Raw genomic sequence first — 121,896 nt, 5'->3', positions numbered from 1 at the left:
GGGTCGGTGGCACAACGGTTAGAACTCCTGCCTCACAGCACCAGGGACCCGGGTTCACTTCCGGCCTCGGGTCACTGTCTGTGTGGAGTTTGCACGTTCTCCGTGAGTCTGCGTGGGTTTCCTCCGGAGCTCTGGTTTCCTCCCACAGAACAAAGATGTGCAGGTTAGGTGGATTGGCCATGCTAAATTGCCCCTTAGTGTCCAAAGGTGTGTAGGTTAGGGGAATTAGTGGGGTAAATATGTGGGTTTACGGGGATAGGGGTTGTAGACCTGGGTATAATGCTCTGCGCTTTCTCTATACCCTAGCTATGACTGTCACACCACATTCTGCACTCTCTCCTTTCCTTCTCCCCTATGGACTCTATGAATGGTATGCTTTGTGTATATAATGCACAACAAACAATACTTTTCACTGTATCCCAATACACGTGACAATATAATAAATCAAATCAAATCAGACTCAATGGGATGAATAGCCTCCTTCTGCACTGTAGGACTCTGGGGCAACATGGTGGCACAGTGGTTAACACTGCTGCCTCACAGCGCCAGGAACCGGGGTTCGATTCCCGGCTTGGATCACTGTCTGTGCGGAGTCTGCACATTCTCCCCGTGTCTGTGTGGGTTTCCTCCGGGTGCTCCGGTTTCCTCCCACAGTCCAAAAGATGTGCTGGCTCGGGTGCATTGGCCATGCTAAAATTCTCCTTCAGTGTACCCGAACAGGTGCCGGAGTGTGGGAACTGGGGGATTTTCGCAGTAACTTCATTGCAGTGTTAATGTAAGCCTACTTGTGACACGAATAAAGTAAACTTTGAACTATGATTCCTATTCAAGGTCTAACTAATATACTGGCCAAACAAATCTTATTTCTACTGCTTGTACACTCTTGCCATTAAGCAAAGATAGGACACCGTATCACTTTTGAGAGACTGCAGAAGACATCTTCCAGAAACAGATCTCATCGTATCTCTTTGGGAGAGAGAAAGGAAAAGAATTGACAATGCTCAGAGAGCTCTTCAGAGCTAATTCTATAGAAAGCTGGATTCCCAGCTTGGTACAGGATACAGGCTCTGAAGGTCTGGAGAGAAGTCTGGAGAGAGAGCGCCCCCTGATGTGTGAAGACAGGAGTTGCGGGTCAGGAGGAGAGATTGGGACCCCCTGAAAGGGGGTGCTTGAGAGGAGGACGGGGAATGGAACTTGGAAAACTGCTCCGGGAGCACTGAGTTCCTCTGAAGTTGGGCAGAGTTATACTTTCTAAGATCCTCCCAGTCTAGAGACGCCCAAGTCTCCAGCTAGATGCAGTCTTCCTCTCTTGCGAAAAAATAGCCCCAAAATCCGTACAAATTCCCATTCCCCATCCTCGCCGCTGGTGGATCATGCCAGGGGGGAACCGCTGAAGGAACATTCATTGTTTGAAGATCCGAGGAACCTTTTTCCAGGGAAAGGACAGGACAGACTGTTAAGGCATGTATAACAAACTTTATTCTGTCTGTGGGTGCAGTTCCCAAACTTCACTGAGAGTTCGAAAAGTTGGGAATTTGTTTTAACCTCAAGCTGTTTGCAGGCAATGTTTTAGTTTTTTTCCTTAGTGGGGGAAAAGATTTATCAATGGGAGGGATGTGTGATTGAAGCTAAAATGAGAAAGAATTCTCCTCTCAAACTGATTTTGATTTGATTTTATTCAGTGCAGTTTTACTTAAATAAAGTGATGACCCATCTGCTTTTTGATCTCATTTAGAACACTGATGTTTTGGGGACTTTTTTACCCATTATAAATGTTCCCCTTGTTAGTCGTGTTAACCCTTTGAGGGCCACTGGAAGATGTCACCCCCCCCTCTTAAAGTGACACCCTACCTCCCACCCTAAATAATTTTGGGGAGCAAGTATTAATGGTACAAAATTCTCGATAGGATAGACAATTGAAGTGCATTGTGCCCTTTTGCTGGAGCTTAATCCCCGCACGATTGCCCCCCGAAGCGCATTTAAAGTTAAGCCCTTGACATTATTCTTCCAACCCGATGTCTAGAAAAAGCAATTAAACAAAAATGTGAAGCTTCCAGGTAATGACTCTAACCGGTTTGCATTGAGTCGGAGGCTATGTACATCTGGTGAAAAAGAACTTGGTTTTTGTTTGAACTGAAGGTGTTTAATTTATTACCACACTGGAGGAGGGGTAGATTCCAGATGTGCGATTCGAACAAAGCACTCAGTCCGCTGGAACATTATTTGCAACAAATGTTTTAGGCTGATATTAAAATTAGTTTGGGCTGCAGGAGGAATATTTCCGACAGTTCTGCGTCCTCTAGTGTATCCGCTATGCACTGCAGCTCCAAGTAATGTCATTTAGTCCAGCAGTGCACTTGTATTAACTCATTAGAGGCTACAGGAACCGAACACCAGAGCTCCTGTTGATTGTTGAAGTATTTCAGTTCGTTATTTTGACAATTAAAGCTGCAGTTTTATAAAGAACAAAAGTACAGAAAGAAGTCTCACAACACCAGGTTAAAGTCCAACAGGTTCATTTAGAATCACGTTAGACTTTAACCTGTTTTTTACTGTGACCACCCCAGTCCAAAGCTGGCATCTCCACATCAAGACAGAAGTGCAGCTCAGGAACAGGCCCTTCGGCCCTCCAAGCCCGTGCCGATCATGATGCCCTAACTAAACTAAAAAAAATCTTCTGCCCTTACTCGGTCCGTATCCCTCTATTCCCTCCCTATCCATGTACCCATCCAGATGCCTCTTAAATGTTGCTAATGTACCTGCTTCCACCACCTCCTCTGGCAGCGCGTTCCAGGCACCCACCGCTCTCTGCGTGATAAATGTCCCCCGCACATCTCCCTTAAACTTTCCCCCCTCTCATCTTGAACCTGCGCCCCCTTGTAATTGACACTTCCACCCTGGGAAAAAACCTCTGACTATCCACCCCATCAATGCAATGTGTTGTTAGGAATGTCACTGTAAACTGTGTGGCAGAGTTTTACAGCACAGAAAGTGGCCCTTCGGCCCAACGTGTCTGTGCCGGCACTCAAGCACCCTATACATCCGAATCCCATTTTCCAGCACCTGGGGCTGGAGCCTTGCGTGGTATGGCTTTCCAAATGCTCATCTCAAATGATTTCTTAACTATTGTGAGGGTCCCCACCTCTGAGTGAGAGCAGTGCTCAGGGGCTACAGGTTCAAATCCCACCCCAATGGATGCTGAAATGAGAATTTGAATTCAATAAAATCCTGAGCTGAAGGGTTTACCACCCTTTCCGGCAGTGACTTCCAGATACTTCCCACCCCCTGGATGAAAAAGCTTTTCTTCAAATTCCCTCCAAACTTCCCAATCCTTTCCCTAAATCTAAGCCCCCCCGGTTATTGACCCCTCTACTAAGGGGGAAAGTTCCTTCCAATATACCCTATCCATCTGTGCCCCATGGTGTGAACATTGGGTCCTCGGCGAGTTGGGACCCTCTTCCCCGGGTTTGGTAGGTGGTTCCGAGGGGATACTGTGTGTGGGAGCCTTGCCTCTGACCTGGCCCCTAACTGAGCAAGTTCTGTGCCTGTTGAAGGCAGCTGCTGGCCAGATGTCCACCCATAAGGACAGGCCGGGGTAGGTGAGATGGATCAGTAACAACCAGACCGGAGTCTGCGTGTCCTGATATTTGGCAGAGTCGGAATGGTCTTTCCTGTGTGTGAAGAGTTGGGGGGGGGGATCGGATCATTCAAGCAGTGCCAGTTGGCAATGTGTTTGTGTGGGAGGTGATTGGCCATCCACAGCTGAGTGAACGAGCGGGGCCTGGTTCTGTTGCAACTGAGCCAAGCATGCAGAGGGGATCTAGGGTCTGATTGACTCTTCCAGTCTGCCTGGGCAGCCCGACCAGCGTGAAACAGAGGATTTGCGTTTGTCTAGCACCTCTCGTAACCAGAAGGGACGACCACCTTTTGAAGTCCGGCCGCTCCGCTAATGTAGGAAATGCCGCAACCAAACCGCGCACAGCAAGATCCCACGCACAGCCGCGCGGTAAGTCCGGTTTGAGCAATTTTGGTTTCGGCACTGGGAGAGCCTCCCTGCTCCTCTGCAGATCAGTGACAGTCACTCTCAACTGAGAAGCAGCACAAGGTGTCATGTTAACATCCCAGCCAAAAGGTGGCGCCTCTGACAGTGCAGCACTCCCTTAGCACGGCCCTGGAGTCAGCCAATTTGATACTCAGGTCTCCAGAGTGGGACTTGGACCCACAACCTTTTGACTCAAAGGTGAGAGTGCCCCTACTGATATATGGCCAACTCTCTCTCACCCAAAATGGGTACCTGGGCATCAGGTACCCTCCCAAGTTCTGGCTTGTATCTTTTACTCCTGCCATATGATTTGCTTTTGCTTAAACACCTCCCCCACCCCCCGTCCCCATCGCCCCCACCATTGGGTGTAAAGTCAACATTAGCTGCCAACATCCAGTGTTACGACACTGTGCCTTTAAGAACAAAGAACAAAGAACAAAGAACAGTACAGCACAGGAAACAGGCCCTTCGGCCCTCCAAGCCTGTGCCGCTCCTTGGTCCAACTAGACCAATCGTTTGTATCCCTCCATTCCCAGGCTGCTCATGTGTCTATCCAGGTAAGTCTTAAACGATGTCAGCGTGCCTGCCTCCACCACCCTACTTGGCAGCGCATTCCAGGCCCCCACCACCCTCTGTGTAAAAAACGTCCCTCTGATGTCTGAGTTATACTTCGCCCCTCTCAGCTTGAGCCCGTGACCCCTCGTGATCGTCACCTCCGACCTGGGAAAAAGCTTCCCACTGTTCACCCTATCAATACCCTTCATAATCTTGAATACCTCTATTAGATCTCCCCTCATTCTCCGTCTTTCCAAGGAGAACAACCCCAGTCTACCCAATCTCTCCTCATAGCTAAGACCCTCCATACCAGGCAACATCCTGGTAAACCTTCTCTGCACTCTCTCCAATGCCTCCACATCCTTCTGGTAGTGCGGCGACCTGAACTGGACGCAGTCCTCCAAATGTGGCCTAACCAGCGTTCTATACAGCTGCATCATCAGACTCCAGCTTTTATACTCTATACCCCATCCTATAAAGGCAAGAAACGTATTTTAATCATGTTTCTCTGCAGGACGTTTTACAATCATTGGGATTTTGTCGGCACCGTGTTGTCTGTAGCCGGTGTCCTTCATTGTTAGTGAAGCAGTATCATTGTTGTTTTAATCTGAACTAATGCAGTGTTCTGTGGTTTTAATGTGTCCCCTGGGATGACAGAGTGGAGCTGGATTTGGGATAATTGACTGGTCAGGTCGTATGACTGGGGACAGCTATTTTTCACAGAGCATCTCAGTTTTAATTTTGGTTTTTCAGAAGCTGCTTGAAGCTGAGAGAGAGAGAGAGAGCAGCGTTCTTCCCCCTCTCTGGAGTTGGAAGTTCTGATGTCTGGGTGGCTGTTTTTGGAAGCTGCCAGTGACCTTTCTGAGGTTTTGCTGTTTGGAAGATATAGCCTTCTCTGGAAACTGCTGCGTATGTTAGTCAGACACACGACCCCGGTGTGTATACATGTGGAGCCTTGTGTAACGGCCCTGCATTGTTGCTGACTTCAGTCCAGACAGTCTGACCGCTTTGAATAGGGACTGAAAGGGTTACATTCTGAGGATAGATTGCACAGATTAGACTTGCGTTCCTTAAGTATTGCAAATGAAGGAATTAAAAAGATGAAAGGTTTAGATAGAGAAGATAGAGAAAAACTGCTTCCTCTGGTGGCAGGGGCCAGGACAAAGGGGCATAACCCTGAAATTAGAGGGAGGCCATTCAGGGGGTCATGCTAGGAAACCAGACCCTCACAAAAGGGACAGTGAAAAATGTCGAACTTTCCCCAGCCCAGCCCTAAAAAATGTTCCTGGGGCTCAGTTGAAAATTTCTAATTGAGATAAAAGATTTTTTGGGGTACGAATATTAATGGTATCCCGACCATGTGAGGTTGGGTATGATGACTCTCCTATTCTTCCATTGGGGCAGCACGGTGCACAGTAGTTAGCACCCAGCCCCAGGGACCCGGGTTTGATTCCAGCCTCGGGTCACTGTCTGTGCAGAGTCTGCACGTTCTCCCCATGTCTGCGTGGGTTTTCTCCCACAGTCGGATAGAGATGCTGGTTAGGGTGCTTTGGCCGTGCTAAATTCTCCCTCAGTGTACCCAAACAGGCACCGGAGTGTGGCGACTAGGGGATTGTCACAGTAACTTCATCGCAGTGTTAATGTAAGCCTACTTGTGACACTAATAAATAAACTTTAAACACCAGTACAGGTGGCAGAGTAGGAGGATAAGTTTCTAGGATTTGTACAGTTTGTGAAAAATCAAACAGGAGTATGGGGTTATCTGTGTCGTGACTGCTCTTGAAGCAGTGAATCTATATCGCTGCAAGTTTGCTCAGTTGACTTCCTGGGTGCAGTTGGAGCAGCTTTCCACATTCTGTTTCCAAATGGTCTCAGTTCGCATTTCTCAGGCTGGTTACTTTTAAAATAAAAATTGGCAGGTTGTCCCTGAGAAAAAAATGGCTGACAGCTTCCACAGTCTATTTCATTACAGTATTGTCTCTCATTCTCTATCTCCAGCTTGGTAAGCCTATAAAAGAAAAAAGTATCCCACTGGCTGTATATTCCAGAGAAGGGGCACTAGCTCAGGTCGGCTGCAGTTAATGTTTCAGTTGTTTATTGTTGCAATTATACAGGGCCTTGATGAGGCCACACCTAGAGTATTGTGTGTAGTTTTGGTCTCCTTTTCTGAGGAAGGATGCTCTTGCTCTCGAGGGAGTGCAGTGAAGATTTACCAGGCTGATTCTGGGGATGGCGGGACTGATGTACGAGGAGAGATTGATTAGGTTAGGATTGTTTTCACTGGAGTTCAGATGAATGAGGGGAGGATCTCATAGAGACTTATAAAATTCTAACAGGGCTAGACAGGGTAGATGCAGGGAGGATGTTCCCAATGGTGGAACCAGAACCGGGGATCACAGTCTGAGGATTCGGGGTAGACCATTTAGGATGGAGATGAGGAGAGATCTCTTCAGCCAAAGAGTGGTGAGCCTGTGGAATTCATTACCATAGGAAGTAGTTGATGCCAAAACATTTAATGTATTCAAGAGGCGGCTGGATATAGCACTTGGGGCGAATGGGATCAAAGGTTATGGGGAGAAAGCAGGATTAGGATATTAAGTTGGATGATCAGCCATGATCTGATTGAATGGTGGAGCAGGCTCGAAGGGCCGAATGGCCTCCTCCTGCTCCTATCTTCTATGTTTCTATGCAATGTGTAATCACATTCTGATGTCTCATCTCAGAAGCATTTGGGAAATCTCAGGATGGTGCGAAGGCAACAGGAGATGGGGGTCTTGCACGCTCCCCAGGGGAGTAAGTGACAACACCTTCTCCATCCCACTTGGTGGAATGAGAGACTGTGTATCGCGCATGGGACTGAGCAGTTTTGTCACTGTCTCTCAGAGGGTTCCAGTGCTTTTAAAAATCAAAGCCAGAAAAGTTAGAAAATGCATCTCTGGAAAAGGACGTTCTTGTAACAAAAGACATGCTGGCTAGATGCATTGGCCGTGCTAAATTCTCCCTCCGTGTAACCCGAACAGGCGACGGAGTGTGGAGACGAGGGGATTTTCACAGTAACTTCATTGCAGTGTTAATGTAACCCTACTTGTGAGGCTAATAAATAAACTTAACTTACATGGGACCAAGAGAGGTAAATAGAGTTAAAATACAGATCAGCCATAATCTAGTTATAGAGTCATCGAGATATACAGCACGGAAACAGGCCCTTCGGCCTAACTCGTCCATGCTGACCAGGTTTCCTAATCTGAACTAGCCCCATTTGCCTGCGTTTGGGCCCATATCCCTCGAAACCTTTCCCATGTAGCTGTCCAAATGTCTTTTAAATGTTGTAATTGTACCCGCCTCTATCACCTCCTCTGGCAGCTCATTCCATACCCGCACCATCCTCTGTGTGAAAAAGTTGCCCCTCAGATCCCCTTTAAATCTTTCCCCTCTCACCATAAACCTATGCCCTCTAGTTTTGGACTTCCCTACCCTGGGGGAAATGACCCTTAGCTATTCACCTTATCCACGCCCCTCATGATTTTATAAACCCTCTATAAGGTCACCCCTCATCCTCCTGCGCTCCAGAGAAAAAAGTCCCAGCCTCTCCTTATAATTCAAACCTTCCAGTCCCAGTAACATCCTTGTCAATCTTTTTTTGCACCCTTTCCAGTTTAATAACATCCTTCCTATAGCGGGGCGAACAGAATTGTATGCAGTACTCCAAAATGTGGCCTCACCATTGTCTTATACAGTTATTATGTAACGTCCCAACTCCTGCACTCAATGCTCTGACTGATGAAGGCAAACGCCTTCTTCACCATCCCATGACTCCACTTTCAAGGAACTATGCAACACTAGCTCTCTCCATATAAAACTCCTCAGGACCCTACCATTAGGTCCTGCCCTGGTTTGTCTTACCAAAATGCAAGTTGATTGGACCTGATAGGGCTGAGCTGCCTCTTCCTGCCCGTCTATTCCAATGTGACCGCCGTTCTTGTGAGGATTGTCACAAGTCCCCTATTGTTGGCCTTCAGCTGGCTGGCAGTGCAATACCTGATCAGGTTGGTTAATAAACAGCCCTGGGAGCTTGCTCCAGCTCTCCTGTGCTGAATCTCCCCTGAGGCATGAGCCCCCTTCCTCCCATAAAAAAACAAAAGCTTTTATTCCTCGATTGCCTCCCTCCCTAACCCTAGAACCAGCCGGGGGAGGTCTGGTCAGACTGCAGTTCGAAGCTTCTGACTCACATTCGAAGGGTAGATCACTTTGAGCAAGACTCAGATAAACCCATTTGTCTGCTGCACTCTGGGCCACTCCCAGACTCTCACTGAGCTAGGTAGGCAGTTCCAGCCGCTTGCTGAGGCCTGGTGTGAGGCCTTGTCAGGCCTATTCCTGCATCTGCTCCAACTAACATCCTTCATGCTCCAACTCTCACACTAGTTCTGGGGATTGGTGATCCCATAGTTTATGGAATCGGGTGGGAGATTCCCTGTACCATTTTTTTTGATGGTTGCTGGGGATTGGTCAAGAGAATGGGGGGGAGCGGGGGGGGAATGGTGTCTGTTATTCAGGAAGGCCCCTGTTGGTTCCTCAGAATCCTGCTATTGTACGGGTGAGATGTGGAACTGTTTCCTTTCTTCTATCACCCCGGCCAGGTTTTGCCAACTCTTTGCCCATCTCGTGTTGGATTCTGATAGTGTGGGTGATTCGGATTCTGATAGTGTGGGTGATTCGGATTCTGATAGTGTGGGTGATTCGGATTCTGATAGTGTGGGTGATTCAGACTCTGATAGTGTGGGTGATTCAGACTCTGGTAGTGTGGGTGATTCAGACTTGGTGCTCCTACTCGCCCTGTTTGGTGTCAGGGCTTGGGGAGTGAGAGGAAGGGTGTTCACAAAGCCGTTACACAATGCAGAACGAGGCCATTCAGCCCATCGTGTGTGCACTGGCTCCCTGAAAGAGCATTCTACCCATTCCCACTCCCCTGCATTGTCCCTGCAACCTTTCACATTCTGTTCCAAACTCCAGTACCTTTGCTCCAAACTCCAACACCCTCTGGGTGAAAGAGGTCTTCCTCACATCACTGTCACTCCTTCTGCCCACTATTCTGATGGACCTTCCTTCCATTCTTGACCCTGTCCAGCCAGTTAGAGTTGATGCCCTTCAGTTTAGTCCTGTTCTGTGGTACCCTGCGCTCCACACAGTTCGTCTGCCTCCGTGGCTGCTCCCAGATAGTTGTAGCAATCAGTCCTTGGACGTGGTCCAACTGTTACAGATGCACCACAGAAAGCATTCTTTCTGGATGTATCACAGCTTGGTATGGCTCCTGCTCTGACCAAAACCGCAAGGAACTACAAAAGGTCGTGAACGTAGCCCAATCCATGACGCAAACTAGCCTCCCATCCATTGACGCTGTCTACACTTCCCGCTGTCTCAGAAAAGCAGCCAGCATAATCAAGGATCCCACGCACCCTGGAAACTCTCTCTTCCATCTTCTTCCGTTGGGAAAAAGATACAAAAGTCTGACAAAACTACCCAACCGACTCAAGAACAGCTTCTTCCCTGCTGCTGTCAGACGTTTGAATGGACCTACCTTGCATTAAGTTGATCTTTCTCCACACCCTAGCTATGACTGTAACACTACATTCTACACTCTCTCCTTTCCTTCTCTATGAACGGTATGCTTTGTCTGTACAGCGCGCAAGAAACAATACTTTTCACTGTATGCTAATACATGTGACAATAATAAATCAAATCGAAAAGCGCACATTCATCCTGGTGCTTTCTGAAGGGGCCTCACCTATCTCTGAGCCACTGGTGGATATGCCTGACGTCCACATCCTGTCACAAACCTAGACTGGCAGACATGTTGGCCACGAGCCCTTAAAACTCTGACCCTCCAATTGCCGCTGAACCCACACTGGTCTCCATCTTAATCTTTGTAGTCTAAGGGACACAACTTGTTCCTCCCGCCTTGTTGTGGGGGGAGGCGTTAGCCCCCCTCAGTGGTGTAATGTTCCTGCCTCTGAGACAGAAGGTTTTGGATTCATATCTCACCTCAGACACCTTGAGCACAAAAACCAGGCAAGCGCTCCCACTGGCGAGGTGCTGAGAGAGTGCTGCGCTGTCAGAGGTGCCATCTCTTGATGTTAAAGCGAACATCAAGCGAACACCTCCCCAAGGAGCTATTTTGAAGGAGGGAAGGTGCTCCTTGGGACCTTGGCTAACATTCATCCCTTAACCGACACTACTAAAAAGAAACAGTCTCCTTGGTCATTGACATGTTGCTGTTTTTTTGTGGGATCTTGCTTTGCTAATGCATTGTCAACATTACAACAGTGACTACACGGTGAAGGTGCTTCAGGCTGTGGAATGCTGTAGGATCTGTCAGCTTGTCTTTGTGTTATTCACTTGACGTTCAGGAATTGTCATGTCCTGAGGTCCCTCTGCTGGGTTCTTCTTTGGTTGCAACTTGCTTTGCAATTCTCGGCCATCCTTGGAGAAAGTACATCCCTCTGATTTGCCACAGGTGATTCTATCTTAGGAAGGGAGGGGGTAAACCAGATAAGGGGTGGACACTTGGTCTTAGATCTCGGTTGAACTCCAATGGCGGAATATCCCCTCCTGACCTCCCCTGTCGGCCTAGTATTTCTGTTGATAGTCACAGCTTTTGGCCAGGCCTGCTACTCCTAACTCCCACTAGCTCCTAGTCCAGCCAATCACATCAATAGGGATAAGATGGCGCCCCCAGCAAGTAACCAATGAACAGTCAATGATTGTCCCTGCAGTTTGGATCTTGGCTCACTCTGTGCCACAAATGGTCTATTGGCCACCAACTGTCCATCACATTGCCGTAATCTTGTCAACAAAATGAAGGAGATAGTCATCAACTTCAGGAAGCATAGTGGAGAACATGCCCCTGTCTACATCAATGGGGACGATGTAGAAATGATCGAGAGCTTCAAGTTTCTAGGTGTCCAGATCACCAACAACCTATCCTGGTTCTTCCATGCCGACACTATAGTTGAGAAAGCCCACCAACACCTCCACTTTCTCAGAAGACTAAGGAAATTTGGCATGTCCGCTACGACTCTCACCAACTTTTACAGATGCACCATAGAAAGCATTCTTTCTGGTTGTATCACAGCTTGGTATGGCTCCTGCTCTGTCCAAGTCTGCAAAAAACCACAGAAGGTCGTGAATGTAGCCCAATCCATCACACAAACCAACCTCCCATCCATTGACTCTGTCTACACTTCCCGCTGCCTCGGGAAAAGCAGCCAGCATAATTAAGGACCCCACGCACCCTGGACATTCTCTCTTCCACCTTCTTCCGTCGGGAAAAAGATACGAAAGTCTGAGGTCACGTACCAACCGACTGAAGAACAGCTTCTTCCTTGCTTATGTCAGACTTTTGAATGGACTTACCTTGCATTAAGCTGATCTTTCTCTACACCCTAGCTATGACTGTAACACTACATTCTGCACTCTCTCCTTTCCTTCTCTATGAATGGTATGTTTTGTCTGTATAGCGCGCAAGAAACAATACTTTTCACTGTATGTTAATACATGTGACAATAATAAATCAAATCAAATCAAATCACCCTTTACACAACTCCTGAATCTCCTCCCTAAACTATCAGGCGGAGCTGCCCACCTTTGTCTACAGAGCCAGGCAAGAGCAAGAGAAAATTGGAAAGAGGGAACGCAAACTGGAGCGGTTAAGGAAGGGAATTCCAGATCTTAGGATCCAGGCAGCTAATGAATGGCTGGGAATGATTGGATAAAGAGAGTTGGGGGATGTACAAGAGGCCAGTGTAAAGGAGTGGAGAGATCTCCGAAGGTTCGTGGGGCGGGAGCGAGTCACGGAGATGGGGATAGGGCAGACCCGTGGAGGGGATTTGAATGTGAGGGAAAGCTAGTTGACAGTGGAGCGAGTCAGTGTAGGCCAGCAAGCAGAGAGGTGATGGGTGAACAGGGTTTGATGTGAATTCCTGTCCCTAGGAAGGCCATGATTGTCACCGTGCTGCCCTCACGGACCATACACGGTGTGGGAATTGGCTTTCTCCGGGGATTGGGAATGAGGGCAGGGAAGGAGTGTTGGTAATCGTGGTGGAGTTGTCAGGTGAGTAACAGGCCATGGTCAGGTGGGGCAGTGATCAAACCTACATCGATGCTTATTGAGTCAAAGTTGTTCCTGCTCTCTCTCACCCCAATCCTGAAGCTCTGGAATTCCCTCTCTAAACTTGTTAACCTCTCCCTCCTCCTTTAAGATACTCCTTAAAGTGGACCTCCCTGACCAAACCTGTGATCATCTACCTAATTGCCCCCCCATGTTAATTTCTGTTTGAGAATCCTGTGAAGTGCCGTGGGATGTTAAAGGAGCTATATAAATGCACTTTCACCAGATTGACTTGTGTACAGGACAGAGCTGAATGAGGCTGTTTATGCAAAAGGGGAGATCTCAGTGCTGATCTGTACAAATTGACGTGGTGCTGGTTCCAGAGCAAGGGTCTAATCTGGAGTAGCAATGAATTATCACTAACTCTGACATTGAAATGATGCCTGTAGCTGTATGACGTGTGTTTCAGGTTACGACCCCGCTATCTTGCCTGTCACTGTAATACAAGACTCTACCTCGTGATAACGATCAGTTCCCATCTTCTAATTGGAAGTCCCCATCGTGATGTGTCAGAGACCCCCATTCCTCCCACATACGGCCTGAGATTCACCCCAGGAATTGGTCTGGCAGGCTTGTGGTGTAGGGGGTAATCGCTGCCATTTCTCGAGCGACAGAAAGCAAGGCAGATTAAGGTGATGGGTTAGGGGTGATTGGGTGGAGGGCTTTTTTAACCACGCTGCATGCTGGGTAAGCCGTTCCCCTCCCCCGCCCCCACGCCTCCACATTGACCTTCTCCCCCTGGGCTTCGAGAGAAAAGACTCCCAATTTCCACTCCGCTAATCTGTACCTGACCTCGAAGTGCGTGCCCTCTGGGGCCTGGTGTTGCCACATATTGGCTGCTGCCTTTTCCTGCCCTTTAACCTTTTCTGCAGTAAGGCATTGGGTGGTTACAAGGAGAGGAGCACTTACCCAGGAGAGAGGGCAGTGCGCACGGGAGAATTGGTGGGTCCTGTCACACTGGGATAGGGCTCCCCGTGAGACAATGGACCGAGATTGCTGTGATTAGCCTGATATTTAGACCAGAAGATATAGGAGCAGAATTACTCCATTTGGCCCATCGAATCTGCTCCGCCAATCGATCATGGCTGTTAAGTTTCTCCCACCTTTGCCCGTAACCTTTGATCCCCTTACCAATCAAGAACCTATCCGTGTCTTAAATACACTCAATGACCCGGCCTCCAGAGCCCTCTGTGGCAATGAATTCCACACATTCACCACCCTCTGGCTGAAGAAATTCCTCCTCATCTCGGTTCTAAAGGGTCGTCCCTTTACTGTGAAGCTGTGTCCTCAGATTCTAGTCTCTCCCACTAATGGAAACATCTTCCTCACGTGCACTCTATCCAGGCCTTTCAGTATTCTGTACATTTCAATGAGATCCCTCCTCATCCTTCTAACCTCTATCGAGCACAGACCCAGAATCCTCAAACGTCAAGCTTTTTATAGAATCATAAAATCCTACAATGCAGAAAAAGGCCATTCAGCCCATCGAGTCTTCCCCGACCACAATCTCACCCAAGCCCTATCCCCATAACCCCGTGCATTTACCCTAGCTAATCCCCCTGACACTAAGGGGCAATTCAGCATGGCCAATCCACCTAACCCGCACATCTTTGGACCGTGGGAGGAAACCCACATAGATACAGGGAGAACGTGCAAACTCCACACAGACAGTGACCCAATCTGGGAATCGAACCCGGGTCTCTGGCACTGTGAGGCAGCAGTGCTGACCACTGTGCCACCGTCCTCTGGACGCTCTCCAATGTCCAGCATTTCCTTCCTTAAAAACGGGGGCCCAAAACTGCTCACAATATTCCAAATGTGGTCGGACCAGAGCCTTACACAGCCTCAGCAGGACAACCCTGCTTTTGTATTCTAGTCCTCTCGAAATGAATGCTAACATTGCATTTGCCTTCCTAACTACCAACTCAACCTGCAAGTTAACCCTAAGACAATCCTGAACTAAGGCTCCCAGTCCCTTTGCGCTTCTGATTTTTGAATTCTCTCCCCATTTAGAAAATAGTCCTGCTTTTGTATTCTACTTGTTCCATAGTGAGGAGGGAAGGATATCACAATGTTCACATTGCCACCTTCACAAAGAATGTAATCATGTTTCAATAGTTGTGAAGTAAAGGCAACTCTTCATTCTTCAATTCAACACATCCAGAGCAAGATTGTGCTGAGGAATTAGCCCTGACTGATCCACAAGAAGAGAGTTACTGAGTGCAAAAGGGCAGCAAGCCATTGGCCTTCCTGTTAAAGGTGTCTAGTGTGGTGGTAGGGTCTGGTACATACAGGGTTAATGTGGGACAGAGTACAACACAGTGATATAAGAAGACACATGACCCAGAGCCAGGGTGAGTCTAGAGATGGACAGAGATGTGTAAAGGCAAAGTCAGCCTCAAATGTGTATCCTCTACCATGTAAATCTATAGAGTTATGAGTTGTTAATAATGACTTGTTGTTAATACACTCCAGACTACTTCATGGTGTCTGAAGCCGGATTCTTCATCCCGTGCCATTAAAAGAGGCGGATATGTTTGGAAACATTCCTAGGTTTTCCTGGACGGCCTCCATTCTACCACCATTTGTGAACTTTGGTTCGTCCAGGTCTCTTCTGCTTGCTCAAACCCTTTTCGCCATCCCGACTAAACTGGCACCCCCGCAACATCTCCCAATTTCAAATTCTCATCCTTGAGTTCAAACGATCTTGTTTGTAGCCTTGCTCCTCCCAACCCCTCCCACCAACCCTGCTCTCCCTCCCTCTCCAACATCTCCGATCCCTGTTAATCTCAAACCAGGATGCAATGAGAAGGATGCAAGTTGACCACTGCGTTCAGGAAAAACAAAACCTGGAACAGTCAATTATGCACGGGCGGAGAATTGGCATGTTCCTCGGTCCGTGACAAATCAGAGCCTCCGTGTTTAGCATCACGGGCAGCCCTCCGCTTAGCTCTCGAGACTGAAATCTCGGAAACCATTTCCCTCCATCTCTCTCCCTTCCTTTAAGACGTCTTGGCCATTTTTTGAACCACGCTTTTCAGTAACCATCCTAAACATCTCCTCTGGCTCGATGTGCACTCATTTCCATTCTTGTTTCAATGTCTGAATTGTTCAGCAATTAAACGTGTCGAATAGATACGAGCGCTTTGCGTGTTTCTGGTTCCAGACTCTTGACACTTTTTATAGGTTGTTTTTGCTATATTCACCAGGTGTAGCTGCCGATCTACAGACAGACAATGCTCCCAACGCTTCTCACATTGCTGCTGCTTGCCTGGGGACTCATTGACCCAGTGAGAGGTCAGTTGACTGATTACAGACCGGAGCCTACTCCTAGTCCAGATGGATGCTCAGGTAGGAGAAGCGGAGGCATGGCGGCGGTCTTGGTAAAATTGCTTTGAATTTGGTCACTTAGGCCTTCTTTCCTTTAATCCCCACCCCCAACTCTGAATTAAACTATGTGGGGTGAAGGGGCAATGCCAATGCCCTGTGTCGTGCCAAAGCCAACTGACGAGGAGATGCTGCTTTGATTGGCAGGACGTCTGGTCCAGGCAGGGCCATTCCTGCCTGCAGTTGGAATTGGTGGTGTGCAATGGCTGCCCCTTCATGAGAAAAGTCCAAGATTCAGTCTAATGGTGGGGAGTAATGATGGGGCAAGTGCTTTCAGAGACTTCATTCATGAATGAAAAAGGGATTTATTTACAATGATCTCCCAGAGCAGCAGCGAGTTTGTCGTTAATTCTAAAATACCTCTGCTTCAGGGAACTCCTCCCCCCCGGGGTGATTCCCCACTCTGAGTCCCAATTGGTCACCCAACCCAGGTGACCTTTACCCCGTTGTGTTGGCCTTAGAAAAAATAAATAAAGGAAAGTACAGCACAGGAACAGGCCCTTCAGCCCAACAGGCCCGTGCCGATCATGGCAGTACGGTGGCAGAGTGGTTAGCACTGCTGCCTCAAGGCCAAGGACCTGGGTTCGATTCCCGGCTTGGGTCACTGTCTGTGCAGAGTCTGCACTTCCTCTGTGTGGGTTTCCTCCGGGAGCTCCGGTTTCCTCCCACACTCTAAAGATGTGTAGGTTAGGAGAATTGGCCAGGTTAAATTGCCCCTTAGTGGTAAATACGTGGGGTTATGGGGATAGGACCTGGGTGGGATGGTTGTCGGTGCAGGCTCATTGGGCCAAGTGGCCTCTTTCTGCACTGTAGGGATTTTATGATTCTATTATGCCCTAAATAAACGAAAAATAAACCTTCTACCCTTACTCGGTCCATATACGTCTATTCGCTCTCTATTCATGTACCAATCCAGATGTCTCTTAAATGTTGCTAATGTGCCTGCTTCCACCACCTCCTCTGGCAGCGCGTTCCAGGCACCCACCACTCTCTGCGTGAAAAACCTCCCCTGCACATCTCCCTTAAACCTTCCCCCTCTCACCTTGAACCTGTGCCCCCTTGTAATTGGCACTTCCACCCTGGGAGAAAGCCTTTGACTATCCTCCCTCTCTGTGTCTCTCATAATTTTGTAGCCCTCTATCAGGTCTCCCCTCAGCCTCCATCTTTCCAGTGAAAGCAATCCCAGTTTATTCAACCTCTCCTCACTGCCAACACCCTCGAGACTAGGCAACATCCTGGGGAACCTTCTTTGCGCCCTCTCCAAAGCTTCCACATCCTTCTGGTAGTGTGGCGACCAGAACTGCATGCAATAAAGGGACAATCGCCATGGAGGGTCAACAACAGTCACCATTTTGGACCTAAGCAACCAGTTGAAAATCCACCTCAATGGAACAATGAGAGAAGACAGTTGAATTAAATGGCTTAGAGGGAAACAGTGGGAATGGCATTAGACTTATAACCTAGAAGCCCAGGCTAATGCTTTGTGGACATGGGTTCAAATCCCACCAAGGCAGCTGGTGGAGTAGAAATTTGATTCATTAATGAGCTGGCCTCAATATACACTGACCCTGAAAGTATCATCGACGTTGCAAAACCCCATCTGGTTCACTAATGTCCTTTAGGGAAGGAAATCTGCCACCCATACCCAGTCTGGCCTACATGTGACTCCAGAGCCACAGCAATGTTGTTAACTCTTAAATGCCCTCTGAAATAGCCTTGCAAAGCCACTCAGTTCAAAGGGCAACTAGGGATGGACAACAAATGCAACCACATTGGAACAGTGGCACAGTGGTTAGCCTCACAGCGCCAGGGACCCAAGTTCGATTCCCGGCTTGGGTCACAGAGTCTGCACGTTCTCCTTGCGTCAGCATGGGTTTCCTCCGGGTGCTCCAGCTTCCTCCTACATTAGAAACCATAGAATCACTACAGTGCAGAAGGAGGTCATTTGGCCCATCAAGTCTACGCTGACAACAATCCCACTTAGGCCCTATTCAGGTAAACGCACATATTTACCCCGCTAATCCCTCTAACCTATGTATCCCGGGACACTATGAGGCAATTTAGCATGGCCAATCAACCTAACCCGCACGCCTTTGGAGGAAACCAGAGCACCTGGATGAAAGCTATGCAGACACGGGGAGAATGTACAAACTCTGCACAGTGACCCAAGCCGGGAATCGAACCCAGGTCTCCAGCACTGTGAGGTAGCAGTGCTAACCACTGTGCTACCCCGAAAGACATGCAGGTTAGGTGGATTGGCCATGGTAAATGTGTGGGCTAACGGGGATAGGGCATTGGGAGAGAGCCTGGGTAAAATAGTCTTGATGTGGAGATAGTCTGTCAGAGAGTCGGTGCAGACTCGATGGGTCAAATGGCCTCTTCTGCACTATAGGGATTCTATGATTCTCCATCCGATGAAAGAATGAATTAATTGGGCAGTCACTTTCAGGGGTCAGAGAGCCACTTTAGATTGGCTCCTCCTTAGTCACCCAGGGGTAGCTGCAAAGTGTAGATATTCTGATCACGAGAGGGCCAAGCTTGCAGCCAGACAAACCTTGGCGCAAATACAAAGTTGACCTTTTTTGGAGTGGGCTGCTCCAGTTCTTCGCCAGACCACAAGGTGGAGCACTTCTTCGCACTCAAGGTAGATCTTCCACTGCATCCAAAAGTCCTTCCTCACAGGGTTTCTCTTGGGACATTCTCCACCTGTTTCGGCCTTTAGAAAGTGCGGCCGGTGGTTGACTGACCTCGGCTGTAGTTAGTTAGCTGTCAAGATGATCAACATGCTGCCTCTCCTTCTCAGCGTTGGCCACCCCAGCTGCGTGTATTCATCAAGGCTTCACTGCACGACCTCACCCCCCTCTCCCGATCAAATGGTCTCTCTTTTAAACCCATCTCCAAATTTGTTTTTAGCTTGATAAACAAATGCGTTCAGAGGAAAATGAAACAAAGCCCCTCCACCATCACCGCAGTCTCCTCCAAGTTGTGCAACATTGGAAATATAATCGCCCATTCCTTCACTGTCACTGGGTCAAAATCCCTCCCTAGCAGCACGGTGGGTGTGCCTACACCTCAGGGATTGCAGCGGTTCGAGAAGGTGGCTCGCCACCACCTTCTCAAGGGCTAACTGTCTTGCCAGTCATACTCCGCCGCCCCCCCCCCCCCCCCACCGCCCCCTGCCCCCCACCAATGAATCAAGAAAACCCTCACGTATGAAATCACTCTGCCATCCCTTTCGTCTGGTTTTGATTCTTGTTTGCGATCTCCCACCTCATCTTTTTCTTTCCTGTTGACTCCAGTGCTCCATGGAGGGGAGGTAGATCGGCCAAACCCTTCCTGCACCCTCACCCTTGCTTCTGATCAAGTCGGTGCGCTGCCCAAAAGGGGTTAAAAAACCCCGCCGTGAGTTTGTAAATTTGACAAACAATAGAACGTAGAGCCTATTCCTGTGCTGTACTGTTCTTCGGCCCTCGATGTTGTGCCAAACATGGCATCAAGTTAAACTAATCCCTTCCGCCTGCCCTTGCTCCATGTCCTTCTATTCCTTGTGCATTCCTGTGTTTATCAAAAAGCCCCTTAAACACCCCTATCATATCTGTCTCCACCACCACCTCTGGCAGCGTGTTCCAGACACCTACCTGCCTCTGTAAAAAAAAAACCTTGCCCCTCACATCTCCTTTGAACCTTCCCCCTCTCACCTTCGGTTCACGCCCCCGAGCATTAGACATTTCAACTCTGGGGGGGAAAAGATTCTGACTGCCAACCCTATCTATGCCTCTCATCATTCTATAGACTTCTATCAGGTCTCCCTTCAGCCTCCCCCGTTCCAGGGAAAACAACCTGAGTTTGCCAGGCACTTGCCTGTGGAGTTTGAATCAATGACAAAGATAGGAAGCTGAAAGGGAACAAAAAAAGGTGCCACTATTGCCGGCCGGCCAGCTCTTTGCTAGTCATCGATGTTGCCTGGCATTCTCCGATACCGTGCTCAGTTTTCACACCCATTTCTCACCCCAGTGGTTTGACAGACTGGCATGTCCTATTGCTGCTTCTCTCAATAGAAACAAGAACTGGGCAGGAGCTGCAACCCACACCCAGCCTGTATCTCAGTGAGCAGAGGAACCCACACAGGGTCCAAGTGTTGACGGTTGCCTTTTAACATCCACTGCAGAACCATAGGCAAATCCCATTGACGCCCGATGGGGAAAGATTGAGCTTTTAATGTTCCTTCAGTCTGCACATCTTTTATAGAGAGTCACGGAATAGTTAACATACAGAAGGAGGCCATTCGGTCCATTTTATCTGTGCCTGCTCTCTGGGAGGGCAGCTCAGCTTGTTCCCCACATCAGTTGCAGTTCAGTGACAGAGACACGCGTCCTGCTTCTTCATAAACCACCTTTATTTCTTTGAAGCAACTCCGCAGCCAATTCTCCACCAACACCCAGTGCCACCTGCAGCCCCTTTATATATCTATTGGATAATTGGCATCAAATTAGGACTTGATTGGAAGGTCTGTTAACCCATCCCTCACACACCCCACCTCCTCCCCGTAGATTTATAAGAGGTGGCACAGTGGGTTAGCACTGCTGCCTCACAGCGCCAGGGACCCGGGTTCGATTCCCGGCTTGGGTCACTGTCTGTGTGGAGTTTGCACATTCTCCCCATGTCTGCGTGGGTTTCCTCCGGGTACTCCGGTTTCCTCCCACAGTCCAAAGGTGTGCGGGTTAGGTTGATTGGCCATGCTAAATTGAACCTTAGTGTCCTGGGATGCGTAGATTAGGGGGTCAGCCATGGGAAATGGGTTTCCTCCCACAGTCCAAAGATGTGCAGATTAGGTGCATTGGCCATGCTAAATTGTCCCTTAATGGCCCAGGACGTGCATGTTAGAGGGATTTGCAGGGTAAATATGTAGGTTTCAAGGATAGGACCTGGGTGGGATTGTTGTCGATGCAGACTCGATGGGCCGAATGGCATCCGTCTGCACTGTCGGGATTCTCTTTCAGATATTCCTATTTTCAAGAAGGGGAATAGGGATAGCCCAGGAAATTACCGACCGGTGAGTCTAACCTCAGTGGTTGGTAAGCTGATGGAGAAGATCCTCAGGGACAGGATTTATGAGCATTTAGAGAGGTTTAGTATGCTCAAGAATACTCAGCATGGCTTTGTCAAAGGCAGATCGTGCCTTACGAGCCTGGTGGAGTTCTTCGAAAATGTGACTAAACACATTGACGAAGGGAAAGCGGGAAATGTGGTTTATATGGATTTTAGCAAGGCGTTCGATAAGGTCCCCCATGCAAGGCTTTTAGAAAAAGTGAGAGGGCATGGGATCCAAGGGGCTGCTGCCCGGTGGATCCAGAACAGGCTTGCCCAAAGGAGGCAGAGAGTGGGTATAGATGGGTCTTTTTCTAAATGGAGGTCGGTCACCAGTGGTGTGCCCCAGGGATCTGTTCTGGGACCCTTGCTGTTTGTCATTTTCATAAATGTCCTGGATGAGGAAGTGGAGGGATGGGTTGGTAAGTTTGCCGACGACACAAAGGTTGGTGGGGTTGTGGATAGTCTGGGGGGATGTCAGAAGTTACAGAGGGACATAGATAGGATGCAAGACTGGGTGGAGAGGTGGCAGATGGACTTCAACCCAGATAAATGCGTAGTGGTCCACTTTGGCAGGTCAAATCGGATGAAGGAGTACAATATTAAGGGAAAGACTCTTAGTACTGTGGAGGATCAGAAGGACCTTGGGGTCCGAGTCCATAGGACTCTAAAATCGGCCCCGCAGGTGGAGGAGGTGGTTAAGAAGGCGTATGGTGTGCCGGCCTTTATCAATCGAGGGATTGAGTTTAGGAGTCCGGGGATAATGATGCAGCTATATAAGACCCTCGTCAGAACCCACTTGGAGTACTGTGCTCAGTTCTGGTCGCCTCATTACAGGAAGGATGTGGAAAAGATTGAAAGGGTGCAGAGGCGATTGACAAGGATGTTGCCTGGATTGAGTGGCATGCCTTACGAGGATAGGCTGAGGGAGCTCGGTCTTTTCTCCTTGGAGAGACGTAGGATGAGAGGAGACCTAATAGAGGTATATAAGATGTTGAGAGGCATAGATCAGGTGGACTCTCAGAGGCTTTTTCCCAGGATGGAAATGGCTGCTACGAGAGGACACAGGTTTAAGGTGCTGGGGGGTAGGTACAGGGGAAATGTTAGGGAGAAGTTTTTCACACAGAGGGTGGTGGGCGAGTGGAATCGGCTGCCGTCAGTGGTGATGGAGGCAAACTCATTAGGGTCTTTTAAGAAACTCCTGGATGAGTACATGGGACTTAATAGGATGGAGGGCTATAGGTAGGCCTAAAAGGTAGGGATATGTTCGGCACAACTTGTGGGGCCGAAGGGCCTGTTTTGTGCTGTAGTTTTCTATGTTTCTATATTTTCTCTTCAGATAGTGGCCTTTTGAAAGCCCAATCTGCCTCCACCACCCTCTCAGGCAACTCATTCCAGATCCCACCTGGTTCCTTGGGGTGGGGTGGGGAGAGTGGGTATGTAAAGATATCTTTGGAACTTTTTTTTGATGAAAAGTGTCATTGTTTTTTTTTCTGGGGTTGTCTCTCAGGGAAGCAGGAGTGTCCCATCAGCGTGTACTTTGTGCTGGACACCTCAGAGAGTGTGGCCCTTCAGACCCGTATCCAGGGCGACCTGGTCAGCAACATCAAATCCTTCACCAGTGACTTTGTCAACAAGATGGTGAACGGGGCCTTCAAGGGCAAGGTGAAATTGGTCTGGGAGTTTGGCGGCTTGCATTTCTCTGACCGAGTGGAGGAATTCAGCCGCATAACATCCAGCAAGGCGGACTTCCTCAGCAGCCTGAGAAACATCGCTTACATCGGCCGGGGCACCTTCACGGACTGTGCCCTGAGAGACATGACGGACAACGTCAAGCAGCAGTCCCGCCACGACTCCCGCATCCATTTCGCCATTGTCATCACCGACGGGCACGTGACGGGCAGCCCTTGTGGCGGCATCCAGGCCATGGCGGAGAGGGCCAGGGACGCCGGCATCAAAGTGTTTGCTGTGTCAGCTGACGATCTGGCAAATACCCTGCAGTACGAACAGGGCCTCAAGACCATTGCCAACTTCCCACACGAGCTGTACCGGAGCAACTACACTGCCACCTCAGCGATAGACAATGCACTGCCAATCAGGACAATGGATCGAATCATTCGAGTTATGGTGAGTGCTCTTTGGTCCAAAACATCTATTCTTTTGACTATATCTTTCTCCTGTTCTGAGCATATATTGAGCTCTGGGTTTTGTCCGGTATGGTCGGGCCATTTCTCAGGTCCGTACATGCCGAATGAGCCTCACAATTAAAGTAGGGTGGCACAGTGGTTAGCACTGCTGCCTCACAGCGCCAGGGACCCGGGTTCGATTCCCGGCTTGGGTCACTGTCTGTGTGGAGTTTGCACGTTCTCCCCGTGTCCGCATGGGTTTCCTCCGGGTGCTCCGGTTTCCTCCCACACTCCAAAGCTGTGCGGGTTAGGTTGATTGGCCATGCTAAATTGACCCTTAGGTCAGGCGGACTAGCTGGGATAAATGCATGGGGTTATGGGGATAGGGCCTGGGTGGGATTGTGGGTCGGCGCAGTCTCAATGGGCCGAATAGCCTCCTTCTGCACTGTCGAATCATAGAATCCCTACAGTGCAGAAGGAGGCCATTCGGCCCATTGAGTCTGCACCGACCACAATCCTGCTCGGCCCCTATTCCCGTAACTCCACATATTTACTCTGCTCATCCCCTTGACACTAAGAGACAATTTAGCATGGCCAATCCACCTAACCAGCACATCTTTGGAGTGTGGGAGGAAACCGGAGCACAGACAATGACCCAAGCCGGGAATCGAACCCGGGTCCCGGGCGCTGAGAGGCAGCAGTGCTAACTACTGTGCCGCCCGCTTTAATTCAAATTTCATCTTATGGTCCTACTCCTGTCTTCAACTGTGAATTTTCCTGTTGTGTGTTGCCAGGTTATAACTTGCATGATCTGCTTGTTCTTTTCAATTAGTAATACCAGAGTTATACTGCATGCTGCGAGTCTGCTTTCCTGCACGTAGGCTTGGTCAGGTAGCCTCATCATTGTGCTCTGTGTCCAGTGATGGCAGTAGCTCTGTGGGCTGCACTCCTGCTCCTGAGTCGGAGGGTTGTGGGTTCAATGTCCCCCCCCCCCCATTCCGAGCATCGAATGCAGGCAGTGGAAGCAGTGCTGGAGGCAGTTCTCCAAGGTTAAAGAAACTGGCCTCAGCAGGTTTAAGGATTGACAGTGTTTAACCATTGGCACAATTGCTGCATTAGCGACCGATTGTTTGATTGGTTTAAAAACTGTGGTCTCTACATGGTTAAGGATTGAAAATTAGTCAGATTAAGGATTGAAGGTTATAGTTGACAGATCCCCGTGGTTACGTAGCGATTGGACTATAGGGTTGAGGAGTGATGGTTCTATAGGGTTGAGGATGACAGTTCTCTCGGGTTGAGGACCGATGGTTCTATAGGGTTGAGGAGCGATGGTTCTATAGGGTTGAGGAGTGATGGTTCTATAGGGTTGATGAGTGATGTTCCATAGGGTTGAGGATGACAGTTCTATGGGGTTGAGGAGTGATGGTTCTATAGGGTTGAAGAGTGATGCTTTTATAGGGTTGAAGAGTGATGGTTTTATAAGGTTGAGGATGACAGTTCTATAGTGTTGAGTAGGGATGACTCTATAGGGTTGAGGAGCGGTGGTTCTATGGGATTGAAGAGTGATGGTTCTATAGGGTTGAGGAGTGGTGGTTCTATAGGGTTGAGGAGTGACGGTTCTATATGGTTGAGGAGTGGTGGTTCTATAGGGTTGAGGAGTGACAGTTCTATATGGTTGAGGAGTGGTGGGTCTATAGGGTTGAGGAGTGACAGTTATATAGGGTTGAGGAGTGATGGTTCTATAGAGTTGAGTAGGGATGACTATAGGGTTGAGGAGCGATGGTTCTATAGGGTTGAAAAACGATGGTTCTATAGAGTTGAGATGTGATAGTTCTATAGGGATTGAGGCGTGATAGTTCAAAAGGTTGAGGAGTGATAGTTCTATAGGGATTGAGGAGGGACGGCTCCATAGGGTTGAGGAGTGATGGTTCTATAGGGTTGAGGAGCAGTGGTTCTATAGGGTTGAGAAGTAATGTTTCTATAGGGTTGCAGAGTGACGGCTCTATAGGGTTGAGGAGTGATAGTTCTATAGGGTCGCGGAGCGACAGTTCTATAGGGTTGAAGAGTGATGGTTCTATAGGGTTGAGAAGCGATGGTTCTATAGGGTTGAGAAGTGATAGTTCTATAGGGATTGAGGAGTGATAGTTCTATAGGGATTGAGTAGGGACGGCTCCATAGGGTTGAGGAGCGATGGTTTTATGGGGTTGAGGAGTGATGGCTCTATAGGGTTGAGGAGCAGTGGTTCTATAGGGTTGAGGAGTAATGGTTCTATGGGGTTGCAGAGTGACGGCTCTATAGGGTTGAGGAGTGATAGTTCTATAGGGTTGAGGAGCGACAGTTCTATAGGGTTGAGGAGTGATAGTTCTATAGGGATTGAGTAGGGACGGCTCCATAGGGTTGAGGAGGGATGGTTCTATGGGGTTGAGGAGCGATGGTTCTATGGGGTTGAGGAGCAGTGGTTCTATAGGGTTGAGGAGTAATGGTTCTATAGGGTTGCAGAGTGATGGCTCTATAGGGTTGAGGAGTGATAGTTCTATATGGGTTTAGTAGGGACGGCTCCATAGGGTTGAGGAGTGATTGTTATATAGATTTAAGGAACAAGATGGATCTATAGAGTTCAGGATCAACAGTTCCGTAGGGCTGAGGGGTATTGGTCCGAGAGTTAAGGAGCAATGCACTCCATAGGGCTAAGGGGTGATGATTCTATAGAGTTGAAAAATAATGGTTCCATAGGGTTCAAGACTGACAGTACTACAGGGTTCAGGAGTGACAGTACTATAGGGTTGAGAGATGACAGTTCTATAGGTGAGGCAATTCTATTGAGCTGAGAAGCAATGGTATTATATATTGCAGGAACGACAGCTGGTTAGGGTTGATGTGCGACATTTCGACAGGATCAAGGAGTGATCGTTTTATAGGATTAAGGAGTGACAGTTCTATACGATTAAGGAGCGAAAATTCTATAGGATTAAGGAGCATAAATTCTATAGGATTAAGGAGCAACAGTTTTATAGGGTCAAGGAATGAAATTCTGCTGCGTTAAGGAACAATGGTTGTGTGGGGTTGCAGAGCGACCGTTTTATTGGGATAAGACATGAACTTTGTATAGGATTGAGGATTGATCTTTATATGGGGGTCAATGAGTGATGGTTCTATAAGGTTAGAGAGACACAGTTATATTGGATGAAGGAGCTGTAGTTCTAGATACAGAGATAATAAATAATAAATTATTCAGATTACCAGATTATACATTGATTGGTCAGCCTTTGGGTTAAGGGATTGATTGATCGGTCTGTGTTTATGGATTGATTGATTGGCCTGTGGGATTATGGATTGATTGATTGATCTGTGAGTTTAGGGATTGATTGATCAGTCTGTGAGTTTAGGTATTTATTGATTGGTCTGTGGAATTATGTATTTATTGATTGGTCTGTGTGTTTATGGATTGATTGATTGGTCTGTGGGATTGGGGGTTGATTGATTGGGCTGTGGGTTTATGGATTGATTGGTTTATGGGATTGGGCGTTGATTGATTGGGTTTATGGATTGATTGATTGATTGCTGAGTAGGATTAGGGATTGATTGATTGGTCTGTGGGTTTATGGATTGATTGATTGGTCTGTGAGTTTAGGGATTGATTGATCAGTCTGTGAGTTTAGGTATTTATTGATTGGTCTGTGGAATTATGTATTTATTGATTGGTCTGTGTGTTTATGGATTGATTGATTGGTCTGTGGGATTGGGGGTTGATTGATTGGGCTGTGGGTTTATGGATTGATTGGTTTATGGGATTGGGCGTTGATTGATTGGGTTTATGGATTGATTGATTGATTGCTGAGTAGGATTAGGGATTGATTGATTGGTCTGTGGGTTTATGGATTGATTGATTGGTCTGTGAGTTTAGGGATTGATTGATTGGTCTGTGAGTTTAGGGATTGATTACTTGGTCTGTGAGTTTAGGGATTGATTGATTGGTCTGGATGTTTATGGATTGATTGATTGGTCTGTGGGTTTAGGGATTGATTGGTCTGTGGGTTTAGGGATTGTTTGATCTGTGGGATTAGGCATTGATTGATTGGTCTGTGGATTTAGGGATTGAATGATTGGTTGTGGGTTTAGGGATTGATTGATTGGTCTGTGAGTTTAGGGATTGACTGGTTGTGAGTTTAGCGATTGATTAGTCTGTGGATTTATGGCTTGATTGGTATGTGAATTTAGGTATTGATTGATCGGTCTGTGGGATTAGGGATTAATTGATTGGCCTGTGGGAAAATGGATTGATTGATTGGTCTATGAGTTTAGGGATTGATTCATTGTGGGATTAGGGATTTATTGATTGGTCTGTGGGTTTATGGTTGATTGATCGGTCTGTGAGTTTAGGGATTGATTGATTGGTCTGCGGGTTTATTGATTGATTGGTCTGTGAGATTAGGGATTGATTGATTGGTCTGTGGGTTTAGGTATTGACTGATTGCTCTGTGGGATTAGCGATTGATTGATTGGTCTGTGAGTTTAGGGATTGATTGATTGGTCTCTGGGTTTTGGTATTGATTAATTGGTCTATGAGATTTGGGATTGATTGATTTCTCTGTGGGATTAGGGATTGATTGATTGGTCTGTGGGTTTTGGTATTGATTGATTGATCTGTGAGATTAGGGATTGATTGATTTCTCTGTGGGATTAGGGATTGATTGATTGGTCTGTGGGATTAGGGATTGATTGATTGGTCTGTGGGTTTAGGTATTGACTGATTGGTCTGTGGGATTAGGGATTGATTGATTGGTCTGTGGGATGAGGAATTGATTGATTGGTCTGTGAGTTTAGGGATTGATTGATCGGTCTGTGGGTTTAGGGATTGATTGATTGGCCTGTAGGTTTAGGGATTGATTGATTGCTCTGTGGGATTAGGGATTGATTGATTGGTCTGTGAGTTTATGGATTGGCATGTATCCAGTCTCTATATTGATAACTCTGCTGTTGAAGGATGGGTAATTCTCCACTTACTAATACCCGCAATGGTACAAAGTTAAGGATTGATTCTTTGACAAGGTTAGGGATGGGCAGCCCTTCAGCAATAATGTTCAGCAGTTCCACAATTATGTGATCATTTTGATAGAGTTCAGCAAAATTAACAATTTACCATTCTGCAGTGTTAAACATGGAGAATTCTACCAGGTTAAGGATTGAATATCGTAGAGCGTGACTCTACGCAGTTAAACATTATTCATCAATGACACTCACAAATATCTGCGGTCACTTCAGTACATCTCTCTCTACCCTATTCCCCCTCCTCCAACCCTGCTTCACTCTGAGTCTGCCTCTGACAAATCAAAATCTCTCCCAATTCCCTTTCCAAAGCTCCTGCTATCGATTCTTCAGTCTTCCATTTACCATGAATATCCGCAGCAATGATTCACTCCAAACACCCCCCTGACCTCCCCCTTTCACCCTGAGGTCCATGGCACCCAGTAATCTTACCCTCAGGGTCTTCTACCTCATCTGACCCTCATCCCTTACCCCCAGGGACCGCACTCAGAAACAGATCCGGCTGACAAATGGTTAACCCATCCACCACCGGATCCAGCTGGATCACGTAAAGCACCATTGGTCTCTGAGGAGCAAGGGGTGACTTGATTGAGGCATATAAGATCCTGAATGGTCTCTACAAGGTATATGTGGAAATTATGTTTCCTCTTGTGGGTGAGTCCAGAACTGGGAGGGGAGAGAGGTCGCTTTTATAGGACAGGGAAGACAGAGATTTGGAGATTTTTATTCTCTGAGGGTTCTGCAACTTTGGAACTCTGCCTCCGAAGGAGGAAGAGGGGGGAGGGCTAGATTGTCCCTTAGTGTCCAAAGATGTGCAGATTAGGTGAATTGGCCATGCTAAATTACTCCTTAGTCTCCAAAGATGTGCAGGTTAGGTGGATTGGCCATGCTAAATTGCCCGAGAGTGTCCCAAGGTGTGTGGGTTCGGGGATTAGCGGGGTAAATGTGTGTGATTATGGGGATGGAGCCTGGGTAAGATGCTGTTGGAGAGTCGGTGTGGACTTGATGGGCGGCACGGTGGCACAGTGGTTAGCACTGCTGCTTCACAGCTCCAGGGTCCCGGGTTCGATTCCCGGCTCGGGTCACTGTCTGTGTGGAGTTTGCACATTCTCCTCGTGTCTGCGTGGGTTTCCTCCGGGTGCTCCGGTTTCCTCCCACAGTCCAAAGATGTGCGGGTTAGGTTGATTGGCCAGGTTAAAAATTGTCCCTAAGAGTCCTGGGATGCGTAGGTTAGAGGGATTAGCGGGTAAAATATGTGGGAGTAGGGCCTGGGTGGGATTGTGGTCGGTGCAGACTCGATGGGCTGAAAGGCCTCCTTCTGCACTGTAGGGTTTCTATGTTTCTATGAATGATCCCCTTCTGCACTGTCGGGATATTATGATTTCTAGGAGCAACTTGGAATACAAAGATTAGTCCCCCAACTTTCTCTCTATTATAGATTTTTTTTAAAATTAAACTCTTTTTCCTGCCTCCTCCACCCTCTCACCTTCAGTCAGTGCGAGGATGTCATGGTCTTCTTTGCTGTCAATCTTTGTGGCAAATATCCACCATTGTTGCTTCTAATCTCTTCCCCTGTCTAACCTGTATGAAAATCTTCTTTAAGTTCCTTCCTACCCTAGCCTGAAACTTGCATCTTTCTCTACTTTCTCCCCTGCCTCGTGCCCTCTCTTTTGTCAATGAGGCCTTCCCCTCCTCCCTCGACCCTACTCCCATTCCTCTATCACCCCAGTGCTTGTTGACACTGCACTGCCCTCCTGTTGAGCAATGCTTTGGTTTTTAACAATTCCCTGTTTTCTAATCCCTCCACATTCCCGCTCTCTCGATCGAACGAGGCCAGCATGGTGGCGCAGCAGTTAAGAAAGTCCTCTACGATTCTATCATTTGCTTTCAGTCAAAGTGCTGGAAATGTGGGCTGAGACGTGGGCAGTGGGAGGAGGTTTGGACGATACCCAAACAGAGAAGGCAATTCAGCGTCAATGTGTAGAGTAGCAGTCACTGTGCTCCACCTCAATGTTACATAGAAACTAGAAGCAGGAGGAGGCCATTCGGCCCTTCGAGCCTGCTCCACCATTCATTTTGATCATGGCTGATCGTCGAATTCAATATTCTGATCCCCCCTCCCCCCCATATCCCTTGATCTCTTTAGCCCCTAATTTCTTCGTTTTGGCCTCAACTACATTCTGTGGGAGTGAATTCCACACATTCACCACTCTCTGGGTGAAGAAATTTCTCCCCACCTCAAATCTAAAAGGTTTACCCCTTATCCTCAAACTATGACCCCCTAGTTCTGGACTCCCCCACCATTGGGAACATTCTTTCTGAGCCTACCCTGTCTAACACTGTTAGAATTTTATAAGTTTCTATCAGATCCCCTCTCTTCTGAACTCCAGTGAATATAATCCTAACCAATTTAGTCTCTCCTCATGTGACAGATCTGCCATCCCGGGAATCAGCCTGGTAAACCTTTGCTGTACTCCCTCTATAGCAAGGATATCCTTCCTCAGATAAAGACACCAAAACTGCACACAGTACTCCAGGTGTGGCCTCACCAACACCCTATATAATTGCAGCAAAACATCCCTATCCCTATACTCAAATCCTCTCGCTATGAAGGCCAACATACTATTTGCCTTTTTTACTGCCTGCTGTACCAGCGCGCTTACTTTCAGCGACTGATGCACGAGGACTCCAAGGTCTCGTTGAGTATCCACCTCTCTCAATTTACACCCATTCAACTAATAATCCATCTTCCTATGTTGCACCACATATTAAGAGTTTTAACAACACCAGGTTAAAGTCCAACAGGTTTATTTGGTAGCAAATGGCACCACATATTACCATGGCTATTTTCTCGTAGGAGCAGGACAAGAGATTTGTTTATAATGATCAAGGAAATGGTCTACATTGGAGCTGATTCCTGTAGGTTCCTGAAGAAGGAACCAGATACAGAGGACTAGATATAGGAGAGCTGGAACAGGGAGTTGGAGAAGCAACATTATACAGAGAGTGTTGTGAGGTTATGGAAATCACCCCCAGGGTAAGTGGTTGAGACAGAAAGAGTGTCAATCATGAGGATTAGATTAGATAGATGAATCGAGGAACAGGTGGAAGACAGAACGAGGGTGGGAAGACGTGATGACAATTATTTGTTCAGGTAAAGAGGAAACGGAATGTCACATTCCCACCTTTTATCTTCCGCATACTGGATGTTGGGTCACAGAATGAGAAGTTAGCGTGAGGGAGGTTGGTGGGTTGGTGTTGGAAATCAGTGTGGCGGGCGGGGTGGGGGGGGGGGGGGGCAGGCGAGAGCCATTGTCACGAGGAGGTCAGATGTCAGTGAGGGGGCGAGGGGGGGGCGGGTTTTGGTACTAGAGGCAGGTCGGATGTCAGTGAGAGAGAGTTGGTGTCGGAGGAGGGTAGGAAGTCAGTGGGGGAAGGATTGGTATCAAGAGGAGATTGGAGATTAGCCTGTGGGGAGGTCAGAGGTCATTGTAGGGGTCAGCATTGGAAGGATGTCAGAGATCAGTGTGAGGGGAGGGTTGGTGCCGGGGGGGGTCGGAGGTCAGCGTGTGGGGAGGTCAGAGGTCATTGTAGAGGTCAGCATTGGAAGGAGGTCAGAGATCAGTATGAGGGAAGGGTTGGTGTCAGAGTGAGGGTTGGAGGTCAGTGTAGGGAGGTCAAAGGTCATTGCAGGTGTCAGTGTTAGAGGGAGGTCAGAGATCAGTGCGAGGGGAGGGTTGGTGTTGGGGGGTCGGAGGTCAGTGTGTGGGGAGGTCAGACGTCATTGTAAGGATCAGTGTTGGGAGGAGGTCAGAGATCAGTGTGAGGGGAGGATTGGTGTCAGGGGGGTCAGAGGTCAGCGTGTGGGGAGGTCAGACGTCATTGTAGGGGTTAGTGTTGGAAGGAGGTCAGAGATTAGTGTGAGGGGAGGGTTGGTGTCAGAGGGGGGTTGGAGGTCAGCGTGTGGAGAGGTTGGAGAGAGTAATTCGAATCAGCGATGTGGCCAAAATTGGAAGGACACTCAGATCTCTGTGTGCTGTAGGAATGCTGGAAGTCTAAAGTTTATTTATCAGTGTCACAAGTAGCCTGACATTAACACTGCAGTGAAGTTACTGTGAAAATCCCCGAGTTGCCACACCCCGACACCTGCACACTGAGGGAGAATTTAGCATGGCCAATCCACCTAATCAGTACGTCTTTCAGACTGTGGGAGGAAACTGGAGCACCCGGAGGAAATCCACGCAGACACGGGGAGAATGTGCAGACTCCGCACAGACAGTGACCCAAGCTGGGAATCGAACCCGGGTCCCTGGTGATGTAAGGCAGCAGTGCGAACCATTGTGCTGCCCCTAAAGCACAGATAAAGGCCCTTCAGCCCATCATGTCTGAACCGGTCGAAGACAAACCACCCAACTATTCTAATGCCGTTTTCAAGCACTTGGCCCCTCTACACCTTGGCATCGCAAGTGCCCATCTAAATGCTTCTTAAATGTCACCAGGGTCTCTGCCTCTGCCAACCTTTCAGACAATGAGTTCCAGACCACCCTCTGGAGAGGGGCTTGTTTCCATAGAAACAAGAGGCCCTGAGATTATCAGCCAATGTTTGAGGTATCACATGTGACACTCATTCCCCCTTTCTGTGGTGGGGGAAGGAGACGTGATGCCTACTCTCAGCCCGAGCACTGCAATCTTTCGTACCAATTGTGTGAACCACTTGCTTTGATGATGCGATGTTCAGATTTGACTTGTTTGTCTGAGATACTGTTTTATTGTCAGCTCCACTGACTGACGTTTCCCTCCGATTTTATGTCTTACAGAAAACAGAAGCCTTCAACGAGGTGAGTGTGACTGAATTTCTGCTCTGCCCTCTTTTACTCACATTCCGATGCAATCCATCTGGTAAATCATTGTTCATTCAGTGAGCGAGGAGGCTCTTTAAAGACACAGCTGCCTCACAACTTGTGGGGCAGAATGTCCGACCCGGGTGGGATTGGTTTTTCACAACCGCAGTTCCTGGTTCCATCCAACGCTAGGGGCAGGGTCCTTCCAGAGGGGAAGGTTTCCCGCCTCTCCTAATTACTGGAGGTTTGTGAAGTCCCACTGTACCGGACACTCCGGCATCATGCTACTCCATTGGCACTGCCACCTGGCGGATGCGCTGGCAGCTAGCCTGGCTCTTTCCCCCCTCCAAACCCTACCATGCCAACTAAGAAAATTGTATCTCCACAACCGTCAGAGCCAGGTAAACCAGCACTTTATGAGTTCGAAGTACAGGTAAGTGGCCCTTTAAGAGTTCCAAGTACAGGTAAACCGGCCCTTTAAGAGTTCCTAGTACAGGTTAGGTGGCCCTTTAAGAGTTCCTCATACAGGTAAGTGGCCCTGTAAGAGTTCCCAGTACAGGTAAGCTGGCCCTTTAAGAATTCCGAGTACAAGTGAGCCAGCCCTTTAAGTGTTCGAAGCGCAGGTAAGCTGGCCCTTTAAGAGTTCCCAGTACAGGTAAGCTGGCCCTTTAAGAGTTCGAAGCACTCTGGGATTGGGCAAATATTAACAGAAGGAAGCAGTGAAGGAAAATGGGATTAGCCTGGGTGGCCCTTATGTGGAGCTAGTACCGGGGCAAGTGTGGTGGGCTGAATGGCCTCTCTCTAATTGAGCCATGAAGCAGAACAGTTCTGCGGAGGAGAGACAGAGAGAGAGAAAGTAATGAGGAGAGGGAGAAAGAAGGGAATGAGAGAGGAAGAGCAGGAAGGAAAGACTCAGTGTTAGCACGCTGTGTTTTAATACTGTTATTGAGTTTAATTCCGCGCGGTATTGGAGCCACGCGATGATCAATTTTATTCACTTTGGGAGTTTCAGTTTAGATACTTCAGTGAGAAAGTGGGAGATCTTTTACATTTTCTTAAAAACAGGCCATTGAGGGGAGGGTGGGGAGGTGGCATGCGCAGAGTGTTGTGATGTAACCATGGCAACAACCCAGCCCAGTGCTCCTCCATTGCTGTTGGACTTTGACACGAGGTCAAAGGTGAGTCATTTTAAGCTGATCAGCCTCACAGGACTCTGGCGGGATGGGATTTGTTGGCTGTCCATTTCAAACCCTCCTTCCATTGGTAGTCTCACTGACAAGAGATCCAATGAAGGAAATGCTTGAAGGGAAGTCTCCCTGCTTTCCATTTTCCTCAGGGAATGCTCAATCCCAGTCTAGGCCCAGACCAATGAAGACTTCCTGTCCCTGACCACAAGCGTTGCCCAAGGCTACCCATGAGGCAATGCCTACCTGCAGAAGAGGCTGGAGAATGAAGACACCTGTCTTTGTGAGGCTTGTGTTGACTGGGAGCTTCTGGAGACCTGAAGGAGAAGCCAGGAAGGCATCAGCGTCGTAGGAAGAGAGGTGGAGGACTTGCTCGTTAGAACCCGTGAGAGAACTTGCTACATCCAGTCTCCTGCTGTGGACTCTCGCAAGGCCGTGGGCACAAACAGTGGTCCCAGCCAACTCTGCATGGGTGTATTTAATGGAGGTTTCATCACATGACATCCCTCCACAAACAATCCCACCCACCCCCACACACACACTCCTGCCATTGGTCAATCCTCCAGGGGCACCGGCTGCTTGCAACCAATTGGAAAAGGCAGCAGACATTTTCTTACCTGACTGGACCCTCAGCATCAAGGCAACAGCCCCTTCCCCATCACCAATCCAGGAACAACTTACAACGTGCTCAGAGGAAAGGGAAAGGGAAACACGTTTGTTCTTTTTGTTTGTTTAACGTCCCTGTGAATTTCCTGGAGATTGATCGTCAATTCCTTGGATCCTGGAGGGTTGACAACACAAGCTGTCAAAATGGAGAATGAAGGGAGGGAGAAAGGGGGCCTCTCTGTGCTTATAGCTGGCCTGTGAAGGCCTGTACTTTTGTTTTATTGTTTTATGAGCTGACAGGGCCAGAATTTGTTGCCCGTCCTTAATTGCCATTGAGCTGAATGGTTTGTCGGGCCATTTCAGAGGGTAGTTAAGAGTCAACCACGTTGCTGTGGCTCTGGAGTCACATGTAGGCCAGACCAGGTAAGGACGGCAGATTTCCTTCCCTAAAGGACATGAGTGAACCAGATGGGTTCTCCAACATCTGGTTATGATAGTTATAACTATCAGCATTACTGAGACTAGATTTATAATGCGGATTTCAGCTGCCATGGTGGGACTTGAACCCATGTTCCCCAGAGGGTCTGAATTACTAGTCCAGTGACTGACATTGAGGTTGAAGTCACACTGGGAGATGTTACAGATATGAAATTTCGCCAGAAGGGATTGGCCAACCCTTTTCGTAAATGGGTTTAAATAGAACGCAAAGAAGCCCCATAATTCCGAATGTTTCACTAATATCTTACATCATATCTCCAACGCCTTTGTGTTTCCTTCACAATTCTTTGGATTCCGGTACCTCTGTATTTATTGCCCATTCCCAGTTGCCTGGTTCTGGCAGACAGTGAGTCAGTTTGTAACCAGAACCACCTACCTCCCCTTTTACCCTTATAGAGAGGTGCCAAGACAAAGTCGTCCCCCTCTTAGCCCTCCCAACTTGAGGAAAATCACAGGGCAGAACAGGAGGAGTGGAGGCCTGGCCCCTATTTGCAGAACTTGGCCTCTGGAGATGTGAATGTTGATTTCCTGTAGTATAATGTAACTGGGAGAATTTAGTTAATGGTGTTTCTATTGAAATAATGGCCAACATCTTGAAAACCGCTCCCCTGTAGGCAGGGCTGGCATGCAGTGCTGCCTGGAGTCCGCGGAACTCCCGTGTTGCGGCTGCCTGGTCCACGGGCTGGGCTTCCTGCTCCGGTTCCGGCCGGGACTTTTTCAGGACATGGAAAAAGTCTCATTTGATGATGGAGTGGTGGTTATCCAATAAGACTCTAGACCTGGTTTGTATATTGATCCTTCATTAACACGACTTTCTTTGTGACCTGCAGTGTTATAAAATGAAGTGCCTGGAATATCCTGGAGGGATTGGATTAAAGGGATTCAAAGGGCGGAAGGTAAGTCGAAACGAACATTGCTGTTTTTCATTTGAGAGCAACACGGGATCTTTAGACGCCAGACTGAGAGACTGAAGCTTGGGTCTTCATCTCTCTGAATCTACGTACATTGACCCCGCTTGGTCATTATGGAAGGGTGGCGCTCGATGTCCTCTGAGTTGATTGCGCCCTGTCATTGGCGGTTCTTGACCAGCCGAGGTTTTCCCAGATTTCCCTGCTCCAGGAGGTAGCATGGCCCCCTGCAGGGGATACACTTGCTCTCTGACTGACCCCACCCAGTCGAGAGAGCCCTGCAAAGAGTGTGGTCAGTAGGATCAGGGAGGCTGAGGGAGGGAGGAAGGAAGGGAGGGAGGGAGGGGGGGAGGGAGGGAGGAACCCGCCGCCCCTCTCATCTGCCCCTGCCAGTTTGTGGCTCAGTCGGGGGCAAAGTAGGGAAGTCTTCATCAGAACTCATGAGAGTTTGAATGCGTCAGTATCAGAAAGCATCAGTTAGCTCGCAAGTCCTACATTCCTTCCACCCAGGCACCCTCGCTGGTGAGTCCACCCCATTCTCTGCTGGGGTGAGTGATCTCGGCCAGGCCAAAAGGAGGACCTGCAGTTAGCTCGGAGGATAGTAGGTGGGTGAGGTTGTCTTCAACTGCAATGTTCTCACGGATTACCAGCCCATAGATACTCTCTGCCCATAGCTTCCACGTTTTCACAATGGCCAGATGAATAATATCCAAGGGAGAGTCAACGCTTCATAAGAGAACAAAAACAGATCATTATGGAAGCCTCAACTATGTCAAGCAAATTGTAGTTGCCAGCTCAGTTTGGTAGGTGGCGCCTCCACCCTCCTAAAATATTAATTCGAGGACTCAAACCCGACTTGTTGGGCACACATATGACACTTCAGTACTGAAGGAGTGCTACACTGTCTGAGGAGTCACTCTGCACATGGGGCATTAAACCAAGTCTGCCCTCTTGGATGGAGGTAATTCCTTTATTCGCTCATGGGACATGGGTGTGGCTGGCTGGGCCAGCATTTATTGCCCATCCCCGAGGATACTTAAGAGTCAATTATGTTGCTGTGGGTCTGGAGTCACATGTAGGCCAGACCAGGTAAGGACAGCAGATTTCCTTCCCTAAAGGGTGTTAGTATTGGAGCTCAAGGCAACCCTTGGAAAGCGGGGAGGCTCGTTCCTGGCCTACATCCACCCCTTAACTAACAACAGATTAACTAATCGTTGAAGATTGTGAAGACAGCTAATACAAAATGGCCACCTTCTTTGCCAATCTGACAACAATCACTGGTGACTTCCATTGGTGACTTCCACTGGTGACTGAAGCACTCTGGGAGAAGTCTAAGAAACCGAAAAAGTTGTTGTTAGGAAGGATGGCTTGCATTTGTAAAGTGGTGATGTGAAACAATGTCATATACTCTCTGTTTTATAGGGAGACAAGGGCCAAAACGGCGACATGGGTGATCCAGGTCTGATGGGACGACAAGTAAGTGATTATATCAAGAGATTTTTTGTTTGTTTTAAACGCAAACTCCTTTTCACACTCATGAATAAAATTCTTCTTTCTTCCCCTGCAGGGTGATCCTGGTATCGAAGGCCCCATTGGGTTCCCTGGTCCTAAGGTAAGAGATGTGTTTGCTCAATGGCGGCCTTGCTAGGCTTGGCAGCCACTCCCGGGATTCTAGCAACTTCTATCCCTCACCCACAAAATGGCGGCAAATCCGAGGAGAGCCCCAGGCCTGTCATCCCCCACCCCCTGAGGGAGGGGTAGAGCGTGGATCGAAGTGGCAAATAGGACAGTCCTGAGTGCTTGAAGACCACTCACAGTGGATATCATATCAATTCAATATCTGACTAACATTGAGGTTGAAAACACACTGGGAAATGTTAGTGAAGGCCGTGCTTACAGATATGAAATTTCACCAGAAGGGATTGGGCAACCCTTATAGTAAGTGGGTTTAAATAGAACACAAAGAAGTCCTATAATTCCTAATGTTTCACTAATATCTTACACCATAACTCCAACACCTTTGTGTTTCCTTCACAATTCGTTGGATTCCAATACCTCTCGAAGATCTGTATTTATTGCCCATTCCCAGTTGCCTGGTTCTGATAGAAAGTCATAGAATCCCTACAGTACGGAAGGAGGCCATTCGGCCCATCGAGTCTGCACTGACAACAATCGCACTCCAGGCCCCATCCCTGTAATTCCACATATTTACCAAGCTAATCCCTCTAACCTGCGCATCCCGGGACACTAAGGGGTAATTTAGCATGGCTAATCCATGCACACCTTTAGAGGAAACCGGAGCACCCCGAGGAAACCCAAGCAGACACGGGGAGAACGTGCAAACTCCACACAGACAGTGACCTGAGGCCGGAATTGAACCCGGCTCCCTGGAGCTGTGAGGTAGCAGTGCTAACCACTGTGCCACCGTGCCATACACTGGCAGAGAGTGAGCCATTTTGATACCAGAACCATTAAAGATCCAACACGTTGATGTGGGGCCAGACATAGGCCAGACCAAGGGAGTGGTAGAGGAGGGGGGGGGGAGGGTAGGACAAGGTGCTCGTATCCATGCCACAATGCTGTGTAAATAGGGCAGATTCCCTGACGCGTGGGTGATGCACTCTAGCCCGGGTAGTGCCCACATCCCTGCTTATCGAAATAAAAAGTGTTCCTTTCCCCAGCATGATATCGAGCAATTAAATGGGCACATTGGCTGCTAACTCACTCCGACAACATCATACGTGGCTCGGTCATTGGCGTTCACTCAATTGAGACATGCCAGTAACATCTGCTCCAATTGGTCGGGGGCTAATTGCTAGAGGGATGCAGTTTAAAAACAGCGAGGTTATGTTGCAGCTGTATAAGGTGCTGGTGAGGCCACACCTAGAGTACTGTGTACAGTTTTGGTCTCCTTACTTCTAAAAAGATATACTGGCACTGGAGGGGGTGCAGAGGAGATTCACTAGTGGAGTTAAGGGGGTTGGCTTATGAGGAGAGACTGAGTAGACTGGGACTATACTCATTGGAATTCAGAAAAATGAGGGGAGATCTTATAGAAACATGTAAAATTATGAAGGGAATAGATAAAATAGAAGCAGGGAGGTTGTTTCCGCTGGCGGGTGAAACTAGAACTAGGGGGCAGGGCCTCAAAATAAGGGGAAGCAGATTTAGGACTGAGTTGAGGAGGAACTTCTTCACACAAAGGGTTGTGAATCTGTGGAATTCCAATGAAGCAGTTGAGGCTACCTCATTGAATGTTTTGAAGGCAAAAATAAATACATTTTTGAATCGTGAAGGAATTAAGGGTTATGGTGAATGGGCAGATAACTAGAGCTGAGTCCACGAAAAGGTCAGCCATGATCTTATTGAATGGCGGAGCAGGCTCGAGGGACCAGATGGCCTAGTCCTGCTCCTAGTTCTTATGTTCTTATGTTCTAATGCCATTTCCTTTTTGTTTTATTTCTCTCCCAGGGTTACCCGGGCATGGCAGGCGAAAAGGTAAGACATCTTCTCATACCTCCTCCTCCTCTTATGTTCAGTTGCAGGGGTTTGATGGGTTAGAAGCCAGATGATGTTGTTGATGTGTCTGTGGAGGTTTGCTAACTGAAACCTGGCCCGGGGCTCTGGGCCCTTGTTCCAAAATGGCGGGTGAGGCAGAGAAGCCCGCCAGGCCTTGCCAGCACGCAGCCTGCGCCAAACGTGACGCCGTACTGGATTCGGATAACGCGGGTAAGCTGGAGATGCCAAGTGGGCAATCAGAGAGCAAGTTGGGCATGTTCTGGGCGCCGATCACCCCTCCCCGCCCCCCTCCCCCGCCCAACTAGACAACCGTCCATCCAACAGAAAAGCAACATGAGGCAGTGACTTCAATTTCTTCCGGATAGCGAATAGGTGAGTGGATAATGGACAGAGGCGACAAGACCAGGACCTGGAGTGGCCTGCAGTTTTTTTGTGGAGGCAGCAGGGGGAGCAATCCTCTTCCCAGCTCCACACGGGTTACAACTCTGTACCACGGTTTTAGGGCCTATTCTCACCTATCACCAAGGATCATCTCCTGAAACCCCATCCAGAACTGGGTCCAATGACTATCACGTCTACACACCAGAAATGTTGGGCTAGATTTCCCATGGCCAGGTTTCAGAGCTGCCTGGTGGTAAAGGCAGCCGCCATTTTGAGACCGCAGCCTTGTTTGGATCTAATGGTGAGCTGCAGAATGGGGGTGGGGGGGGTGTGGTTACCTCACAACGGCTCGATGGTTTTGGGCCCCAGCATACTGGGAACCTTGTTGCCGTGGCAACAGGTGCAGGTGGGACCTGAGCTAGGAAGGGCAGAGAGAAAGGAAAGCCCAACAGGCCAAGAGGAGGAACATGTCTACAGCTCCACAAACATCAAATGACAGAGCATGCTCGAGGGGCTGAATGGCCTACTCCTGATTTGCATGTTCATGTTGATGTATTCTTGACTGACAAGAGAGGCAGGAAAGTGGGAAAGAGACCGTGATCAGATTGGCCGTGATTGTATCAAATGGCAGAACAAGCTTGAGGGGCCGAATGGCCTATCCCTGCCCCTGATTTGCATGTAAAAAAACTATCAAAAAAACTGTTTGTAGCCATTACAGTAGCGTCCGTTTATGAACTGCTATTCATGGTTGGTGCACACAAGATCCATCTGTGTGGCCTACAAAATCGGGATTGGGGTCCTAGCAGGCAACCTGCACCCCAATTGGTGCAGGTAAGACCCCCTACCACCCAGGTTGGCCCTTGACCTGGCCATTACAAAGTGGCTACGGCGCAAAGGTTGCCAACAATGGAGCAATGAGTCAACTGAGCCCGGTTTGGGGCCCTTAGCAACCACATCCCAGAGCACCGATTCCAGTCGCACGGAATCTCAGTGCTGTTGTTTTCTCCTCACTGAAGCTGGGAGTGAGTGTCGCGCAGTCAGAGGATACAGGAGGCTGTGCAGGATCTCTGACCTCCCCGGTTGGGGGAAGGTAACAGAATCCCCATCCCAAACCGGTCAGACTGGTTTGTTCCAGACTTGCAACGGGTGAATGAATTTGGGGAAAGGTTCAGCACCGTGTTGCGGGGTGGGGGTGGGGGGCGGGGGGTTGCTTCTTGTCTGCAGTCCCATTCCTTGGAATTCTACTGCCCTACTCGCCAAGGAATCAGAGCGGGCGAGGGGCGGACAACCAAAATGTCCGTTGGCCTCGGATGGGATTTTCCGGTCTCGCTCAAGCGGGGCCGTAAAATCCCGCCAATAGTTCTCATGAACTAAAACTTCCATTGAACGTACAGGTGCTTTAATCTACAAAATGGAAGGGCCATGCCAAGCCAGACCGTCCTGCCCACCTTATCAAAACACTCTCGTGCTTTGCTGTATTACAAATTTTGTCATTAACGTGTTTTTTTTAATGATTATAGGGCGAAATCGGAACTGAAGGGAAGAAGGTGAGATCTCTCTTTTTCACTTTTCACTTTTCTCTCCCCCTCTCACTTTAGCTTGGGTTTAATAATTTCCCTCTTTTGAGTGGCCTACATATCGCTCACACTACGCTATTGTTCCTCTTGTTTCCTTTAGGGTATTGCGGGACTGCCAGGCCGAGACGGGATTAATGGACAGAAGGTAGGCTCTTCGATCCCACGTGGGGTGGAGGGAATGAAACATTCATTTGGTTTGGCGTATGTAGTTTGCCGTTACTGAGGGCTGGCGGGGAGTGGGGAATAGATACTTGTTTCTCACCTCGAGACCAGGAGCTAGATTCAAATCCAATAAGAACCAAATAGGTTGCAAAACTGTGTGGATAGAGAATTGTTTTCCCCTGCTAGTGGAGGTGGAGGGCAAGGGGACATAACCTTAAAATGTATTCAGCAAAGAAGTTGGGGGAAACTTTGTCCTACAGAAGGTGGTGACAGAGCGGAACTCTCAGATGCAAAAGGCAGTGGATGCTCGCTCGATTAATCACTCCATAGCTGGGATTGATGGATTTGTACAAGCTGGGGGTATTGAGGGAAACGGAGACATGTTGGTGAATGGAAAGATCAAGCATGAGCTCATTGAATGGTAGAACAGGGTGGAAGGCCTGAATGGCCTCCTCCAGCATCTGCTGTAGAGGAGATGAACAGAATGAGTCTCGCCAGATTCACCTCTGCTCTAATGGAGTCTCCGATTCACCAATAGGCATCTTACTCAGAGACCACTCAAGATGGTTGATTGGGCCGTGTTTGCATGTCGCGTAAGTTCATGAGATGTTCTGTGCAGAGGTCTGGCATAGAGTATTTAATTTCTAATTAATCTGCTTGATTCGAACCCCGGTCCCCAGAGCGTTAGCTGAGTTTCTGGATTAATAGCTGAGCGATAATACCACTAGGCTATTGCCTCCCTCTATGGTATATGGCATGGTGTATAAAATATGATATACAGGTTGAGTATCCTTTATCCAAACCCCTCAGAGCCGATTGCATTTTGGATTTCAGTTAGTTTTGGATACCATATATAAGTTTACATTACAATAACCTATTGCCTATATAATGGCCTCGGCTAGCTATAGTCTAAAGTAAATAAAATGTCTGGGAAATAAGATGTTTCACTGAATAATAAATACAAGGTACCTGGAATAAGGTTCTTTTTGATATATTCACCACAAAAATCGCAAGATAAAGTATATATAAATGATTTGGAGGAAAATATAGCTGGTCTGATTAGTAAGTTCGCTGGCGACACAAAGATTGGTGGAGTTGCGGATAGTGAAGAGAATTGGCAGAAGGCACAGCAGGATATAGACTGATTGGAGACTTGGGCGGAGAAATGGCAGATGGAGTTTAATCCGGACTAGTGTGAGATGATGCGTTTTGGAAGGTCCAATGCATGTAGGAATTATACAGTGAATGGTAGTATTGAAAGGCAGAGGGATCTGGGCGTGCATGTCCACTGATCATTGAAAGTGGCAACACAGGTGGATAAGGTAGTCAAGAAAGCATACGCCATGCTTGCCTTCATCGGTTGGGGCATTCAGTATAAAAATTGGCGGGTCATGCTGCAGCTGTACAGAACTAAATTGGGCCTCATTTAGAATATTGTGTACAATTCTGGTCGCCACACTACCAGAAGGATGTGGATGCTTTGGAGAGGGTACAGAGAGGTTTACCAGGATGTTGCCTGGTCTGGAGGGTACTCGCTATGAGGAGAGGTTGGATAAATTCAGTTTGTTCTCACTGGAATGACAGAGGTTGAGGGATGACCTGATAGAGGTTTACAAGATTATGAGTGGCATGGACAGAGTGGATAGTCAGATGCTCTTTCCTAGGGTAGAAAAGTCAAGTACTCGGGGACATAGACTTAAGGTGCATGGGGAAAAGTTTGGAGGAGATGTGCGAGGAGAGGGTGGTGAATGTCTGGAACGCGCTGCCCGGGGAGGGGGTGGGAGCAGGTACAATAGCGGCATTTAAGGGACAACTAGATGAATACATGAATAGGATGGGAATGGAAGGATATGGACTCCATAAGTGCATACAGTTTTAGTTTAGGTAGGCATCATGATCGGTGCAGGCTTGGAGGGCCGAAGGGCCTGTTCCTGTGCTGTACTCTTCTTTGTTCGTTGTTCTTTGTAAACAGCTAGACTTCCCATGCTAAAGGTCGATGGGGTTTTTTAATAAAGTGTGGTATTTTTGGACATGTTTGGTTTTCAGATTTACAGATAAAAGATGATTGTATTCGGTTATTACTCCTTTTAAAAATGCAGTGCAAAAATGTTTACTGTGTATAAATTTTGATTGAGTAAACATTATGGCCGGAATTATCCGACCTCGCCCGCGGATGGGATTATCCGGCCCCGCTGCGGTGAATGGAGATTAGGCTGAGTGGCAAATTCTCCATTCTCGCTGTCAGTGGCAGGGGGACAGTGCGAAACCGGAGGATTCCGGCCCAGTGCTGCCGGAGGGCGAGGCCATTCGGGGGGATCGGAATAACTGATAAATATATTTTTGTGTTGGTGAATACAGGGGAAGCTCGGTCGAATTGGACCCCCAGGATGCAAAGGAGACCCCGGCGATGTGGTAACTATCATTCACTCTTTTTCTTTTGGAGATTTGTAAGGTTAGATATCTATTTTGATTGACCTCACCTTCAGTAATGCAGTGAATTAAAATTGAGGTTCTACTCATTCTAGCCAATTTGTAATTAGTTTTGGAAATTTGAAGAGCATCGCACGGTAGGGATTTTAAATTCTAGATTCTGAGATTGCGCACTGTCTCTGCTGCTGTTCCCAGCATCATTGAATGGGTGGCCATCCACAACCCTTCAATCTGTACATAGTCACCCACTCAGTGCCGCTAGATTAAATATCTTCTCTTGCATCAAGTGGGACTCCCATGTCTCTGCAATGACCAAATCTGTCGCTGGCTTTGCCCTTCCATGCTTCTCACCAACCCTTCAATCCCTCGGCAGCACAGCCCTGTCCAATGTCAGGACGCCTTGCTTATTATCTGAGGTTCATCTCACATTCCCGGACACAGTAAAGCTGACGAATCCCTCCAGTGCAGAATGAGGCCATTCAGCCCATCGAGTCTGCACCGACCACAATCCCACCCAGGCCCTATCCCCATTACCCCACATATTTACCCCACTAATCCCTCCAACCTAGGACACTAATTTAGCATGGCCCATCACCTAACCCGCACATCTTTGGACTGTGGGAGGAAACCGGAGCACCCGGAGGAAACCCACTAGTCTTCCAAAAGTGAAGCTTTGAGAAAGGCTGAGGATGTGAGAGCTGGTCTTGAAATAGAAGTGCTTTAGCTCACAACCAGCAAAGGGTTCTGGGCTCAGCACCGCGATCGTTTAACGATCACATGGTATAACAGAGATGACTAGAGGAGCATTGATCATTTCAAAATGGCCACCGGGCAGACGGGTTTTTTTTAACCAACGAGTTGTGACTTTCTGACCAGTTGCTCGAAAGAGTTAGGATTGAGAGAGTTGGTGCCTCCTGTGAGCGGTGTATTAACAAGACCTGTGATTCTGTTGCTGACAGGGAGCCCCCGGTTTTCCTGGACAGGCTGGCGAGCGAGGATTCGCTGGAGATCCCGGGTCTAAGGTTTGTATCCCGTGTGCCTGCTTCAAATCTACCTTTATTTTTAATTAGTGGATGATCCTGTGAGCGTTCGCACGGGAAGGGGAGCTCGATTCACCAGCTGAACCTCCGGCCCAACAAGGTCAAAGGCCTGTTTCCGTGGTGAATAAGGAGTGTGACGATTTTAATCAGGCAATTGAGGTGGGCCTGCTTGAATATGAACTCCCTGATTAAGGGCCAAATTGATGGGCCAATCAGGGAGTCCCATGCTCTGTCCTTAACCAGGCATGTCAGTTCCTCTGGCACTCTGGATGTAGACTGCTCACTGAGAGCACTCTGGGTAGTGTTGCTGGATCCTGTAAATAAATGAACCTTGGTAAAGGGACTTCCGCCTCCGAGGACTTATTACAGGAAGATTCCCACTGGGGTCATAGACATTGCTCTCCTGAAGTTAAGGTTAAGATACAGCAATGATAGAACCCAGGCTTGCTCTAAGTACCTCACAGAGATGAACCCAGATGGTGAAAACTGCTAGTTCATTCTTCAATTGAATCCTACAGTCACCTCGTGCCAAAGACCAGGGGAAAACTGGCGCTGATGTTAGAAAGCAGAAACGTATTGTTGTCTGGGCCCACTTCTAGGCCGCAGAGCCTAAATTACAACTTGCCCAATTAGTTGTTTGGTGGGCTTGCATGAAACTGGGCCTTAGGCCTCCAACACCATTGGCTACCGGGGTACCATGTGATGCCTTCAGAGGGGCAATCTGCGCATTGGAAACGTCAGAGCCATTCACCTCATTGGCATCAGACTGAAGCCCCGGAGAAGGGGGTTGGAGCAGGCCGGTTGGGGAAAGGGGAATGAATCACAGCATTGTGGAGTCTGATAAATGCTTCTGCTCCACGGGATGTAATGCTCACTGAAAAATCCCAAGTGGATTCAGGCCTGGCCTACCTGTCCGTGTCCACTTTCTGTGAGGGAAGTGGCTGTTTATGGATGGAAGGTGCCAAAATGGCTGCTTCAGACAGCCGTCAGAGATGTCTGAAAAGCAACTCCACCCAATTTTGGATGTCCTCGGGTCAGAGGATCCGTTGGTCCCCAAAATTGGGCCTTGTTGCTCCCTAATTTTCACCCCCATAAGAGATCCCATTCTCTCCCAGCGAAATAATTCTTTCATCCTGATGAACAGCAAAACAGACCTCGGTTTGGGGTCAAACTTACTGATGGCATCTTCGTGTATCCTGCCCAATACCGATAAATCTTTGATTTGATTTATTATTGTCACCTGTGTTGGGATACAGTGAAAAGTATTGTTTCTTGTGCACTATACAGACAAAACATACCATTCATAGAGAAGGAAAGGAGAGAGTGCAGAATGTAGTGTTACAGTCATAGCTGGGGTGTAGAGAAAGATCAACTTAATGCAAGGTAGGTCCATTCAAAAGTCTGATGGCAGCGGGGAAGAAGATGTTCTTGAGTCGGTTGGTACGTGACCTCAGACTTTTGTATCTTTTTCCCGACGGAAGAAGGTGGAAGAGAGAATGTCCGGGGTGCGTAGGGTCTTTAATTATGCTGGCTGCTTTTCCAAGGCAGTGGGAAGTGTAGACAGAGTCAATGGATGGGAGGCTGGTTTGCGTGGTGGACTGGGCTTCATTCACGACCTTTTGTAGTTTCTTGCGGTCTTGGGCAGAGCAGGAGTCACACCAAGCTGTGATACAACCAGAAAGAATGCTTTCTATGGTGCATCTGTAAAAGTTGGTGAGAGTCGTAGCGGACATGCCAAATTGCCTTAGTCTTCTGAGAAAGTAGAGGCAGTGGTGGGCTTTCTTAACTATAGTGTCCCTTAGAGTGGAAATGTATCTGACCCCCGTTTCCAGCTGCAGATGTCATGGCAACAGCTGACGGTGGTTGTGGGCTCCAGTATTAGATACGATATGGTACACTTTAGACAACTTATGCAATCACCAGATGTGGGATCAGATAACACATGTCAGCAATAGTCGGGGTCAGGGTTCAGGCACATTGCAGATGCGTGTTCATGTTAGGAAAATGTGTTATTCATAAAATAAATTCAACAGCTGTGGTATCGATCGGTGTGCAACTTAAGAACAAGTCAGCAGCCACCGTACTGCACTATATGACTCTGGAAGGATACGCAGATAGGCTTAGAGAAAGTAGGGGAGAGCTAAACCCCAGCACAGACCAGTTGGATTAAATGGTTTGTTTCTATATTGTGAATTCTGTGTCATTCTGTAGTTTTTATTAAATTCAGCCATGGAATGTGAGCATCACTGGCAAAACCAACATTTATTGCCCGTCCCTAATTGTCCTTGAGAGGGTGGTGGTGAGCTGCCTCCTTGAACTGCCACGGTCAGTTATGGTGTCGGTGCACCCACAGTACTGTTAGGGAGGGAGTTCCTGGATTTGGACCCAGCAACAGTGAAGGGACGGCCGATATATCTCCAAGCCAGAATGGTGAGTGGCCTTGGAAGGGAACCTCCAGGTGGTGGAATGTCTGCTGCCCTTGTACTTCTTGGGTAATGGTTATGGGTTTGGAAGGTGCTGTTGAAGGAACCTAGTTAAGTTGCTGCAGTGCATCTTGTAGATTGTGCACACTGCTACTACTTTCCATTCGTGGGGTTTTTTAAATTCATTCATGGGACATGGGCGTCGCTGGCCGGCCACCATTTATTGCCCATCCCTAGTTGCCCAAGGGCAGTTGAGAGTCAACCACATTACTGTGGGACACTAGTGAACCAGATGGGTTTTTCCGACAATTGACAATGGTTTCATGGTCATCAGTAGATTCGTAGTTCCAGATATTTTTTATTGAATTCAAATTCCACCATCGGCCGTGGCGGGATTCGAACCCAGCTGACATTACTGAGTTTCTGGATTAATAATCGAGTGATAATACCACTAGGCCGTTGCCTCCCCGTGGAGTGAATGTGGATAGGGTGCCGATCAGGCGGGCAGCTTTGTCTTGCATGATATGAAGCTTCTTGAACCTTGTTGGAGCTGCACTCGTCCAGGCAAATGGAAAGTATTCCATCCCACTCCTGACTTGTGCCTTGGAGATGGTGGATATTGAGATGGGCCAAATGGCCTAATTCTGCTCCTAGATCTATATCTTATCTTACGGACATCCTTTGGGAGGGTCAGGAGCTGAGTTACTCGCCACAGGTTTCCCAGCCTCTGAGCTGCTCTGGTAGCCACATATATGGTGGGTGTCTCTTTCACAATGAAAGAATTATTTATATCCAATCTCATGAGCCAAGCCAATCTGCAAGCCATGCAACAGTAGTTGTTCAAACAGACCCAGTGGATTGTTCTGAATGAAGTATCATTAAATTTAATTTTAATGCTGCGTTTTCTTTCAGGGAGATGTTGGGCGACCGGGAAGAAGTGGACCTCCTGGCACTCAAGGAGACAGAGGTCCGAAGGTGAGTGTGACAGAATTCTTTTTCTTATTCCCACGTGAGATGTGGGACGTCGCTGGCAAGGCCAGCTTTCGTTGCCCATCCCTAACTGCCCTGGAACTGAGTGGCTTGCCAGGCCATTTCAGAGGGCATTTTAAGAGTCAACCCCCATTGCTGTGGCTCTGGAGTCACATGTAGGCCAGACCAGGTAAAGATGGCAGATTTCCTTCCCTGAAGAACATTCGTGACCCAAGTGGGTTTTTACAACAATCGACATTGGTTTCACGGTTCCCATTACTGAGGTTAGCTTTTTGGTTTTGAAAGATACGGGGAGGAGCTGGCACAACTTTTTGATCCTTTTCGCTGATTAATTAAAATGCTCACGACAGGAGGTGTGGTCATGTTGCAACTTTTACCCAGTAAGAAGTCTCACAACACCAGGTTAAAGTCCAACAGATTTATGAGGAATCATGAGCTTTCGGAGTGCTGCTCCTTCATCAGGAGGGCACTATACCTCCACTCACCTGATGAAGGAGCAGTGCTCCAAAAGCTCATGATTCCTCATAAACCTGTTGGACTTTAACCTGGTGTTGTGAGACTTCTTACTGTGCCCACTCCAGTCCAACGCCGGCACCTCCACATCATAACCTTTACCCATTCAGGATTAGTTTTTAGGGAAACTACAGGGATTAGATAACAAGGAAATGGGGCAAGGAAAGCTCTTGTTAGATGCCAATCACAAGGTTCGGGATTTTCACCAGGAAGTTGCGGATCTGCGGAGAAGATGGACACCATCACGGGAATCTTGGAGAATGGCAGTTCTTGGAATGAGCTGGGATAAAACAGAGGGCAGGATTTTCCAGCCATTCCGACCAGTGGGACCCACTGATCCTGCTGACTGCGACCTCCCACCATGGACTCACTGGTGACGGAGGGTGCGAACAACGGGAAACCCCATTGACAGCGGTGGGACTGGAAGATCCCAGATCCCACCACTGGCCACTGGCGGGCCACCTCTGCCGTTGTAAAACACGCCCCAGGGCGAGGGAGGGGGAGAGTGGAAATCCCAGCCAGTGACTTTCAATCTCTGGGATCTGGGGCATCCTGAAACATTTGGAGTGCAGATTTCCTCTTCGGAGGTCATGTTGTCAGTCAAGCCGGAGGAGCCCCATTCTCGCTCTTAACTGCTCGGAATTAATGAGAGCTAACTGGCATTAAACACGCTAGTGTCGCTTGCCAGTTACCATGGGACAAATGACACATTAACCCCTCGCGCGGGCAGGTTGGGTTGGGTTAAGACAAAGTCACTTCATGTGAGTAGAAGGGAGAGATGGTCAGGCCTGCAGATAGCATTTCCAGACCTGACCTGACCTGGGAAGTTCAGGTAGAAACCTCATTGCCAATTGTAATTGAGTCTCTGAGAGCGCACCGAAGGTTTACCAGGCTGTTTCCTGGGATGGCAAGTCTGCCATATGAGGAGAGACTAAGTCGGTTAGGATTATATTCGCCGGAGTTTAGAAGAGTGAGAGGGGATCTCATCGAAACCTTTAAGATTCTGACAGGATAGATTCAGAAAGAATGTTCCCGATGGTGGGCGAATCCAGAACTAGGGGTTTGAGGATAAGGGGGTAAACCTTTTAGAACTGAGGTGAGGAGAAATTTCTTCACCCAGAGGGTGGTGAATGTGTGGAATTCACTACCACAGAAAGTAGCTGAGGCCAAAACATTGTCTGATTTCAAGAAGAAATTAGATATAGCTCTACGGGATAAAGGGATCAAGGAATATGGAGGGAAGACGGGATCAGGATATTGAATTTGATGATCAGCCATGATCATAATGAGCAGGCTCGAAGGGCCGAATGGCCTAGTCCTTCTTCTAGTTTCTATGTTTCTATGTTCAATTGATGTTCTGATTTTGGAGAGACATAGAGGGGCAAATTGTCCCCCCACAGGAATCATAGCGGGCGAGGGGCGGACCATGGAAAGGCCCATTGACCTCGGGTGGGATTTTCCAGGATTCGGGGTAAGGGTGGCTGGAAAACTCTTCCCAGAGAGAGGGGCGATGGAAGGAAATTCTCAGCACAGGTGGCTCAGACAGTAAAACTTTCCATTCTCCTGTATTAACTTAATGGTCACATGTAACAGAAGTGGCAAACTCTCAAAGTTCTTCCTGAAGCATCATGTGTGGCCGGGTAGATATTCCTGCAATCCTACCCAAACCGGCAGTGACACTTTTCCACACAGCATTTGCCATTCCCATCCATTCCGTAGATAAACCTTCCGTTTCTTCCATAACTGGACAACCATCTGGTGACAGTTTGATGGTTTCGAACAGAGGCGTCCGTCCAGTATATCCAGTGTTGGGGGAACGGGGCGAATCATTGGTGACAACATGCGCTCTTGTAAGTGAGGACTGTTGGCCAAAGTCAGACTCCATCATGACCTCATTGGACATCCAACAATCAGACTACCCGATGTTGTTTCTGCCCCACTGGATATTAACCGAGTTGCTCAGACCTATTCTCAGAAAGAAGTATCAATGGAAGATGGATCAATAGCAGCCAAATGGATTTGGGATCCAAATCAGTCCCGGTCTAGTTGAATGGTGGAATGGGATCGGGGATATTATGGTTTAGCCAAGGGCCATTGCGTTAATGGCTGCTGGGTTTAAAGTATCTGGGTGGAACACTCATTCTTTTGTTGCAGAATGTGATCAGCTCAAGATCAGGAAACAGTTGGATCACCTTGAAGAAGGGGTCGTTCGAAACTTTGCAGATAGATTGAGACCCGATGGAGTCATTTGTGCATTGTTATATAACCCACTGAAGTATATCATTAGACATAAATGCGACATATCACTACGTCAGACATTACAGTGAAGAACTGTCACAGATTTTTATTAATGGTGTTGTTTTTCTTTCTCAGGGCCCAGTGGGACCAGCTGGACGTCCAGGACTAATGGGCAGGAAAGGTGGAAAGGTAATATTATACATTGCAAAGCAAATCTCTCTCAGTGGGATCTGGCTTACACCATGTCTCCCTACACTATTGGTCAAACCTTGCACTCTGTGTTCAGGGCAGTCCAGATAGGCAGAAGGAAACAATCTCTCGTCACAAAGAATTTTTGAGTGTTTGTGGAGAGATTCCTTAATAGTACATTTATATTTTTATTCTCCTCTCTGTTATTAACTGCACAATTCTCCTCCATTCCTACGAGTTGATCCTGACTCGTTCTCGCTGCTCTTGTTCCGTCTCTGAATTTCACTGAAGATAGCTGTAGTCACAGAAATCATAGAATCCCTACAGTGCAGAAGGAGGCCATTCAGCCCATCGAGCCTGCACTGACTCTCCTTCAGATCATCTTACCCAAGCTTACAGCCCTATGCCTGTAACCCCATACTTTATCCCACTAATCTACACATCTTTGGACACTATGCAAGGGGACAACTTTAGCCCAATGCTCCCAGAATTTCAGTTCAGGCTAGGCCATAACTGGAGACGATCTCCAGCTTGTGATCCAGGTGGAGGGACCAGGAAGTCCATCCCATTTTAGTTTATTTTTTGCTGGGACTGGCCTTGGGCAGAAATTCTGCCCTTTACATAAGAACATAAGAACTAGGAGCAGGAATGGGCCATCTGGCCCTTCGAGCCTGCTCCGCCATTCAATAAGATCATGGCTGACCTTTTCATGGACTCAGTTCCACTTACCCGCCCGCTCACCATAACCCTTACCGTTCAAAAATTTATCTATCCTTGCCTTATAAACATTTAATGAGGTAGCCTCAACTGCTTCACTAGGCAAGAAATACTCACTTTACCTAGTGCATCGACTCGGGACTGTCCAACATTCCCTGAGCTACTCTCAGAATTCTTCCCTTTAGGTCCTTCATAAGGCCCTCAGTGATGCTTGGGCCAGCTCAGAGTAAATATGACTTCCACTGAGACTCTGCCAAAGACCCAGACCGGTGAAAAATAAGGCACTTAACCATGGAAGGCTTCTCACCTTCCTCCTCACCTTCCTCCTCTAACCTGCTGGTGTTGGTGCTCTGTCTTGTTAGGAACCAGATCAGAAACCCCAAGGTATGTTATGGAGTTAGACTAGACCACAACTATTTTTTATTTTGGTATTAGTGTAAGGAAAAGGTGTGTCACTCCAGGTGGGATTCTGTTGATCCACTAGGAAACTTTTCTCAAAACAAATTTTATTTTAACAGTACAGTTTAACTATAAGAAATGAATTAGCATAACTTTTACCAATTGAAATACTCAAACATGACAAGATACAATTCTTAACTGCTAATCTATCTCTATTAGTTACAATTCAAGCAATATTCCTCTTATAGACCTAAACTCCTCTTCAAACACAGTTAGCAACACACAAGCTCATGTGTTTTTCCTTGGTATCAATCCTACAGTGGTTGAACACCTCCAGAGAGAGGGAAAGGAGAGACAGAGAGACACCTGTTTTCTAACACTCAAACAGCAGCCTCCAGAGAGAGAGAGGGAGAGAGAGACACACACCTCTTGCTTTTTTCAGGACCTAGCAGAAACTGCTTTCTTTTCCCTGTAACTATAACTCATCCATTAGCATATGACTGTGTCATGTGAGAAACAAAGCTCTACCTTTAAACCCCAGGAGGAAAACCAAAACGAAACAAAAATGCATCAACTCAGATTGAAACAAGCATCCCATTAGCTAAGATCAATTATTAATCTGCATTCTCAGCATGTGAGTTGTCTGGTGCAGACAAATTGGCACTGTATAAAACAGGGCTGAATTCTAAACATACCCCTTACAAGAAACATGATGAAAATACATTTTGTAAAGACACAGTATTGTCACAGAAGGTTATTGATTCAGCCTGTGGGATTTGGGTTGGGATTGATGCCCATGTTTGCGGTTGGCATGGAAATGGCCTTCTCCCGCTTGTTCTGACCGTGACCTATGAACTTTGACTCGCAGTGTTCAGACCAGAGGCCTGCGCATTGCTCTCAACTGTCATTTGTTGGCTTCTTGCAGACTGATGTTGTCTTCTTTATTTTGTGCAACAGGGCGGCAAAGGATCTCCAGGGCCCAAAGGAGATGTGGTAATTATTCTTCTCTTTGAAAAACTGATGTTGTTTATTTCCAGTAAACTCCCAGATGCACTTTAGAAATGGAGCCAAGAGTTAAGTCACTTACAGTACACACTTGAAATTGTTTATTTACACAGCGGTGGGGGCAACATGCGTTAAATGTCACGCATGTGTGTGCATGAGTTTTATATGTCAATGAGGGACCGTGGGCAAGATTCTCTGGCCTCCCAGCCACGTGTTTCCCACCGGCAGGAGGTGACAGGTTGTTTGCTAGCGGTGAATTCTCGGGTCCCGCTGCTGTCAATGGGAATTCTCACTGGCGTCACCCCACACCAGCGGGAAACCTGTGGGCGAGGGCGCACTGTCGGCGGGTCCGGAGAATCCCACTGGCGTGAGTGGCTGGAGAATTCCAGTCCTTGTGTCCACGTACATGTGCCGACATATGTAATAGACGCATTTTAACTCACTGAAAACCCATTCGTTTAAGAGAGGAATTCATTCCCTATACGACACAGACACACCGGAATGAAAAGAAAGGCGGATTAGTCTGTTTGCACAGAATTGTCTGGCCTCCCTTTAGGCCGAGACCTGTCCCAACATGTCCCAGGCTATGGGCAGCTCTAAGCTCGCTTTATCTATTTTCCTTCCTCAGGGTCGCAGAGGTGATTTTGGAGCCAAAGGCAGTCCTGGACCCAAAGGAAATCCAGGAGATAAGGTGAGCATGAATTACTTTGATTTCGGAAAGCTTTCTTGTCATCACCACAGTGAAAGGTGCAGGGAAGAACTGGAAGGAAAGGGTGGGTCAAATCTTGAGGTGTTTCTTTCTGTCTGAGGGGAATTCAGTGGTCATACTCCCCATTAACCGCAGAAAATCTACCCCAGGAGCTTCCCTGGGCAGAATCACCGAACAAACAGCGTCTGTCGCCACTGGCAGCAATCTTTATAGTTGGCCACCTGTGGTGGTATCCTCCAAACACAGCCATTCTCAGACAGGCTTTCTTCCCCATTTATGTGAGAACCAGCGCTGCGCTGTAATGGGCATCGTGCCAGGCAAGCTTACTGTTGCGTTACGGACAGGAGGGTGATTAATTTAAACAGCCCTGATTTCTCCTCTCATTACCACGGCGGCACAGTGGTTAGCACTGCTGCTTCACAGCACCAGGGACCCGGGTTTGATTCCCGGCCTCAGGTGACTGACTGTGTGGAGTCTGCACGTTCTCCCTGTGTCTGCGTGGGTTTCCTCCGGATGCTCCGGTTTCCTCCCACAGTCCGAAAGATGTGCAGATTAGGTGGATTAGCCATGCTAAACTGCCCCTTAGTGTCCAAAGATGTGCAGGTTAGGGAGAGTGACCATGCAAAATTCCCCTTAGTGTCCAAAATGTGTAGGTTAGGTGGACTGGCCATGCTAAATTGCCTCTTAGTGTCCAAAGATGTGCAGGTTAGGTGGATTGGCCATGCTAAATTGCCCCTTAGTGTCCAAAGATGTGCAGGTTAGGGAGAGTGACCATGCAAAATTCCCCTTAGTGTCCAAAATGTGTAGGTTAGGTGGACTGGCCATGCTAAATTGCCTCTTAGTGTCCAAAGATGTGCAGGTTAGGTGGATTGGCCATGCTAAATTGCCCCTTAGTGTCCAAAGATGTTTAGAGTTAGGTGGATTGGCCATGCTAAATTGCCCCTTAATGTCAGGGGGATTAGCAGGGTAAATACATGGGTTGTGGAGATAAGGCCTGGGTGGGATTGTGGTCGGTGCAGACTCGATGGGCCAAATGGCCTCCTTCTGCACTGTAGGGATTCCATGATTCTCTGATACCCGCCCATAAACAGGAAGGTGTTTTAAATTTTTCATTTCCCCTTTTATAGTTGGGACTATTTTCCCCGACCCTTTAATTCGGAGTGATCTGATCCTCAATTAACTTCACAGCAAACCCGAGATAAGAGGTCAAATAAGGGGGTTGGCTTATTTTGCATACACATCATGGGAAGAGGTTCCGCAATGTCCGTCCCTCTTGCACTGGTACAATAAAAGAGGGGTGAGGAAAAGAAAGGGATTGGGGTCCTTATCTGAGTAAGACCACGGTGAAACTAAGACTTATGGTTTGGGAGTCCTGAATCAAAAATCCAATGGTGTATTCCTTCAGAGGGTAGTTGGCTTACTCTTGCAGGTGAGCCGTCTTTCCAGAAGTTGGGACTCACTCAATGGGAGAAGGCACATCAAGTTGTATTAGTCTTGAAGGCCAATGTTCATAGATTCTCTACAGTGCAGGAAAGGCCATTTGGCCCATCGAGTCTGCACCACCCTCTGACAGAGCACCCCACCCAGGACCTCTTCCCCCATCCTAGACCTGTAACCCCACACATTTCCCATGACTAATCCCCTTAACCTACACATCTTTGGACACAGAGGGGCAACTTAGCATGGCCAATCCACCTAACCTGCTCTTCTGAGGTCCAACAACAGCTGACTGAGGTCAGGTCCACACAGCAATATTGCAGGTTCTACAACTTGGGTGAAGATCATGTGACATACCTCCCACCAATTCTCCTGAGTGTTGGACAAAGGATGTATGTTCCCAGGTCTGGAAAGTTGAGGTGTTTAACAGCGGGAGGGAGGGTCCTTTTTGCCCTTTGCTGAAATATTCTCTCCGGTGGCCTGGGCTCTACGTTCAAAATATAAAAGGGGGTTTGTGTATTTCTTTGGAATTTGGTTGTCAGTAGTCAGGGAGGGCATTAGCATATCTTTAAATATAACAAGGCCTCCACTGGTTTTTTGTAAGTTAGATGTTCTGCCGGTAGGAGTCAGGGCCTTTGTCCATTTAATTTTTAAAAAATTGTATGGGGTTACACCAGGTTGACATTTGGCAGGTCTGTCATATGAGGAGAGACTAAGTCTGTTAGGATTATATTCACTGCAGTTTAGGAGAGGGAGAGGGGATCTCATAGAAAAGTACGAAATTCTAACAGCATTAGCTTTTGGTAGCAATAATAGGAAGACAGATTATTACTTGAATGGGTGTAAATTGAGAGAGTTGGATACTCAACGAGACCTTGGAATCCTTGTGCATCAGTCGCTGAAAGTAAGCGCGCAGGTACAGCAGGCAGTAAAGAAGGCAAGTAGCATGTTGGCCTTCATAGCGAGAGGATTTGAGTATCGGGATAGGGATGCTTTACTGCAATTGTATAGGGCCACACCTGGAGTATTGTGCGCAGTTTTGATCTCCTTATCTGAGGAAGGATGTCCTTGCTGTCGAGGGAGTGCTGCGAAGATTTACCAGGCTGATTCCTGGGATGGCAGGTCTGTCATATGAGGAGAGACTAAGTCGGTTAGGATTATATTCACTGGACTTTAGAAGAGTGAGAGGGGATCTCACAGAAACTTACAAAATTCTAATAGGGTTAGACAGGGTAGATTCAGAAAGAATGTTCCGGATGGTGGGGAGCCCTGAACTAGGGGTCATAGTTTGAGGATAAGGGGTAAATCTTTTAGAACTGAGGTGAGGAGAAATTTCTTCACCCAGAAGGTGGTGAATGTGTGGAATTCACTACCACGGAAAGTAGCTGAGGCCAAAATGTTGTGTGATTTCAAGAAGAAATTAGATCTAGCTCTTGGGGTTAAAGGGATCAAGGGATATGGGGGGATCAGGATATTGAATTCGATGATCAGCCATGATCAAAATGATTGGCGGAGCAGGTTCGAAGGGCCGAAAGACCTCCTCCTGCTTCTCGTTTCTATGTTTCAATCTAGGAATATATCTACCCAGAGTTTGCAACCCTCGGTTGTAAAGCAAGACCTGGGAGAGGGTTGGAGCCAAACGTTTTTGTCAGTCTTCATACGTGAATGATTCCAGGCTCAGAAATTCAGACGGGAGTTGAACAGGGCTGTTGTTGATGTTTAACTCGGTCATAGCCCAGGACATCTACAGCATGGCGAACACCTCCTGAAACCGGAAACCACGGTGTCTTTTGACTATCTAACCATGTTCTTGTTCCATTCACAGGGAGATTTTGGAAACGAAGGTACGCGAGGTTTACCAGGTGAAGCTGGACGGAAAGGCGAAAAGGTAACGGACTGTCCGTGATGTCAGAGAATGGACATAATGATAATTCCGTAACTAATCTAATTAATATTCTCAACATGGTTAGGAACGGTGGGTGAGCGGGGAGATTTAGGAGGTCCAAGGGCAGGATCACTAAATAGGACATGTACTAAAAAAAAAAGGGGGCGGCACGGTGACACAGTGGTTAGCACTGCTGCCTCACAATGCCAGGGGACCCGGGTTCGATTCCCGACTTGGGTGACTGTGCGGAGTCTGCACGTTCTCATCAGGGCAATTAGCAGGGTAAATACATGGGGTATGGGAATAGGGCCTGGGTGGGATTGTTGTTGGTGCAGGCTCGATGGGCTGAATGTCCTCCTTCTGCACTGTAGGGATTCTATGATGTTCGCAACACACGGCTTGGGTCACTGTTGGTGCGGAGTCTGCACGTTCTTCCCGTGTCTGCGTGGGATTCCTCCGGTTTCCTCCCAAAGTCCGAAAGACATGCGGATTAGGTGCATTGGCCGTGCTAAATTCTCCCTCAGTGTACCTGAACAGACATCGGAGTGTGGCGACCAGGGGATTTTCACAGTAACTTCATTGCAGTGTTATGTAAGCCTACTTGTGACACTAATAAATAAGCAAAAGGCCAAATAGAATGTTAGCCTTTATCTCGTGCGGCAAGAATATAAGTTTAGTCACAGCCATACGGAGCTGTGGATGGATCTCATTCGGAGTCCTGCCTTCAGTTCTAGGCCTCAGGCCTAAGAGTGGGGGCAGCGTAGATTCACCAAGAAATGACCCCAGGGCTAAAAGGGTTAAATCATGAAGCCAGGTTACGAAGTCTGGGCTTCTATTCTACTGGGTATAGAAGATAAAGGCATCTCATTGGAGTTAGGCTGTTTGGGAGTGACGTCAGGTAGGTCAGTAGAAATGTGAAATTCTCACCCCAAAAAGCTGGCAAGGTTGACAAGGAGGTGGGTGGGTGGTTCATGAGGGGTGATTGGGTCAACGGGGAATGATTTAATTATTTTATAGACATAGTCAAGTGCAATATGGAGCCAAGTAAATAGAGTTGAGCTACAGATCAACCATGACCTAACTGAATGGTGGCACAGTGGTTCGCACTGCTCCCTCACAGCGCCAGGGACCTGGGTTCAATCCTGGCTTGGGTCACTGTCTGTGTGGCGTTTGCACTTTCTCCCCGTATCTGCGTGGGTTTCCTGCGGGTGCTCCTGTTTCCTGCAACACTCTAAAGATGTGCTAGTTAGGTGGATTGGCCGTGATAAATTGCCCCTTAGTGTCAGGGGGACTAGCTAGGGTAAACACATGGGGCTACGGGGATAGGGTCTGGGTGGATTGTTGTCGGTGCAGACTCGATGGGCCAAATGGCCTCCCCCTGCACTGTAGGATTTCTATGGTTCTCTACAGTCCAAAGATGTGAGGGTTAGGTTGATTGGCCATGCTAAATTGACCCTAATGTCAGTGGGGACTGGCAGGGTAAATATGTGGGGTTACAGGAATAGGGCCTGTGTGGGATTGTGGTTGGTGCAGACTCGATGGGCCAAATGGCCTCCTTCTGCACTGTAGGGATTCTATGAATTGAATGGTGCACTGGCTCAAGGGGCTGAATGGTCTCCTCCTATTACTATAAGTGGATGCTATCCTGATTTTACTGTAATATTGAGGAGTTTATCTTGGGATTTAGTGCTAAATCTGTGTTGTAAATGGCGCTATCGTGCCAAACTGAAGAACAGCCATGGAGATCTTGGCCGAGCGCGAATGGAAGCCTCTTGCCTCTCCACTGGGCCGAAACGGGAAGATGGTCGCCTCACCGGCGGTGCTGTTTTATTGGTCACTGCAGCAAACTCTTCCATTTCTTGCTCATTCATTGATATCTTGGCTTTGTTTCCAGGGTGATATCGGCCTCCCAGGACCAAGAGGTTCCCCAGGCTTGTCCGGAGGACCAGGCTTAAATGTAAGTTGCTGTTTCTGACCCCTATACGCAGTGGGTGCCAACCCTGGTTGGGTATTTCATGGCGGTTCCATCGCAGGACCTCCACCTGCCCCCCCCCACTCCACTCTTTGCCACGTCTCCAACAGTCCAACAGCTGGTAAATGAAGTGTCCGTGGGAAACTCGGGGAAGAGACTGTCACATTTTCCAGCGCGAGTGTGATTAACCTCCTCGGATGTCACAAACTAGGATTTTCCAGTGCCTGCCTTGGAGCTCTGCGGTTTCAGCTGAATTGTATTGTGACATTTTCTAGGCCCTCTAACCTTCATCAACCAACCCTCCTCCCCTAACCACTCCCCCATGCCAATATATGTCCCCTGCCCACCTCTGTGGCTGCTCTATAGCACCCATGCCCACTTACTGCCCTTCCATACCCATTCGTCCAACATATATACAGCACGGATGGACCCTATAGTTGCAATAGCATGTACGGAACTGCTACTTAAAAGGATCACCCCAACATGGACTGAGAAATGGAAATGTTACACCCACAAGGTGGCAAGATAGTCTTTCTGACGATGTGGCACATAATGAGGACGGGAGGGTACCTGCATCACCTTGGCGTCCTGCCTTAACCGATGCAATTGCCAGGGGGCAACAGAGGGCAACCACCCACCCACCCACCCACCCACACACACACACACACACACCCCGCCCCCCCGCCTCAACCCCACCCTGGGGCCTGCCTTTAACATCCACGCCTTGTCTCATCTCATCTGGACTGCTGCCCGGACCAGCATAACCCATCCAGCGAACGGGGGGGGGGGGGGGGGGGCGTCAGACGGCTGTGCTGGAATCACCGGGAGCTTTCTAGCTCAAGGAACTTGCTAAAAACCCGCTTTTCTTCTTCCCCAGGGATCGCGAGGAGACGCGGGCGAAATTGGACCAAGGGGTGGCACAGGGCCACCGGGTCCAAAGGTAGGCCAGCCAGCCTCGCTAACTCACAGAAAGACAGCGTGAATCGTATCGCGTGGGCACCATGCCCACAGTCAGGGCTGATTTGAAAAGTAGGATGACTAACAGGTACATCCACGGTGCTGTTAGGGAGGGAGCTCCAGGGTTTTGACCCAGCGACAGTGAAGGAACTGTGGAAAGACAGAGTCTGGAGGCGGGTTGTACCAAACCACTGGCCTACTCTTGTAGCCACAGCGATATGTGACTGGTGCTTGGTAACCCCACGATGTGAGAATTGACCAATGCCATTGAATGTTCAGGGTAGGTGGATTCGCTCTTGTTAACTTCTCGGAGAAGTTGTGAATGAAATTGGACACTGAACATCCCACTTCCTACTTGTTCTGATGAAGGGAAGGTCGCTGATGAAGGCTGAGACTAGGACACTACCCTGAGAAACTATTGCAGTGACATTCTGAGGCTTAGATTTGCCCCAATAACCAGAAACACCTTCCTTCGTGTGAGGAATGACTGGATGAGATTTTAAAAAAGATTAACGAAAATCTCAGACCAGAAAGACAAGAAGCAAATTAAATTGGTGACCACCAAATTTCTTTTATCAAAGGGCAATGAATGTTTGGGCTGATCTATCAGGTAGCCAGCATGATAGCCCAATATCCCTTTTCCCCACCATGTTGTTATAGCATCTGTCTAGACGTTGGGTTCACACCATTGTACACTGGGAATAAGGAATGGGGCCTTGCATTAAAACAGGTAGGTACCAAGGCCCCTGGCCCTGGTTTACACGGGGCTGGCGGGCTGTTAATGTACACTGGCCCTTCAGTTTGTGACAGGGGCCCTCCTAGACCCCAGGAGAGGGGAGAATGTGACCGGGAAGGACAGTTGAGAGGGGTCGGTCGGCAGGAAGTGGCGGGATGCTTCGGGAGGGAAGGGGGGGGGGAAAGCTCAGGAGAAGCAAACAAAAGGCGATAGGGAGAGAGGAGGCAATTGGGGCGGTGGGGGGGGGGAGATCAGGAGAGGAAGCAGATGGTGCTGTCGGGGGGGGGGTGGGGTAGTGATTGGGAATGAGGAGAGGGAGAAGGTGATTGGAAGGCAGGGGGTTGGTGGGGGGGAGGGGGCTGATTATCAGTGTGCAATACTGCGTGAAGCAAGAAGATACGGCCTGATCCTGCCTGCTCGGATAAGTAAATGTTCTCAGACATACCTTTTTGGGTGGTGGTTTCCAATGTTTTATCCTTAGACCTCATGTACTCCATGTTCCTTGACAATATTTCAAACGTATATCATTGGCCTGAGGTAAAAAATGTGCTTTATCGACAAAAACCTTTCCATTTTCCGAGTGTGAAGCTTTGGGAGGTCGATGTAACTTCCTCCTTGAATTTCTTTTCAGGGTGACAAGGGAAGACAAGGCTTCAGTTTCCCTGGCCCCAGAGGAGAGCAGGTACACCGTCTGATTTACTTCACTGTCACCCCTCCCCGTTTGTGTTATTCTGCCATCTTTCTATAAACGAAGCTTTTGAAAACACATGTTTATTTAGCCTGGGGCTGAAGCACTCAAAGGTCGCACAGTGCGGCAAAGGCCCTTCAGCCCATCGAGTCTGCGCTGACAATAACTAGCACCAAAGTCACCCTAAGAAGGTGGGACCGAGTAATTTCTAAGGGAAAGCCCCTTAACAAACTCCAAACCCTTCACTGAAGTGCAGCCAAGTACAAACCAAGTGATGCAACCCAACAGCACGTACAATGTACATTTAAAGATTAGAAACTCCACTGGGTGGTTCTGCAAGACAAACTCGAGTTGCGTTCATCCCAAGTGCGAAAATGTTTCATCTTGCAAACGGATTCATGCTTCTGCTGTGACAGAGCCAACCATCGATCGATGGGGATTCCTCTTTCATCATAGAATGATGTAGCAGAGCAGGAGGCCATTCAGCCCCCTGTGTCATCACCCTGAAAAGGCTATCCAATTGCTTCCAATGTTTTTCAAAGGAATTAAGATTGAGATCAATTCGTGGCACAGTGGTTAGCACTGCTGCCTCACAGCGCCAGGGGCCCGGGTTCGATTCCCGGCTTGGGTCACTGTCCGTGTGGAGTTTGCATGTTCTCCCCGTGTCTGCGTGGGTTTCCTCCGGGTGATCCGGTTTCCTCCCACAGTCTGAAAGATGTGCTGGTTAGGATGCATTGGCCATGCTAAATTCTCCCTCAGTGTAACCTGAACAGGCGCCGAAGTGTGGCGACTAGGGGATTTTCACAGTAACTTCATTGCAGTGTTAATGTAAGCCGACTTGTGACACTAATAAATAAACTTAATTCAATTTCTTCCTTATCCCTAAACGGCCGATTGCATGAATTTTCTTCGTGACTGAATCAAATCCATGCCTGTTCTTAATTGATTGAGTGTTCTTGCCCTTCACTTCTAATGTGTTCACTGAGGGAAAACCCCTAATCGCTGGCAGAACCCAAAGACATTACTGTGTGTCCCTTTCCTTTTCAGGGAGACGAGGGAGTGGAAGGACCTATTGGATATTTGGTGAGTGAGGCCTCTGTTAATTTGAAACAGTCTGTGAGTTAACACATCATAGATTGTGTGGTTCGCTCTGAAACAGGGTAAGAGAGAGGTTCAGGAAGTTACTATGGTTGTGACCAACATTCTGGTTGACCTTGTTGTGGGAACGGGTATTAAATTCCAGTGAAACCAAAAACTATGGGCCTAAATTTTCAAGTTGGCGGGTGCTAGGCTGTTCCGAAGAGTCGGCGGGGAGCATGTCCCTGCAGACTCCAGGAGGCCCAGCGGCCATTTCTCGCCCTAACAAGCATTGACTAGCAGAAGGGAGGGACTTCCAGGAGGACTTGCAGCCTTGGAGTGTGGCCAGTCAATCCGACTGGCCGGCAGCTTTCCCAGTCATTCCGAGAACAGCGCCTCAGTGGCCGGAAGAGGCACTGCAGGTCGCTGTCTGGATCTAAGTGCTGGGAAGCGGAGGAAAGGTAAGTGGCAAGGGTCAAATTTTGTGGGGGGGAGGGGCGGGAGATGTAGAGAGGAGGTAGGGAAGGCCCGGGAAGTGGAGTTCTCAGAGTGTCGAGAGATGGGTCAGCAGGCGGGGCGGGGGGGGGAGGCTCAGAAGCCTAGAAGTCTCCGGGCCCTGAGAGGTGAGCCTCCCTCTTCCCTCCTCGCCCCCATCCCCCCAGGGGGGCTTCTGATGGAGGCCCACTCCCCTAACCCCCCACATTTCCCACCCAAGATCGAACTTAGTTAATTTTCAGGTTTTCCCTCGATTTATTAGGCGGCCACCAGCCTAGAGATGGAGGTTTAGCGGAAAAGCCCAGTAAGTGGCCATTTAAGGGCCTGAATTGGGGCCTTAATTCCCGCCTGAGGGTCCGCCCGCCCATCCCAGTGTTACATTGTGGCCAGATCAGGGCGGTCAGGGTCCGGGAGGGAACCGGGAGGGAATTCCACAATTCCTCTCATCAGAGTTTCTTATCAATGTACAATTCCAGCAGCCGAAGTTCTTAACCACGTCTTCCGGGCTGACCCTCTGCTGCAGCGCTGTGGGAGCGCCGCACTGTGGGGGCGCCACGCTGAGGGAGGTGCCATCTTCTCAGCTGAGCCTCTTTGAACCCAGGCCATGTGTCAGGTGAACCTCAGAATTTGAAGGGAGTTTTTCCAGAATCCTGGCCCACCTTTAACCTTCAGCCAACGAACCGGTTATTTATTTCATTGCATTTTGTGGGGCCTTCCGGTGTGCCGGTCGGTGCCTGAATTTGCCCATATACCAGTTACGACGTGCCAACAGTAACGAGTTGGCTGTGAAGCCTTTTCCAAGATGTCCTCGATCCCGTACAAAGTTTAAGACTGCAGCAAAATGTATCCTGTGGGGTTGAGGAGTGAGATGTTACCATACCAACAATGCCAGAACTAAATACAGCATCAGGCAAGATCTTACCGGCAATTCATGCCCCGCTGACACTGCAAGTGAGGGTGGGGAATTGGCGCTCTGCCACATCCCCGTTCAGTGCAGCGGGACTGGAAAATCCCGCCGGCGTGAGCGGCCAAAAAATTCCACCCATCAACTTTTTCAGGTTAACCAGGCCAATTGTTGGCTGCAGAATATTTCAATAGAAGTCAATATCAAAATGGGTCACATCTCAAGGACAGTGCCCAATGCCCGGGTTCGATTCCCGGCTTGGGTCATTGTCTGTGCGGAGTCTGCACGTCCTCCCCGTGTCCGCGTGGGTTTCCTCCGGGTACTCCGGTTTCCTCACACAGTCTGAAAGACGTGCTGGTTAGATGCATTGGCCGTGCTAAATTCTCCCTCAATGTACCCGAACCGGCGCCGGAGTGTGGCGACTAGGGGATTTTCACAGTAACTTCATTGCAGTGCTAATGTAAGCCTACTTGTGACACTAATAAATAAATGTAAACTTAAAACTGAAGCTTGCTCTTTACTCTACAGGGTATCAAAGGGGAAATGGGACGAAAGGGAGACCAGGGGACTAAGGGCATTCCCGGCGAAGCAGTAAGTATTCTCCTTATTCCTGCTACTTCATCTCATATCTCAGAGATTCCATTCAAGTGGTAACTGGTGTTGTAACAAGTTTCCCTCTAGACAGGGTTAGTTGCGATGCTTAATAACTTTCGCCCGACCAGGAGGAAATGCATAATCAATTCTTGATTCCGTCATCAGCTGGATTCAATTCGACTGTTCAATACTTCCACCTGGAAGCAATTAGAATATAGATCGCACGTATATATAGATTGATTGATTTTGTTAATGACCAAATTAGGAGCGGTAACCTGCCTTCACTCTTTGTTCCACTCCAGGGTTGGTTGTGACAGAGTTTGAATATTTTTTAATGTGATATCAAAAATTCAATATGTACTTAACTGTGTGTAACTCGACGTAAGAATTTAGCCAGCCAGAGTAAACCAGTAAGAAGTTTATCTTTCTTTTTAATTCATTCGTGGGACATGGGTGTCGCTGGCTGGCCAGCATTTATTGCCCATCCCTAGTTACCCTTGGAGGGCAGTTGAGCCACATTGCTGTGGCTCTGGAGTCACATGTAGGCCAGACCGGGTAAGGACAGCAGATTTCCTTCCCTGAAGGGCATTAGTGAACCAGGTGGATTTTTTCTGACAATCGACAATGGTTTCATGGTCATCAGTAGATTCTTAAATCCAGAGATTTTTTAATTGAATTCAAATTCCACCATCTGCCGTGGCGGGATTCGAACCCAGGTCCCCAGAACATTAGCTGAGTTTTTGAATTAATAGTCTAGTGATTACCACGAGGGCATCACGTCCCCCCCTAAGAGGAAGCGATGGCCTCGTGGTATTATCGAAACTCACTCGGGTAAAGTTACAGAAGTTATTAGCAAAGAGGTTTAAATGTCTAAAAATATCCTACTAATACAAAAAAAACACACACACACACAACTTCCCCAGGCATGCACAAAAGAAATGAAACGAGTATCAGATGTTAAAACTTGGCCAAGTAAAAAAGGGGAGGACAGAACCCAAAAGGGTGGCACAGTGGTTAGCACAGCTGCCTCACAGAGCCAGGGGTCCAGGTTCAATTCCGGCCTTGGGTCTCTGTCTGTGCAGAGTTTGCACATTCTCCCCGTGTCTGCGCGGGTTTCTTCCGGGTGCTCCGGTTTCCTCTCACAGTCGACAGATGCACAGGTTAGGTGGATTGGCCATGCTAAACTACCCCTTAGTGTCCAAAGATGTGTAGGTTTGGGGGATTAATGGTATAAATACACGGGGTTACGGAGATAGGGTGGGCATCGATCAGAGTCGGTGCAGACTTGATGGGCCGAATGGCCTCCATTTGAACATAAGAAATAGGAGCAGGAGTAGGCCATCTAGCCCCTCAAGCCTGCTCCGCCATTCAATAAGATCATGGCTGATCTGATAGTGGGTTCAGTTCCACTTACCCGCCCGTTCCCCATAACCCTTAATTCCCTTAATGGTTAAAAATCTATCTATCTGTGACTTAAACACATTTAACAAGGTAGCCTCTACTGCTTCATTGGGCAGAGAATACCAAAGATTCACTACCCTTTGGGAGAAGAAGTTCCTCCTCAACTCTGTTCTAAATTGACTCCCCTGTATTTTGAGGCTATGCCCCATGGTTCTTGTTTCCATTGTAAGTGGAAATAACCTCGCTGCTTCTACCCTGTCGAGCCCCTTCATTATCTTATATGTCTCTATAAGATCTCCCCTCAACCTTCTAAACTCCAATGAGTACAGGCCCAGTCTACTCGATCTCTCCTCATAAGCTAACCCCCTCATCTCCGGAATCAACCTGGTGAACCTTCTCTGTACCCCCTCCAAAGCTAAAATATCCTTTCTTAAATAAGGGGACCAAAATTGTACACAGTACTCTAGGTGCGGCCTCACCAGTTCCCTGTACAGTTGCAGCATGACCTCCCTGCTTTTATACTCCATCCCTCTCGCGATAAAGGATAAATTTGCACTGTAAGGATTATGTGATTCAATGATTCTAGAAGAATTTTCCATGGATTGTCTGAATGCTTGTGTTCATGGCTGGATTCAGTTCCATGGTTGCTGCTGGTCTCTCACCGAAGCAGTTGGTCTGCAGTCATGTCGGGTTGATTCTCTTTTCTCAGAAGTGTTGAGTTGGAATCCTCCTTTTAAGAACTCTCGGTTTGCAGCGATGCGTTCTTCTAGTGGGTTTTCAAATCGCAAATGGGGCTCAGCCTTGCTGAAAGAGATTTCAGAGAGTGACAGGCTCAGGCTTGTTGTCCCTGTGCCAGTCTCTCTGTTCATTCATGTCCGGTATATTGTACACCCAAAAGCTGAGTCATGTGACCTCTCTCTGGTGTCCGTCTTATCTTAGCCATTTTCTCGGAGAGCTCCGTAGATACTGTCCCTCCATGAGGTGACTTGTGGCCTTCACAAATGCAGCTGTGGGCTTGTGTCCTTTGCTGAGCAGAATACATTCTTTCCAAACTGTTCAATATACGTCTAGCAGATGACAAGCGTCTATTCCATGTAGCAAATCCTTGTCATGCTTTAAATTAGAAATATATATATATCACAGTTTTGCTCCTTTCTTTCTCTGTAGGGTGATCCGGGTCCGATTGGGGAACCAGGACAGAGAGGGTCACCAGGAGACCCAGGTACAGAGGTATGTGCTGCCCATCTGACATCTAACTAAGGGTTGGAAGTTCTCCACCCTGTATTCTGTAGAGCACCCACATATAGCATTACTGATGTTCGCAGCAACACACAGGGTGCAAAGCAAGCCAAGATTCAACATCCTAAATCAGTCAGGTTATCAGCCCTGCGTTCACAGAGACCCTATTCTAGTCCGCACTTGCCTGACTTGTAAGGAGTGGGGATCTGACTCAGAAACAGTGGGAATCCTACCTTCAAACCACTGGCCCCCCTACAAAGACCTCAAGCTAATTTTGGTCCCCCGGGCCCTGCAGAGATTGTGGTCAGTTACCCTTGACTAGGGGATGTTTTTGTCCCTGTATGGCCCAAGCACTCCCTCAAGAGGTGTCTGCCCCCATCAAGCGAGCTGTATTCTCAGTCGGCACAATGGCACAGTGGTTAGCACTGCGGCCTCACAGCACCAGGGAGCCGGGTTCGATTCCCGGCTTGGGTCACTGTCTGTGCGGAGTTTGCACATTCTCCCCGTGTCTGCGTGGGTTTCCCACGGATGCTCCAGTTTCCTCCCACAGTCCAAAGATGTGCGGGTTAGGTGGATTGGCCGTGCTAAATTGACCCTTGGTGTCAGGGGGACTAGCAGGGTAAATATGTGAGGTTACGGGAATAGGGCCTGGGTAGAATTGTGGTCGGTGCAGACTCAATGGGCTGAATGACCTCCTTCTGCACTGTAGGGATTCTATGTATTCTGTGCAAGATATAGGCTGGAATTCTCCAACCTCGCCCGTGGCTGGGATTCTCCAGTTCCGCTGCAGCAAATGAAGTTTCGCCTGGGCGCCAAATTCTCCGTTCTCGCTGGCAGCAGTAGCGGGACGTGCAAGACCGGAGAATTCCGGGCATAATATCCTCTCTCCAGGTCCTTTTAACCACTCAAATGGTGAGCTCGCAGCCAAGAGTAATATCAGCAGTGTGTCCTGAAGATCCACGGGAAATGCTTGCTGGAATCGGCAACGCAAACATTCAGCAAATGGAAATCGGAACAACGGTGACAAGAAATACAATCTTGCTCCCACCGTCAATTCAAACAAAAGTCTTAGTTTGTGGATGTCTACATGATCCTCACTCTGAGCAAGGAGAGCAGATCAGAAAACCTGGCCTGCGTTCCTCACCATCCATGGATCGTGGGGACTGAGAATTCTCCAAAGATTTGTGGTCGGAGAATGAGTATGCTATCAAATTTGTGAGCCAGTGTTGTTGGGCCTTGTGTGTAAGTTGGCCAAAGCCTCGAGTCGACCAGATCCAGGAGTTCCTGGAATCCGAGAGAAATTGGTCCTCGCATGGACATGCAGGTGGTAATCATAGAAACCTGGAAGATAGGAGCAGGAGGAGGCCATTCGGCCCTTCGAGCCTGCTCCACCATTCATCACGATCATGGCTGATCGTCCAACTCAATAGCCTAATCCTGCTTTCTCCCCATAACCTTTGATCCCATTCGCCCCAAGTGCTATATCCAGCCGCCTCTTGAATACATTCAATGTTTTGGCCTCAACTACTTCCTGTGGTAATGAATTCCACAGGCTCACCACTCTTTGGGTGAAGAAATGTTTCCTCATCTCAGTCCCAAATGGTCTACCCGGAATCCTCAGACTGTGACTCCTGGTTCTGAACTCCCCCACCATCGGGAACATCCTCCCTGCATCTACCCTGTCAAGTCCTGTTAGAATTTTATAAGTCTCTATGAGATTCCCTCCTCATTCGTCTGAACTCCAGCGAAAACAATCCTAACCTAGTCAATCTCTCCTCATACATCAGTCCCGCCATCCCCAGAATCAGCCTGGTAAACCTTCGCTGCACTCCCTCGAGAGCAAGAACATCCTTCCTCAGAAAAGGAGACCAAAACTGCACACAATACTCTAGGTGTGGCCTCACCAAGGCCTTGTATAATTGCAACAACAGTAAGAAGTCTCACAACACCAGGTTAAAGTCCAACAGGTTTATTTGGTAGGATAATCCACTAGCTTTTGGAGCGCTGCCCCTTCGTCAGGTGAGTGGGAGTTCTGTTCACAAACAGGGAATACAGAGACACAAACTCAATTTACAAAATAATGGTTGGAATACGAGTCTTTCCAGGTAATCAAGTCTTAAAGATACAGACAATGTGAGTGGAGAGAGCGTTAAGCACAAGTTAAAGAGATGTGTATTGTCTTCAGACAGGACAGTTAGTGAGATTTTGCAAGCCCAGGCAAGTCGTGGGGGTTACAAATAGTGTGACATGAACCCAAGATCCCGGTTGAGGCCATCCTCATGTGTGCGGAACTTGGCTATCAGTTTCTGCTCAGCGACTCTGCGCTGTCGTGTGTCTTGAAGGCCGCCTTGGAGAACGCTTACCCGAATATCAGAGGCCGAATACCCGTGACTGCTGAAGTGTTCCCCAACAGGAAGAGAACAGTCTTGCCTGGTGATTGTCGAGCGGTGTTCATTCATCCATTGTTGTAGCGTCTGCATGGTTTCCCCAATGTACCATCCCTCGGGACATCCTTTCCTGCAGCGTATCAGGTAGACAACGTTGGCCGAGTTGCAAGAGTATGTACCGTGTACCTGGTGGATGGTGTTCTCACGTGAGATGATGGCATCCGTGTCGATGATCCAGCACATCTTGCAGAGGTTGCTGTGGCAAGGTTGTGTGGTGTCGTGGTCACTGTTCTCCTGAAGGCTGGGTAGTTTGCTGCGGACAATTGTCTGTTTGAGGTTGTGCGGTTGTTTGAAGGTAAGAAGGCTTCTCCGCTCCGGGGCTACGACATCTTCTCTGGAACCTTCAACATGTCATTGATGAAGACGAACATCTCGCCAAGGCCATCCCCACACCCCCACTTCTCGCCTTCAAACAACCACGCAACCTCAAACAGACCATTGTCCACAGCAAACTACCCAGCCTTCAGGAGAACAGTGACCACGACACCACACAACCCTGCCACAGCAACCTCTGCAAGACGTGCCGGATCATCGACACGGATGCCATCATCTCACGTGAGAACACCATCCACCAGGTACACGGTACATACTCTTGAAACTCGGCCAACGTTGTCTACCTGATACGCTGCAGGAAAGGATGTCCCGAGGGATGGTACATTGGGGAAACCATGCAGACGCTACAACAACGGATGAATGAACACCACTCGACAATCACCAGGCAAGACTGTTCTCTTCCTGTTGGGGAACACTTCAGCGGTCACGGGCATTCGGCTTCTGATCTTTGGGTAAGCGTTCTCCAAGGCGGCCTTCACGACACACGACAGTTCAGAGTCACTGAGCAGAAACTGATAGCCAAGTTCCGCACACATGAGGACAGCCTCAACCGGGACCTTGGGTTCATGTCACACTATCTGTAACCCCCATAATGACTTGCCTGAGCTTGCAAAATCTCACTAACTGTCCTGTCTGAAGACAATACACATCTCTTTAACCTGTGCTTAACCCTCTCTCCACTCACATTGTCTGTACCTTTAAGACTTGATTACCTGTAAAGACTCGCATTCCAACCATTATCTTGTAAATTGAGTTTGTGTCTCTATATGCCCTGTTTGTGAACAGAACTCCCACTCACCTGACGAAGGGGCAGCGCTCCAAAAGCTAGTGGCTTCTGCTACCAAATAAACTTGTTGGACTTTAACCTGGTGTTGTGAGACTTCTTACTGTGTTCACCCCAGTCCAACGCCGGCATCGCCACATCATAATTGCAACAATGCATCCTTCAAGCCTGGATCCCCAAGGATTGTGATCATAATGGACTGGAGTTACACTGGAAGCATGTAGCTTCTGGACATCTCATTGGCAAAAGCTCAGTGGGGCCCTTGTTCAGTTAGACCATTGGTCCAAAAGTGCAGGCTTTCAAGCCTGTTTCATATTTAGCATTAGAAGATGCATTGATGCGCATAATCAGCCACCAAATTTAGCAAGGAGTCCGATCGAGACCCTTAGACAAGTTCGTTCTCCCAAAATGACCCCACAGCTCCAAGTTGTGGCTCCAGTCAGCTGATGGATTGGATGGGCGGTGGGAGGGCTGGGGCCGGGCGTGGGGACACTATTTAAGGTCGATTAGACCAGTCTAATGGTACCATTAGGAGAGTGCATCGTGTTCCACATTCTCCATTACTAACAGACCAGGTCATTTTTAATCGTTATTTTTGGGCTGATTATGTTTCTTCCTGTTTGGTTTCAGGGACCTCACGGGCCCTCAGGAGATGCTGGCCTAACAGTAAGTACCATCTGTCGACTTTCATCCCTGGCTGAAGGCAGGTGAGATTGAGAGACCCATCCCTGTACAAGGGCCACTCACCCTGAGTGTCCATACTCCTGGAGAATTCAGCCCCTGGTCCCTTGCCACCAGCGATCCCACCCCTCAACCTTTCACCATTGTCATCCAACATATCCATCTTCCCACCTTCCCAGACCGAGCCTTCAACCTTTCGCCATTGGTCATCCGACATAGCTATCTCCCTGCCTTCCCAGGCCGATTGGATAACGATTGGCCTTTTCGCCACCTGATTGGGGGAGGGGGGTGTCATGTGATGGAACCTCCAGAGATATGGCCAACTAGAATTGGCCACCCCAGACCTGGCACCTCGAGCTGAAAATGGGATAAGTGTCAGAATATGTCGATGGACTATTGCCTCTCTTAACTGGGTGCTGAGTGCACACATTCTCCCAGATGGTTCTCTCCCTCTGATTCTTTGTCAAGTTGCTGGGTACGGCCTCGGGGGTAAGGCCGATGTCTCCTTCCTCTCTAACCTCTCCCGATTTCCGTTTCCCCCCCCCACAGGACTGTGACGTGATGACTTACGTAAGGGAAACGTGCGGATGTTGTGGTAAGTTCACTGGTTTCTGTCCAAGCATTTATAATCCATCGTGAAGTTCCGAGGCCTTCGCTCGGAGGCTTTGTTGACCACAAAGTGAAAATAGCAGCAGGGGACTGTGCCCAATAGGAGTGTACAGCAGCAAATCACGAGGGCCTTCTTTTTTTTATTCATTCATGGGATGTGGGCGTCGCTGGCTGGCCAGCATTTATTACCCATCCCTGAGGAAATTTAAGAGTCAACCACATTGCTGTGGCTCTGGAGACAAAGAACAAAGAAAATTACGGCACAGGAACAGGCCCTTCGGCCCCTCCAAGCCTGCACCGGCCATGCTGCCCGACTGAACTAAAACCCCCTGCCCTTCCAGGGACCATATCCCTCTATTCCCATCCTATTCATGTATTTGTCAAGACGCCCCTTAAAAGTCAGTATCGTATCTGCTTCCACTACCTCCCCTGGCAGCAAGTTCCAGGCACCCACCATCCTCTGTGTAAAAAATCTGCCTCATACATCTCCTTTAAACCTTGCACCTGTGCTCCCTAATAATTGACTCTTCTATCCTGGGAAAAAGTTTCTGACTATCCACTCGGCCCATTCCCCTCATAATCTTGTAGGAGTCAAATGAAGGCCAGACCAGGTAAGGACAGCAGATTTCCTTCTCTAAAGGACATTCGTGAATCAGATGGGTTTTTCTGACAATGGTTTCACAGTCATTAATAGAACTTAATTCCAGATATTTTTTATTGAATTCAAATTCCACCATCTGCTGTGGTGGGATTTGAACCCTAATCTCCAGGGCATTACCCGGGGTCTCTGGATTACTGGTCTAGTGACTATACCACTACGCCACCGCCTCCTCATGGGTAATCTCTGTTCTTATCCTGAAAAGGCAAGCCCAGAGGTTAGTTAGAGGCATCACGGAATGTACCTTTCCAGCATAGATCACTGGTTGACTTCCCGCTGGCAACTCTTGTAGTCTTACCTGGAGTCGGTTGAGGTGAATCCCAGCAGCCAATGGCTGAGGCAGCCTCCCAGCTCCCACAAAAAAAAACAAAAATCTGATGACCAATTATCCCTGGCACTCCAGAATTGTGGAAAGTGATATTGTCTTACTGAGCCAGCCACATAGTGTCCCCCTCTCCACCCCCACTTCCTACTCTCACCATCGGGTGTGTCAGCTTAGAGCTAAACAACGCCCAGGAACCCTTCTCCCTGCCTCTCGAGAGATAGTCACAGTATATGGTACGTGTGGCCTGAAAGAATGGGTAGCTTTGCACCTGATTCTTAACGTTTCACCCACCAATGGTTTTCCTTGCTTCATACACTGTTGCCTCACTGCGCCAGGGACCCGGGTTTGATTCCGGCCTCGGGTCAGTGTCTGTGCGGAGTTTGCACATTCTCCCCGTGTCTGCATGCGTTTCCTCTGGGTGTTCCGGCTTCCTCCCACAGTCCAAAGACATGCAGGTTAGGTGGATTGGCCATGCTAAATTGCCCCTTAGCGTCCCAAGATGTGTAGGTTGGGGGGGGATTGGCGAGGTAAATATGTGAGGTTACAGGCCTGGGTAAGATGCTTTGGTGGAGAGTCAGTGCAGATTCGATGGGCCGAATGGCCTCCTTTTGCACTGTAGGGGATTCTATGATATCTGCTTCTGTTGTAAACTAAGCGATAGAGATTGGTTGCCATGATGAGTCAATCCCAATATTGTATCTTCCAACTAGCAGGATGGTAAAAGACCATAAAGATGAAGCGTTATTTTTATTCAGAATTTGCTACGTACCTAATGTTCCTGTAGGTGTTCTACTAAGTGGGCAGTATAGAGGATTGCGAGGCGATGGCCTAGTGGTATTATCGCTAGACTATTAATCCAGAAACTCAGCAAATGTTTTTGGGACCTGGGTTCGAATCCCGCCATGGCAGATGGTGGAATTTGAATTCAATAAAAAATATCTGGAATTAAGAATCTACTGATGACCAGGAAACCATTGTCGATTGTCGGAAAAAAACCATCTGGTTCACTAAAGTTAAAGTCTATTTATTAGTCACAAGTAGGCTTACATCAACACTGCAATGAAGTTACTGTGAAGATCCCCTAGTCGCCACACTCCGGCGCCTGTTCGGGTTACACTGAGGGAGAATTTAGCACGGCCACTGCACCCTAACCAATGTCCTTCAGGGAAGGAAATTTACTGTCCTTACCTGGGTCTGACCTACAAACCCCTGGCAACATGGTGGCACAGTGGTTAGCACTGCTGCCTCACAGCGCCAGGGACCCGGGTTCAATTCCCAGCTTGGGTCACTGTCTGTGTGGAGTCTGCACATTCTCCCCGTGTCTGCGTGGGTTTCCTCCGGGTGCTCCGGTTTCCTCCCACAGTCCAAAGACGTGTTGGTTAGGTGCAGTGGCCATGCTAAATTCTCTCAGTGTCCCCGAACAGGCGCCGGAGTGTGGCGACTCAGGGATTTTCACAGTAACTTCATTGCAGTGTTAATGTAAGCCGACTTGTGACGCGAATAAATAAACTTTGAAAAACTTTATGTGGCTTCAGAGCCACAGCAATGTGGTTGACTCTCAACTGCCCTCGGGCAACTCGGCTTGGGCAATAAATGCTGGCCAGCCAGCGACGCCCGTGTCCCATGAATGAATAAAAAACAAAATTGGATCAGTCTGGGTTCTCTTATCAGCTAGCGTGCTTGAAGCCTGTCGAAGGGTGAACAGTGGGAAGTTTTTTCCCAGGTCAGAGGTGACGATCACGAGGGGTCACGGGCTCAAGGTGAGAGGGGCGAGGTATAACTCAGATATCAGAGGGACGTTTTTTACACAGAGTGGTGGGGGCCTGGAATGCGCTGCCAAGTAGGGTGGTGGAGGCAGACACGCTGGCATCGTTTAAGACTTACCTGGATAGTCACATGAGCAGTCTGGGAATGGAGGGATACAAACGAATGGTCTAGTTGGACCAAGGAGCGGCACAGGCTTGGAGGGCCGAAGGGCCTGTTTCCTGTGCTGTACTGTTCTTTGTTCTTTGTTCTTTAAAGCACTCAACAGGGCTCCTCATGCCAGATATAAAACTGAACAGCATCGATGAGCACAATTTAACCTCTCCTCTTTTCCATTTTCTTCCCCTTTTCTCCATTCCCTCTTTGTTTCAGACTGTGAGAAGCAGTGCGGGCCGCTGGATATTGTATTTGTGATTGACAGCTCGGAGAGTATCGGACTGACCAACTTCACCCTGGAAAAGAACTTTGTCATCAACACTGTCAGCCGAATGGGCACATTGGCCAAGGATCCCAAATCTAATACAGGTCAGCAGTTCCGGGAAAGGTCAACATGACCCTCCTCCCCCAGCTGGGCTGTGGGAACTATTCTTCACTGAAAGAAAAAATGCCTTGAGAAGGAAAACCCCCTCCAGAATTTTCGATGTAAATCGACTTTTATCGTCCCCTTTTTAAAATTATAATCTTGAATACACGAAGCTGAATCACTTTCTTGCAAAATTTTAAGCAATGTATTTCTGAATTGGTGAGGCCTACCACTGAAGGATGTGTAACTAGGGTTACAGTTGCCTAGCAACCCTGGGTCTGAGACTGGCAGCCATTACGAGCCTCAGATTCAAGATGGCGGCCAGCTACAAAAGCTCACTGTGCACCCTTAGGTTTATTTTTTTTTGCCACGATTCATATTTACAATTTGTTTTGTGATGTTGGAGTTGCTGACCGTGTTCGGATGGTAAAGCTCAGCATTTATTAACAGTCACACCACAGCCTATTCTAACACCAACTTTAAAAATGCTGAAACAAGCAATTGGGCCAAGCCGTTTGCTGTTGGTGGCACGTGCACTCACATCCTTTGGTGGGGCTGAACACACGACAGTTACACGATGACGCAAACACTCCAGTCAACTTGCAGCGAAACCCGGCCCAATCTTTGCACCCCAGCCCAACCCCGTGTCAATCAATCACCGTACAACTTGCACCCAACTCAAACCCCACGGCTCAGCTCACACCCCCTCTGGTTATAGGTGTTGACCTAAGCAGCGCTCCTCTATGATTGGTCAGACTAAAGCAGCCCTCTTGGCTATTAGTCTCCTAGCCTTTCCTTTCAGTGATCCCCCCCCCCACCCCCCACCACCCCTCCCCATCACATCGAGTGTGAACGTTATTCTGTAAAAGGGGAGAAGAAAATGCGATGTGATAGCACTAGAGAGGGTGCAGAGGAGATTCGCTAGGATGTTGCCTGGGAGATGTTACCTTTCCTGCTCGGAAGAGAGGCTGGTTAGGTTGGGGTTGGTCTTCCTTAGTGCAGCGAAGGTTGAGGGGGGACCGAAGCGAGGTGTGTAAAATGATGAGGGGCATAAATAGGGTGGATAGGGAGAAACTTTCCCCCTAGTAGAGGGGTCAATAACCAGGGGGCATTGATTTAAGGTACGGAGCAGGACATTTAGAGGAGATTTGAGGAAAAGCTTTTACACCCAGAGGGTGTTGGGAATCTGGAACTCACTGCCTGGAAGAATGGTAGAGGTGGGAAACATCAGAACAATTAATAAGCATTTAGATGAGCACTTGAAACGCCGGAGCATACAAGACAAGTGCTAATGGGATTAGAATAGATAGGTAGGCATGATGGGCCGATGGGCCCCTCAAAGCTCCATGGCTCTATAACCCCGCTTACCTTGTACTCTGCACCTCATCAGTTCTACACATGTGGCTTGTGTTACTCTGTGAAGCTCCCAGTGGATTGGCCAGCTGACTGTTTTTAATGTCTGGTTTGCAGGGGCTCGCGTTGGTGTTGTCCAGTACAGTCACGAAGGGACCTTTGAAGCTGTGCAGCTGAACGATCCGAAAATCAACTCGCTCTCGTCCTTCAAGGAGGCGGTGAAGAAGCTGGAGTGGATAGCAGGCGGAACCTGGACTCCCTCGGCCCTCAAGTTTGCCTACGACACGCTGATCAAAGCCAACAAGCGCGACAAGGCCAAGGTCTTTGCCGTGGTGATCACCGACGGCCGGCACGACCCGCGAGACGACGACTCGCTGCTCACGTCCCTGTGCAAGGGCGATGTCATCGTCAATGCCATCGGCATCGGGGACATGTTCTACCGGGCGCAGGACGACGAGACGCTGAAGTCGATCGCCTGCCAGCAGGACGGGCGGGTGCAGAAGATGAACCTCTTTGCCGACCTGGTGGCTGAGGAGTTCATCGACCAGATGGAGGAGCTGCTGTGTCCCGGTGAGTCCGACTAACGGGGAACGCCCTCTGTTCCCGAATATCCTCAATCTGTACCGCAGGGCCTGGCACTAATCTGCGGTGGGGCAGGATGAGGGCGTTAGTAAATTCCAGCTCTCTCCGTACCTCCCAAATTCCATCTTGTGGGATCTGAGGACAGGTCTCTTGGCAGGTTCCTGGTTAGGGAATGGCGCATTTGGCTTTCCAGAGGGGAGTCTGAAGCTGGGATCTAAGCATATTTGATTTGATTTATTATTGTCACATGCACTGGGATACAGTGAAAAGTATTGTTTCTTGCGCGCTATACAGGCAAAGCATACCGTTCATAGAGTACATAGGGGAGAAGGAGACGAGATAGTGCAGAATGTAGTGTTACACTCATAAACAGGGTGTAGAGAAAGATCAACTTACTGCGAGGTAAGTCCATTCAAAAATCTGATGGCAGCAGGGAAGAAGCTGTTCTTGAGTCGGTTGGTACGTGATCTCAGACTTTTGTATGTTTTTCCCGACGGAAGAAGGTGGAAGAGAGAATGTCCGGGGTGCATGGAGTCCTTGATTATGCTGGCTGCTTTTCCGAGGCAGCGGGAAGTGTAGACAGAGTCAATGGATGGGAGGCTGGTTTGTGTGATGGACTGGGCTACGTTCACGACCCTTTGTAGTTTCTTGCGGTCTTGGATAAAAGTTATTGGCCGGGATTTCCCGCACGCCCCACCTTGCAGTGTGTTTCCTGGCAGCGAAGGCGGCACATCATTGCCCATTGATGGGATCGTCCAGTCCCGCCGATGTCTACAATGCCACAGGGAGGACTGGAAGATGCTGCCAGCAGGGAACGGTTGGTGAATCCCGCCCATTGTCTTGTGCAGTTCATATATGGATTTGTACCACAACATTTTTTTTCTTTTTTTTCAGATCCTGAGATTATCTGTCCTGATCTCCCTTGTAAAACAGGTAAGTTCCAAATACATCAAAACACATGATGCAACTAGGAGGCTCAATTGGAGAGCTAAATGGTTACACATGGACTATAGGCAGACCGTACTTACACCACAAAAACTGTACCTAAGATCATATAGAGCATTTAGACCATGTTGTAGGTTGTACATGGAGTCTAAGACTGTTGCTGAAACACTTTTCTCTCCCCCTCTCCTCTCCCTCCGCAGCTGGGCCCAGTCCTGACGGAACTACTTTGAATCATTTTAGTGGGAAAAAAATAGAATATTCTAGAGATAGAAACATGAAGGTCCCTTATCGATAAGGGATTGAAGGGAAGCTCAGACTGAAATCCTTCTTTTTAAAAATAAAAGCACCGTCATGCTTGAGTCGTTCTGTGTAGCAGCGGCAGAGTCACTAACAAATGTACATACAAGAGTAGTTGAAGACGCCGGTTTTGTGGGGGGGGGTGCGGGGGTCGTCGATTTTGGTGAAAGACAGGTTTCCTTCATGTAAAGCAACCTTTATCCCAATCAGCCTTTTCGGGGCGAATTTCTGAGATCTCACAAGCCAGACTGAGCGATGTAATTGAGGTAGGAGTTGGGGCCTACCTGGTCCCACTTCTTCCAACATCCTAAGCACCCAAACACCAGAGGCAGCCAGAAAAAAATAAATACAGTGGGTGCTGCAGACTGCCCTTAAACCCTGCTGAACAGAAAGGGGCTTTTAAGACAGGCCTTCAGGTAGGCCGCAATTATTAGTTTGAAGCCTAGGTTAGTTTTGGAAGGCGCCAGGAGGAACATTCCTGCTCCTTGCAGGGCCGAGGAAAATAATTTGACTCTTATCTCTGCTGGGCCTCGTCTCTTCCATTGCTCGGCGAGGTGGAAGCAGCACCGGCTTCAACCAGTTTCAACCTGACATTAGAGTCTGAGGCCCATATTAAAACAGGTAGGTTTTTTTGGTCACATAGCAGTATGGTCATATGATCGAAATGGTGCAGCCATATCACTGGTGTTGACGGGACGGTAAGCTCAACCCCTTTTCTCAGGCCATTGCTGGTCTGTTAACACACAAAGAGCAGGAGTAGACCATTCAGCCCCTCGAGTCTGCTCCGCCATTTAATAAGACCGTGGCTGATCTGTTAGTCACCTCAAATTTGCCTTCTGCCTACCCTTGCTCACCAAAAATCTATCCGCCTCTGCCTTAAAAATATTCACCGATCTGCTTCCACCGCCTTTTCAGGAACAGAGTTCCAAAGACTCGCAATTCTCAGAGAAAGAATTTCACCCCATCTCCATTACAAATGGACAACCTTTTATTTTTAAACAGTGACCCCCGAGTTCTAGATTTCCTCACATGGGGAAACATCTTCTCCACTTCCGCCCTGTCAAGATCCCTCAAGATCTTGTATGTTTTAATCATGTCGACTCACACTCTTCGAAACTCCAGCGGATACAAGCCTGGCCTGTCCAACTTTTCCTCACAAAACAACCCATCCATTCCAGGTATTAGTCTGGTAAACCTTTGCTGAATTGCTTCCAATGCATTTACATCCTTCCTGAAATAAAGAGACCAAGACTGTACATGGTACTCCAAATGTGGCCTCACGACTGCCCTGTACAAATGAAACATAATTGTATTCAGTTTCCCTCGCAATAAATGACAACATTCTACCAGCTTGCCTAATCACTTACTGTACCTGCATACTAGTCTTTTGCGATTCATGCACGAGGCCACCCAGATCCTTCTGCACCTCAGAGCTCTGTAATCTCTCCCCATTTTTTCCATTCTTTTTTACAACGCATTCCACTGCCAGTAAAGCACTTTAAGACATTTTTTAAAAATTTCCTTCATGGGATGCGAGTGTTGCTGGCCATGCCAGAATCTTTTGCCCATCCCTAATTGCCCTTGAACTGAGTGGCTTGCTGAGCCACTTTCAGAGGGCAGTTAAACATCAACCACACTGGCTATGAGACACTTGTAGGCCAGGCCAGGTAAGGATGGCAGATTTGCTTCCCTGAAGGACGTTAGTGAATTAGGCAATCCATCGTAGGTGCCATGGTCACCATTCCTTAGACGTGCTTTCAATCCCAGACATATTAATTAATTGAACTTAACTTCGATCAGCTGCCGTGGTGAGGTTTCATAGAATCCCTACAGTGCAGAAGGAGGCCATTCAGCCCATCACGTCTGCACGACTCTCCGAAAAAACCGCCTACATTTGCCCTCCCCTCCGCCCTATCCCCGTAACCCCCGTGCATTTACCATGGCCAATCCACCTAACCTGCACATCTTTGGACACTCAGGGGCAATTTAGCATGACCAATCCACCTAACCTGCACATCTTTGGATATTAAGGGGCAATTTAGCATGGCCAATCCACCTAACCTGCACATCTTTGGACACTCAGGGGCAATTTAGCATGACCAATCCACCTAACCTGCACATCTTTGGACACTCAGGGGCAATTTAGCATGACCAATCCACCTAACCTGCACATCTTTGGATATTAAGGGGCAATTTAGCATGGCCAATCCACCTAACCTGCACATCTTTGGATATTAAGGGGGGCAATTTAGCATGGCCAATCCACCTAACCTGCACATCTTTGGACACTAAGGGGCAATTTAGCATGGTTAATCCACCTAACCTGCACATCTTTGGACACTAAGGGGCAATTTAGCATGGCCAATCCACCTAACCTGCACATCTTTGGACACTAAGGGGCAATTTAGCATGGCCAATCCACCTAACCTGCACATCTTTGGACACTAAGGGGCAATTTAGCATGGCCAATCCACCTAACCTGCATATCTTTGGACTGTGGAGGAAACCAGAGCACCCGGAGGAAACCCACGCAGACACTGGGAGAACGTGTAGACTCCACACAGACAGTCACCCAAGGCTGGAATTGAACCCGGGTCCTTGGTGCCGTGAGGCAGCAGTGCTAACCACTGTGCTGCCATGCCGCCCATATTTGAATTTGTGTCCCCCAGAGCCTGGGCCTCTGGATCGTTAATCTAGTGATTTAACATTACGATAGCAGCTTCCTGAGGTGCTGAAGGATGCTGTATAAACACAAGGCTCCCACTTCTCATCCTTTCGATAGTGGGGTCCCCTCTGTTCTCCTTCTCCTAAAAAGCACAAAGGCCTCATTCCACTGGACAAGTGGGGGTTCTGTCTGCAAAGCGTTCTGAGGGAGACTGGGCGGGTTAGCCCGATAGCGAGTGAATGGTATACTCTTGCCAGCCAGTGCCAGCGAGCCTAAAACCTCTTCTCTTTCTAATCGTTTTCAGATGCCTTTAACAGTAACGGTGCATACCCAGATTTCCCATTCAGCCCCCTGTATGGGTCCTTCCCCGGTAACTGGTCAGAAAGACTACAGGAGTTTAGCTCACCAACACAGACTGCTGAGCACCCAGAGACCTACAGCAAACTGGTAGCAACAATGGCTTACACCGCAGGGATGGCTAAATTCTCCACTGGAGAGGAGCGACAGGATTGGACAGACCTATTCATAGATTCCTTCAAAATGATTTACAGAGATTTAACGGGAAATGTTGACATGGCCATGGGGCTGTGCTGAGGGGAGCGACAGGGCGCCCCTTCCGTGGGCGGATAACGCTCTGCGGAAAGTGCCCATGTCTCCCCCCAACCCTCCCGCCCCCCCGCGCTATCGATGGGCAATGCCAGCTAACCTCACAGCTTCTTGTTCTGAGCCTTGTGTGCCCCCCACCACCCCGCGCCACGGGCCTCCAGCAGTTGGTCAACATCGGCGCCTCTCGGGGGGACACAAAGGTTCCAACTGCGCGCCGAGGTCTTTGCGCCGCTGCATTCGGACCGCCGCCTGTTTGGGGGGGTCCCAGAATCCACCCCCACCCCCCCCGGCACTCCCAGGAACCACCCCCCAGGATCCCCCCCGGGGGGCTCCCAGAACCCATCCCACCCCGGGGGGGCTCCCAGGACCCTCCTTCTCCCCTCCTGGGGGGTTCCCAGGACCCTCCCCCCCGCGGGCCCCCAGGACCCAACTCCCCCTGGGGCTCCCAGGATCCCCTTGGGGCGCCATTTGCCCTCTTCAATCCAGCTCACCTACCCAACCCCCACCCCCCACAGTTGTGATCCAAAAAACTGGAACCGGTTTATCCGCTGCTTGGGGAGATGGGGGAGTGGGATTTAGCAGTGTGTAATGGACCACCAGGAGGGATCTCCTGGAATTGAGGCCTAGAGGGGGCCTACATCAGCTCGATCAGAGAGGTGGGGGGGGGGGTGACCAACTAAAATGGAAACATGCCCCACCCGAAACTCTGAAGTAAAGCCTAAACTGTCCCTAAAAGCAGGAATGACTGAAGGTAGAGAGAGGACGGCGCAGTGTCCTGAGTGGAAATCGGAAATCTCCCCAATGGACTTTTGGAGTTGTCCATTCTGGATGAATTCTTGCTGGTTTCATTTCCCCCTCCCCACCCCCCTCCCCTCGCTCCCCAAGGCCCCCACCATTGAGTACCAAACTTGACTATCTTCTCAACCAGTGCCCTATCTTCTCAGCCAATTGGCACGCAGGGATTTCGGGTTTCCCATTGGATGGTGCATGAGGTTTAGTCAAAGTCCGTCCCGCCTCCAATATTTTTAGAACCTCGACGAGAGTTTCAAGAGTCAAACGCGCACAATTTTTCAGAATCCCCAACGATTGTTCCAGCAGGTGACTCCCTACTTCTCTCTCTCTCGCTCTCTCATCCTGGTTGATGCCTCAGTGGTCTGGAGCTTAATCTGTAGTCTTGGCAGGAGGTTTAGCAACCCTGATGGGGGTTTGGATGAGGAGAGCTTCCCAGGAAATGTTATCCTGGCGTTCCTCTTCCCCGGAGGCCGATGGTCTGCGTTTGCGTTCCCAGCACTCTTCTGCTGATATTTTTCTGATTTTTCTCCCTTCCCTCTCCCGGGCCCACTCCAGCTGTGGCGCAGGAGAGGAACCTGCATCTGCTGCTGTATTGTCTAAGGGCAGGCGCTCTTCTTGCCTTCCTCCAATGCCTTTGTCGATCTGTACATGTATCATATAATAAACATTTCATCTCATTCTCGGATACTGGCTGATGATTTAATGTTAAAGAAAGAAGGGCAAACTTGCATTTATATAGGAGCAAGTTTGATGACCTCAGGATATCAAAAAGCGCTGTCCAGCTGGTGAAGTATTTTTTGGAGCGTGGTCGCTGTCAGGGATTGAGAGGAGGGGGGCAATTTGTGGACAGCAAGGTCCCACAAGCAGCATGACTAGATAATCCGTTCTAAGTAAGGTGATTTGAGGGATTAAATACGGAACCCAAACATCAGGAGGAATTCCCCCTTCTCTTCCTCGGAATAATGGCACAGGATAATCCATGTCCACATGAGAGGGCACGGTTAGACAGGGTATATTTAGGAAGAATGTTCTCAATGGTGGGGGAGTCCAGAACTAGGGGGTCATAGTTTGAGGATAAGGGGTAAACCTTTTGGAACTGAGGTGAGGATAAATTTCTACACCCAGAGGGTGGTGAATGTGTCACTGCCACAGTGGTTCGCACTGCTGCCTCGCAGCACCAGGGACCCAGGTTCGATTCCCGGCTTGGGTCACTGTCTGTGCGGAGTCTGCACATTCTCCTAGTGTCTGCATGGGTTTCCTCCGGTTTCCTCCCACGGTATAAAAGACATGCTGGTCAGATGCATTGGCGATGCTAAATTCTCCCTCAGTGTACCCGAACAGGAGTGTGGCGACTGGGGGATTTTCACAGTAATTTCATTGCAGTGTTAATGGATGCCTACTTGTGACACTAATAAATAAACTTTAAACTCAAACAAAGGCTCAGTTTAAAATCTCATTCAGAGTGGGCTCCTCTGACAGTGCAGCTCTCCCGCAGCACTGTACTGTGCAGTGCTGGCCTACAATCTTGTGACCCCGAGGCAAAGGTGTCACCCACTGAGCCACAGGTCAAGAGATGGGGTGGGATTCGGGACATTTACCTAAGCAACAGGTTGTAGACTATAGCCCTGCGCAGATACTGGTGAATCCATCGGACTCAGCGAGGCCTTGGTGTCAGTCACTGAAAGTAAGCGTGCAGGTACAGCAGGCAGTAACGAAGGCAAATGGGATGTTGGCCTTCATAGCGAGAGAATTTGAGTATCGGGATAGGGATGTTTTGCTGCAATTGCATAGGGTGTTGGTGAGGCCACACCTGGAGTATTGTGCGCAGTTTTGGACTCCTTATCTGAGGAAGGATGTCCTTGCTATAGAGGGAGTGCAGCGATGGTTTACCTGGCTGATTCCTGGGAAGGCAGGTCTGTCAGATGAGGAGAGACTAAGTCGGTTAGGATTATATTCACTGGAGTTTAGAAGAGTGAGAGGGGATCAGATAGAAACTTATAAAATTCTAACAGGGTTAGACAGGGTAGATTCAGAAAGAATGTTCCCAATGGTGGGGGAGTCCAGACTAGGGGTTATAGCTTGAGGATAAAGGGTAAGCCTTTTAGGACTGAGGTGAGGAGAAATTTCTTCACCCAGAGAGTGGTGAATGTGCGGAATTCACTGCCACAGAAAATAGTTGAGGCCAAAACATTGGGCCTGATTTTACCAAAACTTCGCGCCCGAAATCGCGGTAAAGTTGGGCGTTGGGCCTATACCGCGATCTGCACCCGAATCCGAGCAGATCGCGGCTTTACCGACACCGATTTGGGCGCGGGTCCGGCCCGTGCCCAAATCGGGCGGTCCGACGATTTAAATGCATTTGCATGCAGTTAAATCGACTTAATGAACCGCACGCCCAACCCTACCGCCAAATCCCACTTTACCATCTTCTGGCCCGTTCCGCATCCGCGCTGTAAGCGACCTGCAGAATAAAAGTCTGAAGTCGTCGCTGCAGCTTCCGAAGAGCGGGGTCAGAGACTGCAATGGCTCTCTGACCCAGGTCATCCTCTGGGAGGGGGGGTGGGTGGGACCCAGATCATCCTCTGGTCGGGGAAGGTTCCGCTGCCAGTCTGCGGTGGGGAGGGAGGGGGCAGGGGGGTTCTGCCGTCACTCTGCGGGCGATCCCTCCTCCCCACCGGAGGAACGAATCCCTCCTGCCGGAGTGGACGTGCGGCCATGCCATCCCACAAAACCTTCAGGAAGAAGCGATTCCTCGCTAAGAAGGTGAAGCAGAACCGGCCGATTCCACAGTGGATCCGCATGAAAACCGACTACAAGATCAGTACAAGTCCAAGAGGAGACACTGGGGAAGGACCAAGCTGGGCCTGTAAAGGGATCCGCCATCACTGGTACACTACCAGCCACAGCCATCTCTCCCGCTCTCTTGCCCCTGCAGGGAAGAGTAATCTGTGGCTGGTAGTGTACCAGTGATGGTGGATCCCTTTACAGGCCCAGCCTGGTCCTTCTCCAGTGTCTCCTCTTGGACTTGTACTGATCTTGTAGTCGGTTTTCATGCGGATCCACTGTGGAATCGGCCGGTTCTGCTTCACCTTCTTAGCGAGGAATCGCTTCTTCCTGAAGGTTTTGTGGGATGGCATGGCCGCACGTCCACTCCGGCAGGAGGGATTCGTTCCTCCGGTGGGGGGGAGGGATCGCCCGCAGAGTGGCGGCGGAACCCCCCTGCCCCCTCCCTCCCCACCGATCGGCCGCAGACTGGCAGCGGAACTCCCCCCCCCACCGACCAGAGGATGATCTGAGTCCCACACCCCACCCCCCCCCCGCCCCCGCCCGACCAGAGGATGATCGTCAGAGAGCCACTCTCTCCGCTCTCTGCTTTCTGCTTTTTTTTCTTTCGCACCCGGGCGCGCTCTGTCAGATTTATTTCTAACTCCGCATGCGCAGTTCAGAGCTCCAATCGGTCCGCCACGCTAAGCTCCGCCCACAGTGCGAATCGGACCGGAACCGGCAAAACGCGTATGGGCGCGCTGGAAAGAGGATTCCAGGCGCGGATCTATTCAACGCCCGGATTCGGCACTTAGGCTCAAAATGGTAAAATCAGGCCCGTTGTGTGATTTCAAGAATAAATTAGATATAGCTCTAGGGGCTAAAGGGATCGAGGGATATGGGAGGAAGGGGGATCAGGGTATTGAATTTGATGATCAGCCATGATCAAAATGAATGGAGGAGCAGGCTCAAAGGGCCGAATGGCCTCCTCCTGCTTCTAGTTTCTATGTTTCTACGTCACAGCCAAGAAATGCACTTATTCAAGGATCTTAGTTATCGGGATCCCAACCCCTAAGACCTTCTGCTCAATGGTATGGCCCGTGCAAATCCAGTCCCTGTCCTGCATTGGCTGTGGCCGATCAGATGTGAATTTTACAGAAGACAGTGTTTGTTCCTTCACACGGCCCAATAGTCAAAGCATAAAGCAAGACGCGGCGGAAATGCATGACAGGTCAGTCAGCTCCTGGGATGGAGGAATGAACAGGTTAGGCATTGGTGCAGGTCAGGATCCATCTGCAACTTCCTGATTTACGGATAGCAATCTAACGGGACAACCTGTCTTCCCTCTTGCAGGTTCAAGATGCCGTTAGACCTGGAGTTTGGAATTTCGTTTATGATTCATATTGGACTCAACTCAATCCCCACTCCAACTGTTATACAGCGAGGAGCAGAGGGAGGTTAGAGGGAAGGAGGACAGGGGGGAGATAAGGACTTTGGGGCCTACAGTGTACATGGAGCCAGGGATATAGGAGAGAGGCCCATATCCACATTCCCACTGATGTACAGATATCTGTAGTTGCTGATACGAACCCACCTCGGTGTTCTGATCTCAGATTGATCTAGCAGCAAGAAGAAACTTTATCCAAATCCCCCACAAAGTTCAGTCAGGACAAACCAGCATTCAGGAGACAGAAGCACATAGAGGAATGAGTTGCTCAGACTTCAAGGGCCTGAGCGCTACCTCATGGAGGGGGGACTGCCTAACATGGGTGTTCCAGGTTCACCAGCCATCTAATTCAGTTCGGGAACCTAAAAGTGAGGTTTAAAGTTTATTTATTCCTCACAAGTAAGGCTTGCATTAACACTGCAATGAAGTTACTGTGAAATTCCCCTAGTCGCTACACTCTGGCGCCTGTTTGGGTCAATGCTCCTAACCAGCACGTCTTTCAGACTGTGGGAGGAAACCGGATCACCCGGAGGAAACCCACGCAGACACGGGGAGAAAAATGTGGAATACAGGGTCAAAGGTAGGGTTCTGAAGACTGTGGAGGAACAGAGAGATCTTGGGGTCCATATCCACAGATCTCTAAAGGTTGCCACTCAAGTGGATAGAGCTGTGAAGAAGGCCTATAGTGTGTTAGCTTTTATTAACAGGGGGTTGGAGTTTAAGAGCTGTGGGGTTATGCTGCAACTGTACAGGACCTTGGTGAGACCACATTTGGAATATTGTGTGCAGTTCTGGTCACCTCACTATAAGAAGGATGTGGAAACGCTGGAAAGAGTGCAGAGGAGATTTACCAGGATGCTGCCTGGTTTGGAGGGTAGGTCTTATGACGAAAGGTTGAGGGAGCTGGGGCTGTTCTCTCTGGAGCGGAGGAGGCTGAGGGGAGACTTAAAAGAGGTTTATAAAATGATGAAGGGGATAGATAGAGTGAACGTTCAAAGACTATTTCCTCGGGTGGATGGAGCTATTACAAGGGGGCATAACTATAGGGTTCATGGTGAAAGATATAGGAAAGATATCAGAGGTAGGTTCTTTACGCAGAGAGTGGTTGGGGTGTAGAATGGACTGCCTGCAGTGATAGTGGAGTCAGACACTTTAGGAACATTTAAGCGGTTATTGGATAGGCACATGGAGCACACCAGGATGATAGGGAGTGGGATAGCTTGATCTTGGTTTCAGATAAAGCTCGGCACAACATTGTGGGCCGAAGGGCCTGTTCTGTGCTGTACTGTTCTATGTTCTATGTTCTAAGTGCAAACTCCACACAGACAGTGACCCAGGCCGGGAATTGAACCCAGGTCCCTGGTGTTGTGAGGCAGCAGTGCTAACCACTGTGCCACCAGCTGCCAATGGCCTTCCTGCCAACCCCGAGCTTGGATCTTGGTTCCCCAGATGCCCTTATTAAAAGGCGAGTGGCACGTGGCGAGCGGAAAAGAGGTTTCTTTCATTTTAAATTCATTTCCAAGAGGTGGGCATCGCTGGCTGGGCCAGCCTTTATTGCCCATTCCTAATTGCCCCTGGAGAAGGTAGTGGTGAGCTGCTTTCTTGAACCCGCTGCAGTCCATGTGGTGTAGGTACACCCACAGTGCTGTTAGGGAGGGAGTTTGACCCAGTGACACTGAAGGAACGGCCGATTATATTTCCAAGTCAGGATGGTGAGTGACTTGGAGGGGAACCTCCAGATGGTAGTATTCCCTTGTATCTTCTGCTGTTGTTCTTCTAGATGGTATGGGGTTGTGGGTTTGGAAGGCTGCCTAAGAAGCCTTGGTGAGTTCCTGCAGCGCATCTTGTAGATGGTACACATGGCTGCCACTATTCGTTGGTGGTGGAGGGAGTGAATGTTTGTGGAAGGGGTAGCACTCAAACGGCTCGCTTTGTCCTGGATGGTGTCAAGCTTCTCGAGTGTTGTTGGAGCTGCACCCATTTATTTTGGCAGTGCCAAGACAGAGCTCCTAATCAACACCAAACAACACCACGCTCAGAAGGTTGGGTCTGAACTGGGGTTGGGTTGTATTGAGTAGATATCAGAGCCATTAGTGAGAGGGCATTATTCTAAAGGCATTGCGTGGTGGGATGTTGGGGATTATTTTGACAACCCTGGTGTATGGATCCCTCCGGAACTTCCATGGTTCCGTCTATTCATATTTTCTATGTTAATATGAGGACAACAGATAAAGAACAAACAGCAAAAGAATTCCCTCCTGAGGGTGGCACAGTGGATAGCACTGCTGCCTCACAGCGCCAGGGACCCGGGTTCAATTCCAGCCTCGGGTCACTGTCTGTGTGGAGTCTGCACGTTCTCCCCGTGTCTGCGTGGGTTTCCTCTGGGTGCTCCGGTTTCCTCCCACAATCTGAAAGACATGTTGGTTAGGTACATTGGCCATGCTAAATTCTCCCTCAGTGTACCCGAACAGGCGCCTGAGTGTGGCGACTAGGGGATTTTCACAGTAACTTCATTGCAGCGTTAATGTAAGCCTACTTGTGACTAATAAATACATTTTATTTTTTGTACCACCCACAATCTCATGTAGGCCAACCGTGGACATCCTGAGTGAGGTGACGGGAGGAGACATTCCAACCCATTCTCACTGCCCCCTGCAACCCTTCATCAGGGCAGCCTGGTCAGTTTAGCTCAGCTGGCTGGACAGCCGGTTGGTGATGCAGAGTGACACCAACAGTATGGGTTCAAATACCGTACCGGCTGAGTTTATTCACAAAGGCTCTGCTTTCTCAATCTTGGGCGGCACGGTGGCACAGTGGTTAGCACTACTGCCTCACGGTGCCAGGGACCCAGGTTCGATTCCCGGCTTGGGTCACTGTCTGTGTGGAGTTTGCATGTTCTCCCCGTGTCTGCATGGGTTTCCTCTGGGTGCTCCGGTTTCCCCCCACACTCCAAAGATGTGCGGGTTAGGTGGATTGGCCGTGCTAAATTGACCCTTCTTATCAGGGGGACTAGGAGGGTAAATATGTGGGGTTACGGGGAGAGGACCTGGATGGGATTGTTGTCAGTGCAGACTCGATGGGCTGAATGGCCTCCTTCTGCACTGTCGGGATTCTATGAGGAGGTTGAGCAAAGTGACTGAACGATGTTTCAGCTCTCCCATTGGGAGAGAAATCCCGAATCTGAATTAGGATGATTCCACAGCTGTGTTATTCGGGATTCAATCCGTTGCCACTGTGAGTGGATTATGTCAGCTATGGTATTAGAAACCTCGAGAGAGGACATCTGTCTTGCTTTCCCCAAATTCTGGGAGAAGTGACTCAGTTTGCTAAGTAGAAATGTCTGGACTGCTCATCGTGCAATCCAATTGGAGGCAATGCCCATTATCCAGATGTTCCTTAAGAACCAAGTGTGCAGAGTATTTCCTGAATGGTAAGAAATTGGAAAGTGTGGATGTGCAGAGGGACCTGGGTGTCCTTGTCTATAAGTCACTGAAGGTTAGCATGCAGGTGCAGCAAGCTATTAGGAAGGTTAATGGAATGTGGGCCTTTATCACAAGAGGATTTGAGTACAGGGATAGTGAGGTCTTGTTTCAGTTGTATAGGAGATTGGTTAGACCACACCTGGAGTACTGTGCGTGGTTTTGGTTCCCTTACATCAGAAAGGATATTATTACCGTAGAGGGAGCGCAGCGAAGGTTCACCAGACTTGTTCCGGGGATGGCGGGACTGTCCTATGGAGAGAGATTGGGAAAACTGGGTCTGTATTCTCTGGAGTTTCGAAGGATGAGAGGAGATCTCATTGAAACCTACAAAATACTTCAAGGAATAGACAGGGGAGATGCGGGTAAGATGTTTCCCCCTTGGCCAGGGAGTCGGGAACCAGGGGGCACAATTTCACAATAAGGGGGAAGCCACTTGGGATCGGGATAAGGAGAAATTTCTTTACACGGAGGGTGGTGAATCTTTGGGATTCGCTACCCAGAGAGCTGTGGAAGCTCAGTCACTGAGTGTGTTTAACGCCGAGATTGATAGATTCTGATTAACATTAACCTAAAGGGTTAGAGGATTAGTAAAAAGCATTGAAGTGTCGGATCAGCCGTGATCATATTGAATGGCGGGGCAGGCTCAATGGGCTGAATGGCCTCACTCCTGTTCCTTTGTTCCTACCTCACCTTGGGTCCGTGTGTTCATTTATACATCCCTCCCTCCCCATTACCCCATTGCTATAGGTGAGAAAAGAGTACAAGCCGTCAGCCGCCTCAACACCAGAATCTGGAAGGAAGTAGCTGAGTGAATGACGGATACGTCAGCCAAAACATTCCGAAGGACCCTCGTTTGGGGAATTGGCCCTTCTGGGATTGGGAAGTTGCAAATGCGACGAAGAAAGATGAAGGAGAGAAATCAGGAAAATGTAGAGCAGCTCATAGAATCATAGAATCCCTACAGTGCAGAAAGAGGCCATTTGGCCCATCGAGTCTGCACCGACCACAATCCCACCCAGGCCCTACCCCCATATCCCTCCATATTTTACCCGCTAATCCCTCTAACCTACACATCTCAGGACACTAAGGGGCAATTTTAGCATGGCCAATCAACCTAACCCGCACATCTTTGGACTGTGGGGGGAAACCGGAGCACCCGGAGAAAACCCACGCAGACACGAGGAGAATGTGAAAACTCCACACAGACAGTGACCCGAGCCGGGAATCGAACCCAGGTCCCTGGAGCTGTGAAGCAGCAGTGCTAACCACTGTGCTACCGTGCCACCCCTAACATCTGATGCAGGGTAGTTCTCCAAGTATCGACTGACAGAACATCTGAAGCTGGCCTGAGGGAGGTTGTTGGAAGTTCATTTGAACATTGAGTTGTGTGAGGAAGTAATTAGCAGACAGGGGAATGGAGTTTACACGGATATCCAGAAGGCATGAGACAAGGTTCCACAAAAGAGACAGTTTTCTTTCATTAAAACTGATGGCAACCTTTTGACCCGGGTTTAGGAGTGACTTGAAGACAGAGGTTAGAAGTGCTTGAATTTCCCTCCAATCTTTTATGGGATGTGGGCGTCGCTGGCAAGACCAGCATTTATTGTCCCTCCTTAATTGCCCCTCAACTGAGTGTCTCATTCGGCCATTTCAGAGTTAAACGTCAACCACATCACTGTGGATCTGGACTCACATGTAGGCCAGGCCAGGTAAAGAATGGCAGATTTCCTTCTCTGAAGGACATTAGCGAGCCAGATGGGTTTTCCCTCAATTGACAATCAGACTAGGGGTAGGATTTTCCAGCCGCGCTTGCCACGAGACTGGAAAACCCCACCCAAGGTCAATGGACCTTTGCATGGTCTGTGTCCCGCCCGCTGCGATTCCCGTGGTGGGCGAGACGGGAAAACTCAGCCCAAGATTTTAATTACAGATTTATGAATTGATTTTAAATTCCACCCGCTGCCATGGTGGGATTTGAACCTGTGTTCCCAACGCATCAGCCTGGGGCCTCTGGTTACTAACCCAAAGTCATTAGCACTAAGCTAGGCCACTGCCTTCACCTAAATGAGAAGTGGTGTCCACAAGGACCTATGTTGGGGCCTCAACAATTCATTATAGGATCCCTACAGTGCAGAAGGAGGCCATTCAGCCCATCGAGTCTGCACCGACCACAATCCCACCCAGCTCCTATTCCCATAACCCCACATATTTACTCTGCTAATCCCCTGACACCAAGGTCAATTTAGCATAACCTAACCCGCACATCTTTGGACCGTGGGAGGAAACCGGAGCACCCGGAGGAAACCCACGCAGACACGGGGAGAACATGCAAACTCCACACAGACAGTGACCCAAGCCTGGGATCAAACCCGGGTCCCTGGCGCTGTGAGGCAGCAGTGCTAACCACTGTGCCACCGTGCCGTCTATGTTTATTAGTGACTTGGATAACACAGCAGAGTTGAGCCAAACAGTTCCAACCATCGTGCACATCCCTATACCATCCAAGCTTGCTGATAAACAGAGAGAGGTGGCACCGTGTGGGCTGGTGTAGAACATCACAATGAAGCATTGATAGATTAAGTGAGTAGACTGTGTCAAAAGGATCTCAAGACAGTTAAGTGTGAGTTCATCTGTTCACCCGGCCTGGCCTACATGTGAGTCTGAATCCACAGCAATGTGGTTGACGTTGAGCTGCCCCTCTGAAGTGGCTGAGTATTATTTTAGTGTTTTAAAAACCAGGGGCAGTGGCGGCCCAAAGCGATTTAGGAGTCAACTCACACAGATCATTCAAATAGTAGTGGTCAACAACAATAAAAAAAAGACAAGAGGACTGTTAGCCCGATGGTAAGTGTAGGGATAGAATATGGAAGGGCCTGCGGGAAGCTTTGTTACATCAATAAAAAGCCCTGGTTTTGGATCATTGATTTGATTTGATTTATTATTGTCACATGTATTAATATACAATGAAAAGTATTGTTTCTTGCGCACTATACAGACAAAACATACCGTTCATAGAGAAGGAAAGAGAGAGTGCAGAATGTAGCGTTACAGTCATAGCTAGGGTGTAGAGAAAGATCAACTCAATGCAAGGTAAGTCCATTCAAAAGTCTGATGGCAGCAGCAGGGAAGAAACTTTTCTTGAGTCTATTGTCTATGATTATGGATTCTGCACCTCAGGATCTCAGTAAAACACCGGAACACTCACCAGAACATTAGCAGGGCTCCAAGAATTAGTTGATGAGGAGAGGTCGGGTAAACTAGGTAGCACAGTGGTTAGCACTGCTGCCTCACAGCGTCAGGGACCCGGGTTCGATCCTGGCCTCGGATCACTGTCTGTGTGGAGTTTGCACGTTCTCCCCATGTCTGCGTGGGTTTCCTCCGGGTGCTCCCACACTCCAAAGGCATGCAAGTTGCGTGCATTGGCCATGCTAAATTGACCCTTAGTGTCCCAAGATAAACGCAAAGTACTGTGGATGCTGGCATCTGAAACAAAAATATTAATAGACACTTTCTCAGTCTTCTGTAAACTCATTTACATTCCCTTTATCCAATTCCACCACCCCTCCTTACCCTCATAATATAAATCTCTGCTGACCCTCTTTCCTCTCAGCTCTGAGGAAGGGCCATCCAAACTCGAAACGTTGGCTCTATTCTCTCTCCACAGATGCTGTCAGACCTGCTGAGATTTTCCAGCAGTTTTCTGTATTTGCCTTAGTGTCCCAAGATGTGTCGACTTGGAGAGGGGGGGAGGGGTGGGGGGGGGGGGTCATGCTAAATTGCCCCTCAGTGGCAGGGAGACCAGCAGGGTAAATATGTGGGGTTATGGGGTTAGGGCCTGGGTAGGATTGTTGTCAGTGCAGACTCAATGGCCTCTTTCTGCACTATAGGGATTCTATGGTTTCAGGCTGGAGTCTCGAAGGTTTAGGGGTGATTTGACTGAGGCCTATCAGCGATTCGGAAGGAGTTGACGGGGTTTGCTCTGGTGGGGGAACCAGGAACAAGGAGGCTGAACTCGATGATTAGAGTTCCATCATTCGGGGGCAATATCAGTCTCTGCACAAGGACTGATGGAAACTTGAAACATTCTCCCTCATAAAACCCACTGAGGGTTCATGAAAAATCTGACAGTGGAGTGATAGACTGGCGTTGGGCAGGGAATGAAACAGGGCCATGGTGAGCTGACAGGAGGAGGAGAAGTTTTATTTTTGGCAGAAACAGAAGCTTTGGGATCCGGGGGAGATGGTAGGTGGGGGGGGTCACACATTCCATATTTGCTGGATTTAGACCGGTGCGGGATTTTCCACGCAATCCGCCCCGTGGTTCGCGGAGGTGGCCTGCTATTGGCTGGCAGCGGGGTTTTCTGGCCCCCGCTGTTGTCGAGGGGGGATTGCCCGTTGATGCACCCCTTTCCGCCGGGAAACCCGCGGCGGGGGGGGGGCTGCCCCCTCAGCCGGGACCAGAGAAACCATTTCCTCTGGTGAGGAACCAACATAGCATCAGGGCACCGAGACTGCGATCTAGCCGTTGCCCCTTGTGGGAGCTTGCTGTGTACAAATTGGCTGTCATGTTCCATGCTTCAGAAATGTACTTCATTGGTTGCGAAGCGCTTGACAACATTGGTGGAAGGCAATGTATTGACGTAGGCTCTTTCTTTCTCACTCAGTAGGCCCTGGGAGCTGAGTTGGGTCACCTGATGAGGGTTGCTGAGGTAGAGGGGAAGGTTGGCACAGACAAATGGCCCCCTCTAAAATGTCCTCTTGGTGTCTTTTCCAGAGCTTGCTGTGGCACCGTGCATGCAGCGGCCCGTAGACCTGGTCTTCATGGTTGATGGCTCGGAGAGAATGGGCGTTACCAACTTCAGGCACATGCGGAACTTCATCGAGAAAGTGGCCACCTCATTGCATTTGGCCAAGAGCAACAGTGACGCCATGAGGGCCCGCATTGCCGTGCTGCAGTACGGCAGCGAGGACGAGCAGCAGTTGGTCTTCGGGTTCAGCCACAACGAGACCGCCATCCTCGACTCCCTGGCCACCATGAGCTACCTGGACTCCTCCTCCAACGTGGGCTCCGCTATCATCTACGGCATCCGCAACCTGGTCCAGAGGCCGGGCCCGGCGGGCCTGGCTTCCCGGCGGGGGGCCGAGCTCTCCTTCGTCTTCATCACCGACGGCACGAGCGGCAACAGGAGCCTGGGCGAGGCGGTGGACTCCATGCGCAAGCACGACGTGGTGCCAACGGTGATTGCCGTGGGGCCAGAGGTGGACATGGACATCCTGCTGCAGATAGGCTTGGGGGAGAGGGCGGCCATCTTTCGGGCTGCAGACTACTCCCAGATCGTGCAACCTAGCTTCTTTGAAAGATTGTACAAGTGGATCTGTTAAAGACTTCAAATCCGCCATTTTCCTCTCGACCCCCCCCCCCCCCCGAGAGAGATTCACATAAAGTCGCCCCCCCTCAACCCGAATATCTTTCTGTTTTTTAGTTTTTATGTTATTCAGGAAAAGGTAAAACAAGGTGCTTCTTTTTTTTTAAAACAAAATTATACATATCGATTATTTTTTATCGTTGTCAATTTTTGTGTGTGCGTGTGTGTTTCCAGCTTGCTAGGCCCGAGGAGGGCAATGTCTCGGGTCGCCAACTCTGCTTGGGCTATTCCTCCTCATCAGATGGACCCACCCACCCTTCCCGAACTCTCGCCCCATTGGTCAGGCAACATGTCACAGGGCACTTGCCCTCCCCGCCAATCGGCAAAGAGAACAGCTAACCTGCCACGCGATTGGCTGACACTTGATTATCAAACGTTTACTTTGCCCACCTCCAAATGGAGTTCAAAGGTCGTTTTCATTTGGTTTTTCTTTTCAAGAAAGATCGCCGCAGTAAGTCCTCGGAGGCCAAAGTCCCTTCACCAAAATGTCTTTGTTTGCAAGTCTGACAACTGCACACAGAGAGCTTTCAGTTAGCTGTCGACACTAGGAGTGCCAGAGGAACTGACGCTCCCTGATTGGTCCATCAATTTGGAGGGAGTTCATATTCTAACTGGCCCACCTCAATTGCCAGATTAAAGTCATTACAATCACAACTATTTTTTTTAAACACCACTGGAGATTCCGTGCAGGGTTGGCAACCCGACAGCTTTTCCAGACGATCAAACCTTTCCCTCCTGCTGAAGCTCAACTCCGCGTCGGCCATTTTGTCTCTCACATTTCGGAGGGTGCGCTGATCGTTTTGTTTTCTTGCACGCCACGAAGCTCGGATTTTTCTAGAAGATCCAAGAGACGTTGACTTGACTCCGAGGCCAGCACCTTGGATTCAAATCTCCTGCCCCTCCATCCCGCCGCCAATGGGAATAAGGGATAAAGGGCTAAAGCACCCAGGTAGGCCCTTCGCATCTTGTTACAAAGAGCCTGGAAACCTGAAAACAAGACAGAAAATTCTGATGCGCTCAAATCTATCTTGCTCCCTGAACCTCTTCAGTATCTTACCATTGTCCTTCCTCCTGGTCCCCCCGACCCACCCCGCTTCCAAAACACACATGCACCATCAAAACCCAGTGTCTTATCTCATCCCCCTAACCCTGTCAACTCCACCAGGTTAGATATATGGCTGTTAGTAGTTAACACTGCCCACGTACACACTGCATAAGCTTTATTAGCAATGTGGCCTGGCCTAAGAAAGTCAGTAAGGGTCCCCCACCACTGAAAATGGTTTTATGTTTCGAAACAGGCAGTCACTTGACATTGACTGAGAAGCAATAGCCATTAAACTTCACGTTGGCATCAATTACGACTGCGCTTACTGACCAGTTCACACCAAACATGGGGAACCCAATAACACCTCATTTTAATTAGCGAACGCGGAGTCCCCCTAAGCCAAGCTGTTTCTCCCGGTCCTTCCGTGTTGAGTATGGATTGGACATTCCTCTATGATATGGTGCACAGTACGCTCTCTCCCACCTAAGGGGACTGGCACTAATGCCCCATCTGTTGACATTGGCCAAGCATGGACTGTGCCATCCCTGAGCCTGTTAAATGCGGAACTCTCTTCCCTGGGAAGGTTGAAACCAGGCAGTTGGTGGTTGGGGTTTGAGACCAGGAATTGGTTTGTCGTGTCCACTGATTCCCATTCATTTGTCCAGGTGGAATTCCCGTTGAAGTTCTGCATGGGTGGGATTTTCCAGATCCCCGCGCTGTGGGATTGTACTTGAGCGTTGGCTGCAGTTTTTAATAAAGCTATCTGCGTTGCATGCAATCTTGTATAGTTTATTTATGACCTGCAATATACTTGTTATAGAGTACTGTAACAGCGCATAACAATCAGATGGGCCAAATGGCCTCCTGTACTGTAGGGATTCTATGATTGTGGATCTAATCGCTTATCGGGGTGGGGTCTGGACAAGTGAAGAGGGGATAAAGAACGGAAGGCTATTCCTACACTTAGCGTTTGATCTGAATTTACCCAGTCGTAGGAGACCCAAGTGGAGGCCATCTTCCTTCCCCATCAGCCATTGTTTTGTTGGGAGATGAGGTGGAATCTCCCTTCCAGCCAGCAGATGGTGGTGTTGCGCAGTGTGTAGCAAGAGGTGAGAGTCACCCCCATGTTTTAAGTACGGTCGCAAAAACATTCAAACTAATGTTCCTTGTTCCTTGATTAAAATCTTGGGGTGAAAGGTTGGGGGGTCATCGAGTCAGCCAGCCTCTGAAAGGAAAGGCCGGGGGTTAAAGATCCAGCTGCGACCCCCCTCCCACCCCCCGCCACCACCACTACCACCACCACCCCCCAGGTGCCAGGGTCCAACTGAAAAATTATCCTCCCCAAACTGGCCTCCATTTTGGCAGATCCACTCGCTGCTGGCACCTTTATTTTCCTTTCCCCGTGCACCCTGGTCACGTCTGGGTGTGCCGTGGCCTTGCCTCCTATCCACTCACCAAATAAATCCAACCTTCTACCGCCGGTCCCCTCATTCTCGCCACTCTCCCAATTCCACCCCCCACCCCCGTGACGTGACCATACCAGTGTCAAAGGTCGGCAGACTAGCTCTCTGTCCTGGTGCTGGACTCGGTGAGGCCCTGTCAGCCCAGTCGGGCCTCATCGAAGACTCCCGGTTTGCCACCACCAAGCGCCGGTGAATTTGTACCTACGGTGTGTTGAAAACTTTGTAATATATATTTCTAGTGATTGTTCATTCAATGAAGTAGCTCCGTGTCGTTTGTTCTTCACAAAAACAAATGTTTCTTTTATTTCCCATACGGTTTGCAGCATCCGGATTTGAATTGTCTGTACCGAATACACAAATCAATAAATGGATTGTCCAAATATTCCTCCTGATGGACTTTGCCTCATTTGTAGCCATTGCATCCTGATATTGACTGGAATGGGCCTCAGCTGGGAGCACTGCATTCCGTCCTGGGCACCATACTTGAGGAAGGATAGGATCCCTACAGTGCAGAAGGAGGCCATTCAGCCCATCGAGCCTGCACCGGCCGCAATCCCACCCAGGTCCCAGCCCCACAACCCCATGCATTTACCCTAGCTAGTCCCCCTGACACTAAGGGGCAATTGAGCCTGGCCAATCCACCTAACCCACACATCTTTCGGACTGTGGGAGGAAACCCACGCAGACACGGGGAGAACGTGCAGACTCCGCACAGACAGTGACCCAAGCCGGGTATTGAACCCGGGTCCCTGGCGCTGTGAGGCAGCAGTGCTAACCACTGTGCCACCGTGTGAAAGAGAGTACAGAAGAGATTCACCGGAATGATTCCAGGGATAAAGAGCTGTAGCTATGAGGATAGATTGGAGAGGTTGAGTCTGTTTTCCTTGGAGGAAAGAAGGCTGAGGGGAGACTTGATAGAGATGTTCAAAATCATGAGGGAGCTAGGCAGTGAGAAACTGTATCTTTGCAAGAGGACATGAGGGGTGGCACGGTGGCACAGTGGTTAGCACTGCTGCCTCATAGCACCAGGGACCCGGGTTCGATTCCCGCCTCGGGTCACTGTCTGCGTGGAGTTTGCACATGGTTGATTGGCCATGCTAAATTGTCCCTCAGTGTCAGGGGGGTTAGTGGGGTAAATATGTGGGACTATGGGGATAGGTCCTGGGTGGGATTGTGGTCGGTGCAGACTCGATGGGCTGAATGGCCTCCTTCTGCACTGTAGGGATTCGGATGATTCCAGGTGGGAATGATGCCAGGATGTGACGGATGGACAACTCACCGCTGCAGCTGGAACAAGGTCATCCATTGTCTTGCAGCACTGGGCGGTCGTACTCGGTGTCGGGTCAGGGGCACTGACTGACGCAGCCACCGAATCCCTGCCCACACTGGGGGGCACAGGTTGGCACGCCTCTCCTCCACTGCATTCATGAAAGTGTGTGTGATCTGCCTCCATGAGGCATGGCACTGCTTCCATGCTGCCATCCCCCAGGCATTACTGGCAGTGAGTGCCAGGGGAGCTGTGAGTGCAGGGGGAAGCTGTGAGTGCCGAGGGAGCTGTGAGTGCCGGGGGGAGCTGTGAGTGCCGGGGGGAGCTGTGAGTGCCGGGGGAGCTGTGAGTGCCGAGGGAGCTGTGAGTGCAGGGGGAAGCTGTGAGTGCCGAGGGAGCTGTGAGTGCCGGGGGGAGCTGTGAGTGCCGGGGGGAGCTGTGAGTGCCGAGGGAGCTGTGAGTGCCGGGGGGAGCTGTGAGTGCCGAGGGAGCTGTGAGTGCCGGGGGGAGCTGTGAGTGCCGGGGGAGCTGTGAGTGCAGGGGGGAGCTGTGAGTGCCGGGGGGAGCTGTGAGTGCCGGGGGGAGCTGTGAGTGCCGGGGGGAGCTGTGAGTGCCGGGGGGAGCTGTGAGTGCCGGGGGGAGCTGTGAGTGCCGAGGAAGCTGTGAGTGCCGGGGGGAGCTGTGAGTGCCGAGGGAGCATTTAAATACAGCTCCCTTTTGTTAACAGTGCGAGCCAGTTTGAGTGAATCACACACCTGGGGACTGCATAGCGGGGTGTTTCACATGGGGGCTCTTTCAGTGCACTAAGTGTGGGACAATTGCGGTCCGTGCCTTAGTCATTTTCAAGTTGTTTCACTCAAAGTGGCAATTTTCCAGAACGCTCCCACAACAGGGGCGGCACGGTGGCACATTGGTTAACACTGCTGCCTCAGTGCCAGGGACCCGGGTTCAATTCCCGGCTCGGGTCACTGTCTGTGTGGAGTTTGCACATTCTCCCCGTGTCTGCGTGGGTTTCCTCCGGGTGCTCCGGTTTCCACCCACAGTCCAAAGATGTGCGGGTTAGGTTGATTGGCCGTGAAAAAATGCCCATTGTGTTGGGGGGATTAGCAGGGTAAATGCATGGGATTATGGGGATAGGACCTGGGTGGGATTGTGGTTGGTGCAGCTTCAATGGGCCGAATGGCCTCCTTCTGCACTGTGAGGATTCTCTGATTCTCTATGAATTTTAAGTGTGGTCTCGCCACACACCACATCCGCTGCAGGAACCCTCGCTCTCACCTCACCCAAAAACACACACAAGCAAATCAGTTAGACAAGCTTTTCACTCTTAACAAATCCCATGCTGGCTTTCCTGAATTCAACTCTGCCTACTTGTCAAAGTGACCATTAATGGGTGGGTCATCCATTCCCCACCACTGAGGCTGAACTGACCACTGGATGTGATTGAGAAAAGTGGGCCATTCCACTATCACAAGAGTTCCTCCCAATCAGGTTTGATTTGATTTATTATTGTCAAATAGAATCATAGAAGTGCGGAAGTGCAGAAGAAGGCCATTTGGCCCATCGAGTCTGCACCGATCACAATCCCACCCAGGTCCTATCCCCATAACCCTACATATGTACCCTGCTAATCCCCCTGACACTAAGGTTAATTTAGCATGGCCAATCAACCTAACCCACACATCTTTGGGCTGTGGGAGGAAACCGGAGCACCCGGAGGAAACCCACGCAGGCACGGGGAGAACGTGCAGACTCCACAGACAATGACCCAAGCTGGGAATCGAACCCGGGTCCCTGGCGCTGTGAGGCAGCAGTGCTAACCACTGTGCCACCCATGTATTGGGAGACAGTGAAAAATATTGTTTCTTGCAAGCTATACAGAAAAACATACCGTTCAGAGGGTACATAGGGGTGAAAGGAAGCAGAGGGTGTAGAATATAGTGTTAAAGTCATAGCTAGTGTGTAGAGAAAGATCAACTTAATACAAGATAGGTCCATTCAAAAGTCTGATGGCAGCAGGGAAGAAGCTGTTCTTGAGTCAGTTGGTACGTGACCTCAGACTTTGTATCTTTTTCCCGACGGAAGAAAGTGGAAGAGAGAATGTCCGAGGTCCTTAATTATGTTGGCTGCTTTGCCGAGGCAGTGGGAAGTGTAGACAGAGTCAACGGATGGGAGGCTGGTTTGCGTGATGGATTGGGCTACATTCACGACCTTTTGTAGTTCCTTGCGGTCTTGGGCAGAGCAGGAGCCATACCAAGCTGTGATACATCCGGAAAGAATGCTTTCTATGGAGCATCGGTGAGAGTCGTAACGGACATGCCAAATTCCTTTGTCATTTCTGGTCAGTTTCAATCTCACAGCAGCTGCAGTTGTGAGTCGGAATCTCTGTGTCACATTAGATGGCGTAAAGAATCATTGTTCCCGGGGATCCAGCCTCTTCCTCGGGCGGGAGTGAGTAGAGCTGCCCCCTGAAACATCTGGGCGTGAGCTGTGCACGCAATTGGGTCCAGTTAGCGAGAGGCACTGGTTGAACCAGTTTGGGGAGCTGGAGAGGGCACGGCGACTTCAGGAGTCAAAGAGTTTGTGCGGTCAGTGTCCGGGAAACAGGAAAATGCAAGTGAAGCAACCACTGGTCAGGTGCAGTGATCAAACATCCAAACATCTGGAAGCAAACAGCCTGTGATAGTAATGAGGCCAGCACACACACCTCACTGACACTGAATCCAGCGCCATTTTTCCATGCACCGTCCATTTGTACAACTAAAGTTACTGTTTGGGAAAATCTATAATGGCGGCACGGTGGCACAGTGGTTAGCACTGCTGCCTCACAGCGCCAGGGACCCGGGTTCAATTCCGGCCTTGGATCACTGTCTGTGTGGAGTTTGCATGTTCCCCCCATGTCTGCGTGGGTTTCCTCCGGGTGCTCCGGTTTCCCTCCCACACTCCAAAGATGTGCGGGTTAGGTTGATTGGCCATGCTAAATTGTCCCTTAGTGTTAGGGAGACTAGGAGGATAAATATGTGGGGTTACAGGAACAGGGCCTGGGTGGGATTGTGGTAGGTGCAGACTTGATGGGCTGAATAGCCTCCTTCTGCACCATAGGGATTCTATTCTATCTCGTTTCATTTCCCCAGTTGCGTTTGACTGGAAACTCTTTTTCCAGTGTGTTTGCTGGGAACTGGACTGTTCTTTCAAAGTTCCGAATGATCTCTCTACAAAGAACAAAGAACAATACAGCACAGGAACAGGCCCTTCGGCCCTCCAAGCCTGCACCGATCATGTGCCCACTAGACCATCCGTTTGTATCCCTCTATTCCCAGTCTGTTCATGTGGCTATCTAGATAAGTCTTAAATGATCCTAGCGTATCTGCCTCAACCACCTTGCTTGGTAGTACATTCCAGGCCCCCACCACCCTCTGTGTAAAATACGTCCCCCGCATATCCGTATTGAACCTTGCCCCCCCTTACCTTGAACTTGTGACCCCTTGTGTTTGTCATTTCTGACCTGGGAAAAAGCTTCCAACTGTTCACCCTATCTATGCCCTTTATAATTTTATAAACTTCTATTAGGTTGCCCCCAACCTCCGTCTTTCCAGGGAGAACAACCCTAGTTTACTCAATCTCACCTCATAGCTAATACCCTCCATACCGGGCACCATCCTGGTAAACCTTTTCTGCACTCTCTCCAAATCCTCCACATCCTTCTGGTAGTGTGGCAACCAGAACTGGACGCAGTATTCCAGATGTGGCCTAACCAACGTTCTATATAACTGCAACATCATATGCCAGCTTTTATACTCTATGCCCCATCCAGTAAAGGCAAGCATGCCATATGCCTTCTTCACCACCTTCTCCACCTGTGCTGCCACCTTTAAGGATCTGTGTACTTGCACACCCAGATCCCTCTGTGTGTCTATACTCCTGATGGTTCTGCCGTTTATTGTATAGCCCCCCCCTGCATTAGATCTACCAAAATGCATCGCCTCGCATTTATCTGGATTAAATTCCATCTGCCATTTCTCTGCCCAATGTTCCAGCCTATCTATATCCTGCTGTATTCTCTGACAATGTTCATCACTATCCGCAACTCCAGCAATCTTTGTGTCGTCCGCAAACTTACTAATCAGACCAGCTACATCTTCTTCCAAATCATTTATATATATCGCAAACAGCAGAGGTCCCAGTACAGAGCCCTGCGGAACACTACTAGTCACAGACCTCCAATCAGAAAAAGACCCCTCCACTGCTACCCTCTGCCTTCTATGGCCAAGCCAGTTCTGTACCCATCTAGCTAGTTCACCTTTGATCCCGTGAGATTTAACCTTTTGCACCAGCCTGCCATGAAGGACCTTGTCAAATGCTTCACTAAGATCCATGTAGATGACATCCACGGCCCTTCCCTCGTCAATCATTTTTGTCACCTCCTCAAAAAACTCAACCAAATTTGTGAGGCATGACCTCCCTCGTACAAAACCATGTTGTCTGTCGCGAATGAGACTATTCAGTTCTAAATGTGTATAGATCCTATCTCTAAGAATCTTCTCCAACAATTTCCCTACCACGGACGTCAAGCTCACTGGCCTATAATTATCCGGGTTATCCTTGCTCCCCTTCTTAAATAACGGGACCACATTTGCTATCCTCCAATCCTCTGGGACCTCACCTGTGTCCAATGAAGAAACAAAGATTTCAGTTAGCGGCCCAGCAATTTCATCTCTTGTCTCTCTCAGTAATCTAGGACAGATGCCATCTGGCCACGGGGATTTGTCTACCTTAATGCTTCCTAAAACACCTAACACTTCCTCCCTTGTAATTGCGGTTTGTTCTAACGGGTCTACACATCCCTCTGAGACACTACCATTCAACATGTCCCTCTCCTTTGTGAATACTGATGCAAAGTATTAATTTAGGATCTCACCTACTTCCTTGGGTTCTAAGCATAATTCCCCTCCTTTGTTCTTGAGAGGTCCGACTCTTTCTCTGACAACCCTCTTGTTCCTAACGTATGTATAAAATGCCTTGGGATTCTCCTTAATCCTGTCTGCCAAGGACATTTCGTGACCCATTTTTGCCCTTCTAGCTCCCTGTTTGAGTTCTTTTCTACTTTCATTGTATTCCTCCAGTGCTTCATCTGTTTTTAGCTGCCTGGACCTTATGTATGCCTTTTTTTTCTTTTTGATTAGACCCACAATTTCCCTGGTTATCCACCAGTGACCCAAGCCGGGAATCGAACCTGGGTCCCTGACGCTGTGAGACAGCAGTGCTAACCACTGTGCTACCGTGCCGCCCTATATTCTGCTCCTAATTCTTGTGGTCTTATGATCTAATATTTTTTCTAGCTTTAGGGTGTGGCATGACAGGTTGGGAACCACCTGTTTTAGATCATGAGTCACCACACTTTAAGAAAGAATGTTTAGACCCTCACGAGGGTGCAGAGGAGATTTGCCAGAATTTATCCCACCATGGGTGAGGTAGGGGGGGTGTCTGCCACAGGGGCAGGCTGGAGAAGCTGGGGCCATTCTCCATGGAGCGAAGGAGAATCAGGGGAGATATGATGGAAAGGTACAAGATAGTGACAGTTTTAGATCCAGCAGGGAAAGAAAGGCAGTTCCCATTGGCTAATTGCTCAAGGGCTAAGGGACGCAGGTTAAAGACTTTGGTTCAGAGGTGTCGAGGAAGAACCTTTTTACATACAGCGAGTGGTATTGGCCTGGAACTCGCTGCCGATGATGGAAGTGGAGTCAAACAACAATATCAAAGGGAGATGAGATGAGATAGGCACTGAGGGGAATAAAACTGTAGTGTTCTGGGGTAGGAGGGGAATGGAACTAACTGGGCTGCTCTACAGAGAGCCAGGGTGGAAGCGATGGGCTGAAAGGCCTCATCCTGATTTTAACTTTCCTTCTGATTGTTACTGTTGACTGTCTCCAGGTTATGCCGTGCATTCGAGGTCAGACTAACAGCACACACTGCAATCCTGGCCATGTCTAGACTGCGTTACTAACTGATGTTTTTCAATATAAATCGCGGTGTCTGCTGAGTGTCTTCTATGTTTAGCTGTAAATTCATATTCTGCTTCTTATAAAAGAGGGACATTGATAATGGACAGTGCAAAGTGACAGAGATTCTGTCTGGGCACATCAGAGCACAGGGATAACTCCCAATCCCAGATCACTCCATCCTCAATTCCTCCAGCAATAACCGTGTCACATTCCCGCTCGAGCCAGCACCATGTGTAGCATCCTTACCCCCAGGGACTGGGGTTTGAGCTACTATCACAGGACATCTGAGCACATGCACTAGGCTGACATTCCCAGCTCCCGGACTGAGGGAGGACTGAGGGAGGACTGAGGGAGTGCTGTACAGGAGTGAGGGAGGACAGAGGGAGTGCTGTACAGGAGTGAGGGAGGGCTGAGGGAGTGCTGTACAGGACTGAGGGCTGAGGGAGGGCTGTACAGGACTGAGGGAGGGCTGAGGGAGTGCTGTACAGGACTGAGGGAGGGCTGAGGGAGTACTGTACAGGAGTGAGGGAGGGCTGAGGGGGTGCTGTACAGGAGTGAGGGAGGGCTGAGGGAGTGCTCTACAGGAGTGAGGGAGGACTGAGGGAGGGCTGAGGGAGTGCTGTACAGGACTGAGGGAGGACAGAGGGAGTGCTGTACAGGACTGAGGGAGGGCTGTACAGGACTGAGGGAGGGCTGAGGGAGTGCTGTACAGTTGGAGGTGCTGTCTTTTGTCATTTATCTAAGCCCTTGTCTGTCCTCTCGACGCTTTAACAAGGTTCCATGGTACTCTTACGAAGCAGAGTGAGCTCATTCTGCCCTGTGCAATGGCTAATCTTTACCCCTTGGTCATTCGCCCAGTGCTGTCTGTGGGATCTCACTCTGCACAAACCGGCTGCCATCATTACAACAAAGTTCAGTCAGTGCAAAGAGTTTTCACATCTCCTGAGGTTGTGAAAGGCTCCATAGAAATAGCAAGGCTCATTTTTTGTTTGGGAATTCTGAATAGCAGTCAGTAACACCCGGCTTCACTTTGTCTTCGCTGGGAGCACACCAGCTAGAATCCAGAATCCCACAGATGCTGCCTGCCTGACACTGAGCGATGAACAGGGTGGTGGCTACAACAATGTCACAATAACTGCACCCTGGGAGCTTGGCCATGCATTTGTTCATTTGAGGTCCTGCTTTGTGACTCAGTGTGAGGCCACTCTACCTCCCCCTGTGGCTGGAGGACTGACAGGACAGCACAGAACTGCTCCATGTCCCGTGTAGAGCAGTTGAGGTTGGTTACTGGACATTGCCAGTGCCCAGAATGTTTTGTTTAAGTTTATTTATTAGTGTCACAAGTCGGCTTATATTAACACTGCAATGAAGTTACTGTGAAAACCCCCTAGTCGCCACACTCCAGCGCCTGTTCGGGTACACTGAGGGAGAACTTAGCATGGCCAATGCATCTAACCAGCACGTCTTTCAGACTGTGGGAGGAAACTGGAGCACCCGGAGGCAACCCGCAGACATAAGAACATAAGAAATAGGAGCAGGAATAGGCCATCTAGCCCCTCGAGCCTGCCCCGCCATTCAATAAGATCATGGCTGATCTGAAGTGGATCAGTTCCACTTACCCGCCTGATCCCTATAACCCCTAATTCCCTTACCGATCAGGAATCCATCTATCCGTGATTTAAACACATTCAACGAGGTAGCCTCCACCACTTCAGTGGGCAGAGAATTCCAGAGATTCACCACCCTCTGAGAGAAGAAGTTCCTCCTCAACTCTGTCCTAAACTGACCCCCCTTTATTTTGAGGCTGTGCCCTCTAGTTCTAGCTTCCTTTCTAAGTGGAAACAATCTCTCCACCTCTACCCTATCCAGCCCCTTCATTATCTTATAGGTCTCTATAAGATCCCCCCTCAGCCTTCTAAATTCCAACGAGTACAAACCCAATCTGCTCAGTCTCTCCTCATAATCAACACCCCTCATCTCTGGTATCAACCTGGTGAACCTTCTCTGCACTCCCTCCAAGGCCAATATATCCTTCTGCAAATAAGGGGACCAAAGCTGCACACAGTATTCCAGCTGCGGCCTCACCAATGCCCTGTACAGATGCAGCAAGACATCTCTGCTTTTATATTCTATCCCCCTTGCGATATAGGCCAACATTCTCCTCGTGTCTGCGTGGGTTTCCTCCGGGTGCTCCGGTTTCCTCCCACAGTCCAAAGATGTGCGGGTTAGGTTGATTGGCCAGGTTAAAAATTGCCCCTTAGAGTCCTGGGATGCGTAGGTTAGAGGGATTAGCGGGTAAATATGTGGGGGTAGGGCCTGGGTGGGATTGTGGTCGGTGCAGACTCGATGGGCCGAATGGCCTCCTTCTGCACTGTAGGGTTTCTATGATTTCTATGATTTCTATGATTTCTATAAGATCCCCCCTCAGCCTTCTAAATTCCAACGAGTACAAACCCAATCTGCTCAGTCTCTCCTCATAATCAACACCCCTCATCTCTGGTATCAACCTGGTGAACCTTCTCTGCACTCCCTCCAAGGCCAATACAGGGAGAACAAGCAGACACTGCACAGACAGTGACCGAAGCCTGGAATCAAACCCGGGACCCTGGCGCTGTGAGGCAGCAGTGCTAACCGCTGTGTCACCATGCCAACTCTATTGAAAGATCTTGTTGTTTATGTTGCTTGGGGCTGGTGTAAACCATCCCCTGACTTTATACCGTTTCTCACACCTCCCCTTATCCCAGTTTCACAGCTGGCCTCCCGCCCTTTCTCATACTCGATCCCACACACTATTCTATCCCCAATCTGGTACCAAGTCTGAGCCTTTCGTACAGCCTACTTGAGGAGGTCTACTGAAAAAATGTTATTTAATAGACTGAGTTATAGGGAGAGATTGGACAGGCGAGGACTTTAGTCTTTGGAGCATAGAAGAGTGAGGGGTGATCTTACAGAGGCGTATAGGATCATGAGGGGCATGGATAGGGTGAGTGCACTCAGTCTTTTTCCCAGGGTTGGGGGATCGAGAACTAGAGGGCATAGGTTTCAGTTAAGAGGGGAAAGAATTAATGGGAACCTGAGGAGCAACTTTATTTACACAGAGGGCGGTGCGTGTGTGGAATGAGCTGCCGGAGGAAGTGGTTGAAGCAGTGCCATTGACAACATTTAAAAGGCATTTGGACAGATACATGGATAGGAAAGGTTTAGAGGGATATGGGCCAAATGCAGGCAAATGGGGTTAGCTTAGATGGACATTTTGGTCAGCAAGGACCAGTTTGGGCCGAAGGGCCTGTCTCCGTGCCGTAGATTCTATGATTCTAATGAGCAAGAATGTTACAATCATTAGAGTTGAAGCTTCTCATTGAGCTGACTACAAGACTGATTGAAGGAGCAAGGTCTGACTGTCTAACTTCTCCTGTTTATAATGTGAAATGTTCATTTGATTTGTTTTGTGTTTTATTGAAATGTCAGTAGAAAATAGCACGGGTATCTCATCATTTAAAGCTTTGCGGTTAATTTTATTATCCTGGTGCAATGTCCTAACTGTATCAGGGGTTGTGGGTTTCAACAGAACAGAAAAGACTTGGTTTGCACACGTAGATTCGGACTAACACTCAACAGGTTTTATTGAGGAGCTGCTCTCTGCACTGCATCAAGAACAAAACTGAAATTAAAAAACAGCCTGAGCACACAACTGAGTGACATCATCATCAAATCATGTGATCAGCTCTTAATTCTATATATTCTATAGATACAGCACTTGGGGCGAATGGGATCAAAGGTTATGGGGAGAAAGCAGGATTAGGCTATTGAGTTGGAAGATCAGCCATGATCGTGATGAATGGCAGAGCAGGCCCGAAGGGCCGAATGGCCTCCTCCTGCTCCTATCTTCTATGTTTCTAAAATAATCTGGCAACCCTTTTAAATACATGACACCGAGGGAGGCATTTAGTGGGACACTGAAGATTCTTTATTCCTGATCAATTAAGCTGTAGCAATCCAGTTGGCAGCTGATGTGGATTACTGCGTAGTTTCCATTCTCTAATCTAATTTTAATCCTTACAGTGGAACTATATTCCTTCATAAGAGGTTATCAAGGAGGATTATGGGAGGCAAAGGGTGATGGAAATGTCGATAGCCGAGAGTAAGAAGAGGAATGACAGAAGGTTTTAAACAAGCCTGTTACAGGAATTGTACTTATTGTTACTCAACCCCAGTGGCCTGATCACTTTATTTCATGTCATCCATTAGTTGTTGAATTAATATTTCTGTAAATAATCACAGCTGTATTAGTTAGAGAATGATGTGGAGATGCCGGCGTTGGACTGGGGTAAACACAGTAAGAAGTTTAACAACACCCAGGTTAAAGTCCAACAGGTATATTTGGTAGCACAAGCCACACAAGCTTTCGGAGCTCCAAGCCCCTGGCTTGGAGCTCCGAAAGCTTGTGTGGCTTTTGCTACCAAATAAACCTGTTGGACTTTAACCTGGTGTTGTTAAACTTCTTACTTAGTTAGAGAACAGCAGGGGGTGCCAGAGAGGGAACATATGGGGCGGCACGGTGGCACAGTGGTTAGCACTGCTGCCTCACAACACCAGGGACCAGGGTTCGATTCCCGGGGGGAGGGTCAGGGGCCAGATACCCAGGGACTTCCACCCAGTCTGCCAGCTGTCCAAGAACAGACGTCCCGTTCCGATCCTTCACTGTCAGCTGTGGCTTTATGGAGACCTCTCTGGTGGTGAGTTCAAGACCCATTCCAGGGGATTGGTCCACACTGACACGCTAATGCAAGCCACACTGTAGGATTGACCCCCTCAAAGAGAGTCACTGAACCCGGTCATTATCCCATTGCACTTTGTGGGATCTTACTGTGTAACATTACCTCCCAGGTTATAACAGCCATTATACTTCTGAAGTACTTCGCTGGACGGCAAAGCACTTTGCCGTACAAATGCCAGTCGCCTTGATCACGGTGTTGCAGCTTTCCCTCAGGAAATTCCACAGAGAAAGGGTTTACATCAATGTGCAGTAACAACCTACAGCCACAGGGTGGTGGTATGTGACCACTCCACTGATGCCAGCAGAACACAACAACAACAACCTCCAATAACTGGTATCTGAACCTAACACATTAAAACATGTCCCAAGCTGCCAGGCACCAAGGAGGTCACGCTGAACCTAATCAAGACATGAGTTAGACTTCAGCTGCAATATTGTTCCCGTTCTGAGCACCACACGCTATAGGAAGGATGGGAATGCACAGGAGAGAGTGAGGAAGAAGTTTACAAGAATGGTTCCTGGGATGGAAACCTTCAGTTAAGTTTAAAATGTATTTGTTAGTGTCACGAGTTAGGTTTACATTAACACTGCAATGAAGTTACTGTGAAATCCCCCTGGTTGCCACACTCCAGCGCCTGTTCGGGTTACACTGAGGGAGAATTTAGCACGGCCAATCCGTCTAACCAGCACGTCTTTCGGACTGTGGGAGGAAACCAGAGCACCCGGAGGAAACCCACGCAGACACGAGGAGGACGTGCAGACTCCGTACAGACAGTGACTCAAACCGGGAATCAAACCCAGGTCCCTGACGCTTGAGGCAGCAGTGCTAACCACTGTGCTGCCGTGCTGCCCTACTGCAAGAGCAAGGAGGTTATATTGAACCTGGATAGGATGTTGGTTCGCCCTCAGCGAGAGAATTGTGTCCTGTTCCCGGCACTTTCGGCAGGTATTGGAGAGAGAGAGAGTGCAAAAAAGCTTCACGAGAAAGGTTCCGGGGATGAGGAACTTCAATTGTGAGGGTAGATTGGAGGAATGCACACTGATGTGACGTCACAGGTGGAGAAGGTGGTGAAGAAGGCATATGGCATGCTTGCCTTTATAGGACGGGGCACAGAGTATAAAAGTTGGGGTCTGATGTTGCAGTTGTATAGAACGTTGGTTCGGCCGCATTTGGAATACTGCGTCCAGTTCTGGTCGCCACACTACCGGAAGGATGTGGAGGCTTTAGAGAGAGTGCAGAGGAGGTTTACCAGGATGTTGCCTGGTATGGAGGGGCTTAGTTATGAGGAGAGATTGGGTAAACTGGGGTTGTTCTCCCTGGAAAGACGGAGGATGAGGGGTGACCTAATAGAGGTGTATAAAATTATGAAAGGCATAGATAGGGTGAACGGTGGGAAGCTTTTTCCCAGGTCAGTGGTGACGTTCACGAGGGGTCATAGGTTCAAGGTGAAGGGGGGGAGGTTTAACACAGATATCAGAAGGACATATTTTACACAGAGGGTGGTGGGGGCCTGGAATGCGCTGCCAGGCAAGGTGGTGGAGGCGGGGACACTGGGAACGTTTAAGACTTATCTAGACAGCCATATGAACGGAGTGGGAATGGAGGGATACAAAAGAATGGTCTAGTTTGGACCAGGGAGCGGCACGGGCTTGGAGGGCCGAAGGGCCTGTTCCTGTGCTGTATTGTTCTTTGTTCTTTGTTTGTTCTTTGATCTCCTGGAGAGAAGGCGGCTAAGAGAAGATCTGATAGAGATGTTCAAAACCATGAGGGGCTGGACAGGTCAGATAGAGAGAAACTGTTCCCGCTGGTGGAAGGATTGCGAATGAGAGGGCCCAGATTTAAAGTCATTAGTAAAAGAAGCAAAGACAACATGAGGAAAATGTTTTTCACACAGGGAGGGTTTAGGAATTGGGTTGCACTGCCTGAGGGTGTGGATGGAGGCAGGGTCCATCCCAGCATTCCAAAGGGAATTAGGCTGTGATCGGGAAAGGGAGAATGTGCACAGTTACACTGCAGGCAAACACGTCAATTTTAAAATTTTCATTCTGGTTTCTAAATCCTTTCATTAGGGAGTTACTTATTCAGAGAACAGGACAGAGACAATGGGCCAAATGGCCTCATTCTGCACTGTAATAATTCTGTAATACATTGATGTGTATTGTTTATTGTCTAATCAAGATGTCATCTTATTGCAAATGGTTTCCTCTTGTAAGCACTACCCATCTTCCCTTCATACAAGACATCTTCACCCCCCTACTCTAAAACCCCTCCTCAATCCCTCCGTTCCCACCAATGACCATCCCTCCTCCAACCTCCCTATTTTCCTCCCAATTCCTTGAATGTGCCAATGTCTCCCACACCTCCATGCCTGACTCACCCCAATCAGACTTCTCCCCCTGTCCAATCCACCCTCACGATGCTGGACTGTCCTCACCTGTCTCCCCCTCTGTCTCTCCGTCGCAGTTAACCACACCCTCCCCTTCTCATTCCCACCCTTCATGGGCCAACTGAGCCTGCCCAAGCTTGTCTCTTCCACTTATCCAAGCAATCGGAGCCGGGGAATCTCGGGAAATAGCCTCTCCCCTCTGTCGCGATTCCTGAAGATGGGTCCTTGTGTCTACATCCATCCCCCACTCCACCCCCATTCCAAATCCTGGCTACTGCCGTCTTTATCCCCTGTAATAAGCCCATCACAGCTCCACCGATTTCAGATCTCGAGTTGTCCCTGCATTGTCAGGTCGCTTTGCCACTCTGCCACACTCCCTCCCGGATAAACAAGGAGAATCCTCTCCCCCCACGATCAGTTCCCTCCCACTCAGAGGCTTTTGGGAGATTCTCCCTCTCTTACGTCCTTGCAAGCAAGCAACACCTATCGAATAAAACTCCACTAACTGGTTAAGTAACCTGCTGTGTGGCAACCTTTCCATTCTTTTATCCTTGCTGTTAAAGTGAGCTGACTGCTTTCTGACTATAGTCTTTCTGACTATTTAAATGTTGATGACCTTTAATGTTGGACTCATTAAGCGGTCTGGAGACCTGGAGTGGGAGTTTCTCGCCGCGCTCGCCTTAAAACCAGAAAATCCCACCCGAGGTCAACAAACATCCTCTCTGCGTTTGGCAGATTTAACCTTTTGTGGTTCTGGTATCATTTCCAGTAAATCTCTTTGGCACCCCCTCCAGTTCATCCCCATCCTAGAAATCATAGAAATCATAGAAACCCTACAGTACAGAAAGAGGCCATTCGGCCCATCGAGTCTGCATCGACCACAATCCCACCCAGGCCCTACCCCCATATCCCTACATATTTTACCCGCTAATCCCTCTAATCTACGCATCCCAGGACACTAAGGGGCAATTTTAGCATGGCCAATCAACCTAACCCGCACATCTTTGGACTGTGGGAGGAAACCGGAGCACCCGGAGGAAACCCACGCAGACACGAGGAGAATGTGCAAACTCCACACAGACAGTGACCCGAGCCGGGAATTGAACCCAGGTCCCTGAAGCTGTGAAGCAACAGTGCTAACCACTGTGCTACCGTGCCGCTCCTCTTTGTGAGACGGAGACCGCTCGGAATTTGGTGCTCCGAGTGTGGTCTCAGCAAGGTCCGACATGACCTGACATAACTGCTCTGCTTTTCCACTCCATTCTTCCGAAGACTATAGCCGAGTGCTTCATTTGCATTTATTAATGAGCTTGTTAATTTGCATTGCTGAATATAATGATTTCTGAATCTATACTCCCAAATCCCTTTGCCCGCTTCCTCATTACCTCATCAAAATTCAAATTTTTCAAAGTACAGTGCTTCAACATTCCTGCCACCGAAATGTTCAGGAAGCATTGTGGAGGACATGCCCCTGTCTACATCACCGGTGATGGAGTGGAAATGGTCACAACCTTCAAGTTTTTATATGTCCAGATCACCAACAACCTGTCCTGGTCCCCCCGTACCAACACTATAGTTAAGAAAGCCCACCAATGCCTCTACTTTCTCAGGAGACATTTGGCATGTCAGCTACGACTCTCACCAACTTTTACAGATGCACCAAAGAAAGCATTCTTTCTGGTTGTATCACAGCTTGGTATGGGCTCCTGCTCTGCCCAAGACCGCAAGGAACTACAAAGGGTCGTGAACGTAGCCCAATCCATCACGCAAACCAGCCTCCCATCCATTGACTCTGTCTACACTTCCCACTGCCTCGGAAAAGCAGCCAGCATAATCAAGGACCCCACGCACCCCGGACATTCTCTCTTCCACCTTCTTCCATCAGGAAAAAGATACAAAAGTCTGAGATCACGTACCGACCAACTCAAGAACAGCTTCTTCCCTGTTGCTGTCAGATATTTGAATGGACCTATCTTGCACTAAGTTGATCTTTCTCTACACCCTATCTGTAACTGCAACACTACACTCTACTCCCTCTCCTTTCCTTCTCCACTATGTACTCTATGAATGGTATGCTTTGTCTGTATAGCATGCAGGAAACAATACTTTTCATTGTATCCCAATACATGACAATAATAAATGTACCATGTCTCAGAAATCAATATTGAAATTCAATGGCTTTTTATCTGCCTGTTCTGTAAGATTGTTATTGGCTGAAATTTTCCATCCTTGTTGGGGGCTGGGATTTTCTGTTGCCGCTGGGAATGACTGGAGTTTTGGCCAGAATGCCAAATTTTCCATTCTCGCTCGCAACGGGTCCCGCCATGGACTAGACCGGAAAATCGCACCCTGAAGTCTTCTTGTATTTTGATGAGGCTCTGCTGTATTTGTTGTTATCTGAAAATGCTGTTCCTGGAATTCCCATTCCGGAGTTGAGTAACTGGTGAACAGCAATGGGGCCTGTACCCACCTGAACAGCAGTGGGGCCTGTACCCACCTGAACAGCAGTGGGGCCTGTACCCACCTGAACAGCAGTGTGGCCTGTACCCACCTGAACAGCAGTAGGGCCTGTACCTACTTGAACAGCAGTGGGGCCTGTACCCACCTGAACTGCAGTGGGGCCTGTACCCACTTGATCAGCAGTGGGGCCTGTACCCACCTGAACAGCAGTGGGGCCTGTACCCACCTGACCAGCAATGGGGCCTGTATCCACCTCCGTGGTAAGCTATTAAACCACCTTCTGCCCACCAGAGTAACCACCTTTGACCTCTCCCCTCTGCTTTCAGCTCTGTCGCTGACTCATAATCCATTCTCTTACCCCCGTTCCCCCCATCCAGGACATTGGCCAATGGGGGGGCCCAATATTGAGAGGTGGCTGTGGGAGAACCAATCAGAGCCTGGTAGCTCTGAATTTGTGTGGTTTTGCAGGAAGCAACGGGATGACTCGACCGGAGTGAGGAGGGCTGGGTAACCGGAGTGCCGAGCCAGGCACCCAGTCAACAACCAGCACACCTGCTAGCCTTGGCCGTCGAGGGGAGCGGCTCCAGGGGGTGGTTTGACCCCCAGACCAAGACTGAGGAGGGTGGGTCAGGCGGGGGCAAAGCCCTCACTGCTGGACGGGCCAACACGTCACTAAGAGGCAGGCCATGACATCATGGGGGGGTTGGGGACCACAAAGAGGGAGAGCATGGGGCCCCCAACACTGTAAATCTGCCTCTGGCCCTGACCTCAACATGTTCTGACCTTAGTCAGGAGACCTTATCAAAGGCCTTTGGAAGTCCTTGTATCAGTTGAGGCAAAGTCTCATTGGTAGCTTCACGGTGATGATGGAGAGGAGCGAATGCCCATCGTTCTGAACTAACACAGGCCGCCATCTTGTATTCCTTCCTGGGAAACCCAACGATCCCCGTCTCAGCCTTCCTCAGCTCTTGTTTCTTGCCGTGACATTAAAGGCCATGAAACATATTCTAGTTCCTGGAAATGTGCTCCAATCAATAAGGTCCCCTTCTCCGGCCTACCTCAGAAGCCCGGGACTCACCAAGTGCCTGTCCATTACTGGCTGGGGTTTAGCATGACAACTAAGGGTAACAACAGCTTGCATTTTGGGGAGGCGATGGCCTAGTGGTGTTATCACTAGACAATTAATCCAGAAACCCAGCTAAAGGTCTGGGGACCCGGGTTCAAATCCCACCATGGCAGATGGTGGAATTTGAATTCAATCTGGAATTAAGAACCTGATGACCATGAAACCATTGTCGATTGTGAGAAAAACCCATCTGGTTCACTAATGTCCTTCAGGGAAGGAAATCTGCCGTCCTTACCTGGTCTGGCCTACATGTGACTTCAGAGCCACAGCAATGTGGTTGACTCTCAACTGCCCTCGGGCAACTAGGGATGGGCAATAAATGCTGGCCAGCCAGCGACGCCCATGCCCCATGAATGAATACAAAAAATTATATAGCACCTTTAACATGGTAAAGCATCATAATGTGCTTGGGAATAAATGTTTTGCTGGTTGAATATAAATGATGGAGAAGAGTTGGGCCTCAACTCAAGTCCAAAAATGTTGCAATCTTTCTAGCAATGCTTTACACCCGGATTCTCTCTTTCTCTGTGGGAGTAAGGCTTCCGGCCTGTGCACCTCTTGTCTAGAAAATAACGTGGCTTTGCCTGGCCTTGCCCCACTCAGCACGGTGGCACAGTGGTTAGTGTCTCACAGCGCCAGGGATCCGGGTTCACTTCCAGCCTCGGGTCACTGTCTGTGTGGAGTTTGCATGTTCTCCCCGTGTCTGTGTGGGTTTCCTCCGGGTGCTCCGGTTTCCTCCCACAGTCCAAAGATGTGCGGGTTAGGTGGATTGGCCATGTTAAATTGCCCTGTACTGTCAGGGGGATTAGCAGGGTAAATATGTGGTGTTAAGGGGATAGGGCCTGGATAGGATTGTGGTTGGTGCAGACTCGATGGGCCGAATGGCCTCCTTCTGCACTGCAGCGATTCTATGATTCTAAATTCATCTTCAGAGAGGTCAAAATATCCTCTCGAGATTAGCATGAAGGTGGGGTGTCTACAGTAAATCCATGAAGAGTAGATATTGGAGAGGATGTGTACATTCCTGAACAGGGGGACTCTCAGATTCTAATGGGATAGAGCAGTATTTTGAGAGCCAAAACCCTAAGTTGATAGCAGACTGAGTCGGGGAGCAGCAACATGGAAACGGTTAAGAGGACCTCCACCTTGCTTCCAAACGAGACCGCTTGAATTCCTGATTCGCTCTTCAACCTTCCTGCCGACCGTGTTTGAGTGGTGTTGTGAAGGGAGTAGGAATTCCTTTCTTCTCGTTTATGTTGCTGCGGTAAAAATAACACGTTCCACCTGGGATTCCTCAGGTCAGAGAGCTGGGCCTGCGTAAATTAATGAGGCCTGCAGGCAGCAACGGCGGAGTGGGGATAAGCACAGCTGTTCTATCCACTTGGCTAAGCTTCCTTCAACTAAAGCATGCTACTGATTTGGGGGCTTTTATCTACTCGCCCTTACGTGGTTGCACTGACCACCACATAGGGACACCATCTTTAGGAGTGGGAGTAGGCCACTCAGCCCCTCTGAGTCTGCTCCGCCATTCAACAAGATCATGTCTGATCTGACCGCAGTCTCCACTCGACTCTCCTCACTACCCCACCCATTATCTTTGACTCCCTTTCCAATCATAAGTCTAACTCAGACCTGAATCTATTCAATGACCCAGCCTCCCCAGCTCCCTGGGGGAGAGAATTTCATGGACTAACGACTCCCTGATCGAAGCAATTCCTCCTCTTCTCCGTCTCAAAAGGGATAACCTTTACTTTTAAACCATGTCCCCTGAGCTCTGGTACAAAACACTGGGCCTGGCGAGTCACTGGGCCCAGCACTGTGTTGCCAATGGTGTTTCTCCAGCCTAAGCAGCCAGAGCACAGACCTGACCGACTAGCTTTAAAAACCAATCACAACCATCAACCTGATAATTCTGATTTTTTTTTTCAAGCCAGTCTTTCAGGTCAATCTCACTGAGTTGCTGTTCTGCTGTCAGTTTGACCCCTTATACACCGTTGACTGTGTGGCCAAATTCCCCTCCAACTCCATTTTCAAGTTTGCTGGTGTCACCACCGTAGTGGGTCAGATCTCAAACAATGATGAGACGGAGTACAGGAAAGAGATAGAAAATCTGGTGAACTGATGTGATGACAATAATCTCTCCCTCAATGTCAGTAAAATGAAGGGGATAGACATCAACTTCAAGAAGCATAGTGGAGGACATGCCCCTGTCTATATGAATGGATAAAGTGGAAATGGTCGAGAGTTCAAGTTTCTAGGTGTCCAGATCACCAGCAACGTGTCCTGGTCCCTCCATGCCTACGCTATAGTTATGAAAGCTCACCAACACCTCTACTTTCTTAGGAGGCCAAGGAAATTCAGCACGTCTGCTACGACTCTCACCAACTTTTACAGATGCACCATAGAAAGCATTCTTTCTGGTTGTATCACAGCTTGGTATGGCTCCTGCTCTGCCCAAGACCGCAAGAAACTACAAAGGGTCGTGAATGTAGCCCAATCCATCACGCAAACCAGCCTCCCATCCACTGACTCTGTCTACACTTCCCACTGCCTCGGAAAAGCAGCCAGCATCACTAAGGGCCTCTCGCACCCCGGACATTCTCTTTTCCACCTTCTTCCGTCGGGAAAAAGATACAAAAGTCTGAGGTCACGTACCAACCGACTCAAGAGAAGCTTCTTCCCTGCTGCTGTCAGACTTTTGAATGGACTTACCTTACATTAAGCTGATCCTTCTCTACACCCGAGCTATGACTGTAACACTACATTCTACACCCTCTCCTTTCCTTCTCCCCTATGCACTCTATGAATGGTATGCTTTGCCTGTATAGCGCCCAAGAAACAATACTTTCCACTGTATCCCAGTGCATGTGACAATAATAAATCAAATCAAACGTCCAGGTAGCATCGTGGTTCCGATACCTTTTAAGCCAATCAAACACGAAGCTACTGTAAGGTCAAATTGGCAGCAGAGTAATGATTGGAGGAGCAGCAGATGTGGTGGGAAAGATCTGTCCAATGACAGATATTGCTTCTCCCACTTGTACACTGGCTCCAAAATTCTTCCCAAACCTTCAGTAAATCCAATTTTTAAAAAAATCAATTTGTCTGGGATTTATAGAAACATAGAAGATAGGAGCAGGAGGAGGCCATTCGGCCCTTCGAGCCTGCTCCGCCATTCATCACGATCATGGCGGATCGTCCAACTCAATAGATAATCCTGCTTTCTCCCCATAACCTTTGATCCCATTCACCCCAAGTGCTATATCCAGCCGCCTCTTGAATACATTTATGGATCCAAGCCACAGGGAGGAAAAGGGAAGAGGGGGACGAGGGAAGGAGGATGTTAGAGATGGTAAGGCCAGGGGAGAATGGGTGGAGTTAGTGAAGGAAGAGTAAGCGGGACGGTTGGAATAAAGCTTCCATCTATAATTACATCAGCAATGGGAAGCTAGAGGTGATCAAAGGTCAATATGGAAATATGTGCAGGAGTTGAGAGGCAAAGCAGCAAAAATTTATTGTGCTCTCTGAATTTGCAAGTATGCTTTGGGGGGAAGCTGGTTAAAACAGCTGGAACCAAAATTAGTCTGTCGAAAGTTTCAATGTGATGGCACAGTGGCACAGTGGTTAGCACTGCTGCCTCACAGCACCAGGGACCCGGGTTCAATTCCGGCCTCGGTCACTGTCTGTGTGGAGTTTGCACATTCTCCCCGTGTCTGCGTGGGTTTCCTCCGGGTGCTCCGGTTTCCTCCCACACTCCAAAGATGCGCAAGTTGGGTGGATTGGCCATGCTAAATAGAACTTTAGTGCCCAAAGATGTGCTTGTAAGGTTGATTGGCCATGCTAAATTGCCCCTTAGTGTCCAAAGATGTATTGATTTGAGGGTAAATGTGGCAATAGGGCCTTGGTAAAGGTGCTCTGTTGGAGAGTCAGGGCTAACTCGAAGGGCCTAATGGCTTCCCTTTGCGCTGTAGGGATTCTTTGATTCTATGATCTCATCTTGCCCTCACTCGATTGGTCCTGCCTGACGTGTGGGTGGAGCCAGTTGAGTGTGAGTGAGTTTTCCCTGAGGAGGTGTCGCAGGGCTCCCATTCTGACCCAGAATCCACAGACATGTCCACTCGCACATGCACTCACACCCTATGGAAAGGTACCATCTCCTCCTTCCTCTTCGGGTGCCTCTTCCATGTGCCAGGCACCCGGCATTGCTGTCAATCCTGAGGTTTCGAGCTGCTTCAGAGCTCCCTGCTGAGAAGCACTGGAGGCAAGGCTGAGACTGATAGTCAGAAAGAGCTGGCTGATTCCCTCCATGGCAGCTCCCATAGCCCAGAGCAGCTAACTCAGCACAGTCTGATTAGAAGGCTTGGCCTAATGCCTCACAGCTTAACACAACAGACCGCCAAGAACATGTTCCTCTCAACTATGACTGTCTGACAATAGGCCTGTAAACAGTAAGATGATGGAGGAGGAGTGAGGCAGAGGAGTGCCTTTAAAGGGGATTTACACATGGAGTGGGGGGTATAGTAGAGGTATTAAATGAACACTTTGCATCTGCCTTTACCATGGAACAAGATGTTGCACAAATCATAGAATCCCTACAGTGCAGGAGGAGGCCATTCAGCCCATCAAGTCCACACCTTTTACAGATGTCCCAGAGGGAGTATCCTATCCGGTTGTATCACAGCTTGGTATTGGCTCCTGCTCTGCCCAAGACCGCAAGGAACTACAAAATGTCGTGAATGTAGCCCAATCCATCACACAAACCAGCC

At 48.9% G+C, this 121,896-nt stretch overlaps 1 protein-coding gene across 2 annotated transcripts; it reads left to right on the top strand.

The window, feature by feature from the left end:
• Positions 1–1,266: 1,266 nt before the first annotated feature.
• Positions 1,267–99,503, top strand: col6a2 (collagen, type VI, alpha 2). 2 transcript variants are annotated; one of them, XM_078228910.1, is made up of 29 exons: positions 1,267–1,461; positions 15,971–16,112; positions 22,747–23,363; positions 33,226–33,246; positions 36,368–36,433; positions 37,868–37,921; positions 38,013–38,057; positions 39,917–39,943; positions 41,866–41,892; positions 42,023–42,067; positions 44,443–44,496; positions 45,474–45,536; positions 48,890–48,952; positions 51,854–51,907; positions 53,981–54,016; positions 54,657–54,719; positions 58,000–58,062; positions 59,954–60,016; positions 60,909–60,971; positions 62,356–62,406; positions 63,460–63,495; positions 65,417–65,479; positions 68,051–68,113; positions 72,317–72,352; positions 72,917–72,962; positions 76,096–76,248; positions 77,717–78,169; positions 79,076–79,114; positions 95,952–99,503. In XM_078228910.1, the coding sequence occupies exons 2-29, from the start codon at positions 15,998–16,000 to the stop codon at positions 96,557–96,559; spliced, it is 3,087 nt and encodes a 1,028-aa protein (XP_078085036.1). In that variant the 5' UTR covers positions 1,267–1,461; positions 15,971–15,997; the 3' UTR covers positions 96,560–99,503. The 2 variants fall into 2 exon arrangements, with proteins under 2 accessions (XP_078085036.1, XP_078085037.1); XM_078228911.1 differs by lacking the exon at positions 95,952–99,503 and adding an exon at positions 82,393–84,162.
• Positions 99,504–121,896: the final 22,393 nt, after the last annotated feature.

The sequence above is a fragment of the Mustelus asterias genome, chromosome 14 (assembly GCF_964213995.1).
Source record: "Mustelus asterias chromosome 14, sMusAst1.hap1.1, whole genome shotgun sequence".
In the NCBI taxonomy this organism is placed as follows: Eukaryota; Metazoa; Chordata; class Chondrichthyes; order Carcharhiniformes; family Triakidae; genus Mustelus; species Mustelus asterias.
Note: the sequence above shows the minus strand (reverse complement) of the source record. Positions and strands in the feature narration are given on the sequence as shown.

What these genes read in the sequence shown, in the direction of transcription:
- col6a2 (XM_078228910.1), top strand. Translation starts at nt 15,998, where the DNA reads ATGCTCCCAACGCTTCTCACATTGCTGCTGCTTGCCTGGGGACTCATT. An exon ending in AAGGAGACCCCGGCGATGTG is followed by an intron (nt 44,497 to 45,473) that starts GTAACTATCATT and finishes TGTTGCTGACAG; the next exon opens with GGAGCCCCCGGTTTTCCTGG. An exon ending in CAGGAGACCCAGGTACAGAG is followed by an intron (nt 68,114 to 72,316) that starts GTATGTGCTGCC and finishes GTTTGGTTTCAG; the next exon opens with GGACCTCACGGGCCCTCAGG.